This window comes from Hippocampus zosterae, chromosome 5, assembly GCF_025434085.1.
Source record: "Hippocampus zosterae strain Florida chromosome 5, ASM2543408v3, whole genome shotgun sequence".
Lineage (NCBI taxonomy): Eukaryota > Metazoa > Chordata > Actinopteri > Syngnathiformes > Syngnathidae > Hippocampus > Hippocampus zosterae.
Genome location: NC_067455.1, coordinates 28,493,408 through 28,637,586, shown reverse-complemented (window position 1 = coordinate 28,637,586; position 144,179 = coordinate 28,493,408).

The following is a 144,179-nucleotide window of genomic DNA, read 5'->3' as shown; positions in this document are numbered from 1 at the left end:
GTTACTGGGAACATCAAACGACCGGCGGAAGAAGTTTCAAGACACCTTTGCACTCACTTAGGGTGTGTTTCTGTCGACATGCTAGAATATCAGTGGTGGTATGTCATTTCCTGTTATATGATCACACTAACACATGGTCGACTGTTCTCCTTTTTTATATGGTATTTGTGCTCTCCTTTAGCACATGTGAATGGGGATGTATTTTTTTTAATAATAACCTACATTTTGCGAATAGATCTAGACCAGGGGTGTCAAACTCATCTTTGAGGCCGCTTTGGGGTTACACCTTCCTTCGATGGGCCGGTACGACGGAGAAATTTGATTAATTGGTTATATTTTATTAATTGTACAACTCAACTCAACTGTGTTTATAGAGCAACTTGAATCAACCATCGCTGTATACAAAGATATGTACATGGAGTGGATATATCAGAAATACAATGATGAAATTATTTGCTAACAACTACATATGGATGAATTGTGCCAATTCTGAAGCCAGTCATATTTTGTTCAATTATTGTTTGGTTGAGTGTTTTAACAGGTAACAAAATTATCACAAAATCTCGACATTATTCATATAGAATTTGGGCATTTCGGTACAGATTTTAGCAGGGTTTATGGCAGTTGATGCGCGTCAATTGCTTTCACGGGCCACATAAGTACATGGGGTTTCGACTTTGACACCTGTGATCTGGATGATCTGGGGAAGGGAAATGAAGAAACACATTGCGGCACAAATTGTTGTATACTTTTTTGTTTTTGTGGCAAAAGTATTTTATTTATAATCGATCTAGTCGATCTCATTATGAAAATAAAAATGGAGTAGTGAACACACCATGAGTGGTAGAAAAGAGCACAACTTTTTTATTTGGGTTTGTTTTGGAGATTGAAGTGATTTGTGTACTGTGCTCCTCTGGTGATGTTGCTCGGCTGAAATTGAATTTATAACCGTTTATTGATTTATTTCTAGTTCAAATGGTGCATTGATTTGGTCGTAATGGTTCAGATATGGATTTTAAATACATTTCTTAGGTGATTTTATGCGTTTACGATCTTTTCTTTGGTGGTAAAAGGAAAACGACCCGACGGTGATGTAGTTATTCTCTGCAGAAAGTTGAGCTATTTTTCATTCTTTTGTTATTTTATTTTTATTTTATGTTACTGCGGATACGGTGTGATGAAGTAGTGTACTTCTAATGATTTTGAAGGCGAATTATGGTTATCGCAGGCGAGTGTTTTTCATTTTCTGGTGTCTGTGCATTGGTATCACTGCTTTTGCCAGTAACTGTGTTTCCATCAACAGCGGAGGATATACAGGGGGCTGCGTTATCGTCGATGACAGGAAGTAACCTTCTCCGGTTCCGGCGTGACGCCTCCTGGAGGGATGGCGATCCCACCTATATAGACGCAATTGGGGTTCCTCGTGGCGTGCCAGATGAGTATAAGTTGGTTAACCAGATTGCTGCCGGTTGGGAATCCATTTTCATTTGGGTTACCCCTAATAAGAATGTTGACAGGATCAACTACCCCCACTACAATGTCCAGAAGCTCGGAAATTTTACTGAGGAAGCCGTTTTGGCTATAAAAGAGCAATTGGCGGCCACCTCCCTGATGGCGTTTCAGAACCGCATCGCGGTTGATATGCTCTTGGCAGAGACCAATGGAGTATGTGCGATGTTTGGTGACCAGTGTTGTACGTTCATACCTAACAACACCGCGCCTGATGGCGCCATCGCCAAGGCCATTGGAGGCCTCCGCACCCTGACTCGCCAAATAAGGGCCCATTCCGGCGTGAATACGTCCTTCTGGGCGGAGTGGTGGCATGAGGCCTTCGGAGAGTACAAGGATTTGGTGTTTTATGTACTAATCTCTTTTGCTCTTTTTGCAGCTGTCTTGACGTTGTGTGGATGCTGTTGCATTCCCTGTATCAGAGTGCTGCTTATCCGGCTTATTACTACAGCTGTGGCGCCCACGACGTCTAAAGTGAATGAGATGTATCCTCTGTTGTTGTTTGATGGCAGTGATTCTGGGGTTGATTATGCCTCTTCGGATGATGACATGATTTCGCTTCGGCATCAGGGGGTCATAGATGGTTTTTAGTCGTTTTGCTCCCTGCCCCTGGGTGTAACTATGTTTGCGTGTGCGGCATTGACTCCACTGAATAAAGACCGTCGGGAAGGTTCTGTGTGATGATACGTGCAAATGTAGGATGAACAGGGGGGAATGTTGGATTTATTATTGTTTAGTAATCATACATTCACGTATTATTCGGTTGATTCTCGTGTCGTCATTTTATGCTCGCAATGAAGAATGCTTCTGCCTGTCAGTATAGTTTGATTTTGCTTGCAAAGAAGAACGCTTATGCTTGCAATCATTAGTTGGCTTTGCCTGCAATGAAGAACGCTTATGCTTTCAATAAAGATTTATCCTTTATTATTTACTCACATCTATAATCATTATATGTTCTTCATTATGTGCTCACTTTTGCTTGCTGTACTGTGTGAGAAGTTAGGGTCGCAACCACCTTTCCGAGGACGTGGCTGGGAAGAGATAACTGTTAAGACTAAACAGCGAGCAAGGCTGAACCGTGAATGGAGACATCAACACCAGCTGCAACGGGATGTTTCTGTCTATTTGCACACATGTATGTAAATTGCACTCACATACACACACATAGTCAAACAAGTTCAGTGTGTGTTCAACAGCCCCCACCCTTTAGGTTGGACACACCTATGTAGTAGCTTTTCCAAATAAATGAGGAGGTGAAGGGGGAGATCGTTAGGGTTACGTGTGGAGAACTGAAACCGAACGCTTCTCCTCGTTCCCTCCTGGTACCAGAATCGAGTCCCTGTCTCCTCCTTTAGGTTATTCTTGAGTGTCAATTTGGACCAACCTGACATAAGGTCATTTTGACCCTTACTCGTGAACATGTAAGCCACAAAACGGCCACTAGTTCACTAGTAAGATCATTTTGAGGCTTACTATTGAACATGTAAGCCACAAAACGGCCACTAGTTCACTAGTAAGATCATTCTGACGCTTACCGGTGAACATGTAAGCCACAGAACGCCCACTAGTTCACTAGTAAGATCATTTTGAGGCTTACTAGTGAACATGTAAAGCCATAAATGTGCCCACTAGTTCACTAGTAAGATCATTTTGACACTTACTAGTGAACATGTAAGCCACAAAACGCTCACTAGTTCACTAGTAAGATCATTTTGAGGCTTACTCGTGAACATGTAAGGCCATAAATGTGCCCACTAGTTCACTAGTAAGATCATTTTGAGGCTTAGTAGTTGACATGTAAGCCACAAAATGCCCACTAGTTCACTAGTAAGATCATTGTGAGGCATACTAGTGAACATGTAAGCCACAAACCGCTCACTAGTTCACTAGTAAGATCATTTTGAGGCTTACTAGTTGACATGTAAGCCGCAAAACGCCAACTAGTTCACTAGTAAGATCATTTTGACGCTTACTAGTGAACATGTAAGCCACAAAACACTCACTAGTTCACTAGTAAAGTCATTTTGACACTTACTAGTGAACATGTAAGCCACAAAACGCTCTCTATTAAGATCATTTTGAGGCTTACTAGTGAACATGTAAGGCCATAAATGTGCCCACTAGTTCACTAGTAAGATCATTTTGAGGCTTAGTAGTTGACATGTAAGCCACAAAATGCCCACTAGTTCACTAGTAAGATCATTGTGAGGCTTACTAGTGAACATGTAAGCCACAAAACGCTCACTAGTTCACTAGTAAGATCATTTTGAGGCTTACTAGTTGACATGTAAGCCGCAAAACGCCCACTAGCTCACTCGTAAGATCATTTTGACGCTTACTAGTGAACATGTAAGCCGCAAAACGCACACTAGTTCACTAGTAAGATCATTTTGAGGCTTACTAGTTGACATGTAAGCCGCAAAACACCTACTAGTTCACTAGTAAGATCATTTTGACGCTTACTAGTGAACATGTTAGGTCATAAATGTGCCCACTAGTTCACTAGTAAGATCATTTTGAGGCTTACTAGTTGACATGTAAGCCGCAAAACGCCCACTAGTTCACTAGTAAGATCATTTTTATGCTTACTAGTGAACATGTAAGGCCATAAATGTGCCCACTAGGTCACTAGTAAGATCATTTTGACGCTTACTAGTGAACATTGAAGGCCATAAATGTGCCCACGAGTTCACTAGTAAGATCATTTTGAGGCTTAGTATTTGACATGTAAGCCACAAAATGCCCACTAGTAAGGTCATTTTGAGGCTTACTAGTGAAGATGTAAGCCACAAAACGCCTACTAGTTCACTAGTAAGATCATTTTGACGCTTACTAGTGAACATGTAAGCCACAAAACGCTCACTAGTTCACTAGTAAGATCATTTTGAGGCTTACTCGTGAACATGTAAGCCACAAAACGCTCACTAGTAAGGTCATTTTGAGGCTTACTAGTGAAGATGTAAGCCACAAAACGCCTACTAGTTCACTAGTAAGATCATTTTGACGCTTACTAGTGAACATGTAAGCCACAAAACGCTCACTAGTTCACTAGTAAGATCATTTTGAGGCTTACTCGTGAACATGTAAGGCCATAAATGTGCCCACTAGTTCACTAGTTAGATCATTTTGAGGCTTAGTATTTGACATGTAAGCCACAAAAGAACCCACTAGTTCACTATTAAGATCATTTTGAGGCTTACTAGTTGACATGTAGGCCGCAAAACGCCCACTAGCTCACTCGTAAGATCATTTTGAGGCTTACTAGTTTACATGTAAGCCGCAAAACGCCCACTAGTTCACGATGAAGATCATTTTCACGCTTACTAGTGAACATGTAAGGCTATAAACGTGCCCACTAGTTCACTAGTAAGATCATTTTGACGCTTACTAGTGAACATGTAAGGCCATAAATATGCCCATTAGTTCACTAGTAAGATCATTTTGAGGCTTACTAGTTGACATGTAAGCCACAAAATGCCCACTAGTTCTCTAGTAAGATCATTTTGAGGCTTACTAGTGAAGATGTAAGCCGCAAAACGCCCACTTGTTCACTAGTAAGATCATTTTGACGCTTACTAGTGAACATGTAAGGCCATAAATGTGCCCACTAGTTCACTAGTAAGATCATTTTGAGGCTTACTAGTTGACATATAAGCCGCAAAACGCCCCTTAGCTCACTCGTAAGATCATTTTGAGGCTTGCTAGTTGACATGTAAGCCGCAAAACGCCCACTAGTTCACTAGTAAGGTCATTTTGACGCTTACTGGTTAACATGTAAGCCACAAAACGCCCACTAGTTCACTAGTAAGATCATTTTGAGGCTTACTTGTTGACATGTAAGCCGCAAAACACCCACTAGTTCACTCGTAAGATCATTTTGAGGCTTACTAGTTGACATGCGAGCCGCAAAACGCCCACTAGTTCACTAGTAAGATCATTTTAACGGTTACTAGTGAACATGTAAGGCCATAAATGTGCCCATTAGTTCGCTAGTAAGATCATTGTGAGGCTTACTAGTTGACATGTAAGCCGCAAAACGCCCACTAGTTCATTAGTAAGATCATTTTGAGGCTTACTTGTTGACATGTAAGCCGCAAAACGCCCACTAGTTCACTCGTAAGATCATTTTGAGGCTTACTAGTTGACATGTAAGCCGCAAAACGCCCACTAGTTCACTAGTAAGATCATTTGGAGGCTTACTAGTGAACATGTAAGCCACAAAAGGCTCACTAGTTCACAAGTAAGGTCATTGTGACGCTTACTAGTGAACATGTAAGCCACAAAAGAACCCACTAGTTCACTATTAAGATAATTTTGAGGCTTACTAGTTGACATGTAAGCCGCAAAACGCCCACTAGTTCACGAGTAAGATCATTTTCACGCTTACTAGTTGACATGTAAGGCCATAAATGTGCCCACTAGTTCACTAGTAAGATCATTTTGAGGCTAACTAGTTGACATGTAAGCCACAAAACGCCCACTAGTTCACTAGTAAGATCATTTGGAGGCTTACAAGTGAATATGTAAGCCACAAAACGCCCACTAGTTCACTAGTAAGATAATTTTGAGGCTTACTTGTTGACATGTAAGCCGCAAAACGCCCACTAGTTCACTCGTAAGATCATTTTGAGGCTTACTAGTTGACATGCAAGCCGCAAAACGTTCACTAGTAAGATCATTTTGACGCTTACTAGTGAACATGTAAGGCCATAAATGTGCCCACTAGTTCACTAGTAAGATCATTTTGACGCTTACTCGTGAACATGTAAGCCACAAAACGCCCACTACTATACTAGTAAGATCATTTTGAGGCTTACAAGTGAACATGTAAGGCCATAAATGTGCCCACTAGTTCACTCGTAAGATCATTTTGGGGCTTACTAGTTGACATGTAAGCCACAAAATCCCCACTAGTTCACTAGTAAGATCATTTTGAGGCTTACTAGTTGACATGTAAGCCGCAAAACGCCCACTAGTTCACTGGTAAGATCATTTTGAGGCTTACTAGTGAACATGTAAGGCCATAAATGTGCCCACTAGTTCACTAGTAAGATCATTTTGAGGCTTAGTAGTTGACCTGTAAGCCACAAAATGCCCACCAGTTCACTAGTAAGATCATTGTGAGGCTTACTAGTTGACATGTAAGCCGCAAAACGCCCACTAGTTCATTAGTAAGATCATTTTGAGGCTTACTTGTTGACATGTAAGCCGCCAAACGCCCACTAGTTCACTCGTAAGATCATTTTTAGGCTTACTAGTTGACATGCAAGCCGCAAAACGCCCACTAGTTCACTAGTAAGATCATTTTGACGCTTACTCGTGAACATGTAAGCCACAAAACGCCCACTAGTTCACTAGTAAGATCATTTTGAGGCTTACTAGTTGACATGTAAGCCACAAAATACCCACTAGTTCTCTAGTAAGATCATTTTGAGGCTTACTAGTGAAGATGTAAGCCACAAAACGCCCACTTGTTCACTAGTAAGATCATTTTGACGCTTACTAGTTAACATGTAAGCCACAAAACGCCCACTAGTTCACTAGTAAGATAATTTTGAGGCTTACTTGTTGACATGTAAGCCGCAAAACACCCACTAGTTCACTCGTAAGATCATTTTGAGGCTTACTTGTTGACATGTAAGCCGCAAAACGCCCACTAGTTCACTCGTAAGATCATTTTGAGGCTTACTAGTTGACATGCAAGCCGCAAAACGCCCACTAGTTCACTAGTAAGATCATTTTGAGGCTAACGAGTGAAGATGTAAGCCACAAAACGCCCACTAGTTCACTAGTAAGATCATTTTGACGCTTACTAGTGAACATGTAAGCCACAAAACGCTCACTAGTTCACAAGTAAGGTCATTGTGACGCTTACTAGTGAACATGTCATCCACAAATGAACCCACTAGTTCACTAGTAAGATCATTTTGAGGCTTACTAGTTGACATGTAAGCCACAAAACGCCCCTTAGCTCACTCGTAAGATCATTTTGAGGCTTACTAGTGAACATGTAAGCCACAAAACGCTCACTAGTTCACTAGTAAGGTCATTTTGACGCTTACTCGTGAACATGTAAGCCACAAAACGCCCACTAGTTCACTAGTAAGATCATTTTGAGGCTTACTATTGAACATGTAAGCCACAAAACGGCCACTAGTTCACTAGTAAGATCATTCTGACGCTTACCCGTGAACATGTAAGCCACAGAACGCCCACTAGTTCACAAGTAAGATCATTTTGAGGCTTACTAGTGAACATGTAAACCCATAAATGTGCCCACTAGTTCACTAGTAAGATCATTTTGACGCCTACTAGTGAACATGTAAGCCACAAAACACTCACTAGTTCACTAGTAAGATCATTTTGACGCTTACTAGTTGACATGTAAGCCGCAAAACGCCCACTAGTTCACTCGTAAGATCATTTTGAGGCTTACTTGTTGACATGCAAGCCGCAAAACGTTCACTAGTAAGATCATTTTGACGCTTACTAGTGAACATGTAAGGCCATAAATGTGCCCACTAGTTCACTAGTAAGATCATTTTGACGCTTACTCGTGAACATGTAAGCCACAAAACGCCCACTACTATACTAGTAAGATCATTTTGAGGCTTACAAGTGAACATGTAAGGCCATAAATGTGCCCACTAGTTCACTCGTAAGATCATTTTGGGGCTTACTTGTTGACATGTAAGCCACAAAATCCCCACTAGTTCACTAGTAAGATCATTTTGAGGCTTACTAGTTGACATGTAAGCCGCAAAACGCCCACTAGTTCACTGGTAAGATCATTTTGAGGCTTACTAGTGAACATGTAAGGCCATAAATGTGCCCACTAGTTCACTAGTAAGATCATTGTGAGGCTTACTAGTTGACATGTAAGCCGCAAAACGCTCACTAGTTCACTAGTAAGGTCATTTTGACGCTTACTCGTGAACATGTAAGCCACAAAACGGCCACTAGTTCACTAGTAAGATCATTCTGACGCTTACCCGTGAACATGTAAGCCACAGAACGCCCACTAGTTCACAAGTAAGATCATTTTGAGGCTTACTAGTGAACATGTAAACCCATAAATGTGCCCACTAGTTCACTAGTAAGATCATTTTGACGCCTACTAGTGAACATGTAGGCCACAAAACACTCACTAGTTCACTAGTAAGATCATTTTGACGCTTACTAGTTGACATGTAAGCCGCAAAACGCCCACTAGTTCACTCGTAAGATCATTTTCAGGCTTACTAGTTGACATGCAAGCCGCAAAACGTTCACTAGTAAGATCATTTTGACGCTTACTAGTGAACATGTAAGGCCATAAATGTGCCCACTAGTTCACTAGTAAGATCATTTTGACGCTTACTCGTGAACATGTAAGCCACAAAACGCCCACTACTATACTAGTAAGATCATTTTGAGGCTTACAAGTGAACATGTAAGGCCATAAATGTGCCCACTAGTTCACTCGTAAGATCATTTTGGGGCTTACTAGTTGACATGTAAGCCGCAAAACGCCCACTAGTTCATTAGTAAGATCATTTTGAGGCTTACTTGTTGACATGTAAGCCGCCAAACGCCCACTAGTTCACTCGTAAAATCATTTTGAGGCTTACTAGTTGACATGCAAGCCGCAAAACGCCCACTAGTTCACTAGTAAGATCATTTTGACGCTTATTCGTGAACATGTAAGCCACAAAACGCCCACTAGTTCACTAGTAAGATCATTTTGAGGCTTACTAGTGAAGATGTAAGCCACAAAACGCCCACTTGTTCACTAGTAAGATCATTTTGACGCTTACTAGTGAAGATGTAAGCCGCAAAACGCCCACTAGTTCACTGGTAAGATCATTTTGAGGCTTACTAGTGAACATGTAAGGCCATAAATGTGCCCACTAGTTCACTAGTAAGATCATTGTGAGGCTTACTAGTTGACATGTAAGCCGCAAAACGCCCACTAGTTCATTAGTAAGATCATTTTGAGGCTTACTTGTTGACATGTAAGCCGCCAAACGCCCACTAGTTCACTCGTAAAATCATTTTGAGGCTTACTAGTTGACATGCAAGCCGCAAAACGCCCACTAGTTCACTAGTAAGATCATTTTGACGCTTATTCGTGAACATGTAAGCCACAAAACGCCCACTAGTTCACTAGTAAGATCATTTTGAGGCTTACTAGTTGACATGTAAGCCACAAAATACCCACTAGTTCTCTAGTAAGATCATTTTGAGGCTTACTAGTGAAGATGTAAGCCACAAAACGCCCACTTGTTCACTAGTAAGATCATTTTGACGCTTACTAGTTAACATGTAAGCCACAAAACGCCCACTAGTTCACTAGTAAGATAATTTTGAGGCTTACTTGTTGACATGTAAGCCGTAAAACACCCACTAGTTCACTCGTAAGATCATTTTGAGGCTTACTAGTTGACATGCAAGCCGCAAAACGCCCACTAGTTCACTAGTAAGATCATTTTGACGCTTACTAGTGAACATGTAAGCCACAAAACGCCCACTAGTTCATTAGTAAGATCATTTTGAGGCTTACTTGTTGACATGTAAGGCCATAAATGTGCCCACTAGTTCACTCGTAAGATCATTTTGGGGCTTACTAGTTGACATGTAAGCCACAAAATCCCCACTAGTTCACTAGTAAGATCATTTTGAGGCTTACTAGTTGACATGTAAGCCGCAAAACGCCCACTAGTTCACTGGTAAGATCATTTTGAGGCTTACTAGTGAACATGTAAGGCCATAAATGTGCCCACTAGTTCACTAGTAAGATCATTTTGAGGCTTAGTAGTTGACCTGTAAGCCACAAAATGCCCACTAGTTCACTAGTAAGATCATTGTGAGGCTTACTAGTTGACATGTAAGCCGCAAAACGCCCACTAGTTCATTAGTAAGATCATTTTGAGGCTTACTTGTTGACATGTAAGCCGCCAAACGCCCACTAGTTCACTCATAAGATCATTTTGAGGCTTACTAGTTGACATGCAAGCCGCAAAACGCCCACTAGTTCACTAGTAAGATCATTTTGACGCTTACTCATGAACATGTAAGCCACAAAACGCCCACTAGTTCACTAGTAAGATCATTTTGAGGCTTACTAGTTGACATGTAAGCCACAAAATACCCACTAGTTCTCTAGTAAGATCATTTTGAGGCTTACTAGTGAAGATGTAAGCCACAAAACGCCCACTTGTTCACTAGTAAGATCATTTTGACGCTTACTAGTTAACATGTAAGCCACAAAACGCCCACTAGTTCACTAGTAAGATAATTTTGAGGCTTACTTGTTGACATGTAAGCCGCAAAACATCCACTAGTTCACTCGTAAGATCATTTTGAGGCTTACTAGTTGACATGCAAGCCGCAAAACGCCCACTAGTTCACTAGTAAGATCATTTTGACGCTTACTAGTGAACATGTAAGCCATAAAACCCCCACTAGTTCACTCGTAAGATCATTTTGAGGCTTACTTGTTGACATGTAAGCCGCAAAACACCCACTAGTTCACTCGTAAGATCATTTTGAGGCTTACTTGTTGACATGTAAGCCGAAAAAAAACGCCCACTAGTTCACTCGTAAGATCATTTTGACGCTTACTAGTGAACATGTAAGCCACAAAACGCTCACTAGTTCACAAGTAAGGTCATTGTGACGCTTACTAGTGAACATGTCATCCACAAAAGAACCCACTAGTTCACTAGTAAGATCATTTTGAGGCTTACTAGTTGACATGTAAGCCACAAAACGCCCCTTAGCTCACTCGTAAGATCATTTTGAGGCTTACTAGTGAACATGTAAGCCACAAAACGCTCACTAGTTCACTAGTAAGGTCATTTTGACGCTTACTCGTGAACATGTAAGCCACAAAACGCCCACTAGTTCACTAGTAAGATCATTTTGAGGCTTACTATTGAACATGTAAGCCACAAAACGGCCACTAGTTCACTAGTAAGATCATTCTGACGCTTACCCGTGAACATGTAAGCCACAGAACGCCCACTAGTTCACAAGTAAGATCATTTTGAGGCTTACTAGTGAACATGTAAACCCATAAATGTGCCCACTAGTTCACTAGTAAGATCATTTTGACGCCTACTAGTGAACATGTAAGCCACAAAACACTCACTAGTTCACTAGTAAGATCATTTTGACGCTTACTAGTTGACATGTAAGCCGCAAAACGCCCACTAGTTCACTCGTAAGATCATTTTGAGGCTTACTAGTTGACATGCAAGCCGCAAAACGTTCACTAGTAAGATCATTTTGACGCTTACTAGTGAACATGTAAGGCCATAAATGTGCCCACTAGTTCACTAGTAAGATCATTTTGACGCTTACTCGTGAACATGTAAGCCACAAAACGCCCACTACTATACTAGTAAGATCATTTTGAGGCTTACAAGTGAACATGTAAGGCCATAAATGTGCCCACTAGTTCACTCGTAAGATCATTTTGGGGCTTACTAGTTGACATGTAAGCCACAAAATCCCCACTAGTTCACTAGTAAGATCATTTTGAGGCTTACTAGTTGACATGTAAGCCGCAAAACGCCCACTAGTTCACTGGTAAGATCATTTTGAGGCTTACTAGTGAACATGTAAGGCCATAAATGTGCCCACTAGTTCACTAGTAAGATCATTGTGAGGCTTACTAGTTGACATGTAAGCCGCAAAACGCCCACTAGTTCACTGGTAAGATCATTTTGAGGCTTACTAGTGAACATGTAAGGCCATAAATGTGCCCACTAGTTCACTAGTAAGATCATTGTGAGGCTTACTAGTTGACATGTAAGCCGCAAAACGCCCACTAGTACATTAGTAAGATCATTTTGAGGCTTACTTGTTGACATGTAAGCCGCCAAACGCCCACTAGTTCACTCGTAAAATCATTTTGAGGCTTACTAGTTGACATGCAAGCCGCAAAACGCCCACTAGTTCACTAGTAAGATCATTTTGACGCTTACTCGTGAACATGTAAGCCACAAAACGCCCACTAGTTCACTAGTAAGATCATTTTGAGGCTTACTAGTTGACATGTAAGCCACAAAATACCCACTAGTTCTCTAGTAAGATCATTTTGAGGCTTACTAGTGAAGATGTAAGCCACAAAACGCCCACTTGTTCACTAGTAAGATCATTTTGACGCTTACTAGTTAACATGTAAGCCACAAAACGCCCACTAGTTCACTAGTAAGATAATTTTGAGGCTTACTTGTTGACATGTAAGCCGCAAAACACCCACTAGTTCACTCGTAAGATCATTTTGAGGCTTACTAGTTGACATGCAAGCCGCAAAACGCCCACTAGTTCACTAGTAAGATCATTTTGACGCTTACTAGTGAACATGTAAGCCACAAAACGCCCACTAGTTCATTAGTAAGATCATTTTGAGGCTTACTTGTTGACATGTAAGCCGCAAAACGGCCACTAGTTCACTAGTAAGATCATTTTGACGCTTACTCGTGAACATGTAAGCCACAAAACGCCCAAGAGTTCACTGGTAAGATCATTTTGAGGCTTATTAGTTGACATGTAAGCCACAAAATCCCCACTAGTTCACTAGTAAGATCATTTTGAGGCTTACTAGTTTACATATAAGCCGCAAAACCCCCACTAGTTCACTGGTAAGATCATTTTGAGGCTTACTAGTGAACATGTAAGGCCATAAATGTGCCCACTAGTTCACTAGTAAGATCATTGTGAGGCTTACTAGTTGACATGTAAACCGCAAAACGCCCACTAGTTCATTAGTAAGATCATTTTGAGGCTTACTTGTTGACATGTAAGCCGCCAAACGCCCACTAGTTCACTCGTAAGATCATTTTGAGGCTTACTAGTGAACATGTAAGCCGCAAAACGCACACTAGTTCACTAGTAAGATCATTTTGAGGCTTACTAGTTGACATGTAAGCCGCAAAACGCCTACTAGTTCACTAGTAAGATCATTTTGACGCTTACTAGTGAACATGTAAGGCCATAAATGTGCCTGCTAGTTCACTAGTAAGATCATTTTGACGCTTACTAGTTGACATATAAGCCGCATAACGCCCCTTAGCTCACTCGTAAGATCATTTTGAGGCTTACTAGTTGACATGTAAGCCGCAAAAACCTACTAGTTCACTAGTAAGATCATTTTGACGCTTACTCGTGAACATGTAAGCCACAAATTGTCACTAGTTCACTAGTAAGGTCATTTTGACGCTTACTAGTTAACATGTAAGCCACAAAACGGCCACTAGTTCACTAGTAAGATCATTTTGAGGCTTACTTGTTGACATGTAAGCCGCAAAACACCCACTTGTTCACTCGTAAGATCATTTTGAGGCTTACTAGTTGACATGCAAGCCGCAAAACGCCCACTAGTTCACTAGTAAGATCATTTTGACGCTTACTAGTGAACATGTAAGGCCATAAATGTGCCCACTAGTTCACTAGTAAGATCATTTTGAGGCTTACTAGTTGACATGTAAGCCACAAACGCCCACTAGTTCACTAGTAAGATCATTTATAGGCTTACGAGTGAAGATGTAAGCCACAAAACGCCCACTAGTTTACTAGTAAGGTCATTTTGACGCTCACTAGTGAACATGTAAGCCACAAAACGCTCACTAATTCACTAGTAAGGTCATTTTGATGCTTACTAGTGTACATGTAAGCCACAAAACGCCCACTAGTTCATTAGTAAGATCATTTTGAGGCTTACTTGTTGACATGTAAGCCGCAAAACTCCCACTAGTTCACTCGTAAGATCATTTTGAGGCTTACTAGTTGACATGCAAGCCGCAAAACATAAGATCATTTTGACGCTTACTCGTGAACATGTAAGCCACAAAACGCCCACTACTATACTAGTAAGATCATTTTGAGGCTTACAAGTGAACATGTAAGGCCATAAATGTGCCCACTAGTTCACTCGTAAGATCATTTTGAGGCTTACTAGTTGACATGTAAGCCGCAAAACGCCCACTAGTTCACTGGTAAGATCATTTTGAGGCTTACTAGTGAACATGTAAGGCCATAAATGTGCCCACTAGTTCACTAGTAAGATCATTTTGAGGCTTAGTAGTTGACCTGTAAGCCACAAAATGCCCACTAGTTCACTAGTAAGATCATTGTGAGGCTTACTAGTTGACATGTAAGCCGCAAAACGCCCACTAGTTCATTAGTAAGATCATTTTGAGGCTTACTTGTTGACATGTAAGCCGCCAAACGCCCACTAGTTCACTCGTAAGATCATTTTGAGGCTTACTAGTTGACATGCAAGCCGCAAAACGCCCACTAGTTCACTAGTAAGATCATTTTGACGCTTACTCGTGAACATGTAAGCCACAAAACGCCCACTAGTTCACTAGTAAGATCATTTTGAGGCTTACTAGTTGACATGTAAGCCACAAAATACCCACTAGTTCTCTAGTAAGATCATTTTGAGGCTTACTAGTGAAGATGTAAGCCACAAAACGCCCACTTGTTCACTAGTAAGATCATTTTGACGCTTACTAGTTAACATGTAAGCCACAAAACGGCCACTAGTTCACTAGTAAGATAATTTTGAGGCTTACTTGTTGACATGTAAGCCGCAAAACATCCACTAGTTCACTCGTAAGATCATTTTGAGGCTTACTAGTTGACATGCAAGCCGCAAAACGCCCACTAGTTCACTAGTAAGATCATTTTGACGCTTACTAGTGAACATGTAAGCCATAAAACCCCCACTAGTTCACTCGTAAGATCATTTTGAGGCTTACTTGTTGACATGTAAGCCGCAAAACACCCACTAGTTCACTCGTAAGATCATTTTGAGGCTTACTTGTTGACATGTAAGCCGCAAAACGCCCACTAGTTCACTCGTAAGATCATTTTGAGGCTTACTAGTTGACATGCAAGCCGCCAAACGCCCACTAGTTCACTAGTAAGATCATTTTGACGCTTACTCGTGAACATGTAAGCCACAAAACGCCCACTAGTTCACTAGTAAGATCATTTTGAGGCTAACGAGTGAAGATGTAAGCCACAAAACGCCCACTAGTTCACTAGTAAAATCATTTTGACGCTTACTAGTGAACATGTAAGCCACAAAACGCTCACTAGTTCACAAGTAAGGTCATTGTGACGCTTACTAGTGAACATGTCATCCACAAATGAACCCACTAGTTCACTAGTAAGATCATTTTGAGGCTTACTAGTTGACATGTAAGCCACAAAACGCCCCTTAGCTCACTCGTAAGATCATTTTGAGGCTTACTAGTGAACATGTAAGCCACAAAACGCTCACTAGTTCACTAGTAAGGTCATTTTGACGCTTACTCGTGAACATGTAAGCCACAAAACGCCCACTAGTTCACTAGTAAGATCATTTTGAGGCTTACTATTGAACATGTAAGCCACAAAACGGCCACTAGTTCACTAGTAAGATCATTCTGACGCTTACCCGTGAACATGTAAGCCACAGAACGCCCACTAGTTCACAAGTAAGATCATTTTGAGGCTTACTAGTGAACATGTAAACCCATAAATGTGCCCACTAGTTCACTAGTAAGATCATTTTGACGCCTACTAGTGAACATGTAAGCCACAAAACACTCACTAGTTCACTAGTAAGATCATTTTGACGCTTACTAGTTGACATGTAAGCCGCAAAACGCCCACTAGTTCACTCGTAAGATCATTTTGAGGCTTACTAGTTGACATGCAAGCCGCAAAACGTTCACTAGTAAGATCATTTTGACGCTTACTAGTGAACATGTAAGGCCATAAATGTGCCCACTAGTTCACTAGTAAGATCATTTTGACGCTTACTCGTGAACATGTAAGCCACAAAACGCCCACTACTATACTAGTAAGATCATTTTGAGGCTTACAAGTGAACATGTAAGGCCATAAATGTGCCCACTAGTTCACTCGTAAGATCATTTTGGGGCTTACTAGTTGACATGTAAGCCACAAAATCCCCACTAGTTCACTAGTAAGATCATTTTGAGGCTTACTAGTTGACATGTAAGCCGCAAAACGCCCACTAGTTCACTGGTAAGATCATTTTGAGGCTTACTAGTGAACATGTAAGGCCATAAATGTGCCCACTAGTTCACTAGTAAGATCATTGTGAGGCTTACTAGTTGACATGTAAGCCGCAAAACGCTCACTAGTTCACTAGTAAGGTCATTTTGACGCTTACTCGTGAACATGTAAGCCACAAAACGCCCACTAGTTCACTAGTAAGATCATTTTGAGGCTTACTATTGAACATGTAAGCCACAAAACGGCCACTAGTTCACTAGTAAGATCATTCTGACGCTTACCCGTGAACATGTAAGCCACAGAACGCCCACTAGTTCACAAGTAAGATCATTTTGAGGCTTACTAGTGAACATGTAAACCCATAAATGTGCCCACTAGTTCACTAGTAAGATCATTTTGACGCCTACTAGTGAACATGTAAGCCACAAAACACTCACTAGTTCACTAGTAAGATCATTTTGACGCTTACTAGTTGACATGTAAGCCGCAAAACGCCCACTAGTTCACTCGTAAGATCATTTTCAGGCTTACTAGTTGACATGCAAGCCGCAAAACGTTCACTAGTAAGATCATTTTGACGCTTACTAGTGAACATGTAAGGCCATAAATGTGCCCACTAGTTCACTAGTAAGATCATTTTGACGCTTACTCGTGAGCATGTAAGCCACAAAACGCCCACTACTATACTAGTAAGATCATTTTGAGGCTTACAAGTGAACATGTAAGGCCATAAATGTGCCCACTAGTTCACTCGTAAGATCATTTTGGGGCTTACTAGTTGACATGTAAGCCACAAAATCCCCACAAGTTCACTAGTAAGATCATTTTGAGGCTTACTAGTTGACATGTAAGCCGCAAAACGCCCACTAGTTCACTGGTAAGATCATTTTGAGGCTTACTAGTGAACATGTAAGGCCATAAATGTGCCCACTAGTTCACTAGTAAGATCATTGTGAGGCTTACTAGTTGACATGTAAGCCGCAAAACGCCCACTAGTTCATTAGTAAGATCATTTTGAGGCTTACTTGTTGACATGTAAGCCGCCAAACGCCCACTAGTTCACTCGTAAAATCATTTTGAGGCTTACTAGTTGACATGCAAGCCGCAAAACGCCCACTAGTTCACTAGTAAGATCATTTTGACGCTTACTCGTGAACATGTAAGCCACAAAACGCCCACTAGTTCACTAGTAAGATCATTTTGAGGCTTACTAGTTGACATGTAAGCCACAAAATACCCACTAGTTCTCTAGTAAGATCATTTTGAGGCTTACTAGTGAAGATGTAAGCCACAAAACGCCCACTTGTTCACTAGTAAGATCATTTTGACGCTTACTAGTTAACATGTAAGCCACAAAACGCCCACTAGTTCACTAGTAAGATAATTTTGAGGCTTACTTGTTGACATGTAAGCCGCAAAACACCCACTAGTTCACTCGTAAGATCATTTTGAGGCTTACTAGTTGACATGCAAGCCGCAAAACGCCCACTAGTTCACTAGTAAGATCATTTTGACGCTTACTAGTGAACATGTAAGCCACAAAACGCCCACTAGTTCATTAGTAAGATCATTTTGAGGCTTACTTGTTGACATGTAAGGCCATAAATGTGCCCACTAGTTCACTCGTAAGATCATTTTGGGGCTTACTAGTTGACATGTAAGCCACAAAATCCCCACTAGTTCACTAGTAAGATCATTTTGAGGCTTACTAGTTGACATGTAAGCCGCAAAACGCCCACTAGTTCACTGGTAAGATCATTTTGAGGCTTACTAGTGAACATGTAAGGCCATTAATGTGCCCACTAGTTCACTAGTAAGATCATTTTGAGGCTTAGTAGTTGACCTGTAAGCCACAAAATGCCCACTAGTTCACTAGTAAGATCATTGTGAGGCTTACTAGTTGACATGTAAGCCGCAAAACGCCCACTAGTTCATTAGTAAGATCATTTTGAGGCTTACTTGTTGACATGTAAGCCGCCAAACGCCCACTAGTTCACTCGTAAGATCATTTTGAGGCTTACTAGTTGACATGCAAGCCGCAAAACGCCCACTAGTTCACTAGTAAGATCATTTTGACGCTTACTCATGAACATGTAAGCCACAAAACGCCCACTAGTTCACTAGTAAGATCATTTTGAGGCTTACTAGTTGACATGTAAGCCACAAAATACCCACTAGTTCTCTAGTAAGATCATTTTGAGGCTTACTAGTGAAGATGTAAGCCACAAAACGCCCACTTGTTCACTAGTAAGATCATTTTGACGCTTACTAGTTAACATGTAAGCCACAAAACGCCCAATAGTTCACTAGTAAGATAATTTTGAGGCTTACTTGTTGACATGTAAGCCGCAAAACATCCACTAGTTCACTCGTAAGATCATTTTGAGGCTTACTAGTTGACATGCAAGCCGCAAAACGCCCACTAGTTCACTAGTAAGATCATTTTGACGCTTACTAGTGAACATGTAAGCCACAAAACCCCCACTAGTTCACTCGTAAGATCATTTTGAGGCTTACTTGTTGACATGTAAGCCGCAAAACACCCACTAGTTCACTCGTAAGATCATTTTGAGGCTTACTTGTTGACATGTAAGCCGCAAAACGCCCACTAGTTCACTCGTAAGATCATTTTGAGGCTTACTAGTTGACATGCAAGCCGCAAAACGCCCACTAGTTCACTAGTAAGATCATTTTGACGCTTACTCGTGAACATGTAAGCCACAAAACGCCCACTAGTTCACTAGTAAGATCATTTTGAGGCTAACGAGTGAAGATGTAAGCCACAAAACGCCCACTAGTTCACTAGTAAGATCATTTTGACGCTTACTAGTGAACATGTAAGCCACAAAACGCTCACTAGTTCACAAGTAAGGTCATTGTGACGCTTACTAGTGAACATGTCATCCACAAAAGAACCCACTAGTTCACTAGTAAGATCATTTTGAGGCTTACTAGTTGACATGTAAGCCACAAAACGCCCCTTAGCTCACTCGTAAGATCATTTTGAGGCTTACTAGTGAACATGTAAGCCACAAAACGCTCACTAGTTCACTAGTAAGGTCATTTTGACGCTTACTCGTGAACATGTAAGCCACAAAACGCCCACTAGTTCACTAGTAAGATCATTTTGAGGCTTACTATTGAACATGTAAGCCACAAAACGGCCACTAGTTCACTAGTAAGATCATTCTGACGCTTACCCGTGAACATGTAAGCCACAGAACGCCCACTAGTTCACAAGTAAGATCATTTTGAGGCTTACTAGTTGACATGTAAGCCGCAAAACGCCCACTAGTTCACTCGTAAGATCATTTTGAGGCTTACTAGTTGACATGCAAGCCGCAAAACGTTCAATAGTAAGATCATTTTGACGCTTACTAGTGAACATGTAAGGCCATAAATGTGCCCACTAGTTCACTAGTAAGATCATTTTGACGCTTACTCGTGAACATGTAAGCCACAAAACGCCCACTACTATACTAGTAAGATCATTTTGAGGCTTACAAGTGAACATGTAAGGCCATAAATGTGCCCACTAGTTCACTCGTAAGATCATTTTGGGGCTTACTAGTTGACATGTAAGCCACAAAATCCACACTAGTTCACTAGTAAGATCATTTTGAGGCTTACTAGTTGACATGTAAGCCGCAAAACGCCCACTAGTTCACTGGTAAGATCATTTTGAGGCTTACTAGTGAACATGTAAGGCCATAAATGTGCCCACTAGTTCACTAGTAAGATCATTGTGAGGCTTACTAGTTGACATGTAAGCCGCAAAACGCCCACTAGTTCATTAGTAAGATCATTTTGAGGCTTACTTGTTGACATGTAAGCCGCCAAACGCCCACTAGTTCACTCGTAAAATCATTTTGAGGCTTACTAGTTGACATGCAAGCCGCAAAACGCCCACTAGTTCACTAGTAAGATCATTTTGACGCTTACTCGTGAACATGTAAGCCACAAAACGCCCACTAGTTCACTAGTAAGATCATTTTGAGGCTTACTAGTTGACATGTAAGCCACAAAATACCCACTAGTTCTCTAGTAAGATCATTTTGAGGCTTACTAGTGAAGATGTAAGCCACAAAACGCCCACTTGTTCACTAGTAAGATCATTTTGACGCTTACTAGTTAACATGTAAGCCACAAAACGCCCACTAGTTCACTAGTAAGATAATTTTGAGGCTTACTTGTTGACATGTAAGCCGCAAAACACCCACTAGTTCACTCGTAAGATCATTTTGAGGCTTACTAGTTGACATGCAAGCCGCAAAACGCCCACTAGTTCACTAGTAAGATCATTTTGACGCTTACTAGTGAACATGTAAGCCACAAAACGCCCACTAGTTCATTAGTAAGATCATTTTGAGGCTTACTTGTTGACATGTAAGCCGCAAAACGGCCACTAGTTCACTAGTAAGATCATTTTGACGCTTACTCGTGAACATGTAAGCCACAAAACGCCCAAGAGTTCACTGGTAAGATCATTTTGAGGCTTATTAGTTGACATGTAAGCCACAAAATCCCCACTAGTTCACTAGTAAGATCATTTTGAGGCTTACTAGTTTACATATAAGCCGCAAAACCCCCACTAGTTCACTGGTAAGATCATTGTGAGGCTTACTAGTTGACATGTAAACCGCAAAACGCCCACTAGTTCATTAGTAAGATCATTTTGAGGCTTACTTGTTGACATGTAAGCCGCCAAACGCCCACTAGTTCACTCGTAAGATCATTTTGAGGCTTACTAGTGAACATGTAAGCCGCAAAACGCCTACTAGTTCACTAGTAAGATCATTTTGACGCTTACTAGTGAACATGTAAGGCCATAAATGTGCCTGCTAGTTCACTAGTAAGATCATTTTGACGCTTACTAGTTGACATATAAGCCGCATAACGCCCCTTAGCTCACTCGTAAGATCATTTTGAGGCTTACTAGTTGACATGTAAGCCGCAAAAACCTACTAGTTCACTAGTAAGATCATTTTGACGCTTACTCGTGAACATGTAAGCCACAAATTGTCACTAGTTCACTAGTAAGGTCATTTTGACGCTTACTAGTTAACATGTAAGCCACAAAACGGCCACTAGTTCACTAGTAAGATCATTTTGAGGCTTACTTGTTGACATGTAAGCCGCAAAACACCCACTTGTTCACTCGTAAGATCATTTTGAGGCTTACTAGTTGACATGCAAGCCGCAAAACGCCCACTAGTTCACTAGTAAGATCATTTTGACGCTTACTAGTGAACATGTAAGGCCATAAATGTGCCCACTAGTTCACTAGTAAGATCATTTTGAGGCTTACTAGTTGACATGTAAGCCACAAACGCCCACTAGTTCACTAGTAAGATCATTTATAGGCTTACGAGTGAAGATGTAAGCCACAAAACGCCCACTAGTTTACTAGTAAGGTCATTTTGATGCTTACTAGTGAACATGTAAGCCACAAAACGCTCACTAATTCACTAGTAAGGTCATTTTGATGCTTACTAGTGAACATGTAAGCCACAAAACGCCCACTAGTTCATTAGTAAGATCATTTTGAGGCTTACTTGTTGACATGTAAGCCGCAAAACTCCCACTAGTTCACTCGTAAGATCATTTTGAGGCTTACTAGTTGACATGCAAGCCGCAAAACATAAGATCATTTTGACGCTTACTCGTGAACATGTAAGCCACAAAATGCCCACTACTATACTAGTAAGATCATTTTGAGGCTTACAAGTGAACATGTAAGGCCATAAATGTGCCCACTAGTTCACTCGTAAGATCATTTTGAGGCTTACTAGTTGACATGTAAGCCGCAAAACGCCCACTAGTTCACTGGTAAGATCATTTTGAGGCTTACTAGTGAACATGTAAGGCCATTAATGTGCCCACTAGTTCACTAGTAAGATCATTTTGAGGCTTCCTTGTTGACATGTAAGCCGCAAAACTCCCACTAGTTCACTCGTAAGATCATTTTGAGGCTTACTAGTTGACATGCAAGACGCAAAACACCCACTAGTTCACTAGTAAGATCATTTTGACGCTTACTCGTGAACATGTAAGCCACAAAACGCCCACTAGTTCACTAGTAAGGTCATTTTGACGCTTACTAGTGAACACGTAAGCCACAAAACGCCCACTACTATACTAGTAAGGTCATTTTGACGCTTACTAGTGAACATGTAAGCCACAAAACGCCCACTACTATACTAGTAAGATCATTTTGAGGCTTACAAGTGAACATGTAAGGCCATAAATGTGCCCACTAGTTCACTCGTAAGATCATTTTGGGGCTTACTAGTTGACATGTAAGCCACAAAATCCCCACTAGTTCACTAGTAAGATCATTTTGAGGCTTACTAGTTGACATGTAAGCCGCAAAACGCCCACTAGTTCACTGGTAAGATCATTTTGAGGCTTACTAGTGAACATGTAAGGCCATAAATGTGCCCACTAGTTCACTAGTAAGATCATTTTGAGGCTTACTAGTTGACATGTAAGCCACAAACGCCCACTAGTTCACTAGTAAGATCATTTATAGGCTTACGAGTGAAGATGTAAGCCACAAAACGCCCACTAGTTTACTAGTAAGGTCATTTTGATGCTTACTAGTGAACATGTAAGCCACAAAACGCTCACTAATTCACTAGTAAGGTCATTTTGATGCTTACTAGTGAACATGTAAGCCACAAAACGCCCACTAGTTCATTAGTAAGATCATTTTGAGGCTTACTTGTTGACATGTAAGCCGCAAAACTCCCACTAGTTCACTCGTAAGATCATTTTGAGGCTTACTAGTTGACATGCAAGCCGCAAAACATAAGATCATTTTGACGCTTACTCGTGAACATGTAAGCCACAAAATGCCCACTACTATACTAGTAAGATCATTTTGAGGCTTACAAGTGAACATGTAAGGCCATAAATGTGCCCACTAGTTCACTCGTAAGATCATTTTGAGGCTTACTAGTTGACATGTAAGCCGCAAAACGCCCACTAGTTCACTGGTAAGATCATTTTGAGGCTTACTAGTGAACATGTAAGGCCATTAATGTGCCCACTAGTTCACTAGTAAGATCATTTTGAGGCTTCCTTGTTGACATGTAAGCCGCAAAACTCCCACTAGTTCACTCGTAAGATCATTTTGAGGCTTACTAGTTGACATGCAAGACGCAAAACACCCACTAGTTCACTAGTAAGATCATTTTGACGCTTACTCGTGAACATGTAAGCCACAAAACGCCCACTAGTTCACTAGTAAGGTCATTTTGACGCTTACTAGTGAACACGTAAGCCACAAAACGCCCACTACTATACTAGTAAGGTCATTTTGACGCTTACTAGTGAACATGTAAGCCACAAAACGCCCACTACTATACTAGTAAGATCATTTTGAGGCTTACAAGTGAACATGTAAGGCCATAAATGTGCCCACTAGTTCACTCGTAAGATCATTTTGGGGCTTACTAGTTGACATGTAAGCCACAAAATCCCCACTAGTTCACTAGTAAGATCATTTTGAGGCTTACTAGTTGACATGTAAGCCGCAAAACGCCCACTAGTTCACTGGTAAGATCATTTTGAGGCTTACTAGTGAACATGTAAGGCCATAAATGTGCCAACTAGTTCACTAGTAAGATCATTTTGAGGCTAACTAGTTGACATGTAAGCCACAAAACGCCCACGAGTTCACTAGTAAGATCATTTTGAGGCTTACAAGTGAAGATGTAAGCCACAAAACGCCCACTAGTTTACTAGTAAGATCATTTTGACGCTTACTAGTGAACACGTAAGGCCATAAATGTGCCCACTAGTTCACTAGTAAGATCATATTGAGGCTTACTATTTGACACGTAAGCCACAAAACGCCCACTAGTTCACTAGTATAATCATTTTGAGGCTTACTAGTGAACATGTAAGCAACAAAACGCCCACTAGTTCACTAGTAAGATCATTTTGACGCTTACTAGTGATCATGTAAGCCACAAAACGCTCACTAGTTCACTAGTAAGGTCATTTTGACGCTTACTCGTGAACATGTAAGCCACAAATTGTCACTAGTTCACTAGTAAGGTCATTTTGACGCTTACTAGTTAACATGTAAGCCACAAAAGGCCCACTAGTTCACGAGTAAGATCATTTTGAGGCTTACTAGTGAACATGTAAGCCACAAAACGTCCACTAGTTCACTAGTAAGATCATTTTGAGGCTTACTAGTGAACATGTAAGGCCATAAATGTGCCCACTAGTTCACTAGTAAGATCATTTTGAGGCTTAGTAGTTGACATGTAAGCCACAAAATGCCCACTAGTTCACTAGTAAGATCATTGTGAGGCTTACTAGTTGACATGTAAGCCGCAAAACGCCCACTAGTTCATTAGTAAGATCATTTTGAGGCTTACTTGTTGACATGTAAGTCGCAAAACGCCCACTAGTTCACTCGTAAGATCATTTTGAGGCTTACTAGTTGACATGCAAGCCGCAAAACGCCCACTAGTTCACTAGTAAGATCATTTTGACGCTTACTCGTGAACATGTAAGCCACAAAACGCCCACTAGTTCACTAGTAAGATCATTTTGAGGCTTACTAGTGAACATGTAAGGCCATAAATGTGCCCACTAGTTCACTAGTAAGATCATTTTGAGGCTTACTAGTTGACATGTAAGCCACAAAATGCCCACTAGTTCACTAGTATAATCATTTTGAGGCTTACTAGTGAACATGTAAGCAACAAAACGCCCACTAGTTCACTAGTAAGATCATTTTGACGCTTACTAGTGAACATGTAAGCCACAAAACGCTCACTAGTTCACTAGTAAGGTCATTTTGACGCTTACTCGTGAACATGTAAGCCACAAATTGTCACTAGTTCACTAGTAAGGTCATTTTGACGCTTACTAGTTAACATGTAAGCCACAAAAGGCCCACTAGTTCACTAGTAAGATCATTTTGAGGCTTACTAGTGAACATGTAAGCCACAAAACGTCCACTAGTTCACTAGTAAGATCATTTTGAGGCTTACTAGTGAACATGTAAGGCCATAAATGTGCCCACTAGTTCACTAGTAAGATCATTTTGAGGCTTAGTAGTTGACATGTAAGCCACAAAATGCCCACTAGTTCACTAGTAAGATCATTGTGAGGCTTACTAGTTACCATGTAAGCCGCAAAACGCCCACTAGTTCATTAGTAAGATCATTTTGAGGCTTACTTGTTGACATGTAAGTCGCAAAACGCCCACTAGTTCACTCGTAAGATCATTTTGAGGCTTACTAGTTGACATGCAAGCCGCAAAACGCCCACTAGTTCACTAGTAAGATCATTTTGACGCTTACTCGTGAACATGTAAGCCACAAAACGCCCACTAGTTCACTAGTAAGATCATTTTGAGGCTTACTAGTGAACATGTAAGGCCATAAATGTGCCCACTAGTTCACTAGTAAGATCATTTTGAGGCTTACTAGTTGACATGTAAGCCACAAAATGCCCACTACTTCACTAGTAAGATCATTTTGAGGCTTACTAGTTGACATGTAAGCCGCAAAACGCCCACTAGTTCACCTGTAAGATCATTTTGAGGCTTACTAGTGAACATGTAATGCCATAAATGTGCCCACTAGTTCACTAGTAAGATCATTTTGAGGCTTGCTATTTGACATGTAAGCCACAAAACGCCCACTAGTTCACGAGTAAGATCATTTTGAGGCTTACTAGTGAACATGTAAGCCACAAAACGCTCACTAGTTCACAAGTAAGGTCATTGTGACGCTTACTAGTGAACATGTAAGCCACAAAAGAACCCACTAGTTCACTATTATGATCATTTTGAGGCTTACTAGTTGACATGTAAGCCGCAAAACGCCCACTAGCTCACAAGTAAGATCATTTTCACGCTTACTAGTTGACGTGTAAGGCCATAAATGTGCCCACTAGTTCACTAGTAAGATAATTTTGAGGCTTACTTGTTGACATGTAAGCCGCAAAACGCCCACTAGTTCACTAGTAAGATCATTTTGACGCTTACTAGTGAACATGTAAGGCCATAAATGTGCCCACTACTTCACTAGTAAGATCATTTTGAGGCTTACTCGTTGACATGTAAGCCACAAAACGCTCACTAATTCACTAGTAAGGTCATTTTGACGCTTACTAGTGAACATGTAAGCCACAAAACGCCCACTAGTTCATTAGTAAGATCATTTTGAGGCTTACTGGTGAACATGTAAGGCCATAAATGTGCCCACTAGTTCACTGGTAAGATCATTTTGAGGCTTACTAGTTGATATGTAAGCCGCAAAACCCCCACTAGTTTACTAATAAGATCATTTTGACGCTTACTAGTGAACACGTAAGGCCATAAATGTGCCCACTAGTTCACTAGTAAGATCATATTGAGGCTTACTATTTGACATGTAAGCCACAAAACGCCCACTAGTTCACTAGTAAGATCATTTTGAGGCTTACTAGTGAACATGTAAGCCACAAAACGCCCACTCGTTCCCTAGTAAGATCATTTTGACGCTTACTAGTGAACATGTAAGCCACAAAACGCTCACTGGTTCACTAGTAAGGTAATTTTGATGCTTACTAGTGAACATGTAAGCCACAAAACGCCCACTAGTTCACTAGTAATAGCATTTTGACGCTTACTCGTGAACATGTAAGGCCATAAATGTGCCCACTAGTTCACTAGTAAGGTCATTTTGACACTTACTAGTGAACATGTAAGCCACAAAACGCTCACTAGTTCACTAGTAAGATCATTTTGAGGCTTACTAGTGAACATGTAAGGCCATAAATGTGCCCACTAGTTCAATAGTAAGATCATTTTGAGGCTTAGTAGTTGACATGTAAGCCGCAAAACGCCCACTAGTTCATTAGTAAGATCATTTTGAGGCTTACTTGTTGACATGTAAGCCGCCAAACGCCCACTAGTTCACTCGTAAGATCATTTTGAGGCTTACTAGTTGACATGCAAGCCGCAAAACTCCCACTAGCTCACTCGTAAGATCATTTTGACGCTTACTAGTGAACATGTAAGCCGCAAAACGCACACTAGTTCACTAGTAAGATCATTTTGAGGCTTACTAGTTGACATGTAAGCCGCAAAACTCCTACTAGTTCACTAGTAAGATCATTTTGACGCATACTAGTGAACATGTAAGGCCATAAATGTGCCTGCTAGTTCACTAGTAAGATCATTTTGAGGCTTACTAGTTGACATATAAGCCGCATAACGCCCCTTAGCTCACTCGTAAGATCATTTTGAGGCTTGCTAGTTGACATGTAAGCCGCAAAATGCTCACTAGTTCACTAGTAAGGTCATTTTGACGCTTACTCGTGAACATGTAAGCCACAAATTGTCACTAGTTCACTAGTAAGGTCATTTTGACGCTTACTAGTTAACATGTAAGCCACAAAACGGCCACTAGTTCACTAGTAAGATCATTTTGAGGCTTACTTGTTGACATGTAAGCCGCAAAACACCCACTAGTTCACTCGTAAGATCATTTTGAGGCTTACTAGTTGACATGCAAGCCGCAAAACGGCCACTAGTTCACTAGTAAGATCATTTTGACGCTTACTAGTGAACATGTAAGGCCATAAATGTGCCCACTAGTTCACTAGTAAGATCATTTTGAGGCTTACTCGTTGACATGTAAGCCACAAAACGCTCACTAATTGACTAGTAAGGTCATTTTGACGCTTACTAGTGAACATGTAAGCCACAAAACGCCCACTAGTTCATTAGTAAGATAATTTTGAGGCTTACTTGTTGACATGTAAGCCGCAAAACGGCCACTAGTTCACTAGTAAGATCATTTTGACGCTTACTCGTGAACATGTAAGCCACAAAACGGCCACTAGTTCACTAGTAAGATCATTTTGACGCTTACCCGTGAACATGTAAGCCACAGAACGCCCACTAGTTCACTAGTAAGATCATTTTGAGGCTTACTAGTGAACATGTAAGGCCATAAATGTGCCCACTAGTTCACTAGTAAGATCATTTTGACGCCTACTAGTGAACATGTAAGCCACAAAACACTCACTAGTTCACTAGTAAGGTCATTTTGACACTTACTAGTGAACATGTAAGCCACAAAACGCTCACTAGTTCATTAGTAAGATCATTATGAGGCTTACTTGTTGACATGTAAGCCGCAAAACGCCCACTAGTTCACTAGTAAGATCATTTTGACGCTTACTCGTGAACATGTAAGCCACAAAACGCCCACTAGTTCACTAGTAAGGTAATTTTGACGCTTACTAGTGAACACGTAAGCCACAAAACGCCCACTAGTTCATTAGTAAGATCATTTTGAGGCTTACTTGTTGACATGTAAGCCGCAAAACGCCCACTAGTTCACTAGTAAGATCATTTTGACGCTTACTCGTGAACATGTAAGCCACAGAACGCCCACTAGTTCACTAGTAAGATCATTTTGAGGCTTACTAGTGAACATTTAAGGCCATAAATGTGCCCATTAGTTCACTAGTAAGATCATTTTGACGCCTACTAGTGAACATGTATTAGTTATTAGTTGACATGCAAGCCGCAAAACGCCCACTAGTTCACTAGTAAGATCATTTTGAGGCTTACTCGTTGACATGTAAGCCACAAAACGCTCACTAATTCACTAGTAAGGTCATTTTGGCGCTTACTAGTGAACATGTAAGCCACAAAACGCCCACTAGTTCATTAGTAAGATCATTTTGAGGCTTACTAGTGAACATGTAAGCCACAAAACGCCCACTAGTTCACTAGTAAGATCATTTTGACGCTTACTAGTGAACATGTAAGCCACAAAACGCTCACTAGTTCACAAGTAAGGTCATTGTGACGCTTACTAGTGAACATGTCAGCCACAAAAGAACCCACTAGTTCACTAGTAAGATCATTTTGAGGCTTACTAGTTGTCATGTAAGCCACAAAACGCCCCTTAGCTCACTCGTAAGATCATTTTGAGGCTTACTAGTGAACATGTAAGCCACAAAACGCTCACTAGTTCACTAGTAAGGTCATTTTGACGCTTACTCGTGAACATGTAAGCCACAAATTGTCACTAGTTCACTAGTAAGGTCATTTTGACGCTTACTAGTTAACATGTAAGCCACAAAATCCCCACTAGTTCACTAGTAAGATCATTTTGAGGCTTACTAGTTGATATATAAGCCGCAAAACCCCCACTTGTTCACTGGTAAGATCATTTTGAGGCTTACTAGTGAACATGTAAGGCCATAAATGTGCCGACTAGTTCACTAGTAAGATCATTTTGAGGCTAACTAGTTAACATGTAAGCCACAAAACGCCCACTAGTTCACTAGTAAGATCATTTTGAGGCTTACTAGTGAACATGTAAGCCACAAAACGCCCACTAGTTCACTAGTAAGATCATTTTGAGGCTTACTAGTGAACATGTAAGCCACAAAACGCCCACTAGTTCACTAGTAAGATCATTTTGACGCTTACTAGTGAACATGTAAGCCACAAAACGCTCACTAGTTCACAAGTAAGGTCATTGTGACGCTTACTAGTAAACATGTCAGCCACAAAAGAAGCCACTAGTTCACTAGTAAGATCATTTTGAGGCTTACTAGTTGTCATGTAAGCCACAAAACGCCCCTTAGCTCACTCGTAAGATCATTTTGAGGCTTACTAGTGAACATGTAAGCCACAAAACGCTCACTAGTTCACTAGTAAGGTCATTTTGACGCTTACTCGTGAACATGTAAGCCACAAATTGTCACTAGTTCACTAGTAAGGTCATTTTGACGCTTACTAGTTAACATGTAAGCCACAAAACGCCCACTAGTTCACTAGTAAGATCATTTTGAGGCTTACTAGTGAACATGTAAGCCACAAAACGGCCACTAGTTCACTAGTAAAATCATTTTGACGCTTACCCGTGAACATGTAAGCCACAGAACGCCCACTAGTTCACTAGTAAGATTATTTTGAGGCTTACTAGTTGACATGTAAGCCACAAAATGCCCACTAGTTCTCTAGTAAGATCATTTTGAGGCTTACTAGTGAAGATGTAAGCCACAAAACGCCCACTAGTTCACTAGTAAGATCATTTTGAGGCTTACTAGTGAACATGTAAGCCACAAAACGGCCACTAGTTCACTAGTAAGATAATTTTGAGGCTTACTAGTTGACATGTAAGCCACAAAATGCCCACTAGTTCTCTAGTAAGATCATTTTGACGCTTACTAGTGAACATGTAAGGCCATAAATGTGCCCACTAGTTCACTAGTAAGATCATTTTGACTCTTAATAGTGAACATGTAAGGCCATAAATGTGCCCACTAGTTCACTAGTAAGATCATTTTGAGGCTTACTCGTTGACATGTAAGCCACAAAACGCTCACTAATTCACTAGTAAGGTCATTTTGACGCTTACTAGTGAACATGTAAGCCACAAAACGCCCACTAGTTCATTAGTAAGATCATTTTGAGGCTTACTTATTGACATGTAAGCCGCAAAACGGCCAGTAGTTCACTAGTAAGATCATTTTGACGCTTACTCGTGAACATGTAAACCACAAAACGCCCACTAGTTCACTGGTAAGATCATTTTGAGGCTTACTGGTGAACATGTAAGGCCATAAATGTGCCCACTAGTTCACTGGTAAGATTATTTTGAGGCTTACTAGTTGACATGTAAGCCACAAAATCCCCACTAGTTCACTAGTAAGATCATTTTGAGGCTTACTAGTTGATATATAAGCCGCAAAACCCCCACTAGTTCACTGGTAAGATCATTTTGAGGCTTACTAGTGAACATGTAAGGCCATAAATGTGCCGACTAGTTCACTAGTAAGATCATTTTGAGGCTAAGTAGTTGACATGTAAGCCACAAAACGCCCACTAGTTCACTAGTAAGATCATTTTGAGGCTTAGTAGTGAACATGTCAGCCACAAAAGAACCCACTAGTTCACTAGTAAGATCATTTTGAGGCTTACTAGTTGTCATGTAAGCCACAAAACGCCCCTTAGCTCACTCGTAAGATCATTTTGAGGCTTACTAGTGAACATGTAAGCCACAAAACGCTCACTAGTTCACTAGTAAGGTCATTTTGACGCTTACTCGTGAACATGTAAGCCACAAATTGTCACTAGTTCACTAGTAAGGTCATTTTGACGCTTACTAGTTAACATGTAAGCCACAAAACGCCCACTAGTTCACTAGTAAGATCATTTTGAGGCTTACTAGTGAACATGTAAGCCACAAAACGGCCACTAGTTCACTAGTAAAATCATTTTGACACTTACCCGTGAACATGTAAGCCACAGAACGCCCACTAGTTCACTAGTAAGATCATTTTGAGGCTTACTAGTGAACATTTAAGGCCATAAATGTGCCCATTAGTTCACTAGTAAGATCATTTTGACGCCTACTAGTGAACATGTAAGCCACAAAAGACTCACTAGTTCACTAGTAAGGTCATTTTGACACTTACTAGTGAACATGTAAGCCACAAAACGCTCACTAGTTCACTAGTAAGATCATTTTGAGGCTTACTAGTGAACATGTAAGCCGCAAAACGCCCACTAGTTCACTCGTAAGATCATTTTGAGGCTTACTAGTTGACATGCAAGCCGCAAAACGCCCACTAGTTCACTAGTAAGATCATTTTGAGGCTTACTAGTGAACAGTTAAGGCCATAAATGTGCCCACTAGTTCACTAGTAAGATCATTTTGAAGCTTACTAGTTGACATGTAAGCCACAAAATGCCCACTAGTTCACTAGTAAGATCATTTTGAGGCTTACTAGTTTACATGTAAGCCGCAAAACGCCCACTAGTTCACTGGTAAGATCATTTTGAGGCTTACTAGTGAACATGTAAGGCCATAAATGTGCCCACTAGTTCACTAGTAAGATCATTTTGAGGCTTACTAGTTGACATGCAAGCCGCAAAACGCCCACTAGTTCACTAGTAAGATCATTTTGACCCTTACTCGTGAACATGTAAGCCACAAAACGCCCACTATTTCACTAGTAAGATCATTTTGAGGCTTACTAGTGAACATTTAAGGCCATAAATGTGCCCACTAGTTCACTAGTAAGGTCATTTTGACGCTTACTAGTTAACATGTAAGCCACAAAACGCCCACTAGTTCACTAGTAAGATCATTTTGAGGCTTACTAGTTGACATGCAAGCCGCAAAACGCCCACTAGTTCACTAGTAAGATCATTTTGACGCTTACTAGTGAACATGTAAGGCCATAAAGGGTTCCCACTAGTTCACTAGTAAGATCATTTTGAGGCTTACTCGTTGACATGTAAGCCACAAAACGCTCACTAATTCACTCGTAAGGTCATTTTGACGCTTACTAGTGAACATGTAAGCCACAAAACGCCCACTAGTTTATTAGTAAGATCATTTTGAGGCTTACTTGTTGACATGTAAGCCGCAAAACGGCCACGAGTTCACTAGTAAGATCATTTTGACGCTTACTCGTGAACATGTAAGCCACAAAACGCCCACTAGTTCACTGGTAAGATCATTTTGAGGCTTACTGGTGAACATGTAAGGCCATAAATGTGCCCACTAGTTCACTGGTAAGATCATTTTGATGCTTACTAGTTGACATGTAAGCCACAAAATGCCCACTAGTTGACTAGTAAGATCATTTTGAGGCTTACTAGTTGACATGTAAGCCGCAAAACGCCCACTAGTTCACTAGTAAGATCATTTTGACGCTTACTAGTGAACATGTAAGGCCATAAATGTGCCCATTAGTTCACTAGTAAGATCATTTTGAGGCTTACTAGTTGACATGTAAGCCACAAAATGCCCACTAGTTCTCTAGTAAGATCATTTTGAGGCTTACTAGTGAAGATGTAAGCCACAAAACGCCCACTTGTTCACTAGTAAGATCATTTTGACGCTTACTAGTGAACATGTAAGCCACAAAACGCTCACTAGTTCACTAGTAAGGTCATTTTGACGCTTACTCGTGAACATGTAAGCCACAAATTGTCACTAGTTCACTAGTAAGGTCATTTTGACGCTTACTAGTTAACATGTAAGCCGCAAAACGCCCACTAGTTCACTAGTAAGATCATTTTGAGGCTTACTTGTTGACATGTAAGCCGCAAAACACCCACTAGTTCACTCGTAAGATCATTTTGAGGCTTATTAGTTGACATGCAAGCCGCAAAACGCCCACTAGTTCACTAGTAAGATCATTTTGAGGCTTACTCGTTGACATGTAAGCCACAAAACGCTCACTAATTTACTAGTAAGGTCATTTTGGCGCTTACTAGTGAACATGTAAGCCACAAAACGCCCACTAGTTCATTAGTAAGATCAATTTGAGGCTTACTTATTGACATGTAAGCCGCAAAACGGCCAGTAGTTCACTAGTAAGATCATTTTGACGCTTACTCGTGAACATGTAAACCACAAAACGCCCACTAGTTCACTGGTAAGATCATTTTGAGGCTTACTGGTGAACATGTAAGGCCATAAATGTGCCCACTAGTTCACTGGTAAGATTATTTTGAGGCTTACTAGTTGACATGTAAGCCACAAAATCCCCACTAGTTCACTAGTAAGATCATTTTGAGGCTTACTAGTTGATATATAAGCCGCAAAACCCCCACTAGTTCACTGGTAAGATCATTTTGAGGCTTACTAGTGAACATGTAAGGCCATAAATGTGCCGACTAGTTCACTAGTAAGATCATTTTGAGGCTAACTAGTTGACATGTAAGCCACAAAACGCCCACTAGTTCACTAGTAAGATCATTTTGAGGCTTACTAGTGAACATGTAAGCCACAAAACGCCCACTAGTTCACTAGTAAGATCATTTTGACGCTTACTAGTGAACATGTAAGCCACAAAACGCTCACTAGTTCACAAGTAAGGTCATTGTGACGCTTACTAGTAAACATGTCAGCCACAAAAGAAGCCACTAGTTCACTAGTAAGATCATTTTGAGGCTTACTAGTTGATATATAAGCCGCAAAACCCCCACTAGTTCACTGGTAAGATCATTTTGAGGCTTACTAGTGAACATTTAAGGCCATAAATGTGCCCACTAGTTCACTAGTAAGATCATTTTGAGGCTTACTAGTTGACATGTAAGCCACAAAATGCCCACTAGTTCACTAGTAAGATCATTTTGAGGCTTGCTAGTTGACATGTAAGCCGCAAAACGCCCACTAGTTCACTGGTAAGATCATTTTGAGGCCTACTAGTGAACATGTAAGGCCATAAATGTGCCCACTAGTTCACTAGTAAGATCATTTTGAGGCTTGCTATTTGACATGTAAGCCACAAAACGCCCACTAGTTCACTAGTAAGATCATTGTGAGGCTTGCTAGTGAACATGTAAGCCACAAAACGCTCACTACTTCACAAGTAAGGTCATTGTGACGCTTACTAGTGAAAATGTAAGCCACAAAAGAACCCACTAGTTCACTATTAAGATCATTTTGAGGCTTACTAGTTGACATGTAAGCCGCAAAACGCCCACTAGCTCACTCGTAAGATCATTTTGAGGCTTACTAGTTGACATGTAAGCCGCAAAACGCCCACTAGTTCACGATGAAGATCATTTTCACGCTTACTAGTGAACATGTAAGGCCATAAACGTGCCCACTAGTTCACTAGTAAGATCATTTTGACGCTTACTAGTGAACATGTAAGCCACAAAACGCTCACTAGTTCACTAGTAAGGTCATTTTGACGCTTACTCGTGAACATGTAAGCCACAAATTGTCACTAGTTCACTAGTAAGGTCATTTTGACGCTTACTAGTTAACATGTAAGCCGCAAAACGCCCACTAGTTCACTAGTAAGATCATTTTGAGGCTTACTTGTTGACATGTAAGCCGCAAAACACCCACTAGTTCACTCGTAAGATCATTTTGAGGCTTATTAGTTGACATGCAAGCCGCAAAACGCCCACTAGTTCACTAGTAAGATCATTTTGAGGCTTACTCGTTGACATGTAAGCCACAAAACGCTCACTAATTCACTAGTAAGGTCATTTTGGCGCTTACTAGTGAACATATAAGCCACAAAACGCCCACTAGTTCATTAGTAAGATCAATTTGAGGCTTACTTATTGACATGTAAGCCGCAAAACGGCCAGTAGTTCACTAGTAAGATCATTTTGACGCTTACTCGTGAACATGTAAACCACAAAACGCCCACTAGTTCACTGGTAAGATCATTTTGAGGCTTACTGGTGAACATGTAAGGCCATAAATGTGCCCACTAGTTCACTGGTAAGATTATTTTGAGGCTTACTAGTTGACATGTAAGCCACAAAATCCCCACTAGTTCACTAGTAAGATCATTTTGAGGCTTACTAGTTGATATATAAGCCGCAAAACCCCCACTAGTTCACTGGTAAGATCATTTTGAGGCTTACTAGTGAACATGTAAGGCCATAAATGTGCCGACTAGTTCACTAGTAAGATCATTTTGAGGCTAACTAGTTGACATGTAAGCCACAAAACGCCCACTAGTTCACTAGTAAGATCATTTTGAGGCTTACTAGTGAACATGTAAGCCACAAAACGCCCACTAGTTCACTAGTAAGATCATTTTGACGCTTACTAGTGAACATGTAAGCCACAAAACGCTCACTAGTTCACAAGTAAGGTCATTGTGACGCTTACTAGTAAACATGTCAGCCACAAAAGAAGCCACTAGTTCACTAGTAAGATCATTTTGAGGCTTACTAGTTGATATATAAGCCGCAAAACCCCCACTAGTTCACTGGTAAGATCATTTTGAGGCTTACTAGTGAACATTTAAGGCCATAAATGTGCCCACTAGTTCACTAGTAAGATCATTTTGAGGCTTACTAGTTGACATGTAAGCCACAAAATGCCCACTAGTTCACTAGTAAGATCATTTTGAGGCTTGCTAGTTGACATGTAAGCCGCAAAACGCCCACTAGTTCACTGGTAAGATCATTTTGAGGCCTACTAGTGAACATGTAAGGCCATAAATGTGCCCACTAGTTCACTAGTAAGATCATTTTGAGGCTTGCTATTTGACATGTAAGCCACAAAACGCCCACTAGTTCACTAGTAAGATCATTGTGAGGCTTGCTAGTGAACATGTAAGCCACAAAACGCTCACTACTTCACAAGTAAGGTCATTGTGACGCTTACTAGTGAAAATGTAAGCCACAAAAGAACCCACTAGTTCACTATTAAGATCATTTTGAGGCTTACTAGTTGACATGTAAGCCGCAAAACGCCCACTAGCTCACTCGTAAGATCATTTTGAGGCTTACTAGTTGACATGTAAGCCGCAAAACGCCCACTAGTTCACGATGAAGATCATTTTCACGCTTACTAGTGAACATGTAAGGCCATAAACGTGCCCACTAGTTCACTAGTAAGATCATTTTGACGCTTACTAGTGAACATGTAAGGCCATAAATGAGCCCATTAGTTCACTAGTAAGATAATTTTGAGGCTTACTAGTTGACATGTAAGCCACAAAATGCCCACTAGTTCTCTAGTAAGATCATTTTGAGGCTTACTCGTGAAGATGTAAGCCACAAAACGCCCACTTGTTCACTAGTAAGATCATTTTGACGCTTACTAGTGAACATGTAAGGCCATAAATGTGCCCACTAGTTCACTAGTAAGATCATTTGGACTCTTAATAGTGAACATGTAAGGCCATAAATGTGCCCACTAGTTCACTAGTAAGATCATTTTGAGGCTTACTCGTTGACATGTAAGCCACAAAACGCTCACTAATTCACTAGTAAGGTCATTTTGACGCTTACTAGTGAACATGTAAGCCACAAAACGCCCACTAGTTCATTAGTAAGATCATTTTGAGGCTTACTTATTGACATGTAAGCCGCAAAACGGCCAGTAGTTCACTAGTAAGATCATTTTGACGCTTACTCGTGAACATGTAAACCACAAAACGCCCACTAGTTCACTGGTAAGATCATTTTGAGGCTTACTGGTGAACATGTAAGGCCATAAATGTGCCCACTAGTTCACTGGTAAGATTATTTTGAGGCTTACTAGTTGACATGTAAGCCACAAAATCCCCACTAGTTCACTAGTAAGATCATTTTGAGACTTACTAGTTGATATATAAGCCGCAAAACCCCCACTAGTTCACTGGTAAGATCATTTTGAGGCTTACTAGTGAACATGTAAGGCCATAAATGTGCCGACTAGTTCACTAGTAAGATCATTTTGAGGCTAACTAGTTGACATGTAAGCCACAAAACGCCCACTAGTTCACTAGTAAGATCATTTTGAGGCTTACTAGTGAACATGTAAGCCACAAAACGCCCACTAGTTCACTAGTAAGATCATTTTGACGCTTACTAGTGAACATGTAAGCCACAAAACGCTCACTAGTTCACAAGTAAGGTCATTGTGACGCTTACTAGTGAACATGTCAGCCACAAAAGAACCCACTAGTTCACTAGTAAGATCATTTTGAGGCTTACTAGTTGTCATGTAAGCCACAAAACGCCCCTTAGCTCACTCGTAAGATCATTTTGAGGCTTACTAGTGAACATGTAAGCCACAAAACGCTCACTAGTTCACTAGTAAGGTCATTTTGACGCTTACTCGTGAACATGTAAGCCACAAATTGTCACTAGTTCACTAGTAAGGTCATTTTGACGCTTACTAGATAACATGTAAGCCACAAAATCCCCACTAGTTCACTAGTAAGATCATTTTGAGGCTTACTAGTTGATATATAAGCCGCAAAACCCCCACTAGTTCACTGGTAAGATCATTTTGAGGCTTACTAGTGAACATGTAAGGCCATAAATGTGCCGACTAGTTCACTAGTAAGATCATTTTGAGGCTAACTAGTTAACATGTAAGCCACAAAACGCCCACTAGTTCACTAGTAAGATCATTTTGAGGCTTACTAGTGAACATGTAAGCCACAAAACGCCCACTAGTTCACTAGTAAGATCATTTTGAGGCTTACTAGTGAACATGTAAGCCACAAAACGCTCACTAGTTCACTAGTAAGATCATTTTGAGGCTTACTAGTGAACATGTAAGCCGCAAAACGCCCACTAGTTCACTCGTAAGATCATTTTGAGGCTTACTAGTTGACATGCAAGCCGCAAAACGCCCACTAGTTCACTAGTAAGATCATTTTGACCCTTACTCGTGAACATGTAAGCCACAAAACTCCCACTAGTTCACTAGTAAGATCATTTTGAGGCTTACTAGTGAACAGTTAAGGCCATAAATGTGCCCACTAGTTCACTAGTAAGATCATTTTGAAGCTTACTAGTTGACATGTAAGCCACAAAATGCCCACTAGTTCACTAGTAAGATCATTTTGAGGCTTACTAGTTTACATGTAAGCCGCAAAACGCCCACTAGTTCACTGGTAAGATCATTTTGAGGCTTACTAGTGAACATGTAAGGCCATAAATGTGCCCACTAGTTCACTAGTAAGATCATTTTGAGGCTTACTAGTTGACATGCAAGCCGCAAAACGCCCACTAGTTCACTAGTAAGATCATTTTGACCCTTACTCGTGAACATGTAAGCCACAAAACGCCCACTAGTTCACTAGTAAGATCATTTTGAGGCTTACTAGTGAATATTTAAGGCCATAAATGTGCCCACTAGTTCACTAGTAAGGTCATTTTGACGCTTACTAGTTAACATGTAAGCCACAAAACGCCCACTAGTTCACTAGTAAGATCATTTTGAGGCTTACTAGTTGACATGCAAGCCGCAAAACGCCCACTAGTTCACTAGTAAGATCATTTTGACGCTTACTAGTGAACATGTAAGGCCATAAAGGGTTCCCACTAGTTCACTAGTAAGATCATTTTGAGGCTTACTCGTTGACATGTAAGCCACAAAACGCTCACTAATTCACTCGTAAGGTCATTTTGACGCTTACTAGTGAACATGTAAGCCACAAAACGCCCACTAGTTTATTAGTAAGATCATTTTGAGGCTTACTTGTTGACATGTAAGCCGCAAAACGGCCACTAGTTCACTAGTAAGATCATTTTGACGCTTACTCGTGAACATGTAAGCCACAAAACGCCCATTAGTTCACTGGTAAGATCATTTTGAGGCTTACTGGTGAACATGTAAGGCCATAAATGTGCCCACTAGTTCACTGGTAAGATCATTTTGATGCTTACTAGTTTACATGTAAGCCGCAAAACGCCCACTAGTTCACTGGTAAGATCATTTTGAGGCTTACTAGTGAACATGTAAGGCCATAAATGTGCCCACTAGTTCACTAGTAAGATCATTTTGAGGCTTACTAGTTGACATGCAAGCCGCAAAACGCGCACTAGTTCACTAGTAAGATCATTTTGACCCTTACTCGTGAACATGTAAGCCACAAAACGCCCACTAGTTCACTAGTAAGATCATTTTGAGGCTTACTAGTGAACATTTAAGGCCATAAATGTGCCCACTAGTTCACTAGTAAGGTCATTTTGACGCTTACTAGTTAACATGTAAGCCACAAAACGCCCACTAGTTCACTAGTAAGATCATTTTGAGGCTTACTAGTTGACATGCAAGCCGCAAAACGCCCACTAGTTCACTAGTAAGATCATTTTGACGCTTACTAGTGAACATGTAAGGCCATAAAGGGTTCCCACTAGTTCACTAGTAAGATCATTTTGAGGCTTACTCGTTGACATGTAAGCCACAAAACGCTCACTAATTCACTCGTAAGGTCATTTTGACGCTTACTAGTGAACATGTAAGCCACAAAACGCCCACTAGTTTATTAGTAAGATCATTTTGAGGCTTACTTGTTGACATGTAAGCCGCAAAACGGCCACTAGTTCACTAGTAAGATCATTTTGACGCTTACTCGTGAACATGTAAGCCACAAAACGCCCACTAGTTCACTGGTAAGATCATTTTGAGGCTTACTGGTGAACATGTAAGGCCATAAATGTGCCCACTAGTTCACTGGTAAGATCATTTTGATGCTTACTAGTTGACATGTAAGCCACAAAATGCCCACTAGTTGACTAGTAAGATCATTTTGAGGCTTACTAGTTGACATGTAAGCCGCAAAACGCCCACTAGTTCACTAGTAAGATCATTTTGACGCTTACTAGTGAACATGTAAGGCCATAAATGTGCCCATTAGTTCACTAGTAAGATCATTTTGAGGCTTACTAGTTGACATGTAAGCCACAAAATGCCCACTAGTTCTCTAGTAAGATCATTTTGAGGCTTACTAGTGAAGATGTAAGCCACAAAACGCCCACTTGTTCACTAGTAAGATCATTTTGACGCTTACTAGTGAACATGTAAGGCCATAAATGTGCCCACTAGTTCACTAGTAAGATCATTTTGACTCTTAATAGTGAACATGTAAGTCCATAAATGTGCCCACTAGTTCACTAGTAAGATCATTTTGAGGCTTACTAGTTGACATATAAGCCGCAATACGCCCCTTAGCTCACTCGTAAGATCATTTTGAGGCTTGCTAGTTGACATGTAAGCCGCAAAACGCTCACTAGTTCACTAGTAAGGTCATTTTGACGCTTACTCGTGAACATGTAAGCCACAAATTGTCACTAGTTCACTAGTAAGGTCATTTTGACGCTTACTAGTTAACATGTAAGCCGCAAAACGCCCACTAGTTCACTAGTAAGATCATTTTGAGGCTTACTTGTTGACATGTAAGCCGCAAAACACCCACTAGTTCACTCGTAAGATCATTTTGAGGCTTATTAGTTGACATGCAAGCCGCAAAACGCCCACTAGTTCACTAGTAAGATCATTTTGAGGCTTACTCGTTGACATGTAAGCCACAAAACGCTCACTAATTCACTAGTAAGGTCATTTTGGCGCTTACTAGTGAACATGTAAGCCACAAAACGCCCACTAGTTCATTAGTAAGATCAATTTGAGGCTTACTTATTGACATGTAAGCCGCAAAACGGCCAGTAGTTCACTAGTAAGATCATTTTGACGCTTACTCGTGAACATGTAAACCACAAAACGCCCACTAGTTCACTGGTAAGATCATTTTGAGGCTTACTGGTGAACATGTAAGGCCATAAATGTGCCCACTAGTTCACTGGTAAGATTATTTTGAGGCTTACTAGTTGACATGTAAGCCACAAAATCCCCACTAGTTCACTAGTAAGATCATTTTGAGGCTTACTAGTTGATATATAAGCCGCAAAACCCCCACTAGTTCACTGGTAAGATCATTTTGAGGCTTACTAGTGAACATGTAAGGCCATAAATGTGCCGACTAGTTCACTAGTAAGATCATTTTGAGGCTTACTTGTTGACATGTAAGCCGCAAAACACCCAATAGTTCACTCGTAAGATCATTTTGAGGCTTATTAGTTGACATGCAAGCCGCAAAACGCCCACTAGTTCACTAGTAAGATCATTTTGAGGCTTACTCGTTGACATGTAAGCCACAAAACGCTCACTAATTCACTAGTAAGGTCATTTTGGCGCTTACTAGTGAACATGTAAGCCACAAAACGCCCACTAGTTCATTAGTAAGATCAATTTGAGGCTTACTTATTGACATGTAAGACGCAAAACGGCCAGTAGTTCACTAGTAAGATCATTTTGACGCTTACTCGTGAACATGTAAACCACAAAACGCCCACTAGTTCACTGGTAAGATCATTTTGAGGCTTACTGGTGAACATGTAAGGCCATAAATGTGCCCACTAGTTCACTGGTAAGATTATTTTGAGGCTTACTAGTTGACATGTAAGCCACAAAATCCCCACTAGTTCACTAGTAAGATCATTTTGAGGCTTACTAGTTGATATATAAGCCGCAAAACCCCCACTAGTTCACTGGTAAGATCATTTTGAGGCTTACTAGTGAACATGTAAGGCCATAAATGTGCCGACTAGTTCACTAGTAAGATCATTTTGAGGCTAACTAGTTGACATGTAAGCCACAAAACGCCCACTAGTTCACTAGTAAGATCATTTTGAGGCTTACTAGTGAAATTGTAAGCCACAAAACGCCCACTAGTTCACTAGTAAGATCATTTTGACGCTTACTAGTGAACATGTAAGCCACAAAACGCTCACTAGTTCACAAGTAAGGTCATTGTGACGCTTACTAGTAAACATGTCAGCCACAAAAGAAGCCACTAGTTCACTAGTAAGATCATTTTGAGGCTTACTAGTTGATATATAAGCCGCAAAACCCCCACTAGTTCACTGGTAAGATCATTTTGAGGCTTACTAGTGAACATTTAAGGCCATAAATGTGCCCACTACTTCACTAGTAAGATCATTTTGAGGCTTACTAGTTGACATGTAAGCCACAAAATGCCCACTAGTTCACTAGTAAGATCATTTTGAGGCTTGCTAGTTGACATGTAAGCCGCAAAACGCCCACTAGTTCACTGGTAATATCATTTTGAGGCCTACTAGTGAACATGTAAGGCCATAAATGTGCCCACTAGTTCACTAGTAAGATCATTTTGAGGCTTGCTATTTGACATGTAAGCCACAAAACGCCCACTAGTTCACTAGTAAGATCATTGTGAGGCTTGCTAGTGAACATGTAAGCCACAAAACGCTCACTACTTCACAAGTAAGGTCATTGTGACGCTTACTAGTGAAAATGTAAGCCACAAAAGAACCCACTAGTTCACTATTAAGATCATTTTGAGGCTTACTAGTTGACATGTAAGCCGCAAAACGCCCACTAGCTCACTCGTAAGATCATTTTGAGGCTTACTAGTTGACATGTAAGCCGCAAAACGCCCACTAGTTCACGATGAAGATCATTTTCACGCTTACTAGTGAACATGTAAGGCCATAAACGTGCCCACTAGTTCACTAGTAAGATCATTTTGACGCTTACTAGTGAACATGTAAGGCCATAAATGAGCCCATTAGTTCACTAGTAAGATAATTTTGAGGCTTACTAGTTGACATGTAAGCCACAAAATGCCCACTAGTTCTCTAGTAAGATCATTTTGAGGCTTACTAGTGAAGATGTAAGCCACAAAACGCCCACTTGTTCACTAGTAAGATCATTTTGACGCTTACTAGTGAACATGTAAGGCCATAAATGTGCCCACTAGTTCACTAGTAAGATCATTTTGACTCTTAATAGTGAACATGTAAGGCCATAAATGTGCCCACTAGTTCACTAGTAAGATCATTTTGAGGCTTACTCGTTGACATGTAAGCCACAAAACGCTCACTAATTCACTAGTAAGGTCATTTTGACGCTTACTAGTGAACATGTAAGCCACAAAACGCCCACTAGTTCATTAGTAAGATCATTTTGAGGCTTACTTATTGACATGTAAGCCGCAAAACGGCCAGTAGTTCACTAGTAAGATCATTTTGACGCTTACTCGTGAACATGTAAACCACAAAACGCCCACTAGTTCACTGGTAAGATCATTTTGAGGCTTACTAGTGAACATGTAAGGCCATAAATGTGCCCACTAGTTCACTGGTAAGATTATTTTGAGGCTTACTAGTTGACATGTAAGCCACAAAATCCCCACTAGTTCACTAGTAAGATCATTTTGAGGCTTACTAGTTGATATATAAGCCGCAAAACCCCCACTAGTTCACTGGTAACATCATTTTGAGGCTTACTAGTGAACATGTAAGGCCATAAATGTGCCGACTAGTTCACTAGTAAGATCATTTTGAGGCTAAATAGTTGACATGTAAGCCACAAAACGCCCACTAGTTCACTAGTAAGATCATTTTGAGGCTTAGTAGTGAACATGTCAGCCACAAAAGAACCCACTAGTTCACTAGTAAGATCATTTTGAGGCTTACTAGTTGTCATGTAAGCCACAAAACGCCCCTTAGCTCACTCGTAAGATCATTTTGAGGCTTACTAGTGAACATGTAAGCCACAAAACGCTCACTAGTTCACTAGTAAGGTCATTTTGACGCTTACTCGTGAACATGTAAGCCACAAATTGTCACTAGTTCACTAGTAAGGTCATTTTGACGCTTACTAGTTAACATGTAAGCCACAAAACGCCCACTAGTTCACTAGTAAGATCATTTTGAGGCTTACTAGTGAACATGTAAGCCACAAAACGGCCACTAGTTCACTAGTAAAATCATTTTGACACTTACCCGTGAACATGTAAGCCACAGAACGCCCACTAGTTCACTAGTAAGATCATTTTGAGGCTTACTAGTGAACATTTAAGGCCATAAATGTGCCCATTAGTTCACTAGTAAGATCATTTTGACGCCTACTAGTGAACATGTAAGCCACAAAAGACTCACTAGTTCACTAGTAAGGTCATTTTGACACTTACTAGTGAACATGTAAGCCACAAAACGCTCACTAGTTCACTAGTAAGATCATTTTGAGGCTTACTAGTGAACATGTAAGCCGCAAAACGCCCACTAGTTCACTCGTAAGATCATTTTGAGGCTTACTAGTTGACATGCAAGCCGCAAAACGCCCACTAGTTCACTAGTAAGATCATTTTGACCCTTACTCGTGAACATGTAAGCCACAAAACTCCCACTAGTTCACTAGTAAGATCATTTTGAGGCTTACTAGTGAACAGTTAAGGCCATAAATGTGCCCACTAGTTCACTAGTAAGATCATTTTGAAGCTTACTAGTTGACATGTAAGCCACAAAATGCCCACTAGTTCACTAGTAAGATCATTTTGAGGCTTACTAGTTTACATGTAAGCCGCAAAACGCCCACTAGTTCACTGGTAAGATCATTTTGAGGCTTACTAGTGAACATGTAAGGCCATAAATGTGCCCACTAGTTCACTAGTAAGATCATTTTGAGGCTTACTAGTTGACATGCAAGCCGCAAAACGCCCACTAGTTCACTAGTAAGATCATTTTGACCCTTACTCGTGAACATGTAAGCCACAAAACGCCCACTAGTTCACTAGTAAGATCATTTTGAGGCTTACTAGTGAACATTTAAGGCCATAAATGTGCCCACTAGTTCACTAGTAAGGTCATTTTGACGCTTACTAGTTAACATGTAAGCCACAAAACGCCCACTAGTTCACTAGTAAGATCATTTTGAGGCTTACTAGTTGACATGCAAGCCGCAAAACGCCCACTAGTTCACTAGTAAGATCATTTTGACGCTTACTAGTGAACATGTAAGGCCATAAAGGGTTCCCACTAGTTCACTAGTAAGATCATTTTGAGGCTTACTCGTTGACATGTAAGCCACAAAACGCTCACTAATTCACTCGTAAGGTCATTTTGACGCTTACTAGTGAACATGTAAGCCACAAAACGCCCACTAGTTTATTAGTAAGATCATTTTGAGGCTTACTTGTTGACATGTAAGCCGCAAAACGGCCACTAGTTCACTAGTAAGATCATTTTGACGCTTACTCGTGAACATGTAAGCCACAAAACGCCCATTAGTTCACTGGTAAGATCATTTTGAGGCTTACTGGTGAACATGTAAGGCCATAAATGTGCCCACTAGTTCACTGGTAAGATCATTTTGATGCTTACTAGTTTACATGTAAGCCGCAAAACGCCCACTAGTTCACTGGTAAGATCATTTTGAGGCTTACTAGTGAACATGTAAGGCCATAAATGTGCCCACTAGTTCACTAGTAAGATCATTTTGAGGCTTACTAGTTGACATGCAAGCCGCAAAACGCGCACTAGTTCACTAGTAAGATCATTTTGACCCTTACTCGTGAACATGTAAGCCACAAAACGCCCACTAGTTCACTAGTAAGATCATTTTGAGGCTTACTAGTGAACATTTAAGGCCATAAATGTGCCCACTAGTTCACTAGTAAGGTCATTTTGACGCTTACTAGTTAACATGTAAGCCACAAAACGCCCACTAGTTCACTAGTAAGATCATTTTGAGGCTTACTAGTTGACATGCAAGCCGCAAAACGCCCACTAGTTCACTAGTAAGATCATTTTGACGCTTACTAGTGAACATGTAAGGCCATAAAGGGTTCCCACTAGTTCACTAGTAAGATCATTTTGAGGCTTACTCGTTGACATGTAAGCCACAAAACGCTCACTAATTCACTCGTAAGGTCATTTTGACGCTTACTAGTGAACATGTAAGCCACAAAACGCCCACTAGTTTATTAGTAAGATCATTTTGAGGCTTACTTGTTGACATGTAAGCCGCAAAACGGCCACTAGTTCACTAGTAAGATCATTTTGACGCTTACTCGTGAACATGTAAGCCACAAAACGCCCACTAGTTCACTGGTAAGATCATTTTGAGGCTTACTGGTGAACATGTAAGGCCATAAATGTGCCCACTAGTTCACTGGTAAGATCATTTTGATGCTTACTAGTTGACATGTAAGCCACAAAATGCCCACTAGTTGACTAGTAAGATCATTTTGAGGCTTACTTGTTGACATGTAAGCCGCAAAACGCCCACTAGTTCACTAGTAAGATCATTTTGACGCTTACTAGTGAACATGTAAGGCCATAAATGTGCCCATTAGTTCACTAGTAAGATCATTTTGAGGCTTACTAGTTGACATGTAAGCCACAAAATGCCCACTAGTTCTCTAGTAAGATCATTTTGAGGCTTACTAGTGAAGATGTAAGCCACAAAACGCCCACTTGTTCACTAGTAAGATCATTTTGACGCTTACTAGTGAACATGTAAGGCCATAAATGTGCCCACTAGTTCACTAGTAAGATCATTTTGACTCTTAATAGTGAACATGTAAGTCCATAAATGTGCCCACTAGTTCACTAGTAAGATCATTTTGAGGCTTACTAGTTGACATATAAGCCGCAATACGCCCCTTAGCTCACTCGTAAGATCATTTTGAGGCTTGCTAGTTGACATGTAAGCCGCAAAACGCTCACTAGTTCACTAGTAAGGTCATTTTGACGCTTACTCGTGAACATGTAAGCCACAAATTGTCACTAGTTCACTAGTAAGGTCATTTTGACGCTTACTAGTTAACATGTAAGCCGCAAAACGCCCACTAGTTCACTAGTAAGATCATTTTGAGGCTTACTTGTTGACATGTAAGCCGCAAAACACCCACTAGTTCACTCGTAAGATCATTTTGAGGCTTATTAGTTGACATGCAAGCCGCAAAACGCCCACTAGTTCACTAGTAAGATCATTTTGAGGCTTACTCGTTGACATGTAAGCCACAAAACGCTCACTAATTCACTAGTAAGGTCATTTTGGCGCTTACTAGTGAACATGTAAGCCACAAAACGCCCACTAGTTCATTAGTAAGATCAATTTGAGGCTTACTTATTGACATGTAAGCCGCAAAACGGCCAGTAGTTCACTAGTAAGATCATTTTGACGCTTACTCGTGAACATGTAAACCACAAAACGCCCACTAGTTCACTGGTAAGATCATTTTGAGGCTTACTGGTGAACATGTAAGGCCATAAATGTGCCCACTAGTTCACTGGTAAGATTATTTTGAGGCTTACTAGTTGACATGTAAGCCACAAAATCCCCACTAGTTCACTAGTAAGATCATTTTGAGGCTTACTAGTTGATATATAAGCCGCAAAACCCCCACTAGTTCACTGGTAAGATCATTTTGAGGCTTACTAGTGAACATGTAAGGCCATAAATGTGCCGACTAGTTCACTAGTAAGATCATTTTGAGGCTTACTTGTTGACATGTAAGCCGCAAAACACCCACTAGTTCACTCGTAAGATCATTTTGAGGCTTATTAGTTGACATGCAAGCCGCAAAACGCCCACTAGTTCACTAGTAAGATCATTTTGAGGCTTACTCGTTGACATGTAAGCCACAAAACGCTCACTAATTCACTAGTAAGGTCATTTTGGCGCTTACTAGTGAACATGTAAGCCACAAAACGCCCACTAGTTCATTAGTAAGATCAATTTGAGGCTTACTTATTGACATGTAAGCCGCAAAACGGCCAGTAGTTCACTAGTAAGATCATTTTGACGCTTACTCGTGAACATGTAAACCACAAAACGCCCACTAGTTCACTGGTAAGATCATTTTGAGGCTTACTGGTGAACATGTAAGGCCATAAATGTGCCCACTAGTTCACTGGTAAGATTATTTTGAGGCTTACTAGTTGACATGTAAGCCACAAAATCCCCACTAGTTCACTAGTAAGATCATTTTGAGGCTTACTAGTTGATATATAAGCCGCAAAACCCCCACTAGTTCACTGGTAAGATCATTTTGAGGCTTACTAGTGAACATGTAAGGCCATAAATGTGCCGACTAGTTCACTAGTAAGATCATTTTGAGGCTAACTAGTTGACATGTAAGCCACAAAACGCCCACTAGTTCACTAGTAAGATCATTTTGAGGCTTACTAGTGAACATGTAAGCCACAAAACGCCCACTAGTTCACTAGTAAGATCATTTTGACGCTTACTAGTGAACATGTAAGCCACAAAACGCTCACTAGTTCACAAGTAAGGTCATTGTGACGCTTACTAGTAAACATGTCAGCCACAAAAGAAGCCACTAGTTCACTAGTAAGATCATTTTGAGGCTTACTAGTTGATATATAAGCCGCAAAACCCCCACTAGTTCACTGGTAAGATCATTTTGAGGCTTACTAGTGAACATTTAAGGCCATAAATGTGCCCACTACTTCACTAGTAAGATCATTTTGAGGCTTACTAGTTGACATGTAAGCCACAAAATGCCCACTAGTTCACTAGTAAGATCATTTTGAGGCTTGCTAGTTGACATGTAAGCCGCAAAACGCCCACTAGTTCACTGGTAATATCATTTTGAGGCCTACTAGTGAACATGTAAGGCCATAAATGTGCCCACTAGTTCACTAGTAAGATCATTTTGAGGCTTGCTATTTGACATGTAAGCCACAAAACGCCCACTAGTTCACTAGTAAGATCATTGTGAGGCTTGCTAGTGAACATGTAAGCCACAAAACGCTCACTACTTCACAAGTAAGGTCATTGTGACGCTTACTAGTGAAAATGTAAGCCACAAAAGAACCCACTAGTTCACTATTAAGATCATTTTGAGTCTTACTAGTTGACATGTAAGCCGCAAAACGCCCACTAGCTCACTCGTAAGATCATTTTGAGGCTTACTAGTTGACATGTAAGCCGCAAAACGCCCACTAGTTCACGATGAAGATCATTTTCACGCTTACTAGTGAACATGTAAGGCCATAAACGTGCCCACTAGTTCACTAGTAAGATCATTTTGACGCTTACTAGTGAACATGTAAGGCCATAAATGAGCCCATTCGTTCACTAGTAAGATAATTTTGAGGCTTACTAGTTGACATGTAAGCCACAAAATGCCCACTAGTTCTCTAGTAAGATCATTTTGACGCTTACTAGTGAACATGTAAGGCCATAAATGTGCCCACTAGTTCACTAGTAAGATCATTTTGACTCTTAATAGTGAACATGTAAGGCCATAAATGTGCCCACTAGTTCACTAGTAAGATCATTTTGAGGCTTACTCGTTGACATGTAAGCCACAAAACGCTCACTAATTCACTAGTAAGGTCATTTTGACGCTTACTAGTGAACATGTAAGCCACAAAACGCCCAATAGTTCACTAGTAAGATCATTTTGACGCTTACTAGTGAACATGTAAGCCACAAAACGCTCACTAGTTCACTAGTAAGGTCATTTTGACGCTTACTCGTGAACATGTAAGCCACAAATTGTCACTAGTTCACTAGTAAGGTCATTTTGACGCTTACTAGTTAACATGTAAGCCACAAAACGCCCACTAGTTCACTAGTAAGATCATTTTGAGGCTTACTAGTGAACATGTAAGCCACAAAACGGCCACTAGTTCACTAGTAAAATCATTTTGACACTTACCCGTGAACATGTAAGCCACAGAACGCCCACTAGTTCACTAGTAAGATCATTTTGAGGCTTACTAGTGAACATTTAAGGCCATAAATGTGCCCATTAGTTCACTAGTAAGATCATTTTGACGCCTACTAGTGAACATGTAAGCCACAAAAGACTCACTAGTTCACTAGTAAGGTCATTTTGACACTTACTAGTGAACATGTAAGCCACAAAACGCTCACTAGTTCACTAGTAAGATCATTTTGAGGCTTACTAGTGAACATGTAAGCCGCAAAACGCCCACTAGTTCACTCGTAAGATCATTTTGAGGCTTACTAGTTGACATGCAAGCCGCAAAACGCCCACTAGTTCACTAGTAAGATCATTTTGACCCTTACTCGTGAACATGTAAGCCACAAAACTCCCACTAGTTCACTAGTAAGATCATTTTGAGGCTTACTAGTGAACAGTTAAGGCCATAAATGTGCCCACTAGTTCACTAGTAAGATCATTTTGAAGCTTACTAGTTGACATGTAAGCCACAAAATGCCCACTAGTTCACTAGTAAGATCATTTTGAGGCTTACTAGTTTACATGTAAGCCGCAAAACGCCCACTAGTTCACTGGTAAGATCATTTTGAGGCTTACTAGTGAACATGTAAGGCCATAAATGTGCCCACTAGTTCACTAGTAAGATCATTTTGAGGCTTACTAGTTGACATGCAAGCCGCAAAACGCCTACTAGTTCACTAGTAAGATCATTTTGACCCTTACTCGTGAACATGTAAGCCACAAAACGCCCACTAGTTCACTAGTAAGATCATTTTGAGGCTTACTAGTGAACATTTAAGGCCATAAATGTGCCCACTAGTTCACTAGTAAGGTCATTTTGACGCTTACTAGTTAACATGTAAGCCACAAAACGCCCACTAGTTCACTAGTAAGATCATTTTGAGGCTTACTAGTTGACATGCAAGCCGCAAAACGCCCACTAGTTCACTAGTAAGATCATTTTGACGCTTACTAGTGAACATGTAAGGCCATAAAGGGTTCCCACTAGTTCACTAGTAAGATCATTTTGAGGCTTACTCGTTGACATGTAAGCCACAAAACGCTCACTAATTCACTCGTAAGGTCATTTTGACGCTTACTAGTGAACATGTAAGCCACAAAACGCCCACTAGTTTATTAGTAAGATCATTTTGAGGCTTACTTGTTGACATGTAAGCCGCAAAACGGCCACTAGTTCACTAGTAAGATCATTTTGACGCTTACTCGTGAACATGTAAGCCACAAAACGCCCATTAGTTCACTGGTAAGATCATTTTGAGGCTTACTGGTGAACATGTAAGGCCATAAATGTGCCCACTAGTTCACTGGTAAGATCATTTTGATGCTTACTAGTTTACATGTAAGCCGCAAAACGCCCACTAGTTCACTGGTAAGATCATTTTGAGGCTTACTAGTGAACATGTAAGGCCATAAATGTGCCCACTAGTTCACTAGTAAGATCATTTTGAGGCTTACTAGTTGACATGCAAGCCGCAAAACGCGCACTAGTTCACTAGTAAGATCATTTTGACCCTTACTCGTGAACATGTAAGCCACAAAACGCCCACTAGTTCACTAGTAAGATCATTTTGAGGCTTACTAGTGAACATTTAAGGCCATAAATGTGCCCACTAGTTCACTAGTAAGGTCATTTTGACGCTTACTAGTTAACATGTAAGCCACAAAACGCCCACTAGTTCACTAGTAAGATCATTTTGAGGCTTACTAGTTGACATGCAAGCCGCAAAACGCCCACTAGTTCACTAGTAAGATCATTTTGACGCTTACTAGTGAACATGTAAGGCCATAAAGGGTTCCCACTAGTTCACTAGTAAGATCATTTTGAGGCTTACACGTTGACATGTAAGCCACAAAACGCTCACTAATTCACTCGTAAGGTCATTTTGACGCTTACTAGTGAACATGTAAGCCACAAAACGCCCACTAGTTTATTAGTAAGATCATTTTGAGGCTTACTTGTTGACATGTAAGCCGCAAAACGGCCACTAGTTCACTAGTAAGATCATTTTGACGCTTACTCGTGAACATGTAAGCCACAAAACGCCCACTAGTTCACTGGTAAGATCATTTTGAGGCTTACTGGTGAACATGTAAGGCCATAAATGTGCCCACTAGTTCACTGGTAAGATCATTTTGATGCTTACTAGTTGACATGTAAGCCACAAAATGCCCACTAGTTGACTAGTAAGATCATTTTGAGGCTTACTTGTTGACATGTAAGCCGCAAAACGCCCACTAGTTCACTAGTAAGATCATTTTGACGCTTACTAGTGAACATGTAAGGCCATAAATGTGCCCATTAGTTCACTAGTAAGATCATTTTGAGGCTTACTAGTTGACATGTAAGCCACAAAATGCCCACTAGTTCTCTAGTAAGATCATTTTGAGGCTTACTAGTGAAGATGTAAGCCACAAAACGCCCACTTGTTCACTAGTAAGATCATTTTGACGCTTACTAGTGAACATGTAAGGCCATAAATGTGCCCACTAGTTCACTAGTAAGATCATTTTGACTCTTAATAGTGAACATGTAAGTCCATAAATGTGCCCACTAGTTCACTAGTAAGATCATTTTGAGGCTTACTAGTTGACATATAAGCCGCAATACGCCCCTTAGCTCACTCGTAAGATCATTTTGAGGCTTGCTAGTTGACATGTAAGCCGCAAAACGCTCACTAGTTCACTAGTAAGGTCATTTTGACGCTTACTCGTGAACATGTAAGCCACAAATTGTCACTAGTTCACTAGTAAGGTCATTTTGACGCTTACTAGTTAACATGTAAGCCGCAAAACGCCCACTAGTTCACTAGTAAGATCATTTTGAGGCTTACTTGTTGACATGTAAGCCGCAAAACACCCACTAGTTCACTCGTAAGATCATTTTGAGGCTTATTAGTTGACATGCAAGCCGCAAAACGCCCACTAGTTCACTAGTAAGATCATTTTGAGGCTTACTCGTTGACATGTAAGCCACAAAACGCTCACTAATTCACTAGTAAGGTCATTTTGGCGCTTACTAGTGAACATGTAAGCCACAAAACGCCCACTAGTTCATTAGTAAGATCAATTTGAGGCTTACTTATTGACATGTAAGCCGCAAAACGGCCAGTAGTTCACTAGTAAGATCATTTTGACGCTTACTCGTGAACATGTAAACCACAAAACGCCCACTAGTTCACTGGTAAGATCATTTTGAGGCTTACTGGTGAACATGTAAGGCCATAAATGTGCCCACTAGTTCACTGGTAAGATTATTTTGAGGCTTACTAGTTGACATGTAAGCCACAAAATCCCCACTAGTTCACTAGTAAGATCATTTTGAGGCTTACTAGTTGATATATAAGCCGCAAAACCCCCACTAGTTCACTGGTAAGATCATTTTGAGGCTTACTAGTGAACATGTAAGGCCATAAATGTGCCGACTAGTTCACTAGTAAGATCATTTTGAGGCTTACTTGTTGACATGTAAGCCGCAAAACACCCACTAGTTCACTCGTAAGATCATTTTGAGGCTTATTAGTTGACATGCAAGCCGCAAAACGCCCACTAGTTCACTAGTAAGATCATTTTGAGGCTTACTCGTTGACATGTAAGCCACAAAACGCTCACTAATTCACTAGTAAGGTCATTTTGGCGCTTACTAGTGAACATGTAAGCCACAAAACGCCCACTAGTTCATTAGTAAGATCAATTTGAGGCTTACTTATTGACATGTAAGCCGCAAAACGGCCAGTAGTTCACTAGTAAGATCATTTTGACGCTTACTCGTGAACATGTAAACCACAAAACGCCCACTAGTTCACTGGTAAGATCATTTTGAGGCTTACTGGTGAACATGTAAGGCCATAAATGTGCCCACTAGTTCACTGGTAAGATTATTTTGAGGCTTACTAGTTGACATGTAAGCCACAAAATCCCCACTAGTTCACTAGTAAGATCATTTTGAGGCTTACTAGTTGATATATAAGCCGCAAAACCCCCACTAGTTCACTGGTAAGATCATTTTGAGGCTTACTAGTGAACATGTAAGGCCATAAATGTGCCGACTAGTTCACTAGTAAGATCATTTTGAGGCTAACTAGTTGACATGTAAGCCACAAAACGCCCACTAGTTCACTAGTAAGATCATTTTGAGGCTTACTAGTGAACATGTAAGCCACAAAACGCCCACTAGTTCACTAGTAAGATCATTTTGACGCTTACTAGTGAACATGTAAGCCACAAAACGCTCACTAGTTCACAAGTAAGGTCATTGTGACGCTTACTAGTAAACATGTCAGCCACAAAAGAAGCCACTAGTTCACTAGTAAGATCATTTTGAGGCTTACTAGTTGATATATAAGCCGCAAAACCCCCACTAGTTCACTGGTAAGATCATTTTGAGGCTTACTAGTGAACATTTAAGGCCATAAATGTGCCCACTACTTCACTAGTAAGATCATTTTGAGGCTTACTAGTTGACATGTAAGCCACAAAATGCCCACTAGTTCACTAGTAAGATCATTTTGAGGCTTGCTAGTTGACATGTAAGCCGCAAAACGCCCACTAGTTCACTGGTAATATCATTTTGAGGCCTACTAGTGAACATGTAAGGCCATAAATGTGCCCACTAGTTCACTAGTAAGATCATTTTGAGGCTTGCTATTTGACATGTAAGCCACAAAACGCCCACTAGTTCACTAGTAAGATCATTGTGAGGCTTGCTAGTGAACATGTAAGCCACAAAACGCTCACTACTTCACAAGTAAGGTCATTGTGACGCTTACTAGTGAAAATGTAAGCCACAAAAGAACCCACTAGTTCACTATTAAGATCATTTTGAGTCTTACTAGTTGACATGTAAGCCGCAAAACGCCCACTAGCTCACTCGTAAGATCATTTTGAGGCTTACTAGTTGACATGTAAGCCGCAAAACGCCCACTAGTTCACGATGAAGATCATTTTCACGCTTACTAGTGAACATGTAAGGCCATAAACGTGCCCACTAGTTCACTAGTAAGATCATTTTGACGCTTACTAGTGAACATGTAAGGCCATAAATGAGCCCATTCGTTCACTAGTAAGATAATTTTGAGGCTTACTAGTTGACATGTAAGCCACAAAATGCCCACTAGTTCTCTAGTAAGATCATTTTGACGCTTACTAGTGAACATGTAAGGCCATAAATGTGCCCACTAGTTCACTAGTAAGATCATTTTGACTCTTAATAGTGAACATGTAAGGCCATAAATGTGCCCACTAGTTCACTAGTAAGATCATTTTGAGGCTTACTCGTTGACATGTAAGCCACAAAACGCTCACTAATTCACTAGTAAGGTCATTTTGACGCTTACTAGTGAACATGTAAGCCACAAAACGCCCAATAGTTCACTAGTAAGATCATTTTGACGCTTACTAGTGAACATGTAAGCCACAAAACGCTCACTAGTTCACTAGTAAGGTCATTTTGACGCTTACTCGTGAACATGTAAGCCACAAATTGTCACTAGTTCACTAGTAAGGTCATTTTGACGCTTACTAGTTAACATGTAAGCCACAAAACGCCCACTAGTTCACTAGTAAGATCATTTTGAGGCTTACTAGTGAACATGTAAGCCACAAAACGGCCACTAGTTCACTAGTAAAATCATTTTGACACTTACCCGTGAACATGTAAGCCACAGAACGCCCACTAGTTCACTAGTAAGATCATTTTGAGGCTTACTAGTGAACATTTAAGGCCATAAATGTGCCCATTAGTTCACTAGTAAGATCATTTTGACGCCTACTAGTGAACATGTAAGCCACAAAAGACTCACTAGTTCACTAGTAAGGTCATTTTGACACTTACTAGTGAACATGTAAGCCACAAAACGCTCACTAGTTCACTAGTAAGATCATTTTGAGGCTTACTAGTGAACATGTAAGCCGCAAAACGCCCACTAGTTCACTCGTAAGATCATTTTGAGGCTTACTAGTTGACATGCAAGCCGCAAAACGCCCACTAGTTCACTAGTAAGATCATTTTGACCCTTACTCGTGAACATGTAAGCCACAAAACTCCCACTAGTTCACTAGTAAGATCATTTTGAGGCTTACTAGTGAACAGTTAAGGCCATAAATGTGCCCACTAGTTCACTAGTAAGATCATTTTGAAGCTTACTAGTTGACATGTAAGCCACAAAATGCCCACTAGTTCACTAGTAAGATCATTTTGAGGCTTACTAGTTTACATGTAAGCCGCAAAACGCCCACTAGTTCACTGGTAAGATCATTTTGAGGCTTACTAGTGAACATGTAAGGCCATAAATGTGCCCACTAGTTCACTAGTAAGATCATTTTGAGGCTTACTAGTTGACATGCAAGCCGCAAAACGCCTACTAGTTCACTAGTAAGATCATTTTGACCCTTACTCGTGAACATGTAAGCCACAAAACGCCCACTAGTTCACTAGTAAGATCATTTTGAGGCTTACTAGTGAACATTTAAGGCCATAAATGTGCCCACTAGTTCACTAGTAAGGTCATTTTGACGCTTACTAGTTAACATGTAAGCCACAAAACGCCCACTAGTTCACTAGTAAGATCATTTTGAGGCTTACTAGTTGACATGCAAGCCGCAAAACGCCCACTAGTTCACTAGTAAGATCATTTTGACGCTTACTAGTGAACATGTAAGGCCATAAAGGGTTCCCACTAGTTCACTAGTAAGATCATTTTGAGGCTTACTCGTTGACATGCAAGCCACAAAACGCTCACTAATTCACTCGTAAGGTCATTTTGACGCTTACTAGTGAACATGTAAGGCCATAAATGTGCCCATTAGTTCACTAGTAAGATCATTTTGAGGCTTACTAGTTGACATGTAAGCCACAAAATGCCCACTAGTTCTCTAGTAAGATCATTTTGAGGCTTACTAGTGAAGATGTAAGCCACAAAACGCCCACTTGTTCACTAGTAAGATCATTTTGACGCTTACTAGTGAACATGTAAGGCCATAAATGTGCCCACTAGTTCACTAGTAAGATCATTTTGACTCTTAATAGTGAACATGTAAGTCCATAAATGTGCCCACTAGTTCACTAGTAAGATCATTTTGAGGCTTACTAGTTGACATATAAGCCGCAATACGCCCCTTAGCTCACTCGTAAGATCATTTTGAGGCTTGCTAGTTGACATGTAAGCCGCAAAACGCTCACTAGTTCACTAGTAAGGTCATTTTGACGCTTACTCGTGAACATGTAAGCCACAAATTGTCACTAGTTCACTAGTAAGGTCATTTTGACGCTTACTAGTTAACATGTAAGCCGCAAAACGCCCACTAGTTCACTAGTAAGATCATTTTGAGGCTTACTTGTTGACATGTAAGCCGCAAAACACCCACTAGTTCACTCGTAAGATCATTTTGAGGCTTATTAGTTGACATGCAAGCCGCAAAACGCCCACTAGTTCACTAGTAAGATCATTTTGAGGCTTACTCGTTGACATGTAAGCCACAAAACGCTCACTAATTCACTAGTAAGGTCATTTTGGCGCTTACTAGTGAACATGTAAGCCACAAAACGCCCACTAGTTCATTAGTAAGATCAATTTGAGGCTTACTTATTGACATGTAAGCCGCAAAACGGCCAGTAGTTCACTAGTAAGATCATTTTGACGCTTACTCGTGAACATGTAAACCACAAAACGCCCACTAGTTCACTGGTAAGATCATTTTGAGGCTTACTGGTGAACATGTAAGGCCATAAATGTGCCCACTAGTTCACTGGTAAGATTATTTTGAGGCTTACTAGTTGACATGTAAGCCACAAAATCCCCACTAGTTCACTAGTAAGATCATTTTGAGGCTTACTAGTTGATATATAAGCCGCAAAACCCCCACTAGTTCACTGGTAAGATCATTTTGAGGCTTACTAGTGAACATGTAAGGCCATAAATGTGCCGACTAGTTCACTAGTAAGATCATTTTGAGGCTTACTTGTTGACATGTAAGCCGCAAAACACCCAATAGTTCACTCGTAAGATCATTTTGAGGCTTATTAGTTGACATGCAAGCCGCAAAACGCCCACTAGTTCACTAGTAAGATCATTTTGAGGCTTACTCGTTGACATGTAAGCCACAAAACGCTCACTAATTCACTAGTAAGGTCATTTTGGCGCTTACTAGTGAACATGTAAGCCACAAAACGCCCACTAGTTCATTAGTAAGATCAATTTGAGGCTTACTTATTGACATGTAAGACGCAAAACGGCCAGTAGTTCACTAGTAAGATCATTTTGACGCTTACTCGTGAACATGTAAACCACAAAACGCCCACTAGTTCACTGGTAAGATCATTTTGAGGCTTACTGGTGAACATGTAAGGCCATAAATGTGCCCACTAGTTCACTGGTAAGATTATTTTGAGGCTTACTAGTTGACATGTAAGCCACAAAATCCCCACTAGTTCACTAGTAAGATCATTTTGAGGCTTACTAGTTGATATATAAGCCGCAAAACCCCCACTAGTTCACTGGTAAGATCATTTTGAGGCTTACTAGTGAACATGTAAGGCCATAAATGTGCCGACTAGTTCACTAGTAAGATCATTTTGAGGCTAACTAGTTGACATGTAAGCCACAAAACGCCCACTAGTTCACTAGTAAGATCATTTTGAGGCTTACTAGTGAAATTGTAAGCCACAAAACGCCCACTAGTTCACTAGTAAGATCATTTTGACGCTTACTAGTGAACATGTAAGCCACAAAACGCTCACTAGTTCACAAGTAAGGTCATTGTGACGCTTACTAGTAAACATGTCAGCCACAAAAGAAGCCACTAGTTCACTAGTAAGATCATTTTGAGGCTTACTAGTTGATATATAAGCCGCAAAACCCCCACTAGTTCACTGGTAAGATCATTTTGAGGCTTACTAGTGAACATTTAAGGCCATAAATGTGCCCACTACTTCACTAGTAAGATCATTTTGAGGCTTACTAGTTGACATGTAAGCCACAAAATGCCCACTAGTTCACTAGTAAGATCATTTTGAGGCTTGCTAGTTGACATGTAAGCCGCAAAACGCCCACTAGTTCACTGGTAATATCATTTTGAGGCCTACTAGTGAACATGTAAGGCCATAAATGTGCCCACTAGTTCACTAGTAAGATCATTTTGAGGCTTGCTATTTGACATGTAAGCCACAAAACGCCCACTAGTTCACTAGTAAGATCATTGTGAGGCTTGCTAGTGAACATGTAAGCCACAAAACGCTCACTACTTCACAAGTAAGGTCATTGTGACGCTTACTAGTGAAAATGTAAGCCACAAAAGAACCCACTAGTTCACTATTAAGATCATTTTGAGGCTTACTAGTTGACATGTAAGCCGCAAAACGCCCACTAGCTCACTCGTAAGATCATTTTGAGGCTTACTAGTTGACATGTAAGCCGCAAAACGCCCACTAGTTCACGATGAAGATCATTTTCACGCTTACTAGTGAACATGTAAGGCCATAAACGTGCCCACTAGTTCACTAGTAAGATCATTTTGACGCTTACTAGTGAACATGTAAGGCCATAAATGAGCCCATTAGTTCACTAGTAAGATAATTTTGAGGCTTACTAGTTGACATGTAAGCCACAAAATGCCCACTAGTTCTCTAGTAAGATCATTTTGAGGCTTACTAGTGAAGATGTAAGCCACAAAACGCCCACTTGTTCACTAGTAAGATCATTTTGACGCTTACTAGTGAACATGTAAGGCCATAAATGTGCCCACTAGTTCACTAGTAAGATCATTTTGACTCTTAATAGTGAACATGTAAGGCCATAAATGTGCCCACTAGTTCACTAGTAAGATCATTTTGAGGCTTACTCGTTGACATGTAAGCCACAAAACGCTCACTAATTCACTAGTAAGGTCATTTTGACGCTTACTAGTGAACATGTAAGCCACAAAACGCCCACTAGTTCATTAGTAAGATCATTTTGAGGCTTACTTATTGACATGTAAGCCGCAAAACGGCCAGTAGTTCACTAGTAAGATCATTTTGACGCTTACTCGTGAACATGTAAACCACAAAACGCCCACTAGTTCACTGGTAAGATCATTTTGAGGCTTACTAGTGAACATGTAAGGCCATAAATGTGCCCACTAGTTCACTGGTAAGATTATTTTGAGGCTTACTAGTTGACATGTAAGCCACAAAATCCCCACTAGTTCACTAGTAAGATCATTTTGAGGCTTACTAGTTGATATATAAGCCGCAAAACCCCCACTAGTTCACTGGTAACATCATTTTGAGGCTTACTAGTGAACATGTAAGGCCATAAATGTGCCGACTAGTTCACTAGTAAGATCATTTTGAGGCTAAATAGTTGACATGTAAGCCACAAAACGCCCACTAGTTCACTAGTAAGATCATTTTGAGGCTTAGTAGTGAACATGTCAGCCACAAAAGAACCCACTAGTTCACTAGTAAGATCATTTTGAGGCTTACTAGTTGTCATGTAAGCCACAAAACGCCCCTTAGCTCACTCGTAAGATCATTTTGAGGCTTACTAGTGAACATGTAAGCCACAAAACGCTCACTAGTTCACTAGTAAGGTCATTTTGACGCTTACTCGTGAACATGTAAGCCACAAATTTTCACTAGTTCACTAGTAAGGTCATTTTGACGCTTACTAGTTAACATGTAAGCCACAAAACGCCCACTAGTTCACTAGTAAGATCATTTTGAGGCTTACTAGTGAACATGTAAGCCACAAAACGGCCACTAGTTCACTAGTAAAATCATTTTGACACTTACCCGTGAACATGTAAGCCACAGAACGCCCACTAGTTCACTAGTAAGATCATTTTGAGGCTTACTAGTGAACATTTAAGGCCATAAATGTGCCCATTAGTTCACTAGTAAGATCATTTTGACGCCTACTAGTGAACATGTAAGCCACAAAAGACTCACTAGTTCACTAGTAAGGTCATTTTGACACTTACTAGTGAACATGTAAGCCACAAAACGCTCACTAGTTCACTAGTAAGATCATTTTGAGGCTTACTAGTGAACATGTAAGCCGCAAAACGCCCACTAGTTCACTCGTAAGATCATTTTGAGGCTTACTAGTTGACATGCAAGCCGCAAAACGCCCACTAGTTCACTAGTAAGATCATTTTGACCCTTACTCGTGAACATGTAAGCCACAAAACTCCCACTAGTTCACTAGTAAGATCATTTTGAGGCTTACTAGTGAACAGTTAAGGCCATAAATGTGCCCACTAGTTCACTAGTAAGATCATTTTGAAGCTTACTAGTTGACATGTAAGCCACAAAATGCCCACTAGTTCACTAGTAAGATCATTTTGAGGCTTACTAGTTTACATGTAAGCCGCAAAACGCCCACTAGTTCACTGGTAAGATCATTTTGAGGCTTACTAGTGAACATGTAAGGCCATAAATGTGCCCACTAGTTCACTAGTAAGATCATTTTGAGGCTTACTCGTGAACATGTAAGCCACAAAACGCCCACTAGTTCACTAGTAAGATCATTTTGAGGCTTACTAGTGAACATTTAAGGCCATAAATGTGCCCACTAGTTCACTAGTAAGGTCATTTTGACGCTTACTAGTTAACATGTAAGCCACAAAACGCCCACTAGTTCACTAGTAAGATCATTTTGAGGCTTACTAGTTGACATGCAAGCCGCAAAACGCCCACTAGTTCACTAGTAAGATCATTTTGACGCTTACTAGTGAACATGTAAGGCCATAAAGGGTTCCCACTAGTTCACTAGTAAGATCATTTTGAGGCTTACTCGTTGACATGTAAGCCACAAAACGCTCACTAATTCACTCGTAAGGTCATTTTGACGCTTACTCGTGAACATGTAAGCCACAAAACGCCCACTAGTTCACTAGTAAGATCATTTTGAGGCTTACTAGTGAACATTTAAGGCCATAAATGTGCCCACTAGTTCACTAGTAAGGTCATTTTGACGCTTACTAGTTAACATGTAAGCCACAAAACGCCCACTAGTTCACTAGTAAGATCATTTTGAGGCTTACTAGTTGACATGCAAGCCGCAAAACGCCCACTAGTTCACTAGTAAGATCATTTTGACGCTTACTAGTGAACATGTAAGGCCATAAAGGGTTCCCACTAGTTCACTAGTAAGATCATTTTGAGGCTTACTCGTTGACATGTAAGCCACAAAACGCTCACTAATTCACTCGTAAGGTCATTTTGACGCTTACTAGTGAACATGTAAGCCACAAAACGCCCACTAGTTTATTAGTAAGATCATTTTGAGGCTTACTTGTTGACATGTAAGCCGCAAAACGGCCACTAGTTCACTAGTAAGATCATTTTGACGCTTACTCGTGAACATGTAAGCCACAAAACGCCCATTAGTTCACTGGTAAGATCATTTTGAGGCTTACTGGTGAACATGTAAGGCCATAAATGTGCCCACTAGTTCACTGGTAAGATCATTTTGATGCTTACTAGTTTACATGTAAGCCGCAAAACGCCCACTAGTTCACTGGTAAGATCATTTTGAGGCTTACTAGTGAACATGTAAGGCCATAAATGTGCCCACTAGTTCACTAGTAAGATCATTTTGAGGCTTACTAGTTGACATGCAAGCCGCAAAACGCGCACTAGTTCACTAGTAAGATCATTTTGACCCTTACTCGTGAACATGTAAGCCACAAAACGCCCACTAGTTCACTAGTAAGATCATTTTGAGGCTTACTAGTGAACATTTAAGGCCATAAATGTGCCCACTAGTTCACTAGTAAGGTCATTTTGACGCTTACTAGTTAACATGTAAGCCACAAAACGCCCACTAGTTCACTAGTAAGATCATTTTGAGGCTTACTAGTTGACATGCAAGCCGCAAAACGCCCACTAGTTCACTAGTAAGATCATTTTGACGCTTACTAGTGAACATGTAAGGCCATAAAGGGTTCCCACTAGTTCACTAGTAAGATCATTTTGAGGCTTACTCGTTGACATGTAAGCCACAAAACGCTCACTAATTCACTCGTAAGGTCATTTTGACGCTTACTAGTGAACATGTAAGCCACAAAACGCCCACTAGTTTATTAGTAAGATCATTTTGAGGCTTACTTGTTGACATGTAAGCCGCAAAACGGCCACTAGTTCACTAGTAAGATCATTTTGACGCTTACTCGTGAACATGTAAGCCACAAAACGCCCACTAGTTCACTGGTAAGATCATTTTGAGGCTTACTGGTGAACATGTAAGGCCATAAATGTGCCCACTAGTTCACTGGTAAGATCATTTTGATGCTTACTAGTTGACATGTAAGCCACAAAATGCCCACTAGTTGACTAGTAAGATCATTTTGAGGCTTACTTGTTGACATGTAAGCCGCAAAACGCCCACTAGTTCACTAGTAAGATCATTTTGACGCTTACTAGTGAACATGTAAGGCCATAAATGTGCCCATTAGTTCACTAGTAAGATCATTTTGAGGCTTACTAGTTGACATGTAAGCCACAAAATGCCCACTAGTTCTCTAGTAAGATCATTTTGAGGCTTACTAGTGAAGATGTAAGCCACAAAACGCCCACTTGTTCACTAGTAAGATCATTTTGACGCTTACTAGTGAACATGTAAGGCCATAAATGTGCCCACTAGTTCACTAGTAAGATCATTTTGACTCTTAATAGTGAACATGTAAGTCCATAAATGTGCCCACTAGTTCACTAGTAAGATCATTTTGAGGCTTACTAGTTGACATATAAGCCGCAATACGCCCCTTAGCTCACTCGTAAGATCATTTTGAGGCTTGCTAGTTGACATGTAAGCCGCAAAACGCTCACTAGTTCACTAGTAAGGTCATTTTGACGCTTACTCGTGAACATGTAAGCCACAAATTGTCACTAGTTCACTAGTAAGGTCATTTTGACGCTTACTAGTTAACATGTAAGCCGCAAAACGCCCACTAGTTCACTAGTAAGATCATTTTGAGGCTTACTTGTTGACATGTAAGCCGCAAAACACCCACTAGTTCACTCGTAAGATCATTTTGAGGCTTATTAGTTGACATGCAAGCCGCAAAACGCCCACTAGTTCACTAGTAAGATCATTTTGAGGCTTACTCGTTGACATGTAAGCCACAAAACGCTCACTAATTCACTAGTAAGGTCATTTTGGCGCTTACTAGTGAACATGTAAGCCACAAAACGCCCACTAGTTCATTAGTAAGATCAATTTGAGGCTTACTTATTGACATGTAAGCCGCAAAACGGCCAGTAGTTCACTAGTAAGATCATTTTGACGCTTACTCGTGAACATGTAAACCACAAAACGCCCACTAGTTCACTGGTAAGATCATTTTGAGGCTTACTGGTGAACATGTAAGGCCATAAATGTGCCCACTAGTTCACTGGTAAGATTATTTTGAGGCTTACTAGTTGACATGTAAGCCACAAAATCCCCACTAGTTCACTAGTAAGATCATTTTGAGGCTTACTAGTTGATATATAAGCCGCAAAACCCCCACTAGTTCACTGGTAAGATCATTTTGAGGCTTACTAGTGAACATGTAAGGCCATAAATGTGCCGACTAGTTCACTAGTAAGATCATTTTGAGGCTTACTTGTTGACATGTAAGCCGCAAAACACCCACTAGTTCACTCGTAAGATCATTTTGAGGCTTATTAGTTGACATGCAAGCCGCAAAACGCCCACTAGTTCACTAGTAAGATCATTTTGAGGCTTACTCGTTGACATGTAAGCCACAAAACGCTCACTAATTCACTAGTAAGGTCATTTTGGCGCTTACTAGTGAACATGTAAGCCACAAAACGCCCACTAGTTCATTAGTAAGATCAATTTGAGGCTTACTTATTGACATGTAAGCCGCAAAACGGCCAGTAGTTCACTAGTAAGATCATTTTGACGCTTACTCGTGAACATGTAAACCACAAAACGCCCACTAGTTCACTGGTAAGATCATTTTGAGGCTTACTGGTGAACATGTAAGGCCATAAATGTGCCCACTAGTTCACTGGTAAGATTATTTTGAGGCTTACTAGTTGACATGTAAGCCACAAAATCCCCACTAGTTCACTAGTAAGATCATTTTGAGGCTTACTAGTTGATATATAAGCCGCAAAACCCCCACTAGTTCACTGGTAAGATCATTTTGAGGCTTACTAGTGAACATGTAAGGCCATAAATGTGCCGACTAGTTCACTAGTAAGATCATTTTGAGGCTAACTAGTTGACATGTAAGCCACAAAACGCCCACTAGTTCACTAGTAAGATCATTTTGAGGCTTACTAGTGAACATGTAAGCCACAAAACGCCCACTAGTTCACTAGTAAGATCATTTTGACGCTTACTAGTGAACATGTAAGCCACAAAACGCTCACTAGTTCACAAGTAAGGTCATTGTGACGCTTACTAGTAAACATGTCAGCCACAAAAGAAGCCACTAGTTCACTAGTAAGATCATTTTGAGGCTTACTAGTTGATATATAAGCCGCAAAACCCCCACTAGTTCACTGGTAAGATCATTTTGAGGCTTACTAGTGAACATTTAAGGCCATAAATGTGCCCACTACTTCACTAGTAAGATCATTTTGAGGCTTACTAGTTGACATGTAAGCCACAAAATGCCCACTAGTTCACTAGTAAGATCATTTTGAGGCTTGCTAGTTGACATGTAAGCCGCAAAACGCCCACTAGTTCACTGGTAATATCATTTTGAGGCCTACTAGTGAACATGTAAGGCCATAAATGTGCCCACTAGTTCACTAGTAAGATCATTTTGAGGCTTGCTATTTGACATGTAAGCCACAAAACGCCCACTAGTTCACTAGTAAGATCATTGTGAGGCTTGCTAGTGAACATGTAAGCCACAAAACGCTCACTACTTCACAAGTAAGGTCATTGTGACGCTTACTAGTGAAAATGTAAGCCACAAAAGAACCCACTAGTTCACTATTAAGATCATTTTGAGTCTTACTAGTTGACATGTAAGCCGCAAAACGCCCACTAGCTCACTCGTAAGATCATTTTGAGGCTTACTAGTTGACATGTAAGCCGCAAAACGCCCACTAGTTCACGATGAAGATCATTTTCACGCTTACTAGTGAACATGTAAGGCCATAAACGTGCCCACTAGTTCACTAGTAAGATCATTTTGACGCTTACTAGTGAACATGTAAGGCCATAAATGAGCCCATTCGTTCACTAGTAAGATAATTTTGAGGCTTACTAGTTGACATGTAAGCCACAAAATGCCCACTAGTTCTCTAGTAAGATCATTTTGACGCTTACTAGTGAACATGTAAGGCCATAAATGTGCCCACTAGTTCACTAGTAAGATCATTTTGACTCTTAATAGTGAACATGTAAGGCCATAAATGTGCCCACTAGTTCACTAGTAAGATCATTTTGAGGCTTACTCGTTGACATGTAAGCCACAAAACGCTCACTAATTCACTAGTAAGGTCATTTTGACGCTTACTAGTGAACATGTAAGCCACAAAACGCCCAATAGTTCACTAGTAAGATCATTTTGACGCTTACTAGTGAACATGTAAGCCACAAAACGCTCACTAGTTCACTAGTAAGGTCATTTTGACGCTTACTCGTGAACATGTAAGCCACAAATTGTCACTAGTTCACTAGTAAGGTCATTTTGACGCTTACTAGTTAACATGTAAGCCACAAAACGCCCACTAGTTCACTAGTAAGATCATTTTGAGGCTTACTAGTGAACATGTAAGCCACAAAACGGCCACTAGTTCACTAGTAAAATCATTTTGACACTTACCCGTGAACATGTAAGCCACAGAACGCCCACTAGTTCACTAGTAAGATCATTTTGAGGCTTACTAGTGAACATTTAAGGCCATAAATGTGCCCATTAGTTCACTAGTAAGATCATTTTGACGCCTACTAGTGAACATGTAAGCCACAAAAGACTCACTAGTTCACTAGTAAGGTCATTTTGACACTTACTAGTGAACATGTAAGCCACAAAACGCTCACTAGTTCACTAGTAAGATCATTTTGAGGCTTACTAGTGAACATGTAAGCCGCAAAACGCCCACTAGTTCACTCGTAAGATCATTTTGAGGCTTACTAGTTGACATGCAAGCCGCAAAACGCCCACTAGTTCACTAGTAAGATCATTTTGACCCTTACTCGTGAACATGTAAGCCACAAAACTCCCACTAGTTCACTAGTAAGATCATTTTGAGGCTTACTAGTGAACAGTTAAGGCCATAAATGTGCCCACTAGTTCACTAGTAAGATCATTTTGAAGCTTACTAGTTGACATGTAAGCCACAAAATGCCCACTAGTTCACTAGTAAGATCATTTTGAGGCTTACTAGTTTACATGTAAGCCGCAAAACGCCCACTAGTTCACTGGTAAGATCATTTTGAGGCTTACTAGTGAACATGTAAGGCCATAAATGTGCCCACTAGTTCACTAGTAAGATCATTTTGAGGCTTACTAGTTGACATGCAAGCCGCAAAACGCCTACTAGTTCACTAGTAAGATCATTTTGACCCTTACTCGTGAACATGTAAGCCACAAAACGCCCACTAGTTCACTAGTAAGATCATTTTGAGGCTTACTAGTGAACATTTAAGGCCATAAATGTGCCCACTAGTTCACTAGTAAGGTCATTTTGACGCTTACTAGTTAACATGTAAGCCACAAAACGCCCACTAGTTCACTAGTAAGATCATTTTGAGGCTTACTAGTTGACATGCAAGCCGCAAAACGCCCACTAGTTCACTAGTAAGATCATTTTGACGCTTACTAGTGAACATGTAAGGCCATAAAGGGTTCCCACTAGTTCACTAGTAAGATCATTTTGAGGCTTACTCGTTGACATGTAAGCCACAAAACGCTCACTAATTCACTCGTAAGGTCATTTTGACGCTTACTAGTGAACATGTAAGCCACAAAACGCCCACTAGTTTATTAGTAAGATCATTTTGAGGCTTACTTGTTGACATGTAAGCCGCAAAACGGCCACTAGTTCACTAGTAAGATCATTTTGACGCTTACTCGTGAACATGTAAGCCACAAAACGCCCACTAGTTCACTGGTAAGATCATTTTGAGGCTTACTGGTGAACATGTAAGGCCATAAATGTGCCCACTAGTTCACTGGTAAGATCATTTTGATGCTTACTAGTTTACATGTAAGCCGCAAAACGCCCACTAGTTCACTGGTAAGATCATTTTGAGGCTTACTAGTGAACATGTAAGGCCATAAATGTGCCCACTAGTTCACTAGTAAGATCATTTTGAGGCTTACTAGTTGACATGCAAGCCGCAAAACGCCCACTAGTTCACTAGTAAGATCATTTTGACCCTTACTCGTGAACATGTAAGCCACAAAACGCCCACTAGTTCACTAGTAAGATCATTTTGAGGCTTACTAGTGAACATTTAAGGCCATAAATGTGCCCACTAGTTCACTAGTAAGGTCATTTTGACGCTTACTAGTTAACATGTAAGCCACAAAACGCCCACTAGTTCACTAGTAAGATCATTTTGAGGCTTACTAGTTGACATGCAAGCCGCAAAACGCCCACTAGTTCACTAGTAAGATCATTTTGACGCTTAGTAGTGAACATGTAAGGCCATAAAGGGTTCCCACTAGTTCACTAGTAAGATCATTTTGAGGCTTACTCGTTGACATGTAAGCCACAAAACGCTCACTAATTCACACGTAAGGTCATTTTGACGCTTACTAGTGAACATGTAAGCCACAAAACGCCCACTAGTTTATTAGTAAGATCATTTTGAGGCTTACTTGTTGACATATAAGCCGCAAAACGGCCACTAGTTCACTAGTAAGATCATTTTTACGCTTACTCGTGAACATGTAAGCCACAAAACGCCCACTAGTTCACTGGTAAGATCATTTTGAGGCTTACTGGTGAACATGTAAGGCCATAAATGTGCCCACTAGTTCACTGGTAAGATCATTTTGATGCTTACTAGTTGACATGTAAGCCGCAAAACGCCCACTAGTTCACTAGTAAGATCATTTTGACGCTTACTAGTGAACATGTAAGGCCATAAATGTGCCCATTAGTTCACTAGTAAGATCATTTTGAGGCTTACTAGTTGACATGTAAGCCACAAAATGCCCACTAGTTCTCTAGTAAGATCATTTTGAGGCTTACTAGTGAAGATGTAAGCCACAAAACGCCCACTTGTTCACTAGTAAGATCATTTTGACGCTTACTAGTGAACATGTAAGGCCATAAATGTGCCCACTAGTTCACTAGTAAGATCATTTTGACTCTTAATAGTGAACATGTAAGTCCATAAATGTGCCCACTAGTTCACTAGTAAGATCATTTTGAGGCTTACTAGTTGACATATAAGCCGCAATACGCCCCTTAGCTCACTCGTAAGATCATTTTGAGGCTTGCTAGTTGACATGTAAGCCGCAAAACGCTCACTAGTTCACTAGTAAGGTCATTTTGACGCTTACTCGTAAACATGTAAGCCACAAATTGTCACTAGTTCACTAGTAAGGTCATTTTGACGCTTACTAGTTCACATGTAAGCCGCAAAACGCCCACTAGTTCACTAGTAAGATCATTTTGAGGCTTACTTGTTGACATGTAAGCCGCAAAACACCCACTAGTTCACTCGTAAGATCATTTTGAGGCTTATTAGTTGACATGCAAGCCGCAAAACGCCCACTAGTTCACTAGTAAGATCATTTTGAGGCTTACTCGTTGACATGTAAGCCACAAAACGCTCACTAATTCACTAGTAAGGTCATTTTGGCGCTTACTAGTGAACATGTAAGCCACAAAACGCCCACTAGTTCATTAGTAAGATCAATTTGAGGCTTACTTATTGACATGTAAGCCGCAAAACGGCCAGTAGTTCACTAGTAAGATCATTTTGACGCTTACTCGTGAACATGTAAACCACAAAACGCCCACTAGTTCACTGGTAAGATCATTTTGAGGCTTACTGGTGAACATGTAAGGCCATAAATGTGCACACTAGTTCACTGGTAAGATTATTTTGAGGCTTACTAGTTGACATGTAAGCCACAAAATCCCCACTAGTTCACTAGTAAGATCATTTTGAGGCTTACTAGTTGATATATAAGCCACAAAACCCCCACTAGTTCACTGGTAAGATCATTTTGAGGCTTACTAGTGAACATGTAAGGCCATAAATGTGCCGACTAGTTCACTAGTAAGATCATTTTGAGGCTTACTTGTTGACATGTAAGCCTCAAAACACCCACTAGTTCACTAGTAAGATCATTTTGAGGCTTACTCGTTGACATGTAAGCCACAAAACGCTCACTAATTCACTAGTAAGGTCATTTTGGCGCTTACTAGTGAACATGTAAGCCACAAAACGCCCACTAGTTCATTAGTAAGATCAATTTGAGGCTTACTTATTGACATGTAAGCCGCAAAACGGCCAGTAGTTCACTAGTAAGATCATTTTGACGCTTACTCGTGAACATGTAAACCACAAAACGCCCACTAGTTCACTGGTAAGATCATTTTGAGGCTTACTGGTGAACATGTAAGGCCATAAATGTGCCCACTAGTTCACTGGAAAGATTATTTTGAGGCTTACTAGTTGACATGTAAGCCACAAAATCCCCACTAGTTCACTAGTAAGATCATTTTGAGGCTTACTAGTTGATATATAAGCCGCAAAACCCCCACTAGTTCACTGGTAAGATCATTTTGAGGCTTACTAGTGAACATGTAAGGCCATAAATGTGCCGACTATTTCACTAGTAAGATCATTTTGAGGCTAACTAGTTGACATGTAAGCCACAAAACGCACACTAGTTCACTAGTATGATCATTTTGAGGCTTACTAGTGAACATGTAAGCCACAAAACGCCCACTAGTTCACTAGTAAGATCATTTTGACGCTTACTAGTGAACATGTAAGCCACAAAACGCTCACTAGTTCACAAGTAAGGTCATTGTGACGCTTACTAGTAAACATGTCAGCCACAAAAGAAGCCACTAGTTCACTAGTAAGATCATTTTGAGGCTTACTAGTTGTCATGTAAGCCACAAAACGCCCCTTAGCTCACTCGTAAGATCATTTTGAGGCTTACTAGTGAACATGTAAGCCACAAAACGCTCACTAGTTCACTAGTAAGGTCATTTTGACGCTTACTCGTGAACATGTAAGGCCATAAATGTGCCCATTAGTTCACTAGTAAGATCATTTTGATGCCTACTAGTGAACATGTAAGCCACAAAACGCTCACTAGTTCACTAGTAAGATCATTTTGAGGCTTACTAGTGAACATGTAAGCCACAAAACGGCCACTAGTTCACTAGTAAAATCATTTTGACGCTTACCCGTGAACATGTAAGCCACAGAACGCCCACTAGTTCACTAGTAAGATCATTTTGAGGCTTACTAGTGAACATGTAAGGCCATAAATGTGCCCATTAGTTCACTAGTAAGATCATTTTGATGCCTACTAGTGAACATGTAAGCCACAAAACGCTCACTAGTTCACTAGTAAGATCATTTTGAGGCTTACTAGTGAACATGTAAGGCCATAAATGTGCCCACTAGTTCACTAGTAAGGTCATTTTGAGGCTTAGTAGTTGACATGTAAACCGCAAAACTCCCACTAGTTCACTAGTAAGATCATTTTGAGGCTTACTTGTTGACATGTAAGCCGCAAAACGCCCACTAGTTCACTCGTAAGATCATTTTGACCCTTACTCGTGAACATGTAAGCCACAAAACGCCCACTAGTTCACTAGTAAGATCATTTTGAGGCTTACTAGTTGACATGTAAGCCACAAAATGCCCACTAGTTCACTAGTAAGATCATTTTGAGGCTTACTAGTTGACATGCAAGCCGCAAAACTCCCACTAGTTCACTAGTAAGATCATTTTGACCCTTACTCGTGAACATGTAAGCCACAAAACGCCCACTAGTTCACTAGTAAGATCATTTTGAGGCTTACTAGTGAACATTTAAGGCCATAAATGTGCCCACTAGTTCACTAGTAAGGTCATTTTGACGCTTACTAGTTAACATGTAAGCCACAAAACGCCCACTAGTTCACTAGTAAGATCATTTTGAGGCTTACTTGTTGACATGTAAGCCGCAAAACACCCACTAGTTCACTCGTAAGATCTTTTTGAGGCTTACTAGTTGACATGCAAGCCGCAAAACGCCCACTAGTTCAATAGTAAGATCATTTTGAGGCTTACTAGTTGATATATAAGCCGCAAAACCCCCACTAGTTCACTGGTAAGATCATTTTGAGGCTTACTAGTGAACATGTAAGGCCATAAATGTGCCGACTAGTTCACTAGTAAGATCATTTTGAGGCTAAATAGTTGACATGTAAGCCACAAAACGCCCACTAGTTCACTAGTAAGATCATTTTGAGGCTTAGTAGTGAACATGTCAGCCACAAAAGAACCCACTAGTTCACTAGTAAGATCATTTTGAGGCTTACTAGTTGTCATGTAAGCCACAAAACGCCCCTTAGCTCACTCGTAAGATAATTTTGAGCCTTACTCGTGAACATGTAAGCCACAAAACGCCCACTAGTTCACTAGTAAGATCATTTTGAGGCTTACTAGTTGACATGTAAGCCACAAAATGCCCACTAGTTCACTAGTAAGATCATTTTGAGGCTTACTTGTTGACATGTAAGCCGCAAAACGCCCACTAGTTCACTAGTAAGATCATTTTGACGCTTACTCGTGAACATGTAAGCCACAAAACGCCCATTAGTTCACTGGTAAGATCATTTTGAGGCTTACTGGTGAACATGTAAGGCCATAAATGTGCCCACTAGTTCACTGGTAAGATCATTTTGATGCTTACTAGTTGACATGTAAGCCGCAAAACGCCCACTAGTTCACTGGTAAGATCATTTTGAGGCTTACTAGTGAACATGTAAGGCCATAAATGTGCCCACTAGTTCACTAGTAAGATCATTTTGAGGCTTACTAGTTGACATGCAAGCCGCAAAACGCGCACTAGTTCACTAGTAAGATCATTTTGACCCTTACTCGTGAACATGTAAGCCACAAAACGCCCACTAGTTCACTAGTAAGATCATTTTGAGGCTTACTAGTGAACATTTAAGGCCATAAATGTGCCCACTAGTTCACTAGTAAGGTCATTTTGACGCTTACTAGTTAACATGTAAGCCACAAAACGCCCACTAGTTCACTAGTAAGATCATTTTGAGGCTTACTAGTTGACATGCAAGCCGCAAAACGCCCACTAGTTCACTAGTAAGATCATTTTGACGCTTACTAGTGAACATGTAAGGCCATAAAGGGTTCCCACTAGTTCACTAGTAAGATCATTTTGAGGCTTACTCGTTGACATGTAAGCCACAAAACGCTCACTAATTCACTCGTAAGGTCATTTTGACGCTTACTAGTGAACATGTAAGCCACAAAACGCCCACTAGTTTATTAGTAAGATCATTTTGAGGCTTACTTGTTGACATGTAAGCCGCAAAACGGCCACTAGTTCACTAGTAAGATCATTTTGACGCTTACTCGTGAACATGTAAGCCACAAAACGCCCACTAGTTCACTGGTAAGATCATTTTGAGGCTTACTGGTGAACATGTAAGGCCATAAATGTGCCCACTAGTTCACTGGTAAGATCATTTTGATGCTTACTAGTTGACATGTAAGCCACAAAATGCCCACTAGTTGACTAGTAAGATCATTTTGAGGCTTACTAGTTGACATGTAAGCCGCAAAACGCCCACTAGTTCACTAGTAAGATCATTTTGACGCTTACTAGTGAACATGTAAGGCCATAAATGTGCCCATTAGTTCACTAGTAAGATCATTTTGAGGCTTACTAGTTGACATGTAAGCCACAAAATGCCCACTAGTTCTCTAGTAAGATCATTTTGAGGCTTACTAGTGAAGATGTAAGCCACAAAACGCCCACTTGTTCACTAGTAAGATCATTTTGACGCTTACTAGTGAACATGTAAGGCCATAAATGTGCCCACTAGTTCACTAGTAAGATCATTTTGACTCTTAATAGTGAACATGTAAGTCCATAAATGTGCCCACTAGTTCACTAGTAAGATCATTTTGAGGCTTACAAGTTGACATATAAGCCGCAATACGCCCCTTAGCTCACTCGTAAGATCATTTTGAGGCTTGCTAGTTGACATGTAAGCCGCAAAACGCTCACTAGTTCACTAGTAAGGTCATTTTGACGCTTACTCGTGAACATGTAAGCCACAAATTGTCACTAGTTCACTAGTAAGGTCATTTTGACGCTTACTAGTTAACATGTAAGCCGCAAAACGCCCACTAGTTCACTAGTAAGATCATTTTGAGGCTTACTTGTTGACATGTAAGCCGCAAAACACCCACTAGTTCACTCGTAAGATCATTTTGAGGCTTATTAGTTGACATGCAAGCCGCAAAACGCCCACTAGTTCACTAGTAAGATCATTTTGAGGCTTACTAGTTGATATATAAGCCGCAAAACCCCCACTAGTTCACTGGTAAGATCATTTTGAGGCTTACTAGTGAACATGTAAGGCCATAAATGTGCCGACTAGTTCACTAGTAAGATCATTTTGAGGCTTACTTGTTGACATGTAAGCCGCAAAACACCCACTAGTTCACTCGTAAGATCATTTTGAGGCTTATTAGTTGACATGCAAGCCGCAAAACGCCCACTAGTTCACTAGTAAGATCATTTTGAGGCTTACTCGTTGACATGTAAGCCACAAAACGCTCACTAATTCACTAGTAAGGTCATTTTGGCGCTTACTAGTGAACATGTAAGCCACAAAACGCCCACTAGTTCATTAGTAAGATCAATTTGAGGCTTACTTATTGACATGTAAGCCGCAAAACGGCCAGTAGTTCACTAGTAAGATCATTTTGACGCTTACTCGTGAACATGTAAACCACAAAACGCCCACTAGTTCACTGATAAGATCATTTTGAGGCTTACTGGTGAACATGTAAGGCCATAAATGTGCCCACTAGTTCACTGGTAAGATTATTTTGAGGCTTACTAGTTGACATGTAAGCCACAAAATCCCCACTAGTTCACTAGTAAGATCATTTTGAGGCTTACTAGTTGATATATAAGCCGCAAAACCCCCACTAGTTCACTGGTAAGATCATTTTGAGGCTTACTAGTTGACATGTAAGCCACAAAATGCCCACTAGTTCACTAGTAAGATCATTTTGAGGCTTACTAGTGAACATGTAAGCCACAAAACGCCCACTAGTTCACTAGTAAGATCATTTTGACGCTTACTAGTGAACATGTAAGCCACAAAACGCTCACTAGTTCACAAGTAAGGTCATTGTGACGCTTACTAGTAAACATGTCAGCCACAAAAGAAGCCACTAGTTCACTAGTAAGATCATTTTGAGGCTTACTAGTTGATATATAAGCCGCAAAACCCCCACTAGTTCACTGGTAAGATCATTTTGAGGCTTACTAGTGAACATTTAAGGCCATAAATGTGCCCACTAGTTCACTAGTAAGATCATTTTGAGGCTTACTAGTTGACATGTAAGCCACAAAATGCCCACTAGTTCACTAGTAAGATCATTTTGAGGCTTGCTAGTTGACATGTAAGCCGCAAAACGCCCACTAGTTCACTGGTAATATCATTTTGAGGCCTACTAGTGAACATGTAAGGCCATAAATGTGCCCACTAGTTCACTAGTAAGATCATTTTGAGGCTTGCTATTTGACATGTAAGCCACAAAACGCCCACTAGTTCACTAGTAAGATCATTGTGAGGCTTGCTAGTGAACATGTAAGCCACAAAACGCTCACTACTTCACAAGTAAGGTCATTGTGACGCTTACTAGTGAAAATGTAAGCCACAAAAGAACCCACTAGTTCACTATTAAGATCATTTTGAGGCTTACTAGTTGACATGTAAGCCGCAAAACGCCCACTAGCTCACTCGTAAGATCATTTTGAGGCTTACTAGTTGACATGTAAGCCGCAAAACGCCCACTAGTTCACGATGAAGATCATTTTCACGCTTACTAGTGAACATGTAAGGCCATAAACGTGCCCACTAGTTCACTAGTAAGATCATTTTGACGCTTACTAGTGAACATGTAAGGCCAAAAATGAGCCCATTAGTTCACTAGTAAGATAATTTTGAGGCTTACTAGTTGACATGTAAGCCACAAAATGCCCACTAGTTCTCTAGTAAGATCATTTTGAGGCTTACTAGTGAAGATGTAAGCCACAAAACGCCCACTTGTTCACTAGTAAGATCATTTTGACGCTTACTAGTGAACATGTAAGGCCATAAATGTGCCCACTAGTTCACTAGTAAGATCATTTTGACTCTTAATAGTGAACATGTAAGGCCATAAATGTGCCCACTAGTTCACTAGTAAGATCATTTTGAGGCTTACTCGTTGACATGTAAGCCACAAAACGCTCACTAATTCACTAGTAAGGTCATTTTGACGCTTACTAGTGAACATGTAAGCCACAAAACGCCCACTAGTTCATTAGTAAGATCATTTTGAGGCTTACTTATTGACATGTAAGCCGCAAAACGGCCAGTAGTTCACTAGTAAGATCATTTTGACGCTTACTCGTGAACATGTAAACCACAAAACGCCCACTAGTTCACTGGTAAGATCATTTTGAGGCTTACTGGTGAACATGTAAGGCCATAAATGTGCCCACTAGTTCACTGGTAAGATTATTTTGAGGCTTACTAGTTGACATGTAAGCCACAAAATCCCCACTAGTTCACTAGTAAGATCATTTTGAGGCTTACTAGTTGATATATAAGCCGCAAAACCCCCACTAGTTCACTGGTAAGATCATTTTGAGGCTTACTAGTGAACATGTAAGGCCATAAATGTGCCGACTAGTTCACTAGTAAGATCATTTTGAGGCTAAATAGTTGACATGTAAGCCGCAAAACGCCCACTAGTTCACTAGTAAGATCATTTTGAGGCTTAGTAGTGAACATGTCAGCCACAAAAGAACCCACTAGTTCACTAGTAAGATCATTTTGAGGCTTACTAGTTGTCATGTAAGCCACAAAACGCCCCTTAGCTCACTCGTAAGATCATTTTGAGGCTTACTAGTGAACATGTAAGCCACAAAACGCTCACTAGTTCACTAGTAAGGTCATTTTGACGCTTACTCGTGAACATGTAAGCCACAAATTGTCACTAGTTCACTAGTAAGGTCATTTTGACGCTTACTAGTTAACATGTAAGCCACAAAACGCCCACTAGTTCACTAGTAAGATTATTTTGAGGCTTACTAGTGAACATGTAAGCCACAAAACGGCCACTAGTTCACTAGTAAAATCATTTTGACACTTACCCGTGAACATGTAAGCCACAGAACGCCCACTAGTTCACTAGTAAGATCATTTTGAGGCTTACTAGTGAACATTTAAGGCCATAAATGTGCCCATTAGTTCACTAGTAAGATCATTTTGACGCCTACTAGTGAACATGTAAGCCACAAAAGACTCACTAGTTCACTAGTAAGGTCATTTTGACACTTACTAGTGAACATGTAAGCCACAAAACGCTCACTAGTTCACTAGTAAGATCATTTTGAGGCTTACTAGTGAACATGTAAGCCGCAAAACGCCCACTAGTTCACTCGTAAGATCATTTTGAGGCTTACTAGTTGACATGCAAGCCGCAAAACGCCCACTAGTTCACTAGTAAGATCATTTTGACCCTTACTCGTGAACATGTAAGCCACAAAACTCCCACTAGTTCACTAGTAAGATCATTTTGAGGCTTACTAGTGAACAGTTAAGGCCATAAATGTGCCCACTAGTTCACTAGTAAGATCATTTTGAAGCTTACTAGTTGACATGTAAGCCACAAAATGCCCACTAGTTCACTAGTAAGATCATTTTGAGGCTTACTAGTTTACATGTAAGCCGCAAAACGCCCACTAGTTCACTGGTAAGATCATTTTGAGGCTTACTAGTGAACATGTAAGGCCATAAATGTGCCCACTAGTTCACTAGTAAGATCATTTTGAGGCTTACTAGTTGACATGCAAGCCGCAAAACGCCCACTAGTTCACTAGTAAGATCATTTTGACCCTTACTCGTGAACATGTAAGCCACAAAACGCCCACTAGTTCACTAGTAAGATCATTTTGAGGCTTACTAGTGAACATTTAAGGCCATAAATGTGCCCACTAGTTCACTAGTAAGGTCATTTTGACGCTTACTAGTTAACATGTAAGCCACAAAACGCCCACTAGTTCACTAGTAAGATCATTTTGAGGCTTACTAGTTGACATGCAAGCCGCAAAACGCCCACTAGTTCACTAGTAAGATCATTTTGACGCTTACTAGTGAACATGTAAGGCCATAAAGGGTTCCCACTAGTTCACTAGTAAGATCATTTTGAGGCTTACTCGTTGACATGTAAGCCACAAAACGCTCACTAATTCACTCGTAAGGTCATTTTGACGCTTACTAGTGAACATGTAAGCCACAAAACGCCCACTAGTTTATTAGTAAGATCATTTTGAGGCTTACTTGTTGACATGTAAGCCGCAAAACGGCCACTAGTTCACTAGTAAGATCATTTTGACGCTTACTCGTGAACATGTAAGCCACAAAACGCCCACTAGTTCACTGGTAAGATCATTTTGAGGCTTACTGGTGAACATGTAAGGCCATAAATGTGCCCACTAGTTCACTGGTAAGATCATTTTGATGCTTACTAGTTTACATGTAAGCCGCAAAACGCCCACTAGTTCACTGGTAAGATCATTTTGAGGCTTACTAGTGAACATGTAAGGCCATAAATGTGCCCACTAGTTCACTAGTAAGCTCATTTTGAGGCTTACTAGTTGACATGCAAGCCGCAAAACGCCCACTAGTTCACTAGTAAGATCATTTTGACCCTTACTCGTGAACATGTAAGCCACAAAACGCCCACTAGTTCACTAGTAAGATCATTTTGAGGCTTACTAGTGAACATTTAAGGCCATAAATGTGCCCACTAGTTCACTAGTAAGGTCATTTTGACGCTTACTAGTTAACATGTAAGCCACAAAACGCCCACTAGTTCACTAGTAAGATCATTTTGAGGCTTACTAGTTGACATGCAAGCCGCAAAACGCCCACTAGTTCACTAGTAAGATCATTTTGACGCTTAGTAGTGAACATGTAAGGCCATAAAGGGTTCCCACTAGTTCACTAGTAAGATCATTTTGAGGCTTACTCGTTGACATGTAAGCCACAAAACGCTCACTAATTCACACGTAAGGTCATTTTGACGCTTACTAGTGAACATGTAAGCCACAAAACGCCCACTAGTTTATTAGTAAGATCATTTTGAGGCTTACTTGTTGACATATAAGCCGCAAAACGGCCACTAGTTCACTAGTAAGATCATTTTTACGCTTACTCGTGAACATGTAAGCCACAAAACGCCCACTAGTTCACTGGTAAGATCATTTTGAGGCTTACTGGTGAACATGTAAGGCCATAAATGTGCCCACTAGTTCACTGGTAAGATCATTTTGATGCTTACTAGTTGACATGTAAGCCACAAAATGCCCACTAGTTGACTAGTAAGATCATTTTGAGGCTTACTAGTTGACATGTAAGCCGCAAAACGCCCACTAGTTCACTAGTAAGATCATTTTGACGCTTACTAGTGAACATGTAAGGCCATAAATGTGCCCATTAGTTCACTAGTAAGATCATTTTGAGGCTTACTAGTTGACATGTAAGCCACAAAATGCCCACTAGTTCTCTAGTAAGATCATTTTGAGGCTTACTAGTGAAGATGTAAGCCACAAAACGCCCACTTGTTCACTAGTAAGATCATTTTGACGCTTACTAGTGAACATGTAAGGCCATAAATGTGCCCACTAGTTCACTAGTAAGATCATTTTGACTCTTAATAGTGAACATGTAAGTCCATAAATGTGCCCACTAGTTCACTAGTAAGATCATTTTGAGGCTTACTAGTTGACATATAAGCCGCAATACGCCCCTTAGCTCACTCGTAAGATCATTTTGAGGCTTGCTAGTTGACATGTAAGCCGCAAAACGCTCACTAGTTCACTAGTAAGGTCATTTTGACGCTTACTCGTGAACATGTAAGCCACAAATTGTCACTAGTTCACTAGTAAGGTCATTTTGACGCTTACTAGTTAACATGTAAGCCGCAAAACGCCCACTAGTTCACTAGTAAGATCATTTTGAGGCTTACTTGTTGACATGTAAGCCGCAAAACACCCACTAGTTCACTCGTAAGATCATTTTGAGGCTTATTAGTTGACATGCAAGCCGCAAAACGCCCACTAGTTCACTAGTAAGATCATTTTGAGGCTTACTCGTTGACATGTGAGCCACAAAACGCTCACTAATTCACTAGTAAGGTCATTTTGGCGCTTACTAGTGAACATGTAAGCCACAAAACGCCCACTAGTTCATTAGTAAGATCAATTTGAGGCTTACTTATTGACATGTAAGCCGCAAAACGGCCAGTAGTTCACTAGTAAGATCATTTTGACGCTTACTCGTGAACATGTAAACCACAAAACGCCCACTAGTTCACTGGTAAGATCATTTTGAGGCTTACTGGTGAACATGTAAGGCCATAAATGTGCCCACTAGTTCACTGGTAAGATTATTTTGAGGCTTACTAGTTGACATGTAAGCCACAAAATCCCCACTAGTTCACTAGTAAGATCATTTTGAGGCTTACTAGTTGATATATAAGCCGCAAAACCCCCACTAGTTCACTGGTAAGATCATTTTGAGGCTTACTAGTGAACATGTAAGGCCATAAATGTGCCGACTAGTTCACTAGTAAGATCATTTTGAGGCTTACTTGTTGACATGTAAGCCTCAAAACACCCACTAGTTCACTCGTAAGATCATTTTGAGGCTTATTAGTTGACATGCAAGCCGCAAAACGCCCACTAGTTCACTAGTAAGATCATTTTGAGGCTTACTCGTTGACATGTAAGCCACAAAACGCTCACTAATTCACTAGTAAGGTCATTTTGGCGCTTACTAGTGAACATGTAAGCCACAAAACGCCCACTAGTTCATTAGTAAGATCAATTTGAGGCTTACTTATTGACATGTAAGCCGCAAAACGGCCAGTAGTTCACTAGTAAGATCATTTTGACGCTTACTCGTGAACATGTAAACCACAAAACGCCCACTAGTTCACTGGTAAGATCATTTTGAGGCTTACTGGTGAACATGTAAGGCCATAAATGTGCCCACTAGTTCACTGGTAAGATTATTTTGAGGCTTACTAGTTGACATGTAAGCCACAAAATCCCCACTAGTTCACTAGTAAGATCATTTTGAGGCTTACTAGTTGATATATAAGCCGCAAAACCCCCACTAGTTCACTGGTAAGATCATTTTGAGGCTTACTAGTGAACATGTAAGGCCATAAATGTGCCGACTAGTTCACTAGTAAGATCATTTTGAGGCTAACTAGTTGACATGTAAGCCACAAAACGCCCACTAGTTCACTAGTATGATCATTTTGAGGCTTACTAGTGAACATGTAAGCCACAAAACGCCCACTAGTTCACTAGTAAGATCATTTTGACGCTTACTAGTGAACATGTAAGCCACAAAACGCTCACTAGTTCACAAGTAAGGTCATTGTGACGCTTACTAGTAAACATGTCAGCCACAAAAGAAGCCACTAGTTCACTAGTAAGATCATTTTGAGGCTTACTAGTTGTCATGTAAGCCACAAAACGCCCCTTAGCTCACTCGTAAGATCATTTTGAGGCTTACTAGTGAACATGTAAGCCACAAAACGCTCACTAGTTCACTAGTAAGGTCATTTTGACGCTTACTCGTGAACATGTAAGGCCATAAATGTGCCCATTAGTTCACTAGTAAGATCATTTTGATGCCTACTAGTGAACATGTAAGCCACAAAACGCTCACTAGTTCACTAGTAAGATCATTTTGAGGCTTACTAGTGAACATGTAAGCCACAAAACGGCCACTAGTTCACTAGTAAAATCATTTTGACGCTTACCCGTGAACATGTAAGCCACAGAACGCCCACTAGTTCACTAGTAAGATCATTTTGAGGCTTACTAGTGAACATGTAAGGCCATAAATGTGCCCATTAGTTCACTAGTAAGATCATTTTGATGCCTACTAGTGAACATGTAAGCCACAAAACGCTCACTAGTTCACTAGTAAGATCATTTTGAGGCTTACTAGTGAACATGTAAGGCCATAAATGTGCCCACTAGTTCACTAGTAAGGTCATTTTGAGGCTTAGTAGTTGACATGTAAGCCACAAAATGCCCACTAGTTCACTAGTAAGATCATTGTAAGGCTTACTAGTTGACATGTAAACCGCAAAACGCCCACTAGTTCATTAGTAAGATCATTTTGAGGCTTACTTGTTGACATGTAAGCCGCAAAACGCCCACTAGTTCACTCGTAAGATCATTTTGACCCTTACTCGTGAACATGTAAGCCACAAAACGCCCACTAGTTCACTAGTAAGATCATTTTGAGGCTTACTAGTTGACATGTAAGCCACAAAATGCCCACTAGTTCACTAGTAAGATCATTTTGAGGCTTACTAGTTGACATGCAAGCCGCAAAACTCCCACTAGTTCACTAGTAAGATCATTTTGACCCTTACTCGTGAACATGTAAGCCACAAAACGCCCACTAGTTCACTAGTAAGATCATTTTGAGGCTTACTAGTGAACATTTAAGGCCATAAATGTGCCCACTAGTTCACTAGTAAGGTCATTTTGACGCTTACTAGTTAACATGTAAGCCACAAAACGCCCACTAGTTCACTAGTAAGATCATTTTGAGGCTTACTTGTTGACATGTAAGCCGCAAAACACCCACTAGTTCACTCGTAAGATCTTTTTGAGGCTTACTAGTTGACATGCAAGCCGCAAAACGCCCACTAGTTCAATAGTAAGATCATTTTGAGGCTTACTAGTTGATATATAAGCCGCAAAACCCCCACTAGTTCACTGGTAAGATCATTTTGAGGCTTACTAGTGAACATGTAAGGCCATAAATGTGCCGACTAGTTCACTAGTAAGATCATTTTGAGGCTAAATAGTTGACATGTAAGCCACAAAACGCCCACTAGTTCACTAGTAAGATCATTTTGAGGCTTACTAGTTGTCATGTAAGCCACAAAACGCCCCTTAGCTCACTCGTAAGATCATTTTGAGGCTTACTAGTGAACATGTAAGCCACAAAACGCTCACTAGTTCACTAGTAAGGTCATTTTGACGCTTACTCGTGAACATGTAAGCCACAAATTGTCACTAGTTCACTAGTAAGGTCATTTTGACGCTTACTAGTTAACATGTAAGCCACAAAACGCCCACTAGTTCACTACTAAGATCATTTTGAGGCTTACTAGTGAACATGTAAGCCACAAAACGGCCACTAGTTCACTAGTAAGATCATTTTGAGGCTTACTCGTTGACATGTAAGCCACAAAACGCTCACTAATTCACTAGTAAGGTCATTTTGGCGCTTACTAGTGAACATGTAAGCCACAAAACGCCCACTAGTTCATTAGTAAGATCAATTTGAGGCTTACTTATTGACATGTAAGCCGCAAAACGGCCAGTAGTTCACTAGTAAGATCATTTTGACGCTTACTCGTGAACATGTAAACCACAAAACGCCCACTAGTTCACTGGTAAGATCATTTTGAGGCTTACTGGTGAACATGTAAGGCCATAAATGTGCCCACTAGTTCACTGGTAAGATTATTTTGAGGCTTACTAGTTGACATGTAAGCCACAAAATCCCCACTAGTTCACTAGTAAGATCATTTTGAGGCTTACTAGTTGATATATAAGCCGCAAAACCCCCACTAGTTCACTGGTAAGATCATTTTGAGGCTTACTAGTGAACATGTAAGGCCATAAATGTGCCGACTAGTTCACTAGTAAGATCATTTTGAGGCTAACTAGTTGACATGTAAGCCACAAAACGCCCACTAGTTCACTAGTATGATCATTTTGAGGCTTACTAGTGAACATGTAAGCCACAAAACGCCCACTAGTTCACTAGTAAGATCATTTTGACGCTTACTAGTGAACATGTAAGCCACAAAACGCTCACTAGTTCACAAGTAAGGTCATTGTGACGCTTACTAGTAAACATGTCAGCCACAAAAGAAGCCACTAGTTCACTAGTAAGATCATTTTGAGGCTTACTAGTTGTCATGTAAGCCACAAAACGCCCCTTAGCTCACTCGTAAGATCATTTTGAGGCTTACTAGTGAACATGTAAGCCACAAAACGCTCACTAGTTCACTAGTAAGGTCATTTTGACGCTTACTCGTGAACATGTAAGGCCATAAATGTGCCCATTAGTTCACTAGTAAGATCATTTTGATGCCTACTAGTGAACATGTAAGCCACAAAACGCTCACTAGTTCACTAGTAAGATCATTTTGAGGCTTACTAGTGAACATGTAAGCCACAAAACGGCCACTAGTTCACTAGTAAAATCATTTTGACGCTTACCCGTGAACATGTAAGCCACAGAACGCCCACTAGTTCACTAGTAAGATCATTTTGAGGCTTACTAGTGAACATGTAAGGCCATAAATGTGCCCATTAGTTCACTAGTAAGATCATTTTGATGCCTACTAGTGAACATGTAAGCCACAAAACGCTCACTAGTTCACTAGTAAGATCATTTTGAGGCTTACTAGTGAACATGTAAGGCCATAAATGTGCCCACTAGTTCACTAGTAAGGTCATTTTGAGGCTTAGTAGTTGACATGTAAGCCACAAAATGCCCACTAGTTCACTAGTAAGATCATTGTAAGGCTTACTAGTTGACATGTAAACCGCAAAACGCCCACTAGTTCATTAGTAAGATCATTTTGAGGCTTACTTGTTGACATGTAAGCCGCAAAACGCCCACTAGTTCACTCGTAAGATCATTTTGACCCTTACTCGTGAACATGTAAGCCACAAAACGCCCACTAGTTCACTAGTAAGATCATTTTGAGGCTTACTAGTTGACATGTAAGCCACAAAATGCCCACTAGTTCACTAGTAAGATCATTTTGAGGCTTACTAGTTGACATGCAAGCCGCAAAACTCCCACTAGTTCACTAGTAAGATCATTTTGACCCTTACTCGTGAACATGTAAGCCACAAAACGCCCACTAGTTCACTAGTAAGATCATTTTGAGGCTTACTAGTGAACATTTAAGGCCATAAATGTGCCCACTAGTTCACTAGTAAGGTCATTTTGACGCTTACTAGTTAACATGTAAGCCACAAAACGCCCACTAGTTCACTAGTAAGATCATTTTGAGGCTTACTTGTTGACATGTAAGCCGCAAAACACCCACTAGTTCACTCGTAAGATCTTTTTGAGGCTTACTAGTTGACATGCAAGCCGCAAAACGCCCACTAGTTCAATAGTAAGATCATTTTGAGGCTTACTAGTTGATATATAAGCCGCAAAACCCCCACTAGTTCACTGGTAAGATCATTTTGAGGCTTACTAGTGAACATGTAAGGCCATAAATGTGCCGACTAGTTCACTAGTAAGATCATTTTGAGGCTAAATAGTTGACATGTAAGCCACAAAACGCCCACTAGTTCACTAGTAAGATCATTTTGAGGCTTACTAGTTGTCATGTAAGCCACAAAACGCCCCTTAGCTCACTCGTAAGATCATTTTGAGGCTTACTAGTGAACATGTAAGCCACAAAACGCTCACTAGTTCACTAGTAAGGTCATTTTGACGCTTACTCGTGAACATGTAAGCCACAAATTGTCACTAGTTCACTAGTAAGGTCATTTTGACGCTTACTAGTTAACATGTAAGCCACAAAACGCCCACTAGTTCACTACTAAGATCATTTTGAGGCTTACTAGTGAACATGTAAGCCACAAAACGGCCACTAGTTCACTAGTAAAATCATTTTGACGCTTACCCGTGAACATGTAAGCCACAGAACGCCCACTAGTTCACTACTAAGATCATTTTGAGGCTTACTAGTGAACATTTAAGGCCATAAATGTGCCCATTAGTTCACTAGTAAGATCATTTTGACGCCTACTAGTGAACATGTAAGCCACAAAAGACTCACTAGTTCACTAGTAAGGTCATTTTGACACTTACTAGTGAACATGTAAGCCACAAAACGCTCACTAGTTCACTAGTAAGATCATTTTGAGGCTTACTAGTGAACATGTAAGCCGCAAAACGCCCACTAGTTCACTCGTAAGATCATTTTGAGGCTTACTAGTTGACATGCAAGCCGCAAAACGCCCACTCGTTCACGAGTAAGATCATTTTGACTCTTACTCGTGAACATGTAAGCCACAAAACTCCCACTAGTTCACTAGTAAGATCATTTTGAGGCTTACTAGTGAACAGTTAAGGCCATAAATGTGCCCACTAGTTCACTAGTAAGATCATTTTGAAGCTTACTAGTTGACATGTAAGCCACAAAATGCCCACTAGTTCACTAGTAAGATCATTTTGAGGCTTACTAGTTTACATGTAAGCCGCAAAACGCCCACTAGTTCACTGGTAAGATCATTTTGAGGCTTACTAGTGAACATGTAAGGCCATAAATGTGCCCACTAGTTCACTAGTAAGATCATTTTGAGGCTTATTAGTTGACATGCAAGCCGCAAAACGCCCACTAGTTCACTAGTAAGATCATTTTGACCCTTACTCGTGAACATGTAAGCCACAAAACGCCCACTAGTTCACTAGTAAGATCATTTTGAGGCTTACTAGTGAACATTTAAGGCCATAAATGTGCCCACTAGTTCACTAGTAAGGTCATTTTGACGCTTACTAGTTAACATGTAAGCCACAAAACGCCCACTAGTTCACTAGTAAGATCATTTTGAGGCTTACTAGTTGACATGCAAGCCGCAAAACGCCCACTAGTTCACTAGTAAGATCATTTTGACGCTTACTAGTGAACATGTAAGGCCATAAAGGGTTCCCACTAGTTCACTAGTAAGATCATTTTGAGGCTTACTCGTTGACATGTAAGCCACAAAACGCTCACTAATTCACTCGTAAGGTCATTTTGACGCTTACTAGTGAACATGTAAGCCACAAAACGCCCACTAGTTTATTAGTAAGATCATTTTGAGGCTTACTTGTTGACATGTAAGCCGCAAAACGGCCACTAGTTCACTAGTAAGATCATTTTGACGCTTACTCGTGAACATGTAAGCCACAAAACGCCCACTAGTTCACTGGTAAGATCATTTTGAGGCTTACTGGTGAACATGTAAGGCCATAAATGTGCCCACTAGTTCACTGGTAGGAGCATTTTGATGCTTACTAGTTGACATGTAAGCCACAAAATGCCCACTAGTTCACTAGTAAGATCATTTTGAGGCTTACTAGTTGACATGTAAGCCGCAAAACGCCCACTAGTTCACTAGTAAGATCATTTTGACGCTTACTAGTGAACATGTAAGGCCATAAATGTGCCCATTAGTTCACTAGTAAGATCATTTTGAGGCTTACTAGTTGACATGTAAGCCACAAAATGCCCACTAGTTCTCTAGTAAGATCATTTTGAGGCTTACTAGTGAAGATGTAAGCCACAAAACGCCCACTTGTTCACTAGTAAGATCATTTTGACGCTTACTAGTGAACATGTAAGGCCATAAATGTGCCCACTAGTTCACTAGTAAGATCATTTTGACTCTTAATAGTGAACATGTAAGTCCATAAATGTGCCCACTAGTTCACTAGTAAGATCATTTTGAGGCTTACTAGTTGACATATAAGCCGCAATACGCCCCTTAGCTCACTCGTAAGATCATTTTGAGGCTTGCTAGTTGACATGTAAGCCGCAAAACGCTCACTAGTTCACTAGTAAGGTCATTTTGACGCTTACTCGTGAACATGTAAGCCACAAATTGTCACTAGTTCACTAGTAAGGTCATTTTGACGCTTACTAGTTAACATGTAAGCCGCAAAACGCCCACTAGTTCACTAGTAAGATCATTTTGAGGCTTACTTGTTGACATGTAAGCCGCAAAACACCCACTAGTTCACTCGTAAGATCATTTTGAGGCTTATTAGTTGACATGCAAGCCGCAAAACGCCCACTAGTTCACTAGTAAGATCATTTTGAGGCTTACTCGTTGACATGTAAGCCACAAAACGCTCACTAATTCACTAGTAAGGTCATTTTGGCGCTTACTAGTGAACATGTAAGCCACAAAACGCCCACTAGGTCATTAGTAAGATCATTTTGAGGCTTACTTATTGACATGTAAGCCGCAAAACGGCCAGTAGTTCACTAGTAAGATCATTTTGACGCTTACTCGTGAACATGTAAACCACAAAACGCCCACTAGTTCACTGGTAAGATCATTTTGAGGCTTACTGGTGAACATGTAAGGCCATAAATGTGCCCACTAGTTCACTGGTAAGATTATTTTGAGGCTTACTAGTTGACATGCAAGCCACAAAATCCCCACTAGTTCACTAGTAAGATCATTTTGAGGCTTACTAGTTGATATATAAGCCGCAAAACCCCCACTAGTTCACTGGTAAGATCATTTTGAGGCTTACTAGTGAACATGTAAGGCCATAAATGTGCCGACTAGTTCACTAGTAAGATCATTTTGAGGCTAACTAGTTGACATGTAAGCCACAAAACGCCCACTAGTTCACTAGTAAGATCATTTTGAGGCTTACTAGTGAACATGTAAGCCACAAAACGCCCACTAGTTCACTAGTAAGATCATTTTGACGCTTACTAGTGAACATGTAAGCCACAAAACGCTCACTAGTTCACAAGTAAGGTCATTGTGACGCTTACTAGTAAACATGTCAGCCACAAAAGAAGCCACTAGTTCACTAGTAAGATCATTTTGAGGCTTACTAGTTGTCATGTAAGCCACAAAACGCCCCTTAGCTCACTCGTAAGATCATTTTGAGGCTTACTAGTGAACATGTAAGCCACAAAACGCTCACTAGTTCACTAGTAAGGTCATTTTGACGCTTACTCGTGAACATGTAAGCCACAAATTGTCACTAGTTCACTAGTAAGGTCATTTTGACGCTTACTAGTTAACATGTAAGCCACAAAACGCCCACTAGTTCACTAGTAAGATCATTTTGAGGCTTACTACTGAACATGTAAGCCACAAAACGGCCACTAGTTCACTAGTAAAATCATTTTGACGCTTACCCGTGAACATGTAAGCCACAGAACGCCCACTAGTTCACTAGTAAGATCATTTTGAGGCTTACTAGTGAACATGTAAGGCCATAAATGTGCCCATTAGTTCACTAGTAAGATCATTTTGATGCCTACTAGTGAACATGTAAGCCACAAAACACTCACTAGTTCACTAGTAAGGTCATTTTGACACTTACTAGTGAACATGTAAGCCACAAAACGCTCAGTAGTTCACTAGTAAGATCATTTTGAGGCTTACTAGTGAACATGTAAGGCCATAAATGTGCCCACTAGTTCACGAGTAAGGTCATTTTGACGCTTACTCTTGAACATGTAAGCCACAAATTGTCACTAGTTCACTAGTAAGGTCATATTGACGCTTACTAGTTAACATGTAAGCCACAAAACGCCCACTAGTTCACTAGTAAGATCATTTTGAGGCTTACTACTGAACATGTAAGCCACAAAACGGCCACTAGTTCACTAGTAAAATCATTTTGACGCTTACCCGTGAACATGTAAGCCACAGAACGCCCACTAGTTCACTAGTAAGATCATTTTGAGGCTTACTAGTGAACATGTAAGGCCATAAATGTGCCCATTAGTTCACTAGTAAGATCATTTTGATGCCTACTAGTGAACATGTAAGCCACAAAACACTCACTAGTTCACTAGTAAGGTCATTTTGACACTTACTAGTGAACATGTAAGCCACAAAACGCTCACTAGTTCACTAGTAAGATCATTTTGAGGCTTACTAGTGAACATGTAAGGCCATAAATGTGCCCACTAGTTCACTAGTAAGGTCATTTTGAGGCTTAGTAGTTGACATGTAAGCCACAAAATGCCCACTAGTTCACTAGTAAGATCATTGTGAGGCTTACTAGTTGACATGTAAACCGCAAAACGCCCACTAGTTCATTAGTAAGATCATTTTGAGGCTTACTTGTTGACATGTAAGCCGCAAAACGCCCACTAGTTCACTAGTAAGATCATTTTGAGGCTTACTAGTTGACATGCAAGCCGCAAAACTCCCACTAGTTCACTAGTAAGATCATTTTGACCCTTACTCGTGAACATGTAAGCCACAAAACGCCCACTAGTTCACTAGTAAGATCATTTTGAGGCTTACTAGTGAACATTTAAGACCATAAATGTGCCCACTAGTTCACTAGTAAGGTCATTTTGACGCTTACTAGTTAACATGTAAGCCAAAAAACGCCCACTAGTTCACTAGTAAGATCATTTTGAGGCTTACTTGTTGACATGTAAGCCGCAAAACACCCACTAGTTCACTCGTAAGATCTTTTTGAGGCTTATTAGTTGACATGCAAGCCGCAAAACGCCCACTAGTTCACTAGTAAGATCATTTTGAGGCTTACTCGTTGACATGTAAGCCACAAAACGCTCACTAATTCACTAGTAAGGTCATTTTGGCGCTTACTAGTGAACATGTAAGCCACAAAACGCCCACTAGGTCATTAGTAAGATCATTTTGAGGCTTACTTATTGACATGTAAGCCGCAAAACGGCCAGTAGTTCACTAGTAAGATCATTTTGACGCTTACTCGTGAACATGTAAACCACAAAACGCCCACTAGTTCACTGGTAAGATCATTTTGAGGCTTACTGGTGAACATGTAAGGCCATAAATGTGCCCACTAGTTCACTGGTAAGATTATTTTGAGGCTTACTAGTTGACATGCAAGCCACAAAATCCCCACTAGTTCACTAGTAAGATCATTTTGAGGCTTACTAGTTGATATATAAGCCGCAAAACCCCCACTAGTTCACTGGTAAGATCATTTTGAGGCTTACTAGTGAACATGTAAGGCCATAAATGTGCCGACTAGTTCACTAGTAAGATCATTTTGAGGCTAACTAGTTGACATGTAAGCCACAAAACGCCCACTAGTTCACTAGTAAGATCATTTTGAGGCTTACTAGTGAACATGTAAGCCACAAAACGCCCACTAGTTCACTAGTAAGATCATTTTGACGCTTACTAGTGAACATGTAAGCCACAAAACGCTCACTAGTTCACAAGTAAGGTCATTGTGACGCTTACTAGTAAACATGTCAGCCACAAAAGAAGCCACTAGTTCACTAGTAAGATCATTTTGAGGCTTACTAGTTGTCATGTAAGCCACAAAACGCCCCTTAGCTCACTCGTAAGATCATTTTGAGGCTTACTAGTGAACATGTAAGCCACAAAACGCTCACTAGTTCACTAGTAAGGTCATTTTGACGCTTACTCGTGAACATGTAAGCCACAAATTGTCACTAGTTCACTAGTAAGGTCATTTTGACGCTTACTAGTTAACATGTAAGCCACAAAACGCCCACTAGTTCACTAGTAAGATCATTTTGAGGCTTACTACTGAACATGTAAGCCACAAAACGGCCACTAGTTCACTAGTAAAATCATTTTGACGCTTACCCGTGAACATGTAAGCCACAGAACGCCCACTAGTTCACTAGTAAGATCATTTTGAGGCTTACTAGTGAACATGTAAGGCCATAAATGTGCCCATTAGTTCACTAGTAAGATCATTTTGATGCCTACTAGTGAACATGTAAGCCACAAAACACTCACTAGTTCACTAGTAAGGTCATTTTGACACTTACTAGTGAACATGTAAGCCACAAAACGCTCACTAGTTCACTAGTAAGATCATTTTGAGGCTTACTAGTGAACATGTAAGGCCATAAATGTGCCCACTAGTTCACGAGTAAGGTCATTTTGACGCTTACTCGTGAACATGTAAGCCACAAATTGTCACTAGTTCACTAGTAAGGTCATATTGACGCTTACTAGTTAACATGTAAGCCACAAAACGCCCACTAGTTCACTAGTAAGATCATTTTGAGGCTTACTACTGAACATGTAAGCCACAAAACGGCCACTAGTTCACTAGTAAAATCATTTTGACGCTTACCCGTGAACATGTAAGCCACAGAACGCCCACTAGTTCACTAGTAAGATCATTTTGAGGCTTACTAGTGAACATGTAAGGCCATAAATGTGCCCATTAGTTCACTAGTAAGATCATTTTGATGCCTACTAGTGAACATGTAAGCCACAAAACACTCACTAGTTCACTAGTAAGGTCATTTTGACACTTACTAGTGAACATGTAAGCCACAAAACGCTCACTAGTTCACTAGTAAGATCATTTTGAGGCTTACTAGTGAACATGTAAGGCCATAAATGTGCCCACTAGTTCACTAGTAAGGTCATTTTGAGGCTTAGTATTTGACATGTAAGCCACAAAATGCCCACTAGTTCACTAGTAAGATCATTGTGAGGCTTACTAGTTGACATGTAAACCGCAAAACGCCCACTAGTTCATTAGTAAGATCATTTTGAGGCTTACTTGTTGACATGGAAGCCGCAAAACGCCCACTAGTTCACTAGTAAGATCATTTTGAGGCTTACTAGTTGACATGCAAGCCGCAAAACTCCCACTAGTTCACTAGTAAGATCATTTTGACCCTTACTCGTGAACATGTAAGCCACAAAACGCCCACTAGTTCACTAGTAAGATCATTTTGAGGCTTACTAGTGAACATTTAAGACCATAAATGTGCCCACTAGTTCACTAGTAAGGTCATTTTGACGCTTACTAGTTAACATGTAAGCCAAAAAACGCCCACTAGTTCACTAGTAAGATCATTTTGAGGCTTACTTGTTGACATGTAAGCCGCAAAACACCCACTAGTTCACTCGTAAGATCTTTTTGAGGCTTACTAGTTGACATGCAAGCCGCAAAACGCCCACTAGTTCACTAGTAAGATCATTTTGACGCTTACTAGTGAACATGTAAGGCCATAAAGGGTTCCCACTAGTTCACTGGTAAGATCATTTTGAGGCTTACTGGTGAACATGTAAGGCCATAAATGTGCCCACTAGTTTTGTTTGTTTGTTTGTTTTTGTTTGTTTTATTTTATTGAGCATATATAGTACATGCAATAACAGGTTGACAAAGGTCAAACAAAATTATAAAAGGAAAATTAGAAATAGTTAAAAGAGAAAAAAAAAAAAACACATCACAGTTATATGCTCAAAGGAGTAGGAGGAAGTAAATAACTTATCTAGTCCTACCCCTTATTATGTAACTGATTGTTCATTTTTCAAAACTAAGAAATGAAAAACTACATATCATTAAATATTTTTACCCTTGTGTATACTATGCTATTCTATTTCTACACCTTCCGGTTTGTATATATATTGTTATTCTTTCTTCTTTTGTATTTCAATTTTCTGATATTCATTATAATTAGCATTCCTTGAATACAACTGTTAAGTTGATCAAAATCCAAAACAAGAACAAACAGTTATATTACTATATTTTATAAGTATATCAAATGTATCTATTTTAATTCAGATTCATGTAGTTATTTTGCACTAATCTTTTGAATTTGTTTTTGAACTCCTCCAACGATTTACTCATTTTCAGATCCGTTTCAAGCTTATTCCATAGATTGACACCAATTACTGATACACACCTTTGCTTAATGTTTGTTCTTGTTCTGGATTTTTTGTATTGATTAGTGCCCCTTAGATGATACCAGCTCTCTCTAATTTCAAAAAGCTGCTGGATATTTTGACAAAGGAGGTTGTTATGTGCTTTATACATTAATTGAGTAATTTTGTAGTCAACCAGGTCATAGAATTTCATTGTGTTTAATTTGATGAATATTGGATTTGTGGGTTCTATATATTTCGACCTGTTGATTATTCTGATTGCTTTTTTTTGTAATTTTAAAACAGGGAGTGTGTTCGTTTTACAGGCTTTTCCCCATATTTCTACACAGTAGGTCAGATATGGTAGTAATAATGAGTAATATAATGTATACAAAGAGCTCTTATTCAACACATCCTTCGTTTTGTGGAGTATCCCGATAGTTTTGGATACTTTTCTTTTTATGTTATCTATGTGTGGCTTCCAGGATAGTTTGGTATCTATTACTAGTCCAAGAAACTTATATTCATAGACGCGTTCTATTTCAATTGAATTTATCTTTATTTTAATGTGGTCTTTAATTGGTCTTGTGCCAAAAACAACTAGCTTAGTTTTTGTTAAATTTAAAGATAATTTGTTTTTGTCAAACCATTTTTTTAATTTTGTCAATTCGTTTTCTACTGGTAAGATCATTTTGAGGCTTACTAGTTGACATGTAAGCCACAAAATGCCCACTAGTTCACTAGTAAGATCATTTTGAGGCTTACTAGTTGACATGTAAGCCGCAAAACGCCCACTAGTTCACTAGTAAGATCATTTTGACGCTTACTAGTGAACATGTAAGGCCATAAATGTGCCCATTAGTTCACTAGTAAGATCATTTTGAGGCTTACTAGTTGACATGTAAGCCACAAAATGCCCACTAGTTCTCTAGTAAGATCATTTTGAGGCTTACTAGTGAAGATGTAAGCCACAAAACGCCCACTTGTTCACTAGTAAGATCATTTTGACGCTTACTAGTGAACATGTAAGGCCATAAATGTGCCCACTAATTCACTAGTAAGATCATTTTGACTCTTAATAGTGAACATGTAAGGCCATAAATGTGCCCACTAGTTCACTAGTAAGATCATTTTGAGGCTTACTAGTTGACATATAAGCCGCAATACGCCTCTTAGCTCACTCGTAAGATCATTTTGAGGCTTGCTAGTTGACATGTAAGCCGCAAAACGCTCACTAGTTCCCTAGTAAGGTCATTTTGATGCTTACTCGTGAACATGTAAGCCACAAATTGTCACTAGTTCACTAGTAAGGTCATTTTGACGCTTACTAGTTAACATGTAAGCCGCAAAACGCCCACTAGTTCACTAGTAAGATCATTTTGAGGCTTACTTGTTGACATGTAAGCCGCAAAACACCCACTAGTTCACTCGTAAGATCATTTTGAGGCTTACTAGTTGACATGCAAGCCGCAAAACGCCCACTAGTTCACTAGTAAGATCATTTTGAGGCTTACTCGTTGACATGTAAGCCACAAAACACTCACTAATTCACTAGTAAGGTCATTTTGACGCTTACTAGTGAACATGTAAGCCACAAAACGCCCACTAGTTCATTAGTAAGATCATTTTGAGGCTTACTTGTTGACATGTAAGCCGCAAAACGGCCACTAGTTCACTAGTAAGATCATTTTGACGCTTACTCGTGAACATGTAAGCCACAAAACGCCCACTAGTTCACTGGTAAGATCATTTTGAGGCTTACTAGTAAACATGTAAGGCCATAAATGTGCCCACTAGTTCACGAGTAAGATCATTTTGAGGCTTACTAGTTGACATGTAAGCCACAAAATCCCCACTAGTTCACTAGTAAGATCATTTTGAGGCTTACTAGTTGACATATAAGCCGCAAAACCCCCACTAGTTCACTGGTAAGATCATTTTGAGGCTTACTAGTGAACATGTAAGCCACAAAACGCCCACTAGTTCACTAGTAAGATCATTTTGAGGCTAACGAGTGAAGATGTAAGCCACAAAACGCCCACTAGTTCACTCGTAAGATCATTTTGAGGCTTACTAGTGAACATGTAAGCCACAAAACGCCCACGAGTTCACTAGTAAGATCATTTTGAGGCTTACTAGTTGACATGTAAGCCACAAAACGCTCACTAATTCACTAGTAAGGTCATTTTGACGCTTACTCGTGAACATGTAAGCCACAAAACGCCCACTAGTTCACTAGTAAGATCATTTTGAGGCTTACTAGTGAACATGTAAGGCCATAAATGTGCCCACTAGTTCACTAGTAAGATCATTTTGACTCTTAATAGTGAACATGTAAGGCCATAAATGTGCCCACTAGTTCACTCGTAAGATCATTTTGAGGCATGCTAGTTGACATGTAAGCCGCAAAACGCTCACTAGTTCACTAGCAAGGTCATTTTGACGCTTACTCGTGAACATGTAAGCCACAAAATCCCCACTAGTTCACTAGTAAGATCATTTTGAGGCTTACTAGTTGACATATAAGCCGCAAAACCCCCACTAGTTCACTGGTAAGATCATTTTGAGGCTTACTAGTGAACATGTAAGGTCATAAATGTGCCCACTAGTTCACTAGTAAGATCATTTTGAGGCTTAGTAGTTGACATGTAAGCCACAAAATGCCCACTAGTTCACTAGTAAGATCATTGTGAGGCTTAGTAGTTGACATGTAAGCCGCAAAACGCCCACGAGTTCACTGGTAAGATCATTTTGATGCTTACTAGTGAACATGTAAGCCACAAAACGCTCACTAGTTCACTAGTAAGGTCATTTTGACGCTTACTAGTGAACATGTAAGCCACAAAACACTCACTAGTTAACTAGTAAGGTCATTTTGACACTTACTAGTGAACATGTAATCCACAAAACGCCCACTAGTTCACTAGTAAGATCATTTTGAGGCTTACTAGTGAACATGTAAGGCCATAAATGTGCCCACTAGTTCACTAGTAAGATGATTTTGAGGCTTACTAGTGAACATGTAAGGCCATAAATGTACCCACTAGTTCACTAGTAAGATCATTTTGAGGCTTACTAGTGAACATGTAAGCCACAAAACGCTCACTAGTTCACTAGTAAGGTCATTTTGACGCCTACCAGTGAACATGTAAGCCACAAAACACTCACTAGTTAACTAGTAAGGTCATTTTGACACTTACTAGTGAACATGTAAGCCACAGAACGCCCACTAGTTCACTAGTAAGATCATTTTGAGGCTTACTAGTTGACATGTAAGGCCATAAATGTGCCCACTAGTTCACTAGTAAGATCATTTTGAGGCTTACTAGTGAACATGTAAGCCACAAAACGCTCACTAGTTCACTAGTAAGATCATTTTGACGCCTACCAGTGAACATGTAAGCCACAAAACACTCACTAGTTAACTAGTAAGGTCATTTTGACACTTACTAGTGAACATGTAAGCCACAGAACGCCCACTAGTTCACTAGTAAGATCATTTTGAGGCTTACTAGTTGACATGTAAGCCACAAAACGCCCCTTAGCTCACTCGTAAGATCATTTTGAGGCTTACTAGTGAACATGTAAGCCACAAAACGCCCACGAGTTCACTAGTAAGATCATTTTGAGGCTTACTAGTGAACATGTAAGGCCATAAATGTGCCCACTAGTTCACTAGTAAGATCATTTTGAGGCTTACTAGTTGACATGTAAGCCACAAAATGCCCACTAGTTCACTAGTAAGATCATTTTGACGCTTACTAGTGAACATGTAAGGCCATAAATGTGCCCACTAGTTCACTAGTAAGATCATTTTGAGGCTTACTAGTGAACATGTAAGGCCATAAATGTGCCCACTAGTTCACTAGTAAGATCATTTTGAGGCTTACTAGTGAACATGTAAGCCACAAAACGCTCACTAGTTCACTAGTAAGATCATTTTGACGCCTACTAGTGAACATGTAAGCCACAAAACACTCACTGGTTCACTAGTAAGGTCATTTTGACACTTACTAGTGAACATGTAAGCCACAAAACGCCCACTAGTTCACTAGTAAGATCATTTTGAGGCTTACTAGTTGACATGTAAGCCACAAAACGCCCCTTAGCTCACTCGTAAGATCATTTTGAGGCTTACTAGTGAACATGTCAGCCACAAAACGCCCACGAGTTCACTAGTAAGATCATTTTGAGGCTTACTAGTGAATATGTAAGCCACAAAACGCTCACTAGTTCACTAGTAAGGTCATTTTGACGCTTACTAGTGAACATGTAAGCCACAAAACGCCCACTAGTTCACTAGTAAGATCATTTTGACGCTTACTAGTGAACATGTAAGGCCATAAATGTGCCCACTAGTTCACTAGTAAGTTCATTTTGAGGCTTACTAGTTGACATGTAAGCCACACATCGCCTACTAGTTCACTAGTAAGATCATTTTGACGCTTACTAGTGAACATGTAAGCCACAAAACGCTCACTAGTTTACTAGTAAGGTCATTTTGACGCTTACTAGTGAACATGTAAGCCACAAAACACTCACTAGTTAACTAGTAAGGTCATTTTGACACTTACTAGTGAACATGTAAGCCACAAAACGCCCACTAGTTCACTAGTAAGATCATTTTGAGGCTTACTAGTGAACATGTAAGGCCATAAATGTGCCCACTAGTTCACTAGTAAGATCATTTTGAGGCCTACTAGTGAACATGTAAGCCACAAAACGCCCACTAGTTCACTAGTAAGATCATTTTGAGGCTTACTAGTTGACATGTAAGCCACAAAACGCCCCTTAGCTCACTCGTAAGATCATTTTGAGGCTTACTAGTGAACATGTAAGCCACAAAACGCCCACGAGTTCACTAGTAAGATCATTTTGAGGCTTACTAGTTGATATGTAAGCCACAAAACGCTCACTAGTTCACTAGTAAGATCATTTTGACGCCTACTAGTGAACATGTAAGCCACAAAACACTCACTAGTTCATTAGTAAGATCATTTTGAGGCTTACTTGTTGACATGTAAGCCGCAAAACGCCCACTAGTTCACTCGTAAGATCATTTTGACACTTACTAGTGAAGATGTAAGCCACAAAACGCCCACTAGTTCACTAGTAAGATCATTTTGAGGCTTACTAGTTGACATGTAAGCCACAAAACGCCCCTTAGCTCACTCGTAAGATCATTTTGAGGCTTACTAGTGAACATGTAAGGCCATAAATGTGCCGACTAGTTCACTAGTAAGATCATTTTGAGGCTAACTAGTTGACATGTAAGCCACAAAACGCCCACTAGTTCACTAGTAAGATCATTTTGAGGCTTACTAGTGAACATGTAAGCCACAAAACGCCCACTAGTTCACTAGTAAGATCATTTTGACGCTTACTAGTGAACATGTAAGCCACAAAACGCTCACTAGTTCACAAGTAAGGTCATTGTGACGCTTACTAGTGAACATGTCAGCCACAAAAGAACCCACTAGTTCACTAGTAAGATCATTTTGAGGCTTACTAGTTGTCATGTAAGCCACAAAACGCCCCTTAGCTCACTAGTAAGGTCATTTTGACGCTTACTCGCGAACATGTAAGCCACAAATTGTCACTAGTTCACTAGTAAGGTCATTTTGACGCTTACTAGTTAACATGTAAGCCACAAAACGCCCACTAGTTCACTAGTAAGATCATTTTGAGGCTTACTAGTGAACATGTAAGCCACAAAACGGCCACTAGTTCACTAGTAAAATCATTTTGACGCTTACCCGTGAACATGTAAGCCACAGAACGCCCACTAGTTCACTAGTAAGATCATTTTGAGGCTTACTAGTGAACATGTAAGGCCATAAATGTGCCCATTAGTTCACTAGTAAGATCATTTTGACGCCTACTAGTGAACATGTAAGCCACAAAACACTCACTAGTTCACTAGTAAGGTCATTTTGACACTTACTAGTGAACATGTAAGCCACAAAACGCTCACTAGTTCACTAGTAAGATCATTTTGAGGCTTACTAGTGAACATGTAAGGCCATAAATGTGCCCACTAGTTCACTAGTAAGATCATTTTGAGGCTTACTAGTGAGCATGTAAGCCACAAAACGCTCACTAGTTCACTAGTAAGATCATTTTGACGCCTACCAGTGAACATGTAAGCCACAAAACAATCACTAGTTAACTAGTAAGGTCATTTTGACACTTACTAGTGAACATGTAAGCCACAAAACGCCCACTAGTTCACTAGTAAGATCATTTTGAGGCTTACTAGTGAACATGTAAGGCCATAAATGTGCCCACTAGTTCACTAGTAAGATCATTTTGAGGCTTACTAGTTGACATGTAAGCCACAAAATCCCCACTAGTTCACTAGTAAGATCATTTTGAGGCTTACTAGTTGACATATAAGCCGCAAAACCCCCACTAGTTCACTGGTAAGATCATTTTGAGGTTTACTAGTGAACATGTAAGGCCATAAATGTGCCCACTAGTTCACTAGTAAGATCATTTTGACTCTTAATAGTGAACATGTAAGGCCATAAATGTGCCCACTAGTTCACTCGTAAGATCATTTTGAGGCTTGCTAGTTGACATGTAAGCCGCAAAACGCTCACTAGTTCACTAGCAAGGTCATTTTGACGCTTACTCGTGAACATGTAAGCCACAAATTGTCACTAGTTCACTAGTAAGATCATTTTGAGGCTTACTCGTTGACATGTAAGCCACAAAACGCTCACTAATTCACTAGTAAGGTCATTTTGACGCTTACTAGTGAACATGTAAGCCACAAAACGCCCACTAGTTCATTAGTAAGATCATTTTGAGGCTTACTTGTTGAAATTTAAGCCGCAAAACGGCCACTAGTTCACTAGTAAGATCATTTTGACGCTTACTCGTGAACATGTAAGCCGCAAAACGCCCACTAGTTCACTGGTAAGATCATTTTGACGCTTACTAGTGAACATGTAAGGCCATAAATGTACCCATTAGTTCACTAGTAAGATCATTTTGAGGCTTACTCGTTGACATGTAAGCCACAAAACGCTCACTAATTCACTAGTAAGGTCATTTTGACGCTTACTAGTGAACATGTAAGCCACAAAACGCCCACTAGTTTATTAGTAAGATCATTTTGAGGCTTACTTGTTGACATGTAAGCCGCAAAACGGCCACTAGTTCACTAGTAAGATCATTTTGACGCTTACTCGTGAACATGTAAGCCACAAAACGCCCACTAGTTCACTGGTAAGATCATTTTGAGGCTTACTGGTGAACATGTAAGGCCATAAATGTGCCCACTAGTTCACTGGTAAGATCATTTTGAGGCTTACTAGTTGACATGTAAGCCGCAAAACGCCCACTAGTTCACTAGTAAGATCATTTTGACGCTTACTAGTGAACATTTAAGGCCATAAATGTGCCCATTAGTTCACTAGTAAGATCATTTTGAGGCTTACTAGTTGACATGTAAGCCACAAAATGCCCACTAGTTCTCTAGTAAGATCATTTTGAGGCTTACTAGTGAAGATGTAAGCCACAAAACGCCCACTTGTTCACTAGTAAGATCATTTTGACGCTTACTAGTGAACATGTAAGGCCATAAATGTGCCCACTAGTTCACTAGTAAGATCATTTTGACTCTTAATAGTGAACATGTAAGGCCATAAATGTGCCCACTAGTTCACTAGTAAGATCATTTTGAGGCTTACTAGTTGACATATAAGCCGCAATACGCCCCTTAGCTCACTCGTAAGATCATTTTGAGGCTTGCTAGTTGACATGTAAGCCGCAAAACGCTCACTAGTTCACTAGTAAGGTCATTTTGACGCTTACTCGTGAACATGTAAGCCACAAATTGTCACTAGTTCACTAGTAAGGTCATTTTGACGCTTACTAGTTAACATGTAAGCCGCAAAACGCCCACTAGTTCACTAGTAAGATCATTTTGAGGCTTACTTGTTGACATGTAAGCCGCAAAACACCCACTAGTTCACTCGTAAGATCATTTTGAGGCTTACTAGTTGACATGCAAGCCGCAAAACGCCCACTAGTTCACTAGTAAGATAATTTTGAGGCTTACTCGTTGACATGTAAGCCACAAAACACTCACTAATTCACTAGTAAGGTCATTTTGACGCTTACTAGTGAACATGTAAGCCACAAACCGCCCACTAGTTCATTAGTAAGATCATTTTGAGGCTTACTTGTTGACATGTAAGCCGCAAAACGGCCACTAGTTCACTAGTAAGATCATTTTGACGCTTACTTGTGAACATGTAAGCCACAAAACGCCCACTAGTTCACTGGTAAGATCATTTTGAGGCTTACTAGTGAACATGTAAGGCCATAAATGTGCCCACTAGTTCACTAGTAAGATCATTTTGAGGCTTACTAGTTGACATGTAAGCCACAAAATCCCCACTAGTTCACTAGTAAGATCATTTTGAGGCTTACTAGTTGACATATAAGCCGCAAAACCCCCACTAGTTCACTGGTAAGATCATTTTGAGGCTTACTAGTGAACATGTAAGCCACAAAACGCCCACTAGTTCACTAGTAAGATCATTTTGAGGCTAACGAGTGAAGATGCAAGCCACAAAACGCCCACGAGTTCACTAGTAAGATCATTTTGAGTCTTACTAGTTGACATGTAAGCCACAAAACGCTCACTAATTCACTAGTAAGGTCATTTTGAGGCTTACTAGTGAACATGTAAGCCACAAAACGCCCACTAGTTCACTAGTAAGATCATTTTGAGGCTTACTAGTGAACATGTAAGCCAAAAAACGCCCACGAGTTCACTAGTAAGATCATTTTGAGGCTTACTAGTTGACATGTAAGCCACAAAACGCTCACTAATTCACTAGTAAGGTCATTTTGACGCTTACTCGTGAACATATAAGCCACAAAACGCCCACTAGTTCACTAGTAAGATCATTTTGAGGCTTACTAGTGAACATGTAAGGCCATAAATGTGCCCACTAGTTCACTAGTAAGATCATTTTGACTCTTAATAGTGAACATGTAAGGCCATAAATGTGCCCACTAGTTCACTCGTAAGATCATTTTGAGGCTTGCTAGTTGACATGTAAGCCGCAAAACGCTCACTAGTTCACTAGCAAGGTCATTTTGACGCTTACTCGTGAACATGTAAGCCACAAATTGTCACTAGTTCACTAGTAAGATCATTTTGAGGCTTACTCGTTGACATGTAAGCCACAAAACGCTCACTAATTCACTAGTAAGGTCAGTTTGACGCTTACTAGTGAACATGTAAGCCACAAAACGCCCACTAGTTCATTAGTAAGATCATTTTGAGGCTTACTTGTTGACATGTAAGCCGCAAAACGGCCACTAGTTCACTAGTAAGATCATTTTGACGCTTACTCGTGAACATGTAAGCCACAAAACGCCCACTAGTTCACTGGTAAGATCATTTTGAGGCTTACTAGTGAACATGTAAGGCCATAAATGTGCCCACTAGTTCACTGGTAAGATCATTTTGAGGCTTACTATTTGACATGTAAGCCACAAAATCCCCACTAGTTCACTAGTAAGATCATTTTGAGGCTTACTAGTTGACATATAAGCCGCAAAACCCCCACTAGTTCACTAGTAAGATCATTTTGAGGCTAACGAGTGAAGATGTAAGCCACAAAACGCCCACTAGTTCACTAGTAAGATCATTTTGAGGCTTACTAGTGAACATGTAAGCCACAAAACGCCCACTAGTTCACTGGTAAGATCATTTTGAGGCTTACTAGTGAACATGTAAGCCACAAAACACTCACTAGTTCACCAGTAAGGTCATTTTGACACTTACTAGTGAACATGTAAGCCACAAAACGCTCATTAGTTCACTAGTAAGATCATTTTGAGGCTTAGTAGTTGACATGTAAGCCACAAAATGCCCACTAGTTCACTAGTAAGATCATTGTGAGGCTTAGTAGTTGACATGTAAGCCACAAAACGCCCACTAGTTCACTAGTAAGGTCATTTTGACGCTTATTAGTGAACATGTAAGGCCATAAATGTGCCCACTAGTTCACTAGTAAGATCATTTTGAGGCTTACTAGTTGACATGTAAGCCGCAAAACGCCCACGAGTTCACTGGTAAGATCATTTTGATGCTTACTAGTGAACATGTAAGCCACAAAACGCTCACTAGTTCACTAGTAAGGTCATTTTGACGCTTACTAGTGAACATGTAAGCCACAAAACACTCACTAGTTAACTAGTAAGGTCATTTTGACACTTACTAGTGAACATGTAATCCACAAAACGCCCACTAGTTCACTAGTAAGATCATTTTGAGGCTTACTAGTGAACATGTAAGGCCATAAATGTGCCCACTAGTTCACTAGTAAGATGATTTTGAGGCTTACTAGTGAACATGTAAGGCCATAAATGTGCCCACTAGTTCACTAGTAAGATCATTTTGAGGCTTACTAGTGAACATGTAAGCCACAAAACGCTCACTAGTTCACTAGTAAGATCATTTTGAAGCCTACCAGTGAACATGTAAGCCACAAAACACTCACTAGTTAACTAGTAAGGTCATTTTGACACTTACTAGTGAACATGTAAGCCACAAAACGCCAACTAGTTCACTAGTAAGATCATTTTGAGGCTTACTAGTTGACATGTAAGCCACAAAACGCCCCTTAGCTCACTCGTAAGATAATTTTGAGGCTTACTAGTGAACATGTAAGCCACAAAACGCCCACGAGTTCACTAGTAAGATCATTTTGAGGATTACTAGTTAATATGTAAGCCACAAAACGCTCACTAGTTCACTAGTAAGATCATTTTGACGCCTACTAGTGAACATGTAAGCCACAAAACACTCACTAGTTAACTAGTAAGGTCATTTTGACACTTACTAGTGAACATGTAAGCCACAAAACGCCCACTAGTTCACTAGTAAGATCATTTTGAGGCTTACTAGTTGACATGTAAGCCACAAAACGCCCACGAGTTCACTAGTAAGATCATTTTGAGGCTTACTAGTTAATATGTAAGCCACAAAATGCCCACTAGTTCACTAGTAAGATCATTGTGAGGCTTAGTAGTTGACATGTAAACCGCAAAACGCCCACTAGTTCATTAGTAAGATCATTTTGAGGCTTACTTGTTGACATGTAAGCCGCAAAACGCCCACTAGTTCACTCGTAAGATCATTTTGAGGCTTACTAGTTGACATGCAAGCCGCACAACGCCCACTAGTTCACTAGTAAGATCATTTTGACCCTTACTCGTGAACATGTAAGCCACAAAACGCCCACTAGTTCACTAGTAAGATCATTTTGAGGCTTACTAGTGAACATTTAAGGCCATAAATGTGCCCACTAGTTCACTAGTAAGATCATTTTGAGGCTTACTAGTTTACATGTAAGCCACAAAATGCCCACTAGTTCACTAGTAAGATCATTTTGAGGCTTACTAATTTACATGTAAGCCGCAAAACGCCCACTAGTTCACTGGTAAGATCATTTTGAGGCTTACTAGTGAACATGTAAGGCCATAAATGTGCCCACTAGTTCACTAGTAAGATCATTTTGAGGCTTACTAGTTAACATGTAAGCCACAAAACGCCCACTAGTTCACTAGTAAGATCATTTTGAGGCTTACTTGCTGACATGCAAGCCGCAAAACGCCCACTAGTTCACTAGTAAGATCATTTTGACCCTTACTCGTGAACATGTAAGCCACAAAACGCCCACTAGTTCACTTGTAAGATCATTTTGAGGCTTACTAGTGAACATTTAAGGCCATAAATGTGCCCACTAGTTCACTAGTAAGGTCATTTTGACGCTTACTAGTTAACATGTAAGCCACAAAACGCCCACTAGTTCACTAGTAAGATCATTTTGAGGCTTACTTGTTGACATGTAAGCCGCAAAACACCCACTAGTTCACTCGTAAGATCATTTTGAGGCTTACTAGTTGACATGCAAGCCGCAAAACGCACACTAGTTCACTAGTAAGATCATTTTGACGCTTACTAGTGAACATGTAAGGCCATAAATGTGCCCACTAGTTCACTAGTAAGATCATTTTGAGGCTTACTCGTTGACATGTAAGCCACAAAACGCCCACTAGTTCACTAGTAAGATCATTTTGAGGCTTACTAGTTGACATGTAAGCCACAAAACGCCCCTTAGCTCACTCGTAAGATCATTTTGAGGCTTACTAGTTGACATGTAAGCCACAAAACGCCCCTTAGCTCACTCGTAAGTTCATTTTGAGGCTTACTAGTGAACATGTAAGGCCATAAATGTGCCGACTAGTTCACTAGTAAGATCATTTTGAGGCTTACTAGTTGACATGTAAGCCACAAAATGCCCACTAGTTCACTAGTAAGATCATTTTGACGCTTACTAGTGAACATGTAAGGCCATAAATGTGCCCACTAGTTCACTAGTAAGATCATTTTGAGGCTTACTAGTGAACATGTAAGGCCATAAATGTGCCCACTAGTTCACTAGTAAGATCATTTTGAGGCTTACTAGTGAACATGTAAGCCACAAAACGCTCACTAGTTCACTAGTAAGATCATTTTGACGCCTACTAGTGAACATGTAAGCCACAAAACACTCACTAGTTAACTAGTAAGGTCATTTTGACACTTACTAGTGAACATGTAAGCCACAAAACGCCCACTAGTTCACTAGTAAGATCATTTTGAGGCTTACTAGTTGACATGTAAGCCACAAAACGCCCCTTAGCTCACTCGTAAGATAATTTTGAGGCTTACTAGTGAACATGTAAGCCACAAAACGCCCACGAGTTCACTAGTAAGATCATTTTGAGGCTTACTAGTTAATATGTAAGCCACAAAACGCTCACTAGTTCACTAGTAAGATCATTTTGAGGCTTACTAGTGAACATGTAAGCCACAAAACGCTCACTAGTTCACAAGTAAGGTCATTGTGACGCTTACTAGTGAACATGTCAGCCACAAAAGAACCCACTAGTTCACTAGTAAGATCATTTTGAGGCTTACTAGTTGTCATGTAAGCCACAAAACGCCCCTTAGCTCACTAGTAAGGTCATTTTGACACTTACTAGTGAACATGTAAGCCACAAAACGCTCACTAGTTCACTAGTAAGATCATTTTGAGGCTTACTAGTGAACATGTAAGGCCATAAATGTGCCCACTAGTTCACTAGTAAGATCATTTTGAGGCTTACTAGTGAACATGTAAGCCACAAAACGCTCACTAGTTCACTAGTAAGATCATTTTGACGCCTACCAGTGAACATGTAAGCCACAAAACAATCACTAGTTAACTAGTAAGGTCATTTTGACACTTACTAGTGAACATGTAAGCCACAAAACGCCCACTAGTTCACTAGTAAGATCATTTTGAGGCTTACTAGTGAACATGTAAGGCCATAAATGTGCCCACTAGTTCACTAGTAAGATCATTTTGAGGCTTACTAGTTGACATGTAAGCCACAAAATCCCCACTAGTTCACTAGTAAGATCATTTTGAGGCTTACTAGTTGACATATAAGCCGCAAAACCCCCACTAGTTCACTGGTAAGATCATTTTGAGGTTTACTAGTGAACATGTAAGGCCATAAATGTGCCCACTAGTTCACTAGTAAGATCATTTTGACTCTTAATAGTGAACATGTAAGGCCATAAATGTGCCCACTAGTTCACTCGTAAGATCATTTTGAGGCTTGCTAGTTGACATGTAAGCCGCAAAACGCTCACTAGTTCACTAGCAAGGTCATTTTGACGCTTACTCGTGAACATGTAAGCCCCAAATTGTCACTAGTTCACTAGTAAGATCATTTTGAGGCTTACTCGTTGACATGTAAGCCACAAAACGCTCACTAATTCACTAGTAAGGTCATTTTGACGCTTACTAGTGAACATGTAAGCCACAAAACGCCCACTAGTTCATTAGTAAGATCATTTTGAGGCTTACTTGTTGAAATTTAAGCCGCAAAACGGCCACTAGTTCACTAGTAAGATCATTTTGACGCTTACTCGTGAACATGTAAGCCGCAAAACGCCCACTAGTTCACTGGTAAGATCATTTTGACGCTTACTAGTGAACATGTAAGGCCATAAATGTACCCATTAGTTCACTAGTAAGATCATTTTGAGGCTTACTCGTTGACATGTAAGCCACAAAACGCTCACTAATTCACTAGTAAGGTCATTTTGACGCTTACTAGTGAACATGTAAGCCACAAAACGCCCACTAGTTTATTAGTAAGATCATTTTGAGGCTTACTTGTTGACATGTAAGCCGCAAAACGGCCACTAGTTCACTAGTAAGATCATTTTGACGCTTACTCGTGAACATGTAAGCCACAAAACGCCCACTAGTTCACTGGTAAGATCATTTTGAGGCTTACTGGTGAACATGTAAGGCCATAAATGTGCCCACTAGTTCACTGGTAAGATCATTTTGAGGCTTACTAGTTGACATGTAAGCCGCAAAACGCCCACTAGTTCACTAGTAAGATCATTTTGACGCTTACTAGTGAACATTTAAGGCCATAAATGTGCCCATTAGTTCACTAGTAAGATCATTTTGAGGCTTACTAGTTGACATGTAAGCCACAAAATGCCCACTAGTTCTCTAGTAAGATCATTTTGAGGCTTACTAGTGAAGATGTAAGCCACAAAACGCCCACTTGTTCACTAGTAAGATCATTTTGACGCTTACTAGTGAACATGTAAGGCCATAAATGTGCCCACTAGTTCACTAGTAAGATCATTTTGACTCTTAATAGTGAACATGTAAGGCCATAAATGTGCCCACTAGTTCACTAGTAAGATCATTTTGAGGCTTACTAGTTGACATATAAGCCGCAATACGCCCCTTAGCTCACTCGTAAGATCATTTTGAGGCTTGCTAGTTGACATGTAAGCCGCAAAACGCCCACTAGTTCACTCGTAAGATCATTTTGAGGCTTACTAGTTGACATGCAAGCCGCACAACGCCCACTAGTTCACTAGTAAGATCATTTTGACCCTTACTCGTGAACATGTAAGCCACAAAACGCCCACTAGTTCACTAGTAAGATCATTTTGAGGCTTACTAGTGAACATTTAAGGCCATAAATGTGCCCACTAGTTCACTAGTAAGATCATTTTGAGGCTTACTAGTTTACATGTAAGCCACAAAATGCCCACTAGTTCACTAGTAAGATCATTTTGAGGCTTACTAATTTACATGTAAGCCGCAAAACGCCCACTAGTTCACTGGTAAGATCATTTTGAGGCTTACTAGTGAACATGTAAGGCCATAAATGTGCCCACTAGTTCACTAGTAAGATCATTTTGAGGCTTACTAGTTAACATGTAAGCCACAAAACGCCCACTAGTTCACTAGTAAGATCATTTTGAGGCTTACTTGCTGACATGCAAGCCGCAAAACGCCCACTAGTTCACTAGTAAGATCATTTTGACCCTTACTCGTGAACATGTAAGCCACAAAACGCCCACTAGTTCACTTGTAAGATCATTTTGAGGCTTACTAGTGAACATTTAAGGCCATAAATGTGCCCACTAGTTCACTAGTAAGGTCATTTTGACGCTTACTAGTTAACATGTAAGCCACAAAACGCCCACTAGTTCACTAGTAAGATCATTTTGAGGCTTACTTGTTGACATGTAAGCCGCAAAACACCCACTAGTTCACTCGTAAGATCATTTTGAGGCTTACTAGTTGACATGCAAGCCGCAAAACGCACACTAGTTCACTAGTAAGATCATTTTGACGCTTACTAGTGAACATGTAAGGCCATAAATGTGCCCACTAGTTCACTAGTAAGATCATTTTGAGGCTTACTCGTTGACATGTAAGCCACAAAACGCCCACTAGTTCACTAGTAAGATCATTTTGAGGCTTACTAGTTGACATGTAAGCCACAAAACGCCCCTTAGCTCACTCGTAAGATCATTTTGAGGCTTACTAGTTGACATGTAAGCCACAAAACGCCCCTTAGCTCACTCGTAAGTTCATTTTGAGGCTTACTAGTGAACATGTAAGGCCATAAATGTGCCGACTAGTTCACTAGTAAGATCATTTTGAGGCTTACTAGTTGACATGTAAGCCACAAAATGCCCACTAGTTCACTAGTAAGATCATTTTGACGCTTACTAGTGAACATGTAAGGCCATAAATGTGCCCACTAGTTCACTAGTAAGATCATTTTGAGGCTTACTAGTGAACATGTAAGGCCATAAATGTGCCCACTAGTTCACTAGTAAGATCATTTTGAGGCTTACTAGTGAACATGTAAGCCACAAAACGCTCACTAGTTCACTAGTAAGATCATTTTGACGCCTACTAGTGAACATGTAAGCCACAAAACACTCACTAGTTAACTAGTAAGGTCATTTTGACACTTACTAGTGAACATGTAAGCCACAAAACGCCCACTAGTTCACTAGTAAGATCATTTTGAGGCTTACTAGTTGACATGTAAGCCACAAAACGCCCCTTAGCTCACTCGTAAGATAATTTTGAGGCTTACTAGTGAACATGTAAGCCACAAAACGCCCACGAGTTCACTAGTAAGATCATTTTGAGGCTTACTAGTTAATATGTAAGCCACAAAACGCTCACTAGTTCACTAGTAAGATCATTTTGAAGCTTACTAGTGAACATGTAAGCCACAAAACGCTCACTAGTTCACAAGTAAGGTCATTGTGACGCTTACTAGTGAACATGTCAGCCACAAAAGAACCCACTAGTTCACTAGTAAGATCATTTTGAGGCTTACTAGTTGTCATGTAAGCCACAAAACGCCCCTTAGCTCACTAGTAAGGTCATTTTGACGCTTACTCGCGAACATGTAAGCCACAAATTGTCACTAGTTCACTAGTAAGGTCATTTTGACGCTTACTAGTTAACATGTAAGCCACAAAACGCCCACTAGTTCACTAGTAAGATCATTTTGAGGCTTACTAGTGAACATGTAAGCCACAAAACGGCCACTAGTTCACTAGTAAAATCATTTTGACGCTTACCCGTGAACATGTAAGCCACAGAACGCCCACTAGTTCACTAGTAAGATCATTTTGAGGCTTACTAGTGAACATGTAAGGCCATAAATGTGCCCATTAGTTCACTAGTAAGATCATTTTGACGCCTACTAGTGAACATGTAAGCCACAAAACACTCAGTAGTTCACTAGTAAGGTCATTTTGACACTTACTAGTGAACATGTAAGCCACAAAACGCTCACTAGTTCACTAGTAAGATCATTTTGAGGCTTACTAGTGAACATGTAAGCCACAAAACGCTCACTAGTTCACTAGTAAGATCATTTTGACGCCTACCAGTGAACATGTAAGCCACAAAACAATCACTAGTTAACTAGTAAGGTCATTTTGACACTTACTAGTGAACATGTAAGCCACAAAACGCCCACTAGTTCACTAGTAAGATCATTTTGAGGCTTACTAGTGAACATGTAAGGCCATAAATGTGCCCACTAGTTCACTAGTAAGATCATTTTGAGGCTTACTAGTTGACATGTAAGCCACAAAATCCCCACTAGTTCACTAGTAAGATCATTTTGAGGCTTACTAGTTGACATATAAGCCGCAAAACCCCCACTAGTTCACTGGTAAGATCATTTTGAGGTTTACTAGTGAACATGTAAGGCCATAAATGTGCCCACTAGTTCACTAGTAAGATCATTTTGACTCTTAATAGTGAACATGTAAGGCCATAAATGTGCCCACTAGTTCACTCGTAAGATCATTTTGAGGCTTGCTAGTTGACATGTAAGCCGCAAAACGCTCACTAGTTCACTAGCAAGGTCATTTTGACGCTTACTCGTGAACATGTAAGCCACAAATTGTCACTAGTTCACTAGTAAGATCATTTTGAGGCTTACTCGTTGACATGTAAGCCACAAAACGCTCACTAATTCACTAGTAAGGTCATTTTGACGCTTACTAGTGAACATGTAAGCCACAAAACGCCCACTAGTTCATTAGTAAGATCATTTTGAGGCTTACTTGTTGAAATTTAAGCCGCAAAACGGCCACTAGTTCACTAGTAAGATCATTTTGACGCTTACTCGTGAACATGTAAGCCGCAAAACACCCACTAGTTCACTGGTAAGATCATTTTGATGCTTACTAGTGAACATGTAAGGCCATAAATGTACCCATTAGTTCACTAGTAAGATCATTTTGAGGCTTACTCGTTGACATGTAAGCCACAAAACGCTCACTAATTCACTAGTAAGGTCATTTTGACGCTTACTAGTGAACATGTAAGCCACAAAACGCCCACTAGTTTATTAGTAAGATCATTTTGAGGCTTACTTGTTGACATGTAAGCCGCAAAACGGCCACTAGTTCACTAGTAAGATCATTTTGACGCTTACTCGTGAACATGTAAGCCACAAAACGCCCACTAGTTCACTGGTAAGATCATTTTGAGGCTTACTGGTGAACATGTAAGGCCATAAATGTGCCCACTAGTTCACTGGTAAGATCATTTTGAGGCTTACTAGTTGACATGTAAGCCGCAAAACGCCCACTAGTTCACTAGTAAGATCATTTTGACGCTTACTAGTGAACATTTAAGGCCATAAATGTGCCCATTAGTTCACTAGTAAGATCATTTTGAGGCTTACTAGTTGACATGTAAGCCACAAAATGCCCACTAGTTCTCTAGTAAGATCATTTTGAGGCTTACTAGTGAAGATGTAAGCCACAAAACGCCCACTTGTTCACTAGTAAGATCATTTTGACGCTTACTAGTGAACATGTAAGGCCATAAATGTGCCCACTAGTTCACTAGTAAGATCATTTTGACTCTTAATAGTGAACATGTAAGGCCATAAATGTGCCCACTAGTTCACTAGTAAGATCATTTTGAGGCTTACTAGTTGACATATAAGCCGCAATACGCCCCTTAGCTCACTCGTAAGATCATTTTGAGGCTTGCTAGTTGACATGTAAGCCGCAAAACGCCCACTAGTTCACTCGTAAGATCATTTTGAGGCTTACTAGTTGACATGCAAGCCGCACAACGCCCACTAGTTCACTAGTAAGATCATTTTGACCCTTACTCGTGAACATGTAAGCCACAAAACGCCCACTAGTTCACTAGTAAGATCATTTTGAGGCTTACTAGTGAACATTTAAGGCCATAAATGTGCCCACTACTTCACTAGTAAGATCATTTTGAGGCTTACTAGTTTACATGTAAGCCACAAAATGCCCACTAGTTCACTAGTAAGATCATTTTGAGGCTTACTAATTTACATGTAAGCCGCAAAACGCCCACTAGTTCACTGGTAAGATCATTTTGAGGCTTACTAGTGAACATGTAAGGCCATAAATGTGCCCACTAGTTCACTAGTAAGATCATTTTGAGGCTTACTAGTTAACATGTAAGCCACAAAACGCCCACTAGTTCACTAGTAAGATCATTTTGAGGCTTACTTGCTGACATGCAAGCCGCAAAACGCCCACTAGTTCACTAGTAAGATCATTTTGACCCTTACTCGTGAACATGTAAGCCACAAAACGCCCACTAGTTCACTTGTAAGATCATTTTGAGGCTTACTAGTGAACATTTAAGGCCATAAATGTGCCCACTAGTTCACTAGTAAGGTCATTTTGACGCTTACTAGTTAACATGTAAGCCACAAAACGCCCACTAGTTCACTAGTAAGATCATTTTGAGGCTTACTTGTTGACATGTAAGCCGCAAAACACCCACTAGTTCACTCGTAAGATCATTTTGAGGCTTACTAGTTGACATGCAAGCCGCAAAACGCACACTAGTTCACTAGTAAGATCATTTTGACGCTTACTAGTGAACATGTAAGGCCATAAATGGGCCCACTAGTTCACTAGTAAGATCATTTTGAGGCTTACTCGTTGACATGTAAGCCACAAAACGCCCACTAGTTCACTAGTAAGATCATTTTGAGGCTTACTAGTTGACATGTAAGCCACAAAACGCCCCTTAGCTCACTCGTAAGATCATTTTGAGGCTTACTAGTTGACATGTAAGCCACAAAACGCCCCTTAGCTCACTCGTAAGTTCATTTTGAGGCTTACTAGTGAACATGTAAGGCCATAAATGTGCCGACTAGTTCACTAGTAAGATCATTTTGAGGCTTACTAGTTGACATGTAAGCCACAAAATGCCCACTAGTTCACTAGTAAGATTATTTTGACGCTTACTAGTGAACATGTAAGGCCATAAATGTGCCCACTAGTTCACTAGTAAGATCATTTTGAGGCTTACTAGTGAACATGTAAGGCCATAAATGTGCCCACTAGTTCACTAGTAAGATCATTTTGAGGCTTACTAGTGAACATGTAAGCCACAAAACGCTCACTAGTTCACTAGTAAGATCATTTTGACGCCTACTAGTGAACATGTAAGCCACAAAACACTCACTAGTTAACTAGTAAGGTCATTTTGACACTTACTAGTGAACATGTAAGCCACAAAACGCCCACTAGTTCACTAGTAAGATCATTTTGAGGCTTACTAGTTGACATGTAAGCCACAAAACGCCCCTTAGCTCACTCGTAAGATAATTTTGAGGCTTACTAGTGAACATGTAAGCCACAAAACGCCCACGAGTTCACTAGTAAGATCATTTTGAGGCTTACTAGTTAATATGTAAGCCACAAAACGCTCACTAGTTCACTAGTAAGATCATTTTGAGGCTTACTAGTGAACATGTAAGCCACAAAACGCTCACTAGTTCACAAGTAAGGTCATTGTGACGCTTACTAGTGAACATGTCAGCCACAAAAGAACCCACTAGTTCACTAGTAAGATCATTTTGAGGCTTACTAGTTGTCATGTAAGCCACAAAACGCCCCTTAGCTCACTAGTAAGGTCATTTTGACGCTTACTCGCGAACATGTAAGCCACAAATTGTCACTAGTTCACTAGTAAGGTCATTTTGACGCTTACTAGTTAACATGTAAGCCACAAAACGCCCACTAGTTCACTAGTAAGATCATTTTGAGGCTTACTAGTGAACATGTAAGCCACAAAACGGCCACTAGTTCACTAGTAAAATCATTTTGACGCTTACCCGTGAACATGTAAGCCACAGAACGCCCACTAGTTCACTAGTAAGATCATTTTGAGGCTTACTAGTGAACATGTAAGGCCATAAATGTGCCCATTAGTTCACTAGTAAGATCATTTTGACGCCTACTAGTGAACATGTAAGCCACAAAACACTCACTAGTTCACTAGTAAGGTCATTTTGACACTTACTAGTGAACATGTAAGCCACAAAACGCTCACTAGTTCACTAGTAAGATCATTTTGAGGCTTACTAGTGAACATGTAAGGCCATAAATGTGCCCACTAGTTCACTAGTAAGATCATTTTGAGGCTTACTAGTGAACATGTAAGCCACAAAACGCTCACTAGTTCACTAGTAAGATCATTTTGACGCCTACCAGTGAACATGTAAGCCACAAAACAATCACTAGTTAACTAGTAAGGTCATTTTGACACTTACTAGTGAACATGTAAGCCACAAAACGCCCACTAGTTCACTAGTAAGATCATTTTGAGGCTTACTAGTGAACATGTAAGGCCATAAATGTGCCCACTAGTTCACTAGTAAGATCATTTTGAGGCTTACTAGTTGACATGTAAGCCACAAAATCCCCACTAGTTCACTAGTAAGATCATTTTGAGGCTTACTAGTTGACATATAAGCCGCAAAACCCCCACTAGTTCACTGGTAAGATCATTTTGAGGTTTACTAGTGAACATGTAAGGCCATAAATGTGCCCACTAGTTCACTAGTAAGATCATTTTGACTCTTAATAGTGAACATGTAAGGCCATAAATGTGCCCACTAGTTCACTCGTAAGATCATTTTGAGGCTTGCTAGTTGACATGTAAGCCGCAAAACGCTCACTAGTTCACTAGCAAGGTCATTTTGACGCTTACTCGTGAACATGTAAGCCACAAATTGTCACTAGTTCACTAGTAAGATCATTTTGAGGCTTACTCGTTGACATGTAAGCCACAAAACGCTCACTAATTCACTAGTAAGGTCATTTTGACGCTTACTAGTGAACATGTAAGCCACAAAACGCCCACTAGTTCATTAGTAAGATCATTTTGAGGCTTACTTGTTGAAATTTAAGCCGCAAAACGGCCACTAGTTCACTAGTAAGATCATTTTGACGCTTACTCGTGAACATGTAAGCCGCAAAACGCCCACTAGTTCACTGGTAAGATCATTTTGACGCTTACTAGTGAACATGTAAGGCCATAAATGTACCCATTAGTTCACTAGTAAGATCATTTTGAGGCTTACTCGTTGACATGTAAGCCACAAAACGCTCACTAATTCACTAGTAAGGTCATTTTGACGCTTACTAGTGAACATGTAAGCCACAAAACGCCCACTAGTTTATTAGTAAGATCATTTTGAGGCTTACTTGTTGACATGTAAGCCGCAAAACGGCCACTAGTTCACTAGTAAGATCATTTTGACGCTTACTCGTGAACATGTAAGCCACAAAACGCCCACTAGTTCACTGGTAAGATCATTTTGAGGCTTACTGGTGAACATGTAAGGCCATAAATGTGCCCACTAGTTCACTGGTAAGATCATTTTGAGGCTTACTAGTTGACATGTAAGCCGCAAAACGCCCACTAGTTCACTAGTAAGATCATTTTGACGCTTACTAGTGAACATTTAAGGCCATAAATGTGCCCATTAGTTCACTAGTAAGATCATTTTGAGGCTTACTAGTTGACATGTAAGCCACAAAATGCCCACTAGTTCTCTAGTAAGATCATTTTGAGGCTTACTAGTGAAGATGTAAGCCACAAAACGCCCACTTGTTCACTAGTAAGATCATTTTGACGCTTACTAGTGAACATGTAAGGCCATAAATGTGCCCACTAGTTCACTAGTAAGATCATTTTGACTCTTAATAGTGAACATGTAAGGCCATAAATGTGCCCACTAGTTCACTAGTAAGATCATTTTGAGGCTTACTAGTTGACATATAAGCCGCAATACGCCCCTTAGCTCACTCGTAAGATCATTTTGAGGCTTGCTAGTTGACATGTAAGCCGCAAAACGCTCACTAGTTCACTAGTAAGGTCATTTTGACGCTTACTCGTGAACATGTAAGCCACAAATTGTCACTAGTTCACTAGTAAGGTCATTTTGACGCTTACTAGTTAACATGTAAGCCGCAAAACGCCCACTAGTTCACTAGTAAGATCATTTTGAGGCTTACTTGTTGACATGTAAGCCGCAAAACACCCACTAGTTCACTCGTAAGATCATTTTGAGGCTTACTAGTTGACATGCAAGCCGCAAAACGCCCACTAGTTCACTAGTAAGATAATTTTGAGGCTTACTCGTTGACATGTAAGCCACAAAACACTCACTAATTCACTAGTAAGGTCATTTTGACGCTTACTAGTGAACATGTAAGCCACAAACCGCCCACTAGTTCATTAGTAAGATCATTTTGAGGCTTACTTGTTGACATGTAAGCCGCAAAACGGCCACTAGTTCACTAGTAAGATCATTTTGACGCTTACTTGTGAACATGTAAGCCACAAAACGCCCACTAGTTCACTGGTAAGATCATTTTGAGGCTTACTAGTGAACATGTAAGGCCATAAATGTGCCCACTAGTTCACTAGTAAGATCATTTTGAGGCTTACTAGTTGACATGTAAGCCACAAAATCCCCACTAGTTCACTAGTAAGATCATTTTGAGGCTTACTAGTTGACATATAAGCCGCAAAACCCCCACTAGTTCACTGGTAAGATCATTTTGAGGCTTACTAGTGAACATGTAAGCCACAAAACGCCCACTAGTTCACTAGTAAGATCATTTTGAGGCTAACGAGTGAAGATGTAAGCCACAAAACGCCCACGAGTTCACTAGTAAGATCATTTTGAGTCTTACTAGTTGACATGTAAGCCACAAAACGCTCACTAATTCACTAGTAAGGTCATTTTGACGCTTACTCGTGAACATGTAAGCCACAAAACGCCCACTAGTTCACTAGTAAGATCATTTTGAGGCTTACTAGTGAACATGTAAGGCCATAAATGTGCCCACTAGTTCACTAGTAAGATCATTTTGACTCTTAATAGTGAACATGTAAGGCCATAAATGTGCCCACTAGTTCACTCGTAAGATCATTTTGAGGCTTGCTAGTTGACATGTAAGCCGCAAAACGCTCACTAGTTCACTAGCAAGGTCATTTTGACGCTTACTCGTGAACATGTAAGCCACAAATTGTCACTAGTTCACTAGTAAGATCATTTTGAGGCTTACTCGTTGACATGTAAGCCACAAAACGCTCACTAATTCACTAGTAAGGTCAGTTTGACGCTTACTAGTGAACATGTAAGCCACAAAACGCCCACTAGTTCATTAGTAAGATCATTTTGAGGCTTACTTGTTGACATGTAAGCCGCAAAACGGCCACTAGTTCACTAGTAAGATCATTTTGACGCTTACTCGTGAACATGTAAGCCACAAAACGCCCACTAGTTCACTGGTAAGATCATTTTGAGGCTTACTAGTGAACATGTAAGGCCATAAATGTGCCCACTAGTTCACTGGTAAGATCATTTTGAGGCTTACTATTTGACATGTAAGCCACAAAATCCCCACTAGTTCACTAGTAAGATCATTTTGAGGCTTACTAGTTGACATATAAGCCGCAAAACCCCCACTAGTTCACTAGTAAGATCATTTTGAGGCTAACGAGTGAAGATGTAAGCCACAAAACGCCCACTAGTTCACTAGTAAGATCATTTTGAGGCTTAGTAGTTGACATGTAAGCCACAAAATGCCCACTAGTTCACTAGTAAGATCATTGTGAGGCTTAGTAGTTGACATGTAAGCCACAAAACACTCACTAGTTCACCAGTAAGGTCATTTTGACACTTACTAGTGAACATGTAAGCCACAAAACGCTCATTAGTTCACTAGTAAGATCATTTTGAGGCTTAGTAGTTGACATGTAAGCCACAAAATGCCCACTAGTTCACTAGTAAGATCATTGTGAGGCTTAGTAGTTGACATGTAAGCCACAAAACGCCCACTAGTTCACTAGTAAGGTCATTTTGACGCTTATTAGTGAACATGTAAGGCCATAAATGTGCCCACTAGTTCACTAGTAAGATCATTTTGAGGCTTACTAGTTGACATGTAAGCCGCAAAACACCCACGAGTTCACTGGTAAGATCATTTTGATGCTTACTAGTGAACATGTAAGCCACAAAACGCTCACTAGTTCACTAGTAAGGTCATTTTGACGCTTACTAGTGAACATGTAAGCCACAAAACACTCACTAGTTAACTAGTAAGGTCATTTTGACACTTACTAGTGAACATGTAATCCACAAAACGCCCACTAGTTCACTAGTAAGATCATTTTGAGGCTTACTAGTGAACATGTAAGGCCATAAATGTGCCCACTAGTTCACTAGTAAGATGATTTTGAGGCTTACTAGTGAACATGTAAGGCCATAAATGTGCCCACTAGTTCACTAGTAAGATCATTTTGAGGCTTACTAGTGAACATGTAAGCCACAAAACGCTCACTAGTTCACTAGTAAGATCATTTTGAAGCCTACCAGTGAACATGTAAGCCACAAAACACTCACTAGTTAACTAGTAAGGTCATTTTGACACTTACTAGTGAACATGTAAGCCACAAAACGCCAACTAGTTCACTAGTAAGATCATTTTGAGGCTTACTAGTTGACATGTAAGCCACAAAACGCCCCTTAGCTCACTCGTAAGATAATTTTGAGGCTTACTAGTGAACATGTAAGCCACAAAACCCCCATGAGTTCACTAGTAAGATCATTTTGAGGATTACTAGTTAATATGTAAGCCACAAAACGCTCACTAGTTCACTAGTAAGATCATTTTGACGCCTACTAGTGAACATGTAAGCCACAAAACACTCACTAGTTAACTAGTAAGGTCATTTTGACACTTACTAGTGAACATGTAAGCCACAAAACGCCCACTAGTTCACTAGTAAGATCATTTTGAGGCTTACTAGTTGACATGTAAGCCACAAAACGCCCACGAGTTCACTAGTAAGATCATTTTGAGGCTTACTAGTTAATATGTAAGCCACAAAATGCCCACTAGTTCACTAGTAAGATCATTATGAGGCTTAGTAGTTGACATGTAAACCGCAAAACGCCCACTAATTCATTAGTAAGATCATTTTGAGGCTTACTTGTTGACATGTAAGCCGCAAAACGCCCACTAGTTCACTCGTAAGATCATTTTGAGGCTTGCTAGTTGACATGCAAGCCGCACAACGCCCACTAGTTCACTAGTAAGATCATTTTGACCCTTACTCGTGAACATGTAAGCCACAAAACGCCCACTAGTTCACTAGTAAGATCATTTTGAGGCTTACTAGTGAACATGTAAGCCACAAAACGCTCACTAGTTCACTAGTAAGGTCATTTTGACGCTTACTAGTGAACATGTAAGCCACAAAACACTCACTAGTTAACTAGTAAGGTCATTTTGACACTTACTAGTGAACATGTAATCCACAAAACGCCCACTAGTTCACTAGTAAGATCATTTTGAGGCTTACTAGTGAACATGTAAGGCCATAAATGTGCCCACTAGTTCACTAGTAAGATGATTTTGAGGCTTACTAGTGAACATGTAAGGCCATAAATGTGCCCACTAGTTCACTAGTAAGATCATTTTGAGGCTTACTAGTGAACATGTAAGCCACAAAACGCTCACTAGTTCACTAGTAAGATCATTTTGAAGCCTACCAGTGAACATGTAAGCCACAAAACACTCACTAGTTAACTAGTAAGGTCATTTTGACACTTACTAGTGAACATGTAAGCCACAAAACGCCAACTAGTTCACTAGTAAGATCATTTTGAGGCTTACTAGTTGACATGTAAGCCACAAAACGCCCCTTAGCTCACTCGTAAGATAATTTTGAGGCTTACTAGTGAACATGTAAGCCACAAAACCCCCATGAGTTCACTAGTAAGATCATTTTGAGGATTACTAGTTAATATGTAAGCCACAAAACGCTCACTAGTTCACTAGTAAGATCATTTTGACGCCTACTAGTGAACATGTAAGCCACAAAACACTCACTAGTTAACTAGTAAGGTCATTTTGACACTTACTAGTGAACATGTAAGCCACAAAACGCCCACTAGTTCACTAGTAAGATCATTTTGAGGCTTACTAGTTGACATGTAAGCCACAAAACGCCCACGAGTTCACTAGTAAGATCATTTTGAGGCTTACTAGTTAATATGTAAGCCACAAAATGCCCACTAGTTCACTAGTAAGATCATTATGAGGCTTAGTAGTTGACATGTAAACCGCAAAACGCCCACTAATTCATTAGTAAGATCATTTTGAGGCTTACTTGTTGACATGTAAGCCGCAAAACGCCCACTAGTTCACTCGTAAGATCATTTTGAGGCTTGCTAGTTGACATGCAAGCCGCACAACGCCCACTAGTTCACTAGTAAGATCATTTTGACCCTTACTCGTGAACATGTAAGCCACAAAACGCCCACTAGTTCACTAGTAAGATCATTTTGAGGCTTACTAGTGAACATTTAAGGCCATAAATGTGCCCACTAGTTCACTAGTAAGATCATTTTGAGGCTTACTAGTTTACATGTAAGCCACAAAATGCCCACTAGTTCACTAGTAAGATCATTTTGAGGCTTACTAATTTACATGTAAGCCGCAAAACGCCCACTAGTTCACTGGTAAGATCATTTTGAGGCTTACTAGTGAACATGTAAGGCCATAAATGTGCCCACTAGTTCACTAGTAAGATCATTTTGAGGCTTACTAGTTAACATGTAAGCCACAAAACGCCCACTAGTTCACTAGTAAGATCATTTTGAGGCTTACTTGCTGACATGCAACCCGCAAAACGCCCACTAGTTCACTAGTAAGATCATTTTGACCCTTACTCGTGAACATGTAAGCCACAAAACGCCCACTAGTTCACTTGTAAGATCATTTTGAGGCTTACTAGTGAACATTTAAGGCCATAAATGTGCCCACTAGTTCACTAGTAAGGTCATTTTGACGCTTACTAGTTAACATGTAAGCCACAAAACGCCCACTAGTTCACTAGTAAGATCATTTTGAGGCTTACTTGTTGACATGTAAGCCGCAAAACACCCACTAGTTCACTCGTAAGATCATTTTGAGGCTTACTAGTTGACATGCAAGCCGCAAAACGCACACTAGTTCACTAGTAAGATCATTTTGACGCTTACTAGTGAACATGTAAGGCCATAAATGTGCCCACTAGTTCACTAGTAAGATCATTTTGAGGCTTACTCGTTGACATGTAAGCCACAAAACGCCCACTAGTTCACTAGTAAGATCATTTTGAGGCTTACTAGTTGACATGTAAGCCACAAAACGCCCCTTAGCTCACTCGTAAGATCATTTTGAGGCTTACTAGTTGACATGTAAGCCACAAAACGCCCCTTAGCTCACTCGTAAGTTCATTTTGAGGCTTACTAGTGAACATGTAAGGCCATAAATGTGCCGACTAGTTCACTAGTAAGATCATTTTGAGGCTTACTAGTTGACATGTAAGCCACAAAATGCCCACTAGTTCACTAGTAAGATCATTTTGACGCTTACTAGTGAACATGTAAGGCCATAAATGTGCCCACTAGTTCACTAGTAAGATCATTTTGAGGCTTACTAGTGAACATGTAAGGCCATAAATGTGCCCACTAGTTCACTAGTAAGATCATTTTGAGGCTTACTAGTGAACATGTAAGCCACAAAACGCTCACTAGTTCACTAGTAAGATCATTTTGACGCCTACTAGTGAACATGTAAGCCACAAAACACTCACTAGTTAACTAGTAAGGTCATTTTGACACTTACTAGTGAACATGTAAGCCACAAAACGCCCACTAGTTCACTAGTAAGATCATTTTGAGGCTTACTAGTTGACATGTAAGCCACAAAACGCCCCTTAGCTCACTCCTAAGATAATTTTGAGGCTTACTAGTGAACATGTAAGCCACAAAACGCCCCTTAGCTCACTCGTAAGATCATTTTGAGGCTTACTAGTGAACATGTAAGGCCATAAATGTGCCGACTAGTTCACTAGTAAGATCATTTTGAGGCTAACTATTTGACATGTAAGCCACAAAACGCCCACTAGTTAACTAGTAAGGTCATTTTGACACTTACTAGTGAACATGTAAGCCACAAAACGCCCACTAGTTCACTAGTAAGATCATTTTGAGGCTTACTAGTTGACATGTAAGCCACAAAACGCCCCTTAGCTCACTCGTAAGATCATTTTGAGGCTTACTAGTGAACATGTAAGGCCATAAATGTGCCGACTAGTTCACTAGTAAGATCATTTTGAGGCTAACTAGTTGACATGTAAGCCACAAAACGCCCACTAGTTCACTAGTAAGATCATTTTGAGGCTTACTAGTGAACATGTAAGCCACAAAACGCCCACTAGTTCACTAGTAAGATCATTTTGACGCTTACTAGTGAACATGTAAGCCACAAAACGCTCACTAGTTCACATGTAAGGTCATTGTGACGCTTACTAGTGAACATGTCAGCCACAAAAGAACCCACTAGTTCACTAGTAAGATCATTTTGAGGCTTACTAGTTGTCATGTAAGCCACAAAACGCCCCTTAGCTCACTAGTAAGGTCATTTTGACGCTTACTCGCGAACATGTAAGCCACAAATTGTCACTAGTTCACTAGTAAGGTCATTTTGACGCTTACTAGTTAACATGTAAGCCACAAAACGCCCACTAGTAAGATCATTTTGAGGCTTACTAGTGAACATGTAAGCCACAAAACGGCCACTAGTTCACTAGTAAAATCATTTTGACGCTTACCCGTGAACATGTAAGCCACAGAACGCCCACTAGTTCACTAGTAAGATCATTTTGAGGCTTACTAGTGAACATGTAAGGCCATAAATGTGCCCATTAGTTCACTGGTAAGATCATTTTGAGGCTTACTAGTTGACATGTAAGCCGCAAAACGGCCACTAGTTCACTAGTAAGATCATTTTGAGGCTTACTAGTGAACATGTAAGGCCATAAATGTGCCCACTAGTTCACTAGTAAGATCATTTTGAGGCTTACTAGTTGACATGCAAGCCGCAAAACGCCCACTAGTTCACTAGTAAGATCATTTTGACCCTTACTCGTGAACATGTAAGCCACAAAACGCCCACTAGTTCACTAGTAAGATCATTTTGAGGCTTACTAGTGAACATTTAAGGCCATAAATGTGCCCACTAGTTCACTAGTAAGGTCATTTTGACGCTTACTAGTTAACATGTAAGCCACAAAACGCCCACTAGTTCACTAGTAAGATCATTTTGAGGCTTACTTGTTGACATGTAAGCCACAAAACACTCACTAGTTCACTAGTAAGGTCATTTTGACACTTACTAGTGAACATGTAAGCCACAAAACACTCACTAGTTCACTAGTAAGGTCATTTTGACACTTACTAGTGAACATGTAAGCCACAAAACGCTCACTAGTTGACTAGTAAGATCATTTTGAGGCTTACTAGTGAACATGTAAGGCCATAAATGTGCCCATTAGTTCACTGGTAAGATCATTTTGACGCCTACTAGTGAACATGTAAGCCACAAAACACTCACTAGTTCACTAGTAAGGTCATTTTGACACTTACTAGTGAACATGTAAGCCACAAAACGCTCACTAGTTCACTAGTAAGATCATTGTGAGGCTTACTAGTTGACATGTAAACCGCAAAACGCCCACTAGTTCATTAGTAAGATCATTTTGAGGCTTACTTGTTGACATGTAAGCCGCAAAACGCCCACTAGTTCACTCGTAAGATCATTTTGAGGCTTACTAGTTGACATGCAAGCCGCAAAACGCCCACTAGTTCACTAGTAAGATCATTTTGACCCTTACTCGTGAACATGTAAGCCACAAAACGCCCACTAGTTCACTAGTAAGATCATTTTGAGGCTTACTAGTGAACATTTAAGGCCATAAATGTGCCCACTAGTTCACTAGTAAGATCATTTTGAGGCTTACTAGTTGACATGTAAGCCACAAAATGCCCACTAGTTCACTAGTAAGATCATTTTGAGGCTTACTAGTTTACATGTAAGCCGCAAAACGCCCACTAGTTCACTGGTAAGATCATTTTGAGGCTTACTAGTGAACATGTAAGGCCATAAATGTGCCCACTAGTTCACTAGTAAGATCATTTTGAGGCTTACTAGTTGACATGCAAGCCGCAAAACGCCCACTAGTTCACTAGTAAGATCATTTTGACCCTTACTCGTGAACATGTAAGCCACAAAACGCCCACTAGTTCACTAGTAAGATCATTTTGAGGCTTACTAGTGAACATTTAAGGCCATAAATGTGCCCACTAGTTCACTAGTAAGGTCATTTTGACGCTTACTAGTTAACATGTAAGCCACAAAACGCCCACTAGTTCACTAGTAAGATCATTTTGAGGCTTACTTGTTGACATGTAAGGCGCAAAACACCCACTAGTTCACTCGTAAGATCATTTTGAGGCTTACTAGTTGACATGCAAGCCGCAAAACGCCCACTAGTTCACTAGTAAGATCATTTTGACGCTTACTAGTGAACATGTAAGGCCATAAATGTGCCCACTAGTTCACTAGTAAGATAATTTTGAGGCTTACTCGTTGACATGTAAGCCACAAAACGCTCACTAATTCACTAGTAAGGTCATTTTGACGCTTACTAGTGAACATGCAAGCCGCAAAACGGCCACTAGTTCACTAGTAAGATCATTTTGAGGCTTACTGGTGAACATGTAAGGCCATAAATGTGCCCACTAGTTCACTAGTAAGATCATTTTGAGGCTTACTAGTTGACATGTAAGCCGCAAAACGGCCACTAGTTCACTAGTAAGATCATTTTGAGGCTTACTAGTGAACATGTAAGGCCATAAATGTGCCCACTAGTTCACTAGTAAGATCATTTTGAGGCTTACTAGTGAACATGTAAGGCCATAAATGTGCCCTCTAGTTCACTAGTAAGATCATTTTGAGGCTTACTAGTGAACATGTAAGCCACAAAAAGCTCACTAGTTCACTAGTAAGATCATTTTGACGCCTACTAGTGAACATGTAAGCCACAAAACACTCACTAGTTAACTAGTAAGGTCATTTTGACACTTACTAGTGAACATGTAAGCCACAAAACGCCCACTAGTTCACTAGTAAGATCATTTTGAGGCTTACTAGTTGACATGTAAGCCACAAAACGCCCCTTAGCTCACTCGTAAGATCATTTTGAGGCTTACTAGTGAACATCTAAGCCACAAAACGCCCACGAGTTCACTAGTAAGATCATTTTGAGGCTTACTAGTTGATATGTAAGCAACAAAACGCTCACTAGTTCACTAGTAAGATCATTTTGACGCCTACTAGTGAACATGTAAGCCACAAAACACTCACTAGTTAACTAGTAAGGTCATTTTGACACTTACTAGTGAAGATGTAAGCCACAAAACGCCCACTAGTTCACTAGTAAGATCATTTTGAGGCTTACTAGTGAACATGTAAGGCCATAAATGTGCCGACTAGTTCACTAGTAAGATCATTTTGAGGCTAACTAGTTGACATGTAAGCCACAAAACGCCCACTAGTTCACTAGTAAGATCATTTTGAGGCTTACTAGTGAACATGTAAGCCACAAAACGCCCACTAGTTCACTAGTAAGATCATTTTGACGCTTACTAGTGAACATGTAAGCCACAAAACGCTCACTAGTTCACAAGTAAGGTCATTGTGACGCTTACTAGTGAACATGTCAGCCACAAAAGAACCCACTAGTTCACTAGTAAGATCATTTTGAGGCTTACTAGTTGTCATGTAAGCCACAAATTGTCACTAGTTCACTAGTAAGGTCATTTTGACGCTTACTAGTTAACATGTAAGCCACAAAACGCCCACTAGTTCACTAGTAAGATCATTTTGAGGCTTACTAGTGAACATGTAAGCCACAAAACGGCCACTAGTTCACTAGTAAAATCATTTTGACGCTTACCCGTGAACATGTAAGCCACAGAACGCCCACTAGTTCACTAGTAAGATCATTTTGAGGCTTACTAGTGAACATGTAAGGCCATAAATGTGCCCATTAGTTCACTGGTAAGATCATTTTGACGCCTACTAGTGAACATGTAAGCCACAAAACACTCACTAGTTCACTAGTAAGGTCATTTTGACACTTACTAGTGAACATGTAAGCCACAAAACGCTCACTAGTTCACTAGTAAGATCATTTTGAGGCTTACTAGTTGACATGTAAACCGCAAAACGCCCACTAGTTCATTAGTAAGATCATTTTGAGGCTTACTTGTTGACATCTAAGCCGCAAAACGCCCACTAGTTCACTCGTAAGATCATTTTGAGGCTTACTAGTTGACATGCAAGCCGCAAAACGCCCACTAGTTCACTAGTAAGATCATTTTGACCCTTACTCGTGAACATGTAAGCCACAAAACGCCCACTAGTTCACTAGTAAGATCATTTTGAGGCTTACTAGTGAACATTTAAGGCCATAAATGTGCCCACTAGTTCACTAGTAAGATCATTTTGAGGCTTACTAGTTGACATGTAAGCCACAAAATGCCCACTAGTTCACTAGTAAGATCATTTTGAGGCTTACTAGTTTACATGTAAGCCGCAAAACGCCCACTAGTTCACTGGTAAGATCATTTTGAGGCTTACTAGTGAACATGTAAGGCCATAAATGTGCCCACTAGTTCACTACTAAGATCATTTTGAGGCTTACTAGTTTACATGTAAGCCGCAAAACGCCCACTAGTTCACTGGTAAGATCATTATGAGGCTTACTAGTGAACATGTAAGGCCATAAATGTGCCCACTAGTTCACTACTAAGATCATTTTGAGGCCTACTAGTGAACATGTAAGCCACAAAACACTCACTAGTTCACTAGTAAGGTCATTTTGACACTTACTAGTGAACATGTAAGCCACAAAACGCTCACTAGTTCACTAGTAAGATCATTTTGAGGCTTACTAGTGAACATGTAAGGCCATAAATGTGCCCACTAGTTCACTAGTAAGGTCATTTTGAGGCTTAGTAGTTGACATGTAAGCCACAAAATGCCCACTAGTTCACTAGTAAGATCATTGTGAGGCTTACTAGTTGACATGTAAACCGGAAAACGCCCACTAGTTCATTAGTAAGATCATTTTGAGGCTTACTTGTTGACATGTAAGCCGCAAAACGCCCACTAGTTCACACGTAAGATCATTTTGAGGCTTACTAGTTGACATGCAAGCCGCAAAACGCCCACTAGTTCACTAGTAAGATCATTTTGACCCTTACTCGTGAACATGTAAGCCACAAAACGCCCACTAGTTCACTAGTAAGATCATTTTGAGGCTTACTAGTGAACATTTAAGGCCATAAATGTGCCCACTAGTTCACTAGTAAGATCATTTTGAGGCTTACTAGTTGACATGTAAGCCACAAAATGCCCACTAGTTCACTAGTAAGATCATTTTGAGGCTTACTAGTTTACATGTAAGCCGCAAAACGCCCACTAGTTCACTGGTAAGATCATTTTGAGGCTTACTAGTGAACATGTAAGGCCATAAATGTGCTCACTAGTTCACTACTAAGGTCATTTTGACGCTTACTAGTTAACATGTAAGCCACAAAACGCCCACTAGTTCACTAGTAAGATCATTTTGAGGCTTACTTGTTGACATGTAAGCCGCAAAACACCCACTAGTTCACTCGTAAGATCATTTTGAGGCTTACTAGTTGACATGCAAGCCGTAAAACGCCCACTAGTTCACTGGTAAGATCATTTTGAGGCTTACTAGTGAACATGTAAGGCCATAAATGTACCCACTAGTTCACTAGTAAGATCATTTTGAGGCTTACTCGTTGACATGTAAGCCACAAAACGCTCACTAATTCACTAGTAAGGTCATTTTGACGCTTACTAGTGAACATGTAAGCCACAAAACGCCCACTAGTTTATTAGTAAGATCATTTTGAGGCTTACTTGTTGACATGTAAGCCGCAAAACGGCCACTAGTTCACTAGTAAGATCATTTTGACGCTTACTCGTGAACATGTAAGCCACAAAACGCCCACTAGTTCACTGGTAAGATCATTTTGAGGCTTACTGGTGAACATGTAAGGCCATAAATGTGCCCACTAGTTCACTGGTAAGATCATTTTGAGGCTTACTAGTTGACATGTAAGCCGCAAAACGCCCACTAGTTCACTAGTAAGATCATTTTGACGCTTACTAGTGAACATGTAAGGCCATAAATGTGCCCATTAGTTCACTAGTAAGATCATTTTGAGGCTTACTAGTTGACATGTAAGCCACAAAATGCCCACTAGTTCTCTAGTAAGATCATTTTGAGGCTTACTAGTTGACATGTAAACTGCAAAACGCCCACTAGTTCATTAGTAAGATCATTTTGAGGCTTACTTGTTGACATGTAAGCCGCAAAACGCCCACTAGTTCACACGTAAGATCATTTTGAGGCTTACTAGTTGACATGCAAGCCGCAAAACGCCCACTAGTTCACTAGTAAGATCATTTTGACCCTTACTCGTGAACATGTAAGCCACAAAACGCCCACTAGTTCACTAGTAAGATCATTTTGAGGCTTACTAGTGAACATTTAAGGCCATAAATGTGCCCACTAGTTCACTAGTAAGATCATTTTGAGGCTTACTAGTTGACATGTAAGCCACAAAATGCCCACTAGTTCATTAGTAAGATCATTTTGAGGCTTACTAGTTTACATGTAAGCCGCAAAACGCCCACTAGTTCACTGGTAAGATCATTTTGAGGCTTACTAGTGAACATGTAAGGCCATAAATGTGCCCACTAGTTCACTACTAAGGTCATTTTGACGCTAACTAGTTAACATGTAAGCCACAAAACGCCCACTAGTTCACTAGTAAGATCATTTTGAGGCTTACTTGTTGACATGTAAGCCGCAAAACACCCACTAGTTCACTCGTAAGATCATTTTGAGGCTTACTAGTTGACATGCAAGCCGCAAAACGCCCACTAGTTCACTGGTAAGATCATTTTGACGCTTACTAGTGAACATGTAAGGCCATAAATGTACCCACTAGTTCACTAGTAAGATCATTTTGAGGCTTACTCGTTGACATGTAAGCCACAAAACGCTCACTAATTCACTAGTAAGGTCATTTTGACGCTTACTAGTGAACATGTAAGCCACAAAACGCCCACTAGTTTATTAGTAAGATCATTTTGAGGCTTACTTGTTGACATGTAAGCCGCAAAACGGCCACTAGTTCACTAGTAAGATCATTTTGACGCTTACTCGTGAACATGTAAGCCACAAAACGCCCACTAGTTCACTGGTAAGATCATTTTGAGGCTTACTGGTGAACATGTAAGGCCATAAATGTGCCCACTAGTTCACTGGTAAGATCATTTTGAGGCTTACTAGTTGACATGTAAGCCGCAAAACGCCCACTAGTTCACTAGTAAGATCATTTTGACGCTTACTAGTGAACATGTAAGGCCATAAATGTGCCCATTAGTTCACTAGTAAGATCATTTTGAGGCTTACTAGTTGACATGTAAGCCACAAAATGCCCACTAGTTCTCTAGTAAGATCATTTTGAGGCTTACTAGTGAAGATGTAAGCCACAAAACGCCCACTTGTTCACTAGTAAGATCATTTTGACGCTTACTAGTGAACATGTAAGGCCATAAATGTGCCCACTAGTTAACTAGTAAGATCATTTTGACTCTTAATAGTGAACATGTAAGGCCATAAATGTGCCCACTAGTTCACTAGTAAGATCATTTTGAGGCTTACTAGTTGACATATAAGCCGCAATACGCCCCTTAGCTCACTCGTAAGATCATTTTGAGGCTTGCTAGTTGACATGTAAGCCGCAAAACGCTCACTAGTTCACTAGTAAGGTCATTTTGACGCTTACTCGTGAACATGTAAGCCACAAATTGTCACAAGTTCACTAGTAAGATCATTTTGACGCTTACTAGTGAACATGTAAGGCCATAAATGTGCCCATTAGTTCACTAGTAAGATCATTTTGAGGCTTACTAGTTGACATGTAAGCCACAAAATGCCCACTAGTTCTCTAGTAAGATCATTTTGAGGCTTACTAGTGAAGATGTAAGCCACAAAACGCCCACTTGTTCACTAGTAAGATCATTTTGACGCTTACTAGTGAACATGTAAGGCCATAAATGTGCCCACTAGTTAACTAGTAAGATCATTTTGACTCTTAATAGTGAACATGTAAGGCCATAAATGTGCCCACTAGTTCACTAGTAAGATCATTTTGAGGCTTACTAGTTGACATATAAGCCGCAATACGCCCCTTAGCTCACTCGTAAGATCATTTTGAGGCTTGCTAGTTGACATGTAAGCCGCAAAACGCTCACTAGTTCACTAGTAAGGTCATTTTTACGCTTACTCGTGAACATGTAAGCCACAAATTGTCACAAGTTCACTAGTAAGGTCATTTTGACGCTTACTAGTTAACATGTAAGCCGCAAAACGCCCACTAGTTCACTAGTAAGATCATTTTGAGGCTTACTTGTTGACATGTAAGCCGCAAAACACCCACTAGTTCACTCGTAAGATCATTTTGAGGCTTACTAGTTGACATGCAAGCCGCAAAACGCCCACTAGTTCACTAGTAAGATCATTTTGAGGCTTACTCGTTGACATGTAAGCCACAAAACACTCACTAATTCACTAGTAAGGTCATTTTGACGCTTACTAGTGAACATGTAAGGCCATAAATGTGCCCATTAGTTCACTGGTAAGATCATTTTGACGCCTACTAGTGAACATGTAAGCCACAAAACACTCACTAGTTCACTAGTAAGGTCATTTTGACACTTACTAGTGAACATGTAAGCCACAAAACGCTCACTAGTTCACTAGTAAGATCATTGTGAGGCTTACTAGTTGACATGTAAACCGCAAAACGCCCACTAGTTCATTAGTAAGATCATTTTGAGGCTTACTTGTTGACATGTAAGCCGCAAAACGCCCACTAGTTCACTCGTAAGATCATTTTGAGGCTTACTAGTTGACATGCAAGCCGCAAAACGCCCACTAGTTCACTAGTAAGATCATTTTGACCCTTACTCGTGAACATGTAAGCCACAAAACGCCCACTAGTTCACTAGTAAGATCATTTTGAGGCTTACTAGTGAACATTTAAGGCCATAAATGTGCCCACTAGTTCACTAGTAAGATCATTTTGAGGCTTACTAGTTGACATGTAAGCCACAAAATGCCCACTAGTTCACTAGTAAGATCATTTTGAGGCTTACTAGTTTACATGTAAGCCGCAAAACGCCCACTAGTTCACTGGTAAGATCATTTTGAGGCTTACTAGTGAACATGTAAGGCCATAAATGTGCCCACTAGTTCACTAGTAAGATCATTTTGAGGCTTACTAGTTGACATGCAAGCCGCAAAACGCCCACTAGTTCACTAGTAAGATCATTTTGACCCTTACTCGTGAACATGTAAGCCACAAAACGCCCACTAGTTCACTAGTAAGATCATTTTGAGGCTTACTAGTGAACATTTAAGGCCATAAATGTGCCCACTAGTTCACTAGTAAGGTCATTTTGACGCTTACTAGTTAACATGTAAGCCACAAAACGCCCACTAGTTCACTAGTAAGATCATTTTGAGGCTTACTTGTTGACATGTAAGGCGCAAAACACCCACTAGTTCACTCGTAAGATCATTTTGAGGCTTACTAGTTGACATGCAAGCCGCAAAACGCCCACTAGTTCACTAGTAAGATCATTTTGACGCTTACTAGTGAACATGTAAGGCCATAAATGTGCCCACTAGTTCACTAGTAAGATAATTTTGAGGCTTACTCGTTGACATGTAAGCCACAAAACGCTCACTAATTCACTAGTAAGGTCATTTTGACGCTTACTAGTGAACATGTAAGCCACAAAACGCCCACTAGTTTATTAGTAAGATCATTTTGAGGCTTACTTGTTGACATGTAAGCCGGAAAACGGCCACTAGTTCACTAGTAAGATCATTTTGAGGCTTACTGGTGAACATGTAAGGCCATAAATGTGCCCACTAGTTCACTAGTAAGATCATTTTGAGGCTTACTAGTTGACATGTAAGCCGCAAAACGGCCACTAGTTCACTAGTAAGATCATTTTGAGGCTTACTAGTGAACATGTAAGGCCATAAATGTGCCCACTAGTTCACTAGTAAGATCATTTTGAGGCTTACTAGTGAACATGTAAGGCCATAAATGTGCCCTCTAGTTCACTAGTAAGATCATTTTGAGGCTTACTAGTGAACATGTAAGCCACAAAAAGCTCACTAGTTCACTAGTAAGATCATTTTGACGCCTACTAGTGAACATGTAAGCCACAAAACACTCACTAGTTAACTAGTAAGATCATTTTGAGGCTTACTAGTTGACATGTAAGCCACAAAACGCCCCTTAGCTCACTCGTAAGATCATTTTGAGGCTTACTAGTGAACATCTAAGCCACAAAACGCCCACGAGTTCACTAGTAAGATCATTTTGAGGCTTACTAGTTGATATGTAAGCAACAAAACGCTCACTAGTTCACTAGTAAGATCATTTTGACGCCTACTAGTGAACATGTAAGCCACAAAACACTCACTAGTTAACTAGTAAGGTCATTTTGACACTTACTAGTGAAGATGTAAGCCACAAAACGCCCACTAGTTCACTAGTAAGATCATTTTGAGGCTTACTAGTGAACATGTAAGGCCATAAATGTGCCGACTAGTTCACTAGTAAGATCATTTTGAGGCTAACTAGTTGACATGTAAGCCACAAAACGCCCACTAGTTCACTAGTAAGATCATTTTGAGGCTTACTAGTGAACATGTAAGCCACAAAACGCCCACTAGTTCACTAGTAAGATCATTTTGACGCTTACTAGTGAACATGTAAGCCACAAAACGCTCACTAGTTCACAAGTAAGGTCATTGTGACGCTTACTAGTGAACATGTCAGCCACAAAAGAACCCACTAGTTCACTAGTAAGATCATTTTGAGGCTTACTAGTTGTCATGTAAGCCACAAATTGTCACTAGTTCACTAGTAAGGTCATTTTGACGCTTACTAGTTAACATGTAAGCCACAAAACGCCCACTAGTTCACTAGTAAGATCATTTTGAGGCTTACTAGTGAACATGTAAGCCACAAAACGGCCACTAGTTCACTAGTAAAATCATTTTGACGCTTACCCGTGAACATGTAAGCCACAGAACGCCCACTAGTTCACTAGTAAGATCATTTTGAGGCTTACTAGTGAACATGTAAGGCCATAAATGTGCCCATTAGTTCACTGGTAAGATCATTTTGACGCCTACTAGTGAACATGTAAGCCACAAAACACTCACTAGTTCACTAGTAAGGTCATTTTGACACTTACTAGTGAACATGTAAGCCACAAAACGCTCACTAGTTCACTAGTAAGATCATTTTGAGGCTTACTAGTTGACATGTAAACCGCAAAACGCCCACTAGTTCATTAGTAAGATCATTTTGAGGCTTACTTGTTGACATCTAAGCCGCAAAACGCCCACTAGTTCACTCGTAAGATCATTTTGAGGCTTACTAGTTGACATGCAAGCCGCAAAACGCCCACTAGTTCACTAGTAAGATCATTTTGACCCTTACTCGTGAACATGTAAGCCACAAAACGCCCACTAGTTCACTAGTAAGATCATTTTGAGGCTTACTAGTGAACATTTAAGGCCATAAATGTGCCCACTAGTTCACTAGTAAGATCATTTTGAGGCTTACTAGTTGACATGTAAGCCACAAAATGCCCACTAGTTCACTAGTAAGATCATTTTGAGGCTTACTAGTTTACATGTAAGCCGCAAAACGCCCACTAGTTCACTGGTAAGATCATTTTGAGGCTTACTAGTGAACATGTAAGGCCATAAATGTGCCCACTAGTTCACTACTAAGATCATTTTGAGGCTTACTAGTTTACATGTAAGCCGCAAAACGCCCACTAGTTCACTGGTAAGATCATTATGAGGCTTACTAGTGAACATGTAAGGCCATAAATGTGCCCACTAGTTCACTACTAAGATCATTTTGAGGCCTACTAGTGAACATGTAAGCCACAAAACACTCACTAGTTCACTAGTAAGGTCATTTTGACACTTACTAGTGAACATGTAAGCCACAAAACGCTCACTAGTTCACTAGTAAGATCATTTTGAGGCTTACTAGTGAACATGTAAGGCCATAAATGTGCCCACTAGTTCACTAGTAAGGTCATTTTGAGGCTTAGTAGTTGACATGTAAGCCACAAAATGCCCACTAGTTCACTAGTAAGATCATTGTGAGGCTTACTAGTTGACATGTAAACCGGAAAACGCCCACTAGTTCATTAGTAAGATCATTTTGAGGCTTACTTGTTGACATGTAAGCCGCAAAACGCCCACTAGTTCACACGTAAGATCATTTTGAGGCTTACTAGTTGACATGCAAGCCGCAAAACGCCCACTAGTTCACTAGTAAGATCATTTTGACCCTTACTCGTGAACATGTAAGCCACAAAACGCCCACTAGTTCACTAGTAAGATCATTTTGAGGCTTACTAGTGAACATTTAAGGCCATAAATGTGCCCACTAGTTCACTAGTAAGATCATTTTGAGGCTTACTAGTTGACATGTAAGCCACAAAATGCCCACTAGTTCACTAGTAAGATCATTTTGAGGCTTACTAGTTTACATGTAAGCCGCAAAACGCCCACTAGTTCACTGGTAAGATCATTTTGAGGCTTACTAGTGAACATGTAAGGCCATAAATGTGCTCACTAGTTCACTACTAAGGTCATTTTGACGCTTACTAGTTAACATGTAAGCCACAAAACGCCCACTAGTTCACTAGTAAGATCATTTTGAGGCTTACTTGTTGACATGTAAGCCGCAAAACACCCACTAGTTCACTCGTAAGATCATTTTGAGGCTTACTAGTTGACATGCAAGCCGTAAAACGCCCACTAGTTCACTGGTAAGATCATTTTGAGGCTTACTAGTGAACATGTAAGGCCATAAATGTACCCACTAGTTCACTAGTAAGATCATTTTGAGGCTTACTCGTTGACATGTAAGCCACAAAACGCTCACTAATTCACTAGTAAGGTCATTTTGACGCTTACTAGTGAACATGTAAGCCACAAAACGCCCACTAGTTTATTAGTAAGATCATTTTGAGGCTTACTTGTTGACATGTAAGCCGCAAAACGGCCACTAGTTCACTAGTAAGATCATTTTGACGCTTACTCGTGAACATGTAAGCCACAAAACGCCCACTAGTTCACTGGTAAGATCATTTTGAGGCTTACTGGTGAACATGTAAGGCCATAAATGTGCCCACTAGTTCACTGGTAAGATCATTTTGAGGCTTACTAGTTGACATGTAAGCCGCAAAACGCCCACTAGTTCACTAGTAAGATCATTTTGACGCTTACTAGTGAACATGTAAGGCCATAAATGTGCCCATTAGTTCACTAGTAAGATCATTTTGAGGCTTACTAGTTGACATGTAAGCCACAAAATGCCCACTAGTTCTCTAGTAAGATCATTTTGAGGCTTACTAGTTGACATGTAAACTGCAAAACGCCCACTAGTTCATTAGTAAGATCATTTTGAGGCTTACTTGTTGACATGTAAGCCGCAAAACGCCCACTAGTTCACACGTAAGATCATTTTGAGGCTTACTAGTTGACATGCAAGCCGCAAAACGCCCACTAGTTCACTAGTAAGATCATTTTGACCCTTACTCGTGAACATGTAAGCCACAAAACGCCCACTAGTTCACTAGTAAGATCATTTTGAGGCTTACTAGTGAACATTTAAGGCCATAAATGTGCCCACTAGTTCACTAGTAAGATCATTTTGAGGCTTACTAGTTGACATGTAAGCCACAAAATGCCCACTAGTTCATTAGTAAGATCATTTTGAGGCTTACTAGTTTACATGTAAGCCGCAAAACGCCCACTAGTTCACTGGTAAGATCATTTTGAGGCTTACTAGTGAACATGTAAGGCCATAAATGTGCCCACTAGTTCACTACTAAGGTCATTTTGACGCTAACTAGTTAACATGTAAGCCACAAAACGCCCACTAGTTCACTAGTAAGATCATTTTGAGGCTTACTTGTTGACATGTAAGCCGCAAAACACCCACTAGTTCACTCGTAAGATCATTTTGAGGCTTACTAGTTGACATGCAAGCCGCAAAACGCCCACTAGTTCACTGGTAAGATCATTTTGACGCTTACTAGTGAACATGTAAGGCCATAAATGTACCCACTAGTTCACTAGTAAGATCATTTTGAGGCTTACTCGTTGACATGTAAGCCACAAAACGCTCACTAATTCACTAGTAAGGTCATTTTGACGCTTACTAGTGAACATGTAAGCCACAAAACGCCCACTAGTTTATTAGTAAGATCATTTTGAGGCTTACTTGTTGACATGTAAGCCGCAAAACGGCCACTAGTTCACTAGTAAGATCATTTTGACGCTTACTCGTGAACATGTAAGCCACAAAACGCCCACTAGTTCACTGGTAAGATCATTTTGAGGCTTACTGGTGAACATGTAAGGCCATAAATGTGCCCACTAGTTCACTGGTAAGATCATTTTGAGGCTTACTAGTTGACATGTAAGCCGCAAAACGCCCACTAGTTCACTAGTAAGATCATTTTGACGCTTACTAGTGAACATGTAAGGCCATAAATGTGCCCATTAGTTCACTAGTAAGATCATTTTGAGGCTTACTAGTTGACATGTAAGCCACAAAATGCCCACTAGTTCTCTAGTAAGATCATTTTGAGGCTTACTAGTGAAGATGTAAGCCACAAAACGCCCACTTGTTCACTAGTAAGATCATTTTGACGCTTACTAGTGAACATGTAAGGCCATAAATGTGCCCACTAGTTAACTAGTAAGATCATTTTGACTCTTAATAGTGAACATGTAAGGCCATAAATGTGCCCACTAGTTCACTAGTAAGATCATTTTGAGGCTTACTAGTTGACATATAAGCCGCAATACGCCCCTTAGCTCACTCGTAAGATCATTTTGAGGCTTGCTAGTTGACATGTAAGCCGCAAAACGCTCACTAGTTCACTAGTAAGGTCATTTTGACGCTTACTCGTGAACATGTAAGCCACAAATTGTCACAAGTTCACTAGTAAGATCATTTTGACGCTTACTAGTGAACATGTAAGGCCATAAATGTGCCCATTAGTTCACTAGTAAGATCATTTTGAGGCTTACTAGTTGACATGTAAGCCACAAAATGCCCACTAGTTCTCTAGTAAGATCATTTTGAGGCTTACTAGTGAAGATGTAAGCCACAAAACGCCCACTTGTTCACTAGTAAGATCATTTTGACGCTTACTAGTGAACATGTAAGGCCATAAATGTGCCCACTAGTTAACTAGTAAGATCATTTTGACTCTTAATAGTGAACATGTAAGGCCATAAATGTGCCCACTAGTTCACTAGTAAGATCATTTTGAGGCTTACTAGTTGACATATAAGCCGCAATACGCCCCTTAGCTCACTCGTAAGATCATTTTGAGGCTTGCTAGTTGACATGTAAGCCGCAAAACGCTCACTAGTTCACTAGTAAGGTCATTTTGACGCTTACTCGTGAACATGTAAGCCACAAATTGTCACAAGTTCACTAGTAAGGTCATTTTGACGCTTACTAGTTAACATGTAAGCCGCAAAACGCCCACTAGTTCACTAGTAAGATCATTTTGAGGCTTACTTGTTGACATGTAAGCCGCAAAACACCCACTAGTTCACTCGTAAGATCATTTTGAGGCTTACTAGTTGACATGCAAGCCGCAAAACGCCCACTAGTTCACTAGTAAGATCATTTTGAGGCTTACTCGTTGACATGTAAGCCACAAAACACTCACTAATTCACTAGTAAGGTCATTTTGACGCTTACTAGTGAACATGTAAGCCACAAAACGCCCACTAGATCATTAGTAAGATCATTTTGAGGCTTACTTGTTGACATGTAAGCCGCAAAACGGCCACTAGTTCACTCGTAAGATCATTTTGACGCTTACTCGTGAACATGTAAGCCACAAAACGCCCACTAGTTCACTGGAAAGATTATTTTGAGGCTTACTAGTGAACATGTAAGGCCATAAATGTGCCCACTAGTTCACTAGTAAGATCATTTTGACGCTTACTAGTTGACATGTAAGCCACAAAATCCCCAATAGTTCACTAGTAAGATCATTTTGAGGCTTACTAGTTGACATATAAGCCGCAAAACCCCCACTAGTTCACTGGTAAGATCATTTTGAGGCTTACAAGTGAACATGTAAGGCCATAAATGTGCCCACTAGTTCACTAGTAAGATCATTTTGAGGCTTAGTAGTTGACATGTAAGCCACAAAATGCCCACTAGTTCACTAGTAAGATCATTTTGAGGCTTACGAGTTGACATGTAAGCCACAAAACGCCCACTAGTTCACTAGTAAGGTCATTTTGACGCTTACTAGTGAACATGTAAGGCCATAAATGTGCCCACTAGTTTACTAGTAAGATCATTTTGACGCTTACTAGTGAACATGTAAGGCCATAAATGTGCCCACTAGTTCACTAGTAAGATCATTTTGAGGCTTACTGGTTGACATGTAAGCCACAAAATGCCCACTAGTTCACTAGTAAGGTCATTTTGACGCTTACTCGTGAACATGTAAGCCACAAATTGTCACTAGTTCACTAGTAAGATCATTTTGAGGCTTACTCGTTGACATGTAAGCCACAAAACGCTCACTAATTCACTAGTAAGGTCATTTTGACGCTTACTAGTGAACATGTAAGCCACAAAACGCCCACTAGTTCATTAGTAAGATCATTTTGAGGCTTACTTGTTGACATGTAAGCCGCAAAACGGCCACTAGTTCACTAGTAAGATCATTTTGACACTTACTCGTGAACATGTAAGGCACAAAACGCCCACTAGTTCACTGGTAAGATCATTTTGAGGCTTACTAGTGAACATGTAAGGCCATAAATGTGCCCACTAGTTCACTGGTAAGATCATTTTGAGGCTTACTAGTTGACATGTAAGCCACAAAATCCCCACTAGTTCACTAGTAAGATCATTTTGAGGCTTACTAGTTGACATATAAGCCGCAAAACCCCCACTAGTTCACTGGTAAGATCATTTTGAGGCTTACTAGTGAACATGTAAGGCCATAAATGTGCCCACTAGTTCACTGGTAAGATCATTTTGAGGCTTAGTAGTTGACATGTAAGCCACAAAATGCCCACTAGTTCACTAGTAAGATCATTGTGAGGCTTAGTAGTTGACATGTAAGCCACAAAACGCCCACTAGCTCACTCGTAAGATCATTTTGAGGCTTACGAGTTGACATGTAAGCCACAAAATCCCCACTAGTTCACTAGTAAGATCATTTTGAGGCTTACTAGTTGACATATAAGCCGCAAAACCCCCACTAGTTCACTGGTAAGATCATTTTGAGGCTTACTAGTGAACATGTAAGGTCATAAATGTGCCCACTAGTTCACTAGTAAGATCATTTTGAGGCTTACTAGTTGACATGTAAGCCACAAAATGCCCACTAGTTCACTAGTAAGATCATTTTGACACTTACTCGTGAACATGTAAGCCACAAAACGCTCATTAGTTCAATAGTAAGATCAATTTGAGGCTTACAAGTGAACATGTAAGGCCATAAATGTGCCCACTAGTTCACTAGTAAGATCATTTTGAGGCTTAGTAGTTGACATGTAAGCCACAAAATGCCCACTAGTTCACTAGTAAGATCATTGTGAGGCTTAGTAGTTGACATGTAAGCCGCAAAACGCCCACTAGCTCACTCGTAAGATCATTTTGAGGCTTACGAGTTGACATGTAAGCCACAAAACGCCCACTAGTTCACTAGTAAGGTCATTTTGACGCTTACTAGTGAACATGTAAGGCCATAAATGTGCCCACTAGTTTACTAGTAAGATCATTTTGACGCTTACTAGTGAACATGTAAGGCCATAAATGTGCCCACTAGTTCACTAGTAAGATCATTTTGAGGCTTACTGGTTGACATGTAAGCCACAAAATGCCCACTAGTTCACTAGTAAGATCATTTTGAGGCTTACTAGTTGACATGTAAGCCGCAAAACGCCCACGAGTTCACTGGTAAGATCATTTTGATGCTTACTAGTGAACATGTAAGCCACAAAACGCTCACTAGTTCACTAGTAAGGTCATTTTGACGCTTCCTCGTGAACATGTAAGCCACAAAACACTCACTAGTTAACTAGTAAGGTCATTTTGACACTTACTAGTGAACATGTAATCCATAAAAAGGCCCACTAGTTCACTAGTAAGATCATTTTGAGGCTTACTAGTGAACATGTAAGGCCATAAATGTGCCCACTAGTTCACTAGTAAGATCATTTTGAGGCTTACTAGTGAACATGTAAGGCCATAAATGTGCCCACTAGTTCACTAGTAAGATCATTTTGAGGCTTACTAGTTGACATATAAGCCGCAATACGCCCCTTAGCTCACTCGTAAGATCATTTTGAGGCTTGCTAGTTGACATGTAAGCCGCAAAACGCTCACTAGTTCACTAGTAAGGTCATTTTGACGCTTACTCGTGAACATGTAAGCCACAAATTGTCACTAGTTCACTAGTAAGGTCATTTTGACGCTTACTAGTTAACATGTAAGCCGCAAAACGCCCACTAGTTCACTAGTAAGATCATTTTGAGGCTTACTTGTTGACATGTAAGCCGCAAAACACCCACTAGTTCACTCGTAAGATCATTTTGAGGCTTACTAGTTGACATGCAAGCCGCAAAACGCCCACTAGTTCACTAGTAAGATCATTTTGAGGCTTACTCGTTGACATGTAAGCCACAAAACACTCACTAATTCACTAGTAAGGTCATTTTGACGCTTACTAGTGAACATGTAAGCCACAAAACGCCCACTCGTTCATTAGTAAGATCATTTTGAGGCTTACTTGTTGACATGTAAGCCGCAAAACGGCCACTAGTTCACTAGTAAGATCATTTTGACGCTTACTCGTGAACATGTAAGCCACAAAACGCCCACTAGTTCACTGTAAAGATCATTTTGAGGCTTACTAGTGAACATGTAAGGCCATAAATGTGCCCACTAGTTCACTAGTAAGATCATTTTGACGCTTACTAGTTGACATGTAAGCCACAAAATCCCCACTAGTTCACTAGTAAGATCATTTTGAGGCTTACTAGTTGACATATAAGCCGCAATACGCCCCTTAGCTCACTCGTAAGATCATTTTGAGGCTTGCTAGTTGACATGTAAGCCGCAAAACGCTCACTAGTTCACTAGTAAGGTCATTTTGACGCTTACTCGTGAACATGTAAGCCACAAATTGTCACTAGTTCACTAGTAAGGTCATTTTGACGCTTACTAGTTAACATGTAAGCCGCAAAACGCCCACTAGTTCACTAGTAAGATCATTTTGAGGCTTACTTGTTGACATGTAAGCCGCAAAACACCCACTATTTCACTCGTAAGATCATTTTGAGGCTTACTAGTTTACATGCAAGCCGCAAAACGCCCACTAGTTCACTAGTAAGATCATTTTGAGGCTTACTCGTTGACATGTAAGCCACAAAACACTCACTAATTCACTAGTAAGGTCATTTTGACGCTTACTAGTGAACATGTAAGCCACAAAACGCCCACTAGTTCATTAGTAAGATCATTTTGAGGCTTACTTGTTGACATGTAAGCCGCAAAACGGCCACTAGTTCACTAGTAAGATAATTTTGAAGCTTACTCGTGAACATGTAAGCCACAAAACGCCCACTAGTTCACTGTAAAGATCATTTTGAGGCTTACTAGTGAACATGTAAGGCCATAAATGTGCCCACTAGTTCACTAGTAAGATCATTTTGACGCTTACTAGTTGACATGTAAGCCACAAAATCCCCACTAGTTCACTAGTAAGATCATTTTGAGGCTTACTAGTTGACATATAAGCCGCAAAACCCCCACTAGTTCACTGGTAAGATCATTTTGAGGCTTACTAGTGAACATGTAAGCCACAAAACGCCCACTAGTTCACTAGTAAGATCATTTTGAGGCTAACGAGTGAAGATGTAAGCCACAAAACGCCCACTAGTTCACTAGTAAGATCATTTTGAGGCTTACTAGTGAACATGTAAGCCACAAAACGCCCAGGAGTTCACTAGTAAGATCATTTTGAGGCTTGCTAGTTGACATGTAAGCCGCAAAACGCTCACTAGTTCACTAGTAAGGTCATTTTGACGCTTACTCGTGAACATGTAAGCCACAAAACGCCCACTAGTTCACTAGTAAGATCATTTTGAGGCTTACTAGTGAACATGTAAGGCCATAAATGTGCCCACTAGTTCACTCGTAAGATCATTTTGAGGCTTGCTAGTTGACATGTAAGCCGCAAAACGCTCACTAGTTCACTAGTAAGATCATTTTGAGGCTTACTCGTTGACATGTAAGCCACAAAACGCTCACTAATTCACTAGTAAGGTCATTTTGACGCTTACAAGTGAACATGTAAGCCACAAAACGCCCACTAGTTCATTAGTAAGATCATTTTGAGGCTTACTTGTTGACATGTAAGCCGCAAAACGGCCACTAGTTCACTAGTAAGATCATTTTGACACTTACTCGTTAACATGTAAGGCACAAAACGCCCACTAGTTCACTGGTAAGATCATTTTGAGGCTTACTAGTGAACATGTAAGGCCATAAATGTGCCCACTAGTTCACTGGTAAGATCATTTTGAGGCTTACTAGTTGACATGTAAGCCACAAAATCCCCACTAGTTCACTAGTAAGATCATTTTGAGGCTTACTAGTTGACATATAAGCCGCAAAACCCCCACTAGTTCACTGGTAAGATCATTTTGAGGCTTACTAGTGAACATGTAAGGTCATAAATGTGCCCACTAGTTCACTAGTAAGATCATTTTGAGGCTTACTAGTTGACATGTAAGCCACAAAATGCCCACTAG